Source organism: Rhinolophus sinicus, chromosome 17, assembly GCF_057876585.1.
Source record: "Rhinolophus sinicus isolate RSI-liver-muscle chromosome 17, RSI-T2T, whole genome shotgun sequence".
NCBI classification, from domain to species: domain Eukaryota; kingdom Metazoa; phylum Chordata; class Mammalia; order Chiroptera; family Rhinolophidae; genus Rhinolophus; species Rhinolophus sinicus.
In genome coordinates, this window is record NC_142517.1 from 137112138 (window position 1) to 137256316 (window position 144179).

The window sequence follows — 144179 nt, forward strand, 5'->3', positions numbered from 1 at the left end:
TTGGCATGCTTAAACTATCTTCATTTGTGTCTGTGTGTGTGTATAATATTTTTTTCTTTTTGCTCTTCTGATTGGGTGTTTCCTGCTACCTTATGTTCCAAATTGCTAATTCAATCTTCTGCTTTATCTAATCTATGTTGATCCCCTTTAATGTATTCTTTATTTCAGTTATTGTATTCTTCATTTCTGATTGGTTCTTTTTTTATGTTTTCTATCTCCAGGTTTTTGTTTCCTATATCTTTGTTGAAGTTCTCCCTGAGAATATTCAGCATGCTTATAACAAGCATTTTGGACTCTGTATCTGGTAGATAGTTTGTCTCCATTTTGTTTAGTTGTTTTTCTGGAGCTTTGTCTATTCTTCATTTGGGACATGTTCCTTTGTCTCCCCATTTTTGCTGCCTCCCTATGTTTTTTGTGTTTCTGTTGTTGTTGTTGTTTTGTTTTGGTAAGGCTGCTATTCCTCCTGGACTTAGCAGAGTGGCTTTATATAGTAGATGTCCTATAGAGTCCAGTGGCACAGTCTTCCTGGTCACTTGAGCCAGGTGTTCCAGGTGTATCCCTTGTGTGGGTTGTGTGTGCACTCCTGTTGTAGTTGAGTCTTGGTTGCTATTTGCATGTCACTGGGAGTGACTGACTTTCAGGCTGATTGGTTGTGAAGACTGGCCACGATTACAATTTAGGAGCTGTTGTGCAGGGGTTGATCCTGTGGAGCAGAATTTGCTTTAGTGGGACTCTGGTGCCTGATGAGCCTATGCTTTCGATTTGTAGTTTTATGGAGGTGGTTGGGTGGTGCTCTGGTCTGCTCTGAAGCTAGTCACTTGGTATGTTGCTGCTGGGGCCTCTTGAGAGAGCCTCTATTGCTGGCCAAGTTCAGCTGCTGCCCGTGCTTTGTCCAATGCCACCTGGTAGGAACTACAAATGATCTACAGATGATTTCTCCTTGTGTTGGACTTGGCAGTGCCTGGGAGAGGCTAAGCTGTAAACCGTGGTTGGTTGCCACTAGTGCTGGGCTGGGGCTGCTTAGCAAGAAATACAGAGCATGCTGAGGTCAAATACTGCTTATTTTGGGTTTGTGAATCTTTAAGAGACATTAGGAAAGTCTGCAGCATGAGCAAACCCTTCCCATTTTTCTGGAAAAGCCACTTGAAGTGGCTTGTGTGGGCCCACAAGTTGGTTGGGATAGGATCTCAGAGAATTACCAGAGCAGGTCAAATTGTGTTACCCAGGCTGATAGAGACAGATACGATGCCTGCCTATGTTTGCAGGCTGGGTGGAGGTTTGGAATGATGGCTTCTGCCAGCACTTCTGTCTGGGAGAAAGCTGTCCGTCAAGCCTTTTCCCTGAAGCCAAATAATTCAGTACCTCCCTGTAAGTCTTTAGATTCTTTCAAGCTGCTGCTTCAGCACTGGAGCTCAAAGTGAGTGAGTCTGTCAGTGAATAAGTCTGTGTGGGGGCCTTTTAAGTGGATTGCATGGGACTGCAGGCACCCTTGTCTCACTCAGCCACAATCTCCACTGGTTTTCACAACCAGAAGTTGTGGGGACTTTTCTTCCAGACACTGGAAACTTGGGCTGCAGAACCTAGTGTGGGGCTAGGCCCTATACTGCTCAAAAGGGAACCTCTACAGCTGAGATAGCCCTCCAGATTTTTAACTGTCACAGATTAGTGTGTGACCTTCCCATTCCACATCTCTGCCCCTCCTATCAGTCTTAACATGGCTTCTTCCTTAGTTATAGAACTTCTGTTCAAGTAGACTTCACATGATTCTCAATGATTGTTGTTCTGTAGTTTAGTTGTAATTTTGATGTGGTTTTGACAGGAGGTAGGCACAGCATTTACCTACTCCACCATCTTGACCGGAAGCTCCTGACCCTGATTTATGAAGCCTTCCTCAGATGCAGGCTCATGAGAATAGACATTTTAAATGTATGCTCTAGAGATGACAATATTGAGTCAGTAGGTTAGGACTAAATGGATTACTGAGTGAAATAAAGTGAGAGTGGGGAAATTTGTATGGGAGCAGTAATCATCTTATTATTTGTTTGTTTGTTGCAATGTAAAGAGATATTTAAAAAATTATTTTTGCAAAATCAAATTTATCAAATTTTATGATACTGCATTTTTAGAAATGATAATGAATCCTTTTTTTTTCACCTAAGTTTTAGAGAAAATCAAGATAAGAACCAAGTAGAAATTAATCAAGTTATTTACCAACTGTGAACCTAAAGCTGCTCTAAAAATAAAGTCTATATAAGAAAATTAAAAATAAAAAAATAAATAAGTTAAAAAGGAAAACTTCCAAAGCCATGTAAAACAGAACAAAATATGCTAATGCATTGTAATGGGAAATACCTATAACTCATTTTAAACAGAATTAATATATCCTGAATAGAAATGAATGATTCTGATGAAAATTGGTAAGTGACATAATTCCTTATCATTTTTTTTTTTTTTTTAAACTGAAACAGCACTTTGTAGCTTAAACTCCTATTCTTACCAAGTTTGGGAATTGAGATTAGGATAATTTCAGAAAATGGACTGGATGGGAGAGCTCATCTTTTGCTGTAGCCTGGAATAGTTTGAATAATATAGGAATCCCTTATTCTTTAAAGTTGAGCTAAAACTCAGCATTAGCTGTGCAAAACTATTCAAACGTGACATACTCTTCTATATGTTAACCCTTTAAACACTTTTTCAATGTCTTCCACAGGAATTGTTTTCAAGTGTTCCTCTAATTCAGTCAATTTTGAAAATGTAAATTTTGTTAAACAATGATCTTTTCCCGTCGGATTATAAAAATAATTCTGTAGAGTAGTATATAATTCTCATATATATATAAAAACAAGTTAAAATTCCAAATTAATGAATGTCCTTTTCCACTTCTCACTAGCTCTTACTCATCTCTAACACAATGTATGTTTCTTATCTAAAGAAAAGCCCCTTAGAAGCACTTCCCTTTGGCTGTTGAGGATTTACTGTAACGTTCTTTGGATTCTAGGCTTGTAAACTCGTTCCCTTTGTCTGTAGCAGAAATTAAGAAAATTTAGTAATTTGCTATATTTTAGTAGATGTGTATTATAGCTGTGGGAAGTCACAAACGAATATGAATTGGCATAATTGCTCCAGATACTGGACACATGCAGAGTAGGACTTTAATATCATTTATTAGTGGTGCTAGAAACCACTCTATCAGTCAATCACAGGAAGAAAGTCAAATACCAGAAGATCTTGAAGAAACACCTTGAAACAAATTCACTTTACTGCCTTCTCTTGATAGTCATTTTTAATGTTTTAAAGAATTGTTTTAATGAGATATGAGTTGTTATGGTAAAAAGAGAGCACTTGTATTGGCTTTTGTACTGTGAAAAAAGTACGAGTGTATAAAAGCTTTGCATTCCAATGGAAATTTCGCATGGCTTCTTCCCATTTTGCAAATGTCATCACAATGTCAATAATGTCATGAAGTCAATAGTGTCAATATGACTCAAGTTTGTTTAGTGTTTTACAGAAACCTCAGGGACCTCTAGTTACCAAAAGGATGATGATAGCAGTAATAGAATTACTTTGAGAAAGTCTGTGTTATTAGATAAACAGTAAAAACAACAACCATGACTACAAAATGGTTTATTTGAAATCAAACCCTTGCTGTACAGTAGGAGTTTTACAGTCCTTAATGGTCATTTACTGGTTAATCAAAGTTCTATATATTCAGATGGGATGACTTATTGAAATAGCATCTGTTAGTTTCAAAATTATTTTGAAAACTCTTTATAGCTCAGCTCTGATTCCTTTATCCACTTACTATTTAAAAACAGATGAAAAATAGATTATTTTGTTAATTCCAATTCTTCATGTAAACAATCAGATGTGAGAAAATTGACACGCAATTACACATAATAGAGAACTATGAAATGTTCCCCGCTACAGCACAACATATCAATTATCTTAAACAACTCTGTGAATTTAACAGTGACAGAGAAATTCTGAGGTAAGAAAAAGTAAGTGGGTTATTGGAATTTTAGTTTCAAAATGAATTTTAATTAAAAACTGGCAAATTACCTTTTGCTTATAATGAGAATTTGTTTTTCTCAAAAAAAAAAGAAAAAAGAACCAAACAAACAAACAAAAAAAACCTACAGAAAATACTACATGTAAAGGAAAGGAAAGTCCCTGCCGCTATGGGGATTTTTCTCATAGCTAAAATGTGTGCCTTAAAGGGAGGAGAGGACAGATTATCTAAATATAACCTAGTGATTGATTGGCACACTAATATGCTTTGCTTCCTCTGCTGTAGAAGTGAGGAAGAGGGAAAGGGAAGAAAAGAAGAGAAGAGAGTAGAGGAGAAGGGAGAGGAGGGGGCAGGAGGAGAAGAAGAAAATAGAAAAAGAGAGGGGGCAGAGTTGGGGGGAAGTTGAAGGAAGGAGGAAATGGAGAGAGAAGAGGTGAAGAGAAGGGGAAGGGAGAGAATGATGAGAGGGGAAGGAACGGAAGGTTAGGGGAGTAGAGAGGGCAGAAAAGAATGAAGGGAGGAAAGTGGAGTATAGAGGAGGAAAGGAAAGGAACAGGAAAATAGCAGAGGAAAGAGAATGTTTAGGGTGTGTGTGTGTGTGGTGTGTGTGTGTGTTCTGTTGTTTATATTTTTCCCTACTCATATATAGAAGATTCTTCATTCCTTGGCTTCAGAATAGAAAAATGCTTGATGAGACAGCCCTGACCTGGGTTTTGGGAAAGCTTATGTTATGTGATATTGGTTAACCCCAAGAGGAAGGGCAAAGAGTGCTTGGGTGTACAGGGTGGTGGGGTGGGGGAAAGAGAGAGGAAGAAGGGCAGAGAGAGAGAAGAAAGCTAACAGGCTGGACCCAGAGTATTTTGGTGTGGTAAAACATCTGGGACATTTTCATCACCCACTTAAAAAAGAAAGGAGAGTCCCAGTAATGACTCAGATAAAAATTCCCTCTACAAAAATGAGAAGTGAACTCCTAAAAAGTTTTTGTTTAATTTAAAATATTAATGTGAAATTTCCTATATACTACAAGGGTGGAAAAATAATTTTCCCTCTAACCTTCTGAGTTTTTAGCTAGATTCCCTGTAATAAAAGACAGATTAGGAAGAGATAAATTATTTAATGAATGCAGAATTTATTAACGTGTATACGTCTGTCTTGTATATATGGGAGATACTCAGGAAAAATGAATAACTCATTGAGGTAGCTTAGAATTCAGGTTTTAATCCTATCTGAATAGGGAAAGGGGCAGGGGGATGAAAACCTGCTAGGGGAGAGTAAATGATTTTTAGGAAAGAAAAATGAACCCTTGAAGAATAAATGGGAAGATTAGAGTTTGTGACAAAGTTGTCTGTGTGTACTGTCTACTTTCAGTCTTTTCTGTGAGAAGAGTCACTTTTCCCTGGTTGATGAAACTCCCAAGTAGAGGACTTATAACACCTGAATTCCTTCCGGAGGATCTGTCTCGAGGCAGATAAGGGGAGTTTAGAGAAATCCTCTCCCTGCATTCGCTGTTTTTCAAGTGCCTAATGCTTAAAATAATTAATATACCAAAGCAGCATATTTTGGATGGCAAGTGTTAAATTCATACAGTCATATTTTGGGGTGTATATTCTGCTACTGTTCAGCACCCAAGTTTGAGAATGCAGCTTCGTGTCCATCCTTCCCCACTGGACCCCAAGGTTGTAGTTTTCTTTCACTTCTACAAAATAATTTTATTATTTTTACTTTTCAATCTCCTGAAACACTTTTTTATTTATCGCCCATTCAGCAATAGTGTGTTACAGTTGGATCTGTAGCCTTGGATTCTTACAGAAACATTTTTCTACAATAAATTTAATTTGGTTAATAATACAGCAAGTGCTCACTGAAGTCTACTATATACCAGTAACTGGCCTAGCCATGGTGAACAAGCCCTGAAGAATACGAATAAAGTTCACAGTCTAAGAACTACCCTGTGAGAGAACAAAACTTCTCTTATAACCCCAATCATTAATTTTGATGAAAGGAACTGAATCTTTTTATAAAAAAGTATTAACTAATTCAAGAGATATTTATATAGCTGCATTCATGGTCAAGGATTTGAGGAGGATAAAATCAGTCTCTGACACTCAGACATACTCGTGGCATATAAGCAAGATGACGTACGTGGGAATTAACAGCCAAGTCTAAATTAGTACAAATATTTATCCTTGGAACATTTCTTCTTTCTCTTGCCAAAAAAAAAGAAGGAATGGAAGATTGGTCTGTTCTTTCTTTTCCCTGCACAGCCGGCCCTTCAGGGAATCTTGCTTTCACCACTTGCCCCATGACTTGCTATCACACAGTTCCTTTGTATTTGTAAGGACTTGTTTTAATATTATAAAGATTTTGCTCACCATTATATCCCTGATATTTGGCTCTCCTCCTAGTGCAAAGAATATGGTTAATACTTTTTCTTTTAAATGAAGAAAGGTAACAAATTAAAAAACAAAAAGATTTACAAAATGTAACAAATAGGAGTATAGCTTAGACCTCCAAACAAGTTCTTTAAAAGTGATTATGTTGAATAATAGTTTTTATGATAATATTTTGATGGAATGGTTTTTAACACTATTATCAAAAGATTTCAGAAGAAACAGTGTGAAAGCAAGAACCTGATATGTCAATCTCTATCTCTATTTCTATATCAATAACCATGGTGAGTAATTAAAACAGTGAGTCTTCTACCATCAATGACACAAACTCCACCCTCAGGCTCACTTCCTTGATATTCAAACTTGGCAAATCTTCCAAAGTTCTTACAGCACAAGGAATAAACAAAACAGAAAAAAAAAGTATAAATTTTGAGATACCCTGTGTCATGCAGGGTGTCATGCGGGGTCTCTGGTCCTGCTCCCCACATAAGAATGCAGGATATAGTGAAGTCAAAAAGGAACACCCACAGAGGCATAAATAGGGGAGTCATACCACCATAGTCTTGCTGGCGGCTGAGTTGGAGACACAGGAAGCAGGAGCCACACTATCCACAGCCTGCCATCCACTTCTGTCTGCCAACCAAGCTCACTTGCTAGCTGAAATCTGCCGTGCTTACTGCAATCTACTCTTTCTAGCTCAGTCACCATCTTCTTACCCAATTTCTGCTAGCATAGCCATAACAGTTGTATTAGTGGCCAATGGCTCACTGACAGCCAACTAGCCACAGCTGATGGTCATCCAATCAGTTGATGGCCATTTACTACCTGAGCCAACACCTTTTCACAAGAGGCCAAGAGCCTGGAAACTTCACTCCTGGCTCTGTGCCCACAACCTGATTAAATTTAAAGTTTTAAACTTCCAACTTAACAAAACAAGGCAGCTCTACTGACTCCAGGATTACTGTAAAGATAGGATTGACAAAATGTGATATATTTTCTTTTCATGGTTCAATTACTTGTATTCAAGTAATTGCATCTGTGTAGAGCACCCCTGGAATCTGTTAAAGTGAGTTTTGTGTGAGCAAGAGTGACTCCATATTGAATGAGCAAGAGTAATTCCATTTTGGGCATGAGCAGAGAATTTAGCAGACAACGCCCAGGGAGCTGCCCCTTTGCGCGTTGTCCTGGTAATGGGTGTAACCAACTACACTCTGAAGGTCTTCTACTGAAGATATGAGGACATCAGGGTCGCCGACTGGCTTCCCTGATAAGGTGACGTCAGGAAGGCACTCAGAACTGCATAAGAACTGAGGACTTTTGCAGCTCAGAGAACCGATCATGACTGAAAGGTGACCACACTGCCACTCTGCTCCAAGAACCCTCCATTATGCTCTGCTCCGCTCAGACCAAACTGACCTCTGGGACCAGCCATCCTTCCTCCCTCCACCAGGACTCTAACTTTGGGACGAGTTTGTTTCTCTATTTTACTCAATTATTATATTACTCTGTGTGCTTTATTGTTTAATGTAGTGATGGTTAATGCTTCACTGTTTGGTGTGTTGATGATTGATTTTGAGTAAAGAACATATTGGAAGGCTTCTAAGATCTTGCATGTTCTGTTCTTTGCTTGTGCCAATGGCTATCATGGAGGCCTCAGTCAGTGCAGGGTAGATCCTGGGGGTCGGAAAGTCTCTTAGGGGTTAGTTCCCCTGACTTGCAGGAAGAGACTGCAGCACAGACTGTGAGGCTAGCAGTTGCTCGTGACAGCATCAATTTTATCCCCTTCTCTTAGAGATGGGAAGACAGTACCTTTGGTCTAATTTAAAAAAAAAGTCACATTGACTTATGTGTCTTGGTACCCTGGCCATTCATATATATATTCATATATATATATGTGTATATATAAATCTTTTGAGGAAAGTTTCTTTTATGTCTTCATTTGAAAGATGTGATACTGAGCCTCAGCACACATTAAATGAATTGTCCAAGGTTATACATGGAACACATGGTAGGAGATGATTAAATCAAATAATGCTTCATCTGAAGTGTTGTGGGAGCTCAACAAGGCACAGGTATACAAAAGTGATTCAGTTATTTGGGCACAGTTTCTATCTTTGATTTTAATTCTGAAACTCTTTGCTCTTGAATTTTTATACCTAAAAGGGTATTCACCAAAAGACCCACATTTAAAAATAAGCAGAAAGAGATAATGGAGGTAGAACAGTAGATAACCCACAGGCTTAAAAAATTAATTTGCATTTATGAAATTTCCAAGGCTACTTTCTTCTTGATCTGCAAACTCTAAATCTTTCTTCTTTGATAGTCTTGTTAACTGTCTAAATTTATGATCTAGGTGTTTTTAATACTCACCTATTGGACAATAAGTATATTCTAGAACTGAAAGACTATTTTAAACCTTTAACTAAAATGTTCATCTGTTAAATGTCAAACTCTGCCTTCAGGCTGGAAACTCAGCAATGCATTAGACAGTGGGATACTGCCTCAAAATCCAAGTTTCCCTAAGAACTTTTCTCCAGTCCTTACTTAGCCTATTCCAGAATCCAAAGCAAAGAAGGAATGCAAATTTTGGAATTTAGCTACTGGACAAACTCGTTTGTTCAGCTCACACACAAATGAGGACACCCTACTCTACAGTATTACTATGGGATATGGTTCACAGGCCCAGAGATCTACCTCGTTGGAGGACAAGGCTGTGTTTACTGGAGTCCAAAGGGCAGAGCTGCTTAGGGAGCCCCTAATGTTTGAAACAGAAAGCAAAAGCAGCCTTGCGCTTATATGTTTGTGACAAATTTACAATGACCTTAGATACGGTGGGAGGAACTAAAGTTAACTCACAAATTCCCCCACAAGGTGGAGTCTGAGCAGCAGCGCCTTGAATTTGTCACTCTGAAGTCTGTCCTATAAATCTACAAGGAACTCTTGAGAGGTTGGTTTCTCTTTTAAAACACGACTGGGAGCTGTGAATCCTATCAGAATTGTAGCCGGTAAGCGCTGAGACACTGATACACTCTCTGTACAGAAATAGATATTCAGTAATTTTTTCAAAGCGATATTCTCTGCTAGTATCCTTATCACAATGCTTTAGAGGCTTATTTCACTAGTTTCGTCTTCTTTTTTTTTTTTTTTGCTTTAAATTATACTCATAAAAGTAGTACAACCTCCTTTAAAAAATTCTGTTAAGACTAATTTCAGGGATCATTTATAATTCATAAAATTTTGTGTTAAATGAAGGAATCTTTATCAATGTAGTGAAAATCGATACTACACTGAAATCATCTACTAAAAGATAAAGACTTTTGATTAATTAAAATGAATTCTGTAGTTACTTTAGTTTACATGGTAAAATTAGATCAAAATTCAGATCATTAAATAAGCTTTAAGTCCTTTGCTTTCTGTAACTCTAGTCTCTCATGGTTGCTATTAGTCATATTAAATATTTAGAGAACTGAAAATGTCTGTTTCTTAAGCAGGGTTTCTTCCACTTTCATTTTATAAAATATTTGCCTAAGAATGGAAACTTGATATACTTTTCTCTGTATAGTTAAAAGAAGGTGTTTATGGTTTCCTGCTTTTATTTTAAGGAGGGTGGGGTGTTATTTAGATAACACATTGGATCAAATCCATTGATCTTCCTAATGTGAGACTCAGTATGTAATAAATATAAACCTAGATGTGAAATGTGCAGTTGTAACAAAGTGATGTCACTCATTTCTCAATGATAGTTTTAAAGAACTATTCCTCTCTATATATATATTAAATGACATTTTCTTTCTCTTTTTCTCAATAAAAAGCTACACACCTCCTTTATAATTTGCTTTAACAGATTCTAAACTTTAAACTAACGTGTATAATTTGCTCATTTCAGACATGAAATCTGCAACTGTGTAATGATTAGCCACTTGGTACACTGTCATTTATTTAACTTTTTAATCTTAGACCCAGGGGTTACTAAGAGATCCGGATTTCCATGATTCCATAAAAATAATCAGTTCTTATAACTATAGAAATTTTACCTATGAAGTTTTAGCTACCTAAATAAAATTGTGAAAATGCAATTTACAAAATTTCAAAAGCAATTTTTATCAAAAGGTATTAAATTGAAAGATATTATGAGAACATATTTTATCTCTTTATAAAGGACTTTACTTCATTAATTTCATTAGATCCTAATCAAGATCCTCTGAAGAAAGTAGAATTTAACTTAATTTTATATAACATTGCAGCACAAAAGTTTAGGTGACCTGCCCAAGACTATATGTGTATATGCCCACCTTCTTAATAAAATTATCACTAAATGTATAAAATACAGAGGGTGCCAAAAAATGTATACACATTTTAAAAAAGGAAAAAAAAACATTAAAATTGTAATACTCGATATATACGATAACAAAAAATGAATACAAGTCACTTTTGACTTCTGTAATTACAAGAGGTGCTCAAAGTAGTTACCATCAGCGTCCAGACACTTCTGATGACAGTGAACTACTGCTTGAGCAATGTTGACCAAAGTGTCCACTTGTGTACATTTTTTTGGCAACCCCGGTATAAAGTGTAAAGTTTTGTTTAACTTAGATTGAATTTATTTCAAAATAATAGCACGTCAATTTACTTGGAAATGATAAACCTACATAAAACATACATTATGGCTTGCAAAGCATGAATTGTCATAGCTGGTGGATTGAATGCAGAACTAAGCGGCAATTATTATGAGTTCATAAGTTGTTTCCTTGAAGTGAGGGAGGGCACTGTGCTCTCATGGGCACTGAGGATTGAATTTACTTCTGTTGGAGGCTGTGTGGGGTGAAAGGGTGAAGTTAAGTGTGGTATTCCTGAAAGACTATTCTGCTGAGACACACCCCACTATCAGTGTCAGTGAGGGTGTGACACTTGGACTGTGCAGGCCCAGAAGTGGAACCAGCCACTTTAATCTTTCTTTGCCTAGCCAGGCTGAATGGGAAGGGTTGATTAAAAAAACAAAATGGGTTTTTGTTTCTTCATTTGTTTGTCTTGTTCCTTTGGATCAAATATATGGTGATGGAAGGAGAACTGACTCTGGGTGGTGAACACAGGATGTGATATATAGATGATGTATTACAGAATTGTAAACCTGAAACCTATAAACTTCATGAACAATTGTCACCCCAATAAAATTTATTTTAAAAAATAAAATAAAATAAATAAATAAACACATTTAAAAAGTGGGATACTGGTGAGATAAGCAGGAAAAAAAAAGAGTAAATGGGTTCATAGCCTGTGACACATTGCAGACTGAGTATAGGACTGAAACAGGAAATAAAGGGAGATAAAGGAAATGGGCCAAAGAAGTACGTAGAAAAAAAAGAAAATTTATAAAATAAGAGGCAAATAAAAATACAGTGAGAGGTTCAGGTCTCAGACCAGGAATTCTGCTCTGCATGTGTCACTCACATGCCATGTCAAAGACAAACATAGCTGACTTAGCTCCTAAGGCAAAGTGTAGTCCCAAATACTGACCTTTACTATCCTTCTATTTCTGTTTTTGTTTGTACTCTTTTTATTTAAGAGTTTAGTCCTGAAATGAGGAAAATTATTCTGATCCTTTAGGAATGTTACAAGGATTACATAAGAGGCTAAGAAAAAATGAACATGGGTTATTTTTTAAATAAGGAAAGTTGAATTTTACCTGGATATAATGGTTGCAGAATAATCTGTATATTTATTTAGGTAACCCAGTTCAGAGTTAGAATCAACCCCAACAAATTCTTAAAGTGTTGACTCTCCAAAGAAAATCCAAAACACAAGGCAAGTTTTCTTGATTCTGAGTCTCACTGGAAACGTTCCTCTATTTATTACTCATGTACTTGGAATGAGAGAAGTTATCCCGCTAGTAACATGTCCATTAGTCACGTCAAACAATTAACCCAGCAATTTTGTGTATTCTTATTCAGCTGCCATTTTGGGAGAACACTCCACCTAAAAGGAACTATTCAGCAACGGGGTGATTACAAAGATAAATTAAATGAGATTCTGGCTCCCAGGTGGAATACAGTTCAGTGGGGTAGACCAGCAACTCAATGAAGCTACTGTAAGTAATGGGTTTATAGTGAAGACACACCTGACAGTTAGGCAGAAAAACAGCTCCTGAGGTTTTCTGAAGAGCCAAGCAGACATCCCCTCAGGCTTACACATAGTTTGTGTCATAGAAGGATTCAATGACTCTCCAGACTGGCTTGCCCTGTCATGCTTTCAAGAAGAATAGTTATTCCATTTCCGTCTATTGTGCAACAGTGTTTCTTACTTACAGCTGGAATCACTTCATGCTATAACAATCAATGGTCTGTTTGACTCTGAAAAATGAATCACTCATGGCAATACTCCTTATAGACTCTCTCATTTTATTTCTTCTTCCTACGATTCTTTAAAATTTTTGCTTCTGTTTCTAAATGCGTGAATAACTATACCTAACAGCTCAGATTCCTGAAATAATTTCATTATATGCTCAGCTAAACATCATCATGGTTGTGTGGTCAGAGCTTTCACAGCAAGTCATTCACAGATCACTGACAAAACCATTGTCATTAGCGGGTCAAGTGTCCAGTAGAGGTCTAATAAATGGTGACCAGGCAATCGATAATGTCAAGTGGTGGAGTCACAGTCATCTCTATTCAGTAGATGTTTTCTTCATTAGAAAGCTAATGTAGGTAGAGACCCATTTAGAATCAAATTGTCAGCATGTCAAGTGTGTTTGATCTTTCCCATTCATATATGTATTTATATACAGTACCTGGCAGAATGTACTGCTTATTATGAGTATACTTGTTATAAGATTTGTGCTCATAAGTGTTACAGGTGTTCAGAGGAGGAAAGACTACTTTTAGCTGAGACATCATGACAGGACTCATGAAAAAAGTCACATTTGAACTAAGGTTTTGAAGGATGACTAGGATTCGAATATGTAGAAGGGGAAGTAGCACATATTAGGCAACGGGAATGGCATGAGAAAAATCACAGAGACAAATTCATGAAGGAAACAAATAATTTAGTATGTCAGATACTGAAAGAACCATCAATGTTGAGACCATTGACTTTTGTACAAAAGCATGGAGTGTAGCAATTGGAAGCCATTACCAGTATCAAAGCTAAAAACATCAGATGAAGCTCAGTATCCTTATTTGGAAATATAAAGGACGGCTCATTAGGGGAGACCATTGGCAGTTGAGAAAGGAAGAGGTCAAATAAGCAGAAGAATTCAAGTGCAGGGGACAGGAAGGATGTCTATTTTACTGGCATTTTATAACCTTAGACATGCAATTGTTTATTGCCTAACACTGGATGTGTTGGGGTAAGAGGAAGGAGAGTGGGGTGTAGAGGAAAGATCACTAATTGTGATTCTAGAGACTTATCTATGTTAGTTTTAGTTGGTCCCTAAGCATTCTAAGCTATGAGTTGAAAAACATCAAACATTTATCTTGTGATCCAATATTCCCCTGAGCTACAGACTTAAACATTCAATAAGCAGCTTGATATTTCTACTAGGATGTTCAATATTTCTCTAAAACTTAACATGTCCTAAATAGTACTCTGATTTTCTCTTCAAAATGTTTATTTCCCTAGGTATTTCTTCTTTCACTTCTTTTAACATATTTGCTCAGATCCCAAAGCTAAAAGTAATCCCCTTTCCTATCTTCACCAGAAATTATCTTTATTTTCTCCAAAATATATTGTAAATCCAGATACTCCTCTCTACCTTTCCCCTCACTACGTTTAATCTACCATCATTTCCCCCTGAACTACTAAAATAACCTTAATTTACCTCTTTTTTTTAAACTCATAACACAACAGATATCAGAAAAAGTGACTTTTATGTAATGTAAAATTATGTCGCATCATTTTCCTACTCGAGATTCTCTAATGATTTCCCATTAAATTTAGAAAAATACTCCAACTCCTTTCTGGTCTTCAAAGTTTTTCATGACTAACTCTGTCTCTGCTTTTCTTACATCATAGTTTCCCCCTCCCCCTACTTCCCTTAGTGCATTAGTTAAACAGGTCAAGTCCATCTCTACCTCAGGGCCTTTGCATTTGCTGTTATCTTCCTTCAAGACCAGGTCTTCTCCATAATATGATTTAAAAATGATCATATATTCCGTACCTTTGTGGTTCTCTATTCCATTACTCTGCTCTGTTTCCTCATAGCTCTTGAACTATCTGAAATTACATAATTTACTTATTTTTTTCATTTTGCTACTGAAAAGTAAACTCCATAAGAGTCACGACTTATGCACTGTCTTATACACTGCTGTTCCACCAGTGCACGGTGCTACACAGTAGATGCTCAGTAAATATTTATTGAAAGAGTCAGTGAATGGAGGAATGTAGAAGTGAAGGCAACAAAAGTATACATATGTAAATCAAGCTAGCAAGAGGAAATTCTTTTTTCTCTAATACTATTCTTACACAATTTCAAAAAACTAAAACTTTGAGAATTATAAATAAGTATAAAACTCGGGTGGAGTTTAAAAATATGTATTTAAGTCTCCATTGCCATTCATCCCCTTCAGAAAGGTTAAGTTTTCTTTCCAAAAAAGGTGGGGAATGTTCAATGATGACTAAATGGAATATACTGTGGTTTCAAGAAACACTAAATGGTCTTGTTTGTTCTAAGATTATATATATATATATATATATATATATATATATATATATATATATCTCCGTAAAATAAGTTTCTCATTATCAGCAGCAAGTAGATCTCATTGGTCTTCATATGCCCCAAATTATTAACATTATTTAAAGTTACCTTTTTTATCAATATAGTTTTTATTCACAGTAAAGAATTTCTTATGTTTCTATTATACATATCTCCATAGTTTTAAAACTATGATCTAAGAATCCTTGACAATGAGATAGTGGAGGTGGCTTAGGGAGAAGGACAAGCTAGGTGGGGCACTGTTTTTCTATTCTTTTCAAAAGAGCATCTTTACTGTTATCTTCTAGTAAGGCATTGATTGATATATATATATATATATTTGAAAGTCACTCTATTGTTCATTTTCCAGAAAAGAAAAATCAAAAGAGCTAATATTTATTGAGAGCACCATTACCTAATTTAGTCCCTTCAACATCCCTTAGTTACTATTATTTTCTTCTTTTATATATGAGAAAACAATTAAGCATGGAGTTTGATGCTCTCTGGTTAATTATATTATTTCTCAGATTGGGAAGATGGAATCTAAGTTAAAACAAAAGATGTTTTACCTAAAGGGCTAATTTTCTGCAGGGAAATTATGGTGGCTTAATTATTTTTAATTTTTGTTTTCATTTTTAGCAAACAACTTGTAATGGAGCCTTTACCCCTTGAGTTACCAGCTGACACAGTGCAACGTGTGGCATCTGAACTTAGATGTCCCCCAACGGATGAAAGGGTTGCCCTCCGCCTGGATGAAGAAGATAAGCTGAAGCACTTCAAGGACTACTTTTATATTCCCAAAGTGCAGGATCTGCCTCCAAGTAAGAACACTGGAAAGGATTTTATTTGTCTTAATTTATTAACTTATTTTTGCTACCACAAATGTTTATTATAAATCTTTGAAAAAATCATAATTCTATTACATGAGAGCCATTGCAATTGTCTGAAAAACAGCCGGTTCCTGGTGCTGCTAAATCAATCTGTCAGCCTATCTTAGTCTCGGATCCTTTGTTTCCTCTCTTCTTCTGTATAAAATACTTCCATGGTGTGTATACTATCATTTACTTCTCTGAACAAAAGAGTGAAAGTTATAGGCAGATGCATTTACGTGTTCTCTAAGTACTTAGAGCTCAAAACTATTCTTTTCCAATATAGTGTTAGAATATCTCTTATTTTGTGGCACCTCGTTTAAGATAGCGTATTTGCCTTAGAGAGAATGTTATTTTGGGACTTGGTATATTCATTTTTATGTGAATTGCCATTTTTTGAGTAAAGATGGTATGAATAAGACTTACCAAAAAAAAAAGTCAATTATTAAGAAATAAACACTGCATTAACAAAATAGTGGAGTAAGCTGACTCTGTTGTTGGATAGGGAGATGTTCTGTTTGAAAAAGAAAAACAAAACCTAGGTAGCACAGATATAAAAATATGAAATAAATTTTCATATTTGGCTTTGCTCCATTTTAAATCAAGGAAAAAGGCTACGAGGTTGAATGGAATTGATCCACCAAAATGCGTTTCACATACTTTACAATAGAGTCTAATTTTCTTTTTTCTTCAGATTAAGTGAGGCAAATGCAATTTTTGATACTCATAATCCACGAGAATCAGCTACCATGTTTCCTGAATATAAGACTAGGTTTTATATTAATTTTTGCTCCAAAAGATGCACTAGGGCTTATGTTCAGGGGATGTTATCCTGAAAAATCATTCTCGGGCTTATTTTCAGGTGAGGTCTTATTTTTGAGGAAACACGGTAATATGATTTTAGGATAAAATTACATCACATAACTGTCTTAATCAGCTTACATATTATTATGTAACAGGATGACACCCTGTAGTATTATGGAAGGATGAAATAAGAGAAAGCCCTATTTTCAATTTCAACTTGCTTAATATCAATTGAGAAATACATTGATACAAATGACAGTTGCATGAGACCAGATAAAATGGGGCTGTAGATGAAGTGACCTGAGATCACAGATGAAAAATCTTCTAAGGCTTTCTAGAAATCTAGAATGAAAGCGTATTTTGATTTGAATCTTAAGAGATGAAAAGAACTATTAATGCGTGAAAATGAGGAAATTATATCTCAAATCATTCCTTCAGTGATGGGAGAAAAGGGGCTCAGTGGCCTGCAGGACATAGTGTGGGAGTCCTCAGAAATACTCAGGACTCACTTGAGACAGTAAGCTCTGGTGACCCTGCCTCACTGTGCTCTCCAGCCCTTGGGTTGCCTGGGAGATTTGATGAGCTTCTGTTTGAGGCATGACACCAGGACCCTGGAGTGTCTCAGAGCTTTAGGCCACCTTTTCAGCACACAACAAGAGCTGTAAATCAGGAATGAGGGCTCTAGAGCTTTATGACATTTATTGAAAATTATAAGTTCCTCACAATTAAAAATAATTTATTTATTTTCATGAGTGATTAGGAAACCAGATGCAGCAAAGTAAGCAAACAAAAATACTAACAAAACCTTTCCAGTGAGGATAGATGATGGTATAACAGAGAGAAGGAAGAACGTGGCAGAAGCACTGAGATGAGAAAACGGCCAGTGGTCCACTGCGGCTTCAGCTTGGGCTGGATGTCTTGGGGAATGACATAATAACAGCCACACAATAGCAGCCACATCTAGACACACATTTATGAGCAACGACTATTTCCTGCACCTGGAGGGGATGCATTAGGGGAGTTTGGTGTCTTTGACTTTCTTTTCTTAAGATGCCTTTATTCTATACAATACCATTAAGGATTTCAGGTAAGATCTAACCCTGAATTTCCAGGAACAAAAGACTGGAAATTACGGGGTACACAGAACATTAAAATGGTATTTTGAATTTGTTACTTTTTCTGTTTCTGAATCTAACACTCATTAACTAACATAACTTTCATCCTCAGGTTGAGTCACTTTCATTCAACAAATATTATTTACCTTTTCACATTCCTCCACATGGTTTTGAAATTTGCTTTCTAATCCATCTCTGTCATTCATAGCATGAGCAACTAACAAAAGTCATAATGTTTGTCTTGGAAGCCACTGTGGTCTAAGATTGCGGTGAATTTCTGGTTCTAACTCTATAGTTGGGTGAATTTTGAGAAGAAAACAGCCTTTCAGTACCTCCATATGGAAAAGCCACATACTGCTTAAAAATGTTTAGGGTCTTACAGAGCATGCAAATGAGATAATCTGTAGAATAATGACAAATGACAAATGTATTGCCAACTGAGGTCTGTCTTATGTATCTCTTTAAATGTATTTTTGAGCCAAGTTTTTTGTTCCTGCCTCCCCCTGTCCCCCCGACAACCCCAACCCCCCCCCCCCCCCCGCCCCAGGAATGGTCAGCTCCCGGAGGGTTTGGGAATTACTGTGATAAAAATATTGTTTATCTGGCTGAAGGGCCAATTCATTTGGACAAACAATACCTCCTGTTCTTGCCTGGGATCATTGGCCGAAGACCTTCCAAAACCTGGCAACATGTCTGTCACATCACTCTTATATAACTTAGTTACTTTTTTACTTCATCAGCTGACAAGGGCAATGCTGACATTGCGATGCTGACGCAGGTGAAACAGACAGAAAGCAATGTCATCCCATATCTCTCCTGCCAGGGATGAGATGAGGGAGAATTTTCTTAACCTTAAGGTAACCATCACCTCACAAGAGGGAAAGAACAACAACACCTCATGTGATGGAACGAAAAACTAACCATCACTTCACATGAGGGAAAAACAACAGCATCTCACATGAGGGAACAAAAAGCTAACAGACAAATCTAACCATCACCTCATGAGGGAGAAAAAGACAACATGAAACAATGAAGCTATATCAGTCCTGAAAGCTATATCAATCAATGAAGGAGAATTTTCCTAACATCTTCTCAACAGGTAGCTATCACCAATATAATTAGCTTATTTGGGAACTGTTCATTTAAAGAGAACCCAGTTTTGTTTTGCTTTGTTTTCTCTTTTGTTGCTCTGCTTCGTGTGGCCTTGACCTCAGAGTTAAGACATTGGCAGCTGTGTTTCAAGCAATAGAAAAAAGGTGGGGTCAAAGAAGAAAAGACAGGGTGCATATGGGCTCTCCCTTGAGGAAGGTTCTCAGAAGTAGCCTCGGTACATTTTGCATTTCCTACATGCCATGGGCCAGTTGTATGTTCATGGGCCATCTATGGTGTTTTCCCGAAAATAAGACCTAGCCAGACCATCAGTCTAATGCAAAAATTTTGAACAAAAATTAATATAAGACCCGGGATTATATTATTATATGACATTATATGACATTATATGACATTATATGATATTATATGATATTATATGATATTATATGATATTATATTATATTATATTATATTATATTATATTATATTATATCATATCATATTATACCTGGTCTTATATTAATTTTTGCTCCAAAAGACTCATTAGAGCTAATAGTCTGGCTAGGTCTTATTTTCGGGGAAACACAGTATGTGTAAGGAAGACTGAGTGTAAAATATCATTTCTATGCTTGGAAACCACATGTAAAGCTTTCAATTCTATTAGTATAGAAGAAGAATTGAATTGAATTTAGGGCATGGCTGGCACCGTATTTTAATATGAAGCATCTTGTGCCTTCCTAGCTTTGCAAAATGACAGTCTAGGTTCTACAACTTATTTTTCTGCTTTCCAATCTTGTCTGACAGCCCTGAAGCTAGCAGAATAGTGGACAACCACATATATTTTTCTAATCTCAGCTCTTTTTCCAATTTTTTAACTATTTGCAGTTGTTGCTTTCCAGTAAAAACTAGGAAACAGGCATCTAGGAAACAGAATGCTATCATATATTAGCATCCTGTAGTAGATTAGCAAACTATAAATACATTTCAAAAATTTTAGAAGTACGTTCTTCCTCATAGTAATTTTTTTTAAATGTGACATACCCAAATATCGTTGTCTCTTTGTAACAAGAATAAAAAGCCAAAATTAAATATTTGGAAATGATTTACTATTCAACAAATATCAATTATTTAGTTTAACTTAGTACACATTTTTATTTTATTTTCATTTATTTGAGTTACTTGCTTTGAACAATTATGCTTGGGTTAAGCATTAAACGACCAGTGATGATCTCAAGTTATTTTTCTTGTTGACAAGTTTTGTAACAGAGACAGCGTGAGCTTAATTGATCAGCAACCCAGATAGGAAAAGTCATATGTTTGCATTACATTCAGTATTGACAACTCTGAAAATATGCTTGTTTTTATTAAATCAACAAACTTAAACTTGTTTATATTTATCAAATATTATCCCAGGTTCTGTGAACTTGAAAACATTTGGATTAACTTCTATATTTTTGAGAGTATACTTAATTTATATAGCTCTTGTTTGTCTTCAAAATGATTGAATAGGGCTCTTTGTAAACTAATTTTGGTGCTACTTTCCAGAGGTGGTAAAAAAAATATATATATATATATACATATATATATATATATATATATATATATATATATGTATATATATATATATACACATCTGTCAGGTACCTATATAACATATACACATACATATACATACATAAACATACAGATAGACACAAACAGAAATCTTAGAGCTTAAAAAAAAAATTAGTTATGTCTCAGATACAAAACTCAAAAGAACAGTTGTATCCAAGTAGTATTTCTGGCAGATGGACTAAGTTAAGGTTACCTGCTCAGATGGCCAAAGTCTTTCATTAACGATTTTTATTTCATGCTATGAAGATCCTTTTAGAGCTATTTTTGGAGTCAATTTGTCTGTTAGAAGCTTCTTCATACCTGTAAAAGAATGCATTACTTTGTGTCTAAAAGGTATGAGAGCCTGTCTTTTTAAGGATTTCCTTTAAGGTGGACTTGTCTAAAACACACATTCCCCAGAATGACCATTACAATTCCAAAGCATCCAAAAGACCTCCCATTTTTCAAGAAAGGAAGAAGTTCCTGGTTCAAGGTCCAGAGGGAACATACCTTGCCTTTGGATTCCCTAAAATGTCTAAAATTCCTAAAATGGCCCGTTTTTCAACAGCTGTTCCAAAACATCAGGAACTAGGTGTGTTCCACCACCTTTTGAACATGATGGGTGACTTACCAAGAAGCTTCAACCAAGAGAACAGAACAAGTAAATAGTAGTAGAAAATAAGTGTGCACAATAAAGTTGGAGAGTTCAGAATGCAAAGCAAGCAAGGATCAGATCTGAGACTTACCCAAGAACTCCACAGTCAGCCAGAAAGCCGTGAGCGTAAAGGGCCCTGCGGGTACCAACACCTGGTTTGTTCACTGGCCTCAAGTTTACAGGGATCAATCTTCTTTGGATTTCACTTCTGATGCTATAAAATGTTCAGGAATAGCCAAAGTAAATCCAGTGAATTACTGAAGTTGAATTAGTAACAATTTATTGTACACACACCAAAAAGACAGTTGGAGGACCAGGAACACTCAAACCAAAACATCAAATGACTTTTCGGGGTATATTGTTACAAAGCAGCTTGTAAAGGCAGTGACTTTATTATTCAAAGTGATTGGTAATAAGCTAAATTAAGGCGCCTAAACTGATTTCGACTCTTCAGGAAAACTTCAAGGCTGCACTTTGTTTGCTTTTGATTTTGATTTTAAAAAGGGCACTCGAGTTGTGTCCAGTTTTGGTAATTATAAGTTGCTGCTATAAACATAATAATGTACAAGATTTTCTGTGAGTGTAGATTGTTTATCCAACTTATTTTGTGCATGTGAAAGGTCAGATAGTAAACATATTACTCTTGGCAGGCCACATATTCAATATCTTTCTTTTCTTTTTTTTCTTTTTTCCATTTAAAAAGGTAAAAGGAAAAAAAATCTTAGCTTGCAGGGTACACAGAAATGAGCAATGGGCTGGAATTGGCACAATAGCCATAATTTGTTAAAACCTGATCTAGTATACCTTATCATATTGCAATTGGATTTGTAACTTTATAAGGAATTGCCAAACTTTTCCAGAGTGGTTGTACCATTTTGCATGTTGCATTCCTACCAGCAATGTATGAGAGTCTGTTGGTCCCTATTGTTACCAGCAGTTGGTATTGTCAAACCTTTGTTGTTTTGTTTAGCCATTCTAATGTGTATAGTAATATTATTTTGATATTTATATGCATTTCCCTAATGGTTAATGAACTTAAGCATTAATCATTTTATAAGTTTGTGTACCATCCACATTTCTCCTTTAAAAAAAAATGTCTGCTCCAATTGTTTGACCATTTTTAAGTGAGTTTTCTTATTGTCAAGTTTTAAGAGATCTTTAAATATTCGGTATATGTCATTTGTTAAATAAGTGATAGGAAAATATTTTCTCCAAGTCTGTAGTTCATCTTTTAATACTCATAAAAGTGTCTTTCACAGAGCAGAGGTTTTTACTTTTGAGGATGCCTAAGATGTGATTTTTTCTTTCATAGATTGTGCTTTTGGTGCCATGTCAACCTTAGGTTCCAAAGACTTCCTTGACCCATCTTTATTTAGAAGTGTGTTATTTAATTTCCAAATGTTTAAATAGTTTTGTTTTGTTTTGTGTGTGTGTGTTTTGGTGTTTTTTTTTATCACTCATCTCTAGTTTAATTCTATTATGGTCACAGAATATTCAATATTCACAGAATATTCACAGAACTTCTAAATTTATTCAGTTGTTGTTGTTTAGTTTTGTTGTTGTTGTTGTTGTTTTTAATTCAGGATAATATAATGGTCTATCTTGGTGAATTCTTCATGTGTATTACTCTGCTGTTGTTTGCTGTAAGTGTCAATTGCATGCAATTGCTTGATGATATTTTTCAGTTCTGCATTCTTAATAATTTTCTATTCATTTATAACAATCAATAGAAGAGGGGCATTGAAGTCCTAAACAATACCTGTGGGTTTTATAATTTCTCCTTTCAGTTCTATGAGTTCTTGCTTCGTATCCATTGTTAGATGCATTCACACTTGGAATTGCCATGTGGACCAAAAAAAAACAACAACGAAAAAGAGGTTCTATGGAAAGTAACTTCACAGGGTGATCTGACCATAAATTCCAAACTGGGTATGTCATGGTGAGTGCTCATGCCCAGGCATACAACTTCTTTACTCAAAGGCTTATCTTTGCCTAAGCAATTATCATTCTTTACCTTGCCTGATTTATAAAGACATTTTATAACCTCTAGAAACATATTACATCAAAATCAATTATTAACATGGACTTATATTTTTTGTAAAACTTAGGCAAAATAAAGACATGCCTGTTTTAATTAAACCAGCAAACTTAAACTAGCTTTTATTTGCTAAGAATTAATCTTAGATCACATGCACTGGAAAAGCATTTGAGTTAGTTTCACTATATTTCTGAGAATTTTAGAATACCTAATCCTTACAAATACTTGCCTTTAAATTAATTTTAACAATACCATCTAAAGGTAGAAAATTATCTCACATTTACAACCTACATATATAGACATACACAGACAGATGCTAACAGAGAACAGTTAGATCCAAATTTTATTTTGGAGGCCTTCTGTAATTTATATTTGTCCTTGACAAGTCAAGTTCCAATAAGGAACGGCCATTTTTAATATCGCAAGAATTGGGTTGACACCTAAACAACAGCATAGGTTGATCTATTTATCTAAATCCTCTTTTTTGAATCTTTCAAAATCCAATTAAATTTGTTTTCCATTCTTTCGGCCTAATTTTATAGCAGATTTTTCTAATTGTGCACAAAAAGATTAATTTAGAAGAGTCAAAGGATCCTCATCTTGGCCATCTTAGTAGTAACGGTAGATTGTTGTGTGGCTTGTTGGCTTTGGAGGCACAATTTCCCATGTTACTTTTTAGATCTGTAGGGTCTGAATAAACTTCTAGAGAAAACCAGTCCTTACACACAAGTCTCCAGATGAGCCAAATGCGGTGGATAGCCCTATAGAACTGCTTTACTCCCTGGGGGCAACTTTTCCTCAGGCAACCCCACAGATTTTTAGTCACCCAAGAATACCTGGGCAAGAGCCAGCAAGAGCTTACTGGATACCACCAGAACCACAATGCTTACCAAGGCACAGGCCTTTCTCTTGGGCTCTTCTCTCAGGGTGAACCCATTCCAGGGTGCCCTGACCTTCTCCTCAAGACTCCCTCCAGCTTTTCCAGGATTGGCTGCACTACCATATTGGATGACTCCCTACACCCATCTCCACTGCTTCTGATTCAGAGATCTGAACAGCTATCATCACCCCACTGGCTAGTCGGGTTGGGGAAGCAAGTGTGCTTCCTCTTTTGGAGCTCAAGAGAGTTCAGTCTCTCATTTAACCAGCAAAGATTTTGTTGAGACTCTCAGTAAGCAACCCAATTAAAAGCCAAAATTAAAAGCAGCAACCATTTTTTTTCTCCTTTCTGTAATTATGTCAACCCTTATCCACCTCTACGATTTTCTAAGAACAGCTCAAATAAAGTCACAGCCTGCTACATGAGGCAAAGAAACCCAGAATTGCAAGAGAAGATGCATCCAAGTTCACCCCATGCAAAACAGGGAGCCAGTGGGACACAATGGTCCTTTGCTTGTACCTAGTACTGTGCCTGGGTCTGCAGAGTGGTCCTGGGTGGACTTCCTTGGAATCCTGTCATACCACACCAAGTAAATGTGGCTATAAGAAATGCCCAACCCTGTAAAGTTTTGTATAAGACTTTATTTGAGTCAAACTGATAATGTATGCTGGGGAGCAAAAATCTCAAATGCTCTGTTTTGCAATTTATTTTATACATTTGAAATTAAGGAGGGGACATAAGAATGATTATGTGAAGTTCTGAGAAAGCAGTCAGGGACTGGATTACAAAATAATTAAGATTACGGGCCCACCCAGTGTCTCAGGTGGTTGGAGAGCTGTGCTCCTAACACCCAAGGCCGTGGGTTCGATTCCCACATGCGCCAGTGAGCTGCACCCTTTACAGCTAAGATTGTGAACAACTGCTCTCCCTGGAGCTAGGCTGCCATGAGCAGCCGGAGGTTGGCGTGTGCTGCCATGGGCTGCTGTGTGTCTCCAGGAACGGATGGTGGCCAGCGTGAGCAGCCATGAGCTGAAGTGAGAAGCCAACAAATGACTGGGAACCAACTGCCTCAGCTGGGAGAGTGCAAGGCTCATAATACCAGCATGGGCCAGGGAGCTCTGTCCTACGCAACTAGACTGGGAAACAACAGCTTGAACCAGAGTGTGGGGAGGAGGGGGTGGGGAGGCGGAAGAAGGGAGGAGAAAAAAAAGAAAATTAAGATTACTTGCACTCTTTAGAATGGTTACCTCTTAGGGGTTTGAGAAGAGGCATTTCAATGGTATGTTAACCTAGGTGCACAGAAACAATGGCCAGGGCTTGTTTAAGGCAAATATAAGCCTTTTAGTAAAGAAGTTGTATTACATATAAGCTTGGGGTGACTACCCACCATGACCTGCACAGTTACTCAGATCTCCCTGTGGTGTTACTTTACATAGAACCCCCTTTTCAATCCACAGTTATATCTTCTTGTTGATACATTTATCATGGAATGTCCTACTTTATCCCTAGTAATTTGCTTGTTCCACAGTCTACTTTGCCTGATAATAATATACTGAACCAGTTTCATTTTGATCAGAGTTTGTATGGCATATGTTTTTTCACCCTTTTATTTTTAACCTACCTGTATCATTACAATTAAAATACGGACAGTATACTTATAAGCAGGATGTAGTTGTGTGCCTGCTTTTATTTATTCTAGCAATTGTTATATTTTAATTTATGTATTTTTACCATTTATATTTATTGTAATTGTTGATGTGTTTAGATTTAAGTTTACCATTTTATTATTTATTTTCTGTTTGCCAGTTTTTCATTTCTCTCTCACCCCTTTTTTTGACTCCTCTTTGATTTTTTTTTCTTTCTTTCTTTCTTTTTTTTTTTTTTTTTTGGTATAACTTTAAGTTATATATTGAGCTTTGAATTATATTTCTTTGTGTAGTATTTTTTGTTGTAATGATTGCTATATAGATTATAATATATATGAGTTGTGATGATGAAATTCATGAAGTCATCCTAGAAAAAGTACTACATACCTCATTGCTGAATATCGCTGTGGTCACCTTCGAAGTACTACCATTGGGAAGCTATGCACCAATGCCAGTGCCTAGTCCAACCTTCAAAGCAATTTTGGAACTCTTTTTCTGGAAAGGCCATCAGAGCTGTTGTCATATTGCACTTGATGTTCTGAATGTCATCAAAATATCTTCCTTTCAATATTTCCTTTATCCTCAGATAAAGAAAGAAGTTATTGGGGGCCAGATCGGGTGAGTAGGGAGCGTGTTCCAATACAGTTATTTGTTTACTGGCTAGAAACTCCCTCACAGACAGTGCCGTGTGAGCTGGTTCATTGTGGTGCATGAGCCATAAATTGTTGGTGAAAATTTCAGGTCATCTAACTTTTTCACGCAGCCTTTTCAGCACTTCCATATGTATAGTAAACTTGGTTAACTGTTCAGTTGGCACAAATTCATAATGAATAATCCCTCTAATATCAAAAAAGTTTAGCAAAATCATTGCAACATTGTTTGCAACTTAATTGTCAGACCTTTGTATATGATAAAATATGATATATGATAAAATATGATATAGACATAATATATTAATTAATAATTATAAAATATATGTAACTTTTTAATTAATTTTAGAAGCAATATTTCATCACTCCTGATAGGATGTAGAAACCTTAGCTCTGTATAATTATGTAGTCAATTATCTTTACCTTCCTCTCCTTATGCTATTGTCATATATACTAATGTATAAACACTAAAAACCCAATCAGATAATGTTATTTTTTTCTTTCACTGTTTAAAACTGTATATTATAGATATTTTTAAACATTAAGGAGATAAAATAGTCTATCATATTTACATAGATATTTACTAGTTCTTTTGCTCTCCTTTCCTAAAGTTAAAATTTCTCTCTAGCATTGTCTCTCTTCATCTTAAAGAACTACATTTAGTACTTCTTTTAGACCTTTCTACAGTCTAATAATTTTCTTAATTTCCCTTCATCTGAAAATGTCTTTATTATGCCTTCATTCCTGAAATATATTTTTGCTGTGTATAGAATTCTGTAGTGACAATTATTTTACTTCAGTCACTTCTTAAAAAATTTATCCCATTGTGTTCTGGATTCCATGGTATTTGAGTGAAATATGTAGTCATTAGAATTCTGGGTGCTCTACAGGCAATGGACTATTTTTCTCTGTTTGCTTTATTTTTTTATTTTTTATTTTTATCTTTAATTATCAGCAGTTTGATTACAATGAGTCTGGGTATGAACTTGGAGTTTCCTGAGTTTTTTGAATATGCAAATTTAAATCTTTTGACAGTTTGGGGGAGTTTTTAACCATTATTTCTTAAAACACTTTTGCACTGCACTCTCCTTTCTATCTGGTATTTCAATGACATAAATGTTTAACCTTTTGGTATTGACCTACATATTGTTGAATCTAGGTTCATTTTCTTGTAATCTTTTTTTTAAAATCTGTTGCACAGATTGGATAATTTCTGTTAATTTTTCTATAAGTTCTTTGCCTTTTTTGTCTGTTGACTCCATCTTTCTTTGAGTTCTTGGAATTTCTAAAAATCACACTTGTATTTTTCAGTTCTAAAGGTTCAGTTTGAAAAATATTTTCTTCTCTGCTAAATTTCCTATTTTTTTTACTTATTGCAAGAGTGTCTTCCTTTACAACTTAATCATGGTTATAATAGCTACATTAAAGTCTTTGATAATTCTACTAGCTATGTTATGTTGGGGTTGATGTCCATTGATATTCTTTTCCATTAGGAGTTGTGTTTGTTCTGGTTCTTCTTACATTGAATAATTTTGTATGGTATCCTAGATATTTGAATATAGCCAGGCACCATATAAGGATGTTTGTTCAATAATGGACTACATATATCATGGTGGTCCCATTATATTATAATGGAATTGAAAAGTTCCTGTCACCTAGTGACATCGTAGCTATTGTAACATCATAGTGCAATGCATTACACAAATACTTACCATTGTGTTACAATTGACTGCAGTATTCAGTATAGTAACATGTTACATAGGTTTGTAGCTTAGGAGCTATAGGGGAATAGAATTGGTCATCTCAAAATATGTCTGTTTATCGTAAGTATTATTTAGTTGGGTTAATTTTAAGAAACAACATGGGAGACGCTCTGAAAGCCAGGTAGAAGTTACCCTTGTACAATACATTCACGTTTGTAAGGGGAATCTCCATTTGTAAAGATGTATCCCTGGCTGTACCAGGAAAAAGGGGATGATGTTATGTCTAGAAATTTTTATCACTGCCGAAGACAAAGATTTAAATCTGGTTAACAACCTTACCAGGGTTTACCCAGCTTTTCCTAGTAACCTCCCATAATTGACTCTCCTACCCCCACCATCTTCTCTTCAGCTGAAGATTGTTTTTAAGGCGGTGACTTCAGCCTTTTTGGCAAGTTACTCAGTTTTTCTGGTTCTGTCCTGTATATACCAGAGGTACACATGTTGTTAAACTTTTTTTCCTACTGTAAATCTATTATTTCAGGGGTGTCTCAGTCAAGAAACAAGAAGGGTAGAGGATACATTATTTTTTTTCTCCTCTACAGAGTAATAGGCTATACATATAGCCTAGGTGTGTAGTGGGCTATCCAGATCTGTGTAAGTTAACTCTATAGTGTTCACACAAGGACAAAATTGCTTAAGGATGCATTTCTCTGAATGTATCACCCTGTTTAAGTGACACATGACTGTATCATCTTATGAGATATGGTGTCTTGTTAAATTCTTTGACTGCGGATGGTTGTTCCAATGTATATTCAGTTTTCAAAGCTTTTGCAGTACTCTGGATCTATCCTTTGTGTATGCTACTTAATCACCAAACTGGGACCAGGTTTAGTTCTCATGAGTTTTATTATATTGTTTAGGGTTGGATAAATTGAGGCACAGTGCACGGGTGAGCTAGGGATTTGATGTACAACTTTATATGATCATTTACTTAAGCTCTCTCTTTGACATAGGCCTAACACTTTCCTATTCCCAGGGGCCTGCTTTCATTTTTCACTGGCTAGAAAACGGCAACTTTACCCATTTTGTTATGCATTACCTTTGACTATGATTGTTTCTGGTTCAGAGGACAGAGAGAGAACAAAAGCAAACAATTTAACTCCATTTTCTTAGAACAATCCTTCCTCTGATTAGAGAGAAGGGATTCCTTCCTCAGTAATTTGGGAGTCTGTGCTGCTGTTGTTATAACTGCCACCACTGACACAGGATTCACTGGTGGCTACCATGAAAGAAAAGAGAAAAAATAAAATAAAGTAAAATCCTATAGCATCCCCCCCCAATCTCTCTCTCTGTCCCTTAATGATTCTGACCAGATTCTCCTACTCTGAACAAAAACAGGGATAGTGGGCTTCTCTTAGAGTTATTAAAATCTATACTCATGACATAGTTTGGGGTTTCTGGCTGTATTTGACACCACGCCTAGATAGAATCGGAGGTGAAAAGAAAATAAGCTCAATACCAGTTTGGTGGTATTTCAAATTCTGGTTTTCTTCTCCAATATACTTGTTACCATTTGTTTTTCAGACTACTCAGATTCTAAAATGGTACTGCATTTTAGTTATGTTTACTGTATCTGAGTTGATTGTACTTCTCTATGTCAAGTTGTTTCTTAGACTTCTCTGAAGTATAGAAGGCAAGAAATGCTTTGCTGTGGTGTAAGAAAAAAATGCCTATTAAAGCTAAACTATACTTAAAAAGAAGGCACATTTATTTTAAAACATTTTTTTTTAAAAGAAGAAGAAGAATGTGTTAGCAAGCTAGTCTTTCATTCTAATGACCAGAACCGGAACTAGTCCTTAGAAATACTGAGATGCAGTTCTCTTTATGTCATGTAATGAAAGTGATCAATTCTGGGCTTATCTGTTGCTTCTGAAGATCATTTGTGTATCAGTAAATTTTGGTATAGTTCCTCGAGTACTAAGATGTCAGAGATTTATGGACATAAACATCAATCCCCGTTAAAAGTATTCCAAATTGCCAAAATTCAATTCAATATTGCAAGCAACCACCAAAACCCAATCATGTTAGTAACTCAAGTATTACGATTGGGACCATTTTACAATTAGATAGCTGTTATCCATCAAATGCACATTAGTTGCTTGTAATATTCTTGGTATTAAAAGGGCTCCAAATAATCAATACAAATGAAACAATCACAGCTGGAATCTCTATGCTTTCCATTACTAATTATAATACAATCAGCAACAATTTTATGTTCACCAGTCTGCAGAAATATTGTATATCTTTGAGGAGGGTCTTTTCCTTTCTTTTCTTGCTTCTTTTCTTTTTCTTCCTAAATTTGATAACAGAATTTCTTGTTTAAAAGAAAAAAAAAAATAGCTTAGATTCTTCAAATGAATAGTCATAGTATGTTAAAATTTTAGCCTAGGACTTCCAATCAGAAGAGCACTCTAACAATACCCAAAACGTACATATTACATGACCTTTTAATGGGATTTATGGAGATCCATCTTTTGGTACACATATGGTAGGAAGACCTCTTAAATATAAGTTTTTTTTAAACAAATAACTAATATCTTTTTTTGTTGGGATTAACTTCCAAAGAGATATTTCAAAAAATTATCATGAAAATCTAGCAGTTACAGCAACTATTCCCAGGACATTGCTCACCAAAGTAGCTTTGGAGAAATCACACTCTCCCTTATGTCGTTGACTGAGGCTTTGATTCAGCTTTGCTTACTTATTTTAAATTGCATCTTAACACTTCTGAAGTGTAACAGCCAGGGAGTAGAATCCCTAAATTTGAGAAAAAAAAATCAATTAAAATTAAACTATAGTTTTTTTAAAAAAGAAACATTTATCTTTTTTTGTTTTTTATTTGAGCAGGATACGTTAGCAAACTAGTCTTTAATTCTAATAAAAAAAAATCTAGTAATATTCCAACAATAAACATTAATCATGTGGAATGGAGCAAAACATCTTTGAAATGCTGAAAGGAAATATTTAGACTTATTTCAAATGGTGACACTCCCATTTAACGTGGGCTTATGTGTATATATTACCCCTATAGCATACATACCAAAGATACACACTGGCACCTGATAGATAAAACTGTTAACATCTAAGTTCGTTTTCATAACAATTGTATTTTAGAAAATATTCTTTACATAGACAAGTCACTTTTAAAATCTTTGAAACTTACCATTGTTTTTCAGTAAAGCCATAGGGTTACTTCTAGGTTTCCTTTTTAATATGTGAAAAGAAAATAAAGATAGAATTACTTTATTTTTCCTGTGTTGATCTTGCAAAAATGAAACTGGTTCTTGGGTTAGACATGAAATACACAAATAAACTAAACGAGTAAGCAAATAAGGATATTTTTGATGCACTAAAATGTTGCTCAGAACTTCCAAAATCATGAGCTCTGTAGCAATCATATTGCAACCTTTGTCAAGAGAGGAGACCTCCAGCCAAATGACTCTAAAACTGTTGACTAAAGGCCTAACTGAGGTGAGGAATATTTGCAGAAAGCTGAAACTCAACTTCTTAGACCATTTGAAGTCAAGTGAACCTATAAGGAGGGCATTATGGGTTGAATTGTGTCCCCAAAAAAATTTTGTGTTGAAATCCTAACCCTAGTATGATAGAATGTGACCTTATTTGGAGATAGTCTTTATAGACACGATCGGGTTAAAATGAGGTCATTAATGTGGGCTCTAATTTAATATCACTTACAAAAAAGAGGAAATTTGGAGATAGACAATGAATACAATAAATACAATGAATGTTTTCATTAAGGGGACTCTCCCAAGGCCATGAACCCACACTATTAAATACGCCATCCAATAGAAACCACAAGATGTTGAATTGTATAACAGCCAGGAAACTGGCACTGACAGTAAGAAATAGGTTCTCATCCAGAGCCCAAACATTCTCATGCAAAAGAGTCTAGACTTGAACTCTGTCTATAAAAGAACAGCCAATGATTATCACTAATGACTGATGTGACAATCAATAACAATTGACATGACAGTCTTGAGGATGGGAAGCAATGAGTCATGGCTGACCCCAAGGTCTAGCAAATAACTGGTATCCTAACTAAGGAGCTCCCCTTGGCACAAATGCAGAACAACCCCCGACACTCAGGGAACCCATAAAGAATCCTGTAATTGAAGATACAGAAGCTGATCATAATTTGGGAATGTTGTATTCAATTTATTTCCTTTTCCCCTCATATATGAAAGATGTTAAGAGTAGCTGGGTTGCAACAATGAGTAAGGAACAGAAGGGAGAGAAGGGGAAAAGGGAGAATAACTTTGAGCTGTATAATTATAAATATAATATCTATATGCGTGATGTATTCTTTGTACATCAGCTGTCTGAGGGCCCTCGCAACACCCTCATCAGTTCTTTACTGCTGTCACTTGAGTTCTGTATTTCCCCCACCCAAGCTATCATAGCTATTGTTTCTCATGGTTAGTTACTGATGGGGAAGTGCAGGAGGGAGGGGAGTGTACAGTAGGTTTGTATGAAGGAGGGAGGTTGTTCTTCCCAACCTCAGTCAGCATCCTCACATTGCTAACTTTATTTTCTCTTTTCTTTAAGAAAATAAGCCATTCTGGCAGTTCTACGAGAGAGAGAGAGAGAGAGAGAGAGAGAGAGACAGAGAGAGAGAGAGAGAGAGAGAGAGAGAGAGAAGGAGAGAGAGGGGGAGACGGTGGGAGAGTGGTGGGAGGATACAGAGAAAGAGAGAGAGAAAAATCTGTAATACCAACAAGTGTGGGACCTGCACAAGATATAATGCAGGTGGATGAATGAGTCTTAAGTGACATTTGTTTGAAGAGCCAAGATGTGAGAAAGATAAAGCTAATTTATTATGAACCATACTTTGGGCCGGCATGGGACAAGATAATTTAGTGTATAATTCTGCGTTTCTCTCACACTGAGCACACACAAACACACACATACACACACATGCACACACACACACACACACACACACACACACAAATGACTTTCTAAATAAAGGCAGCCCATTACCTGTCTGTAAAAGCATCAGCAATGAAAGAACAATATAAGACAATGAGAGTAGAGATCTGGGTTGTTGCCTTCTCATCCTGGATCACTGACATGGCTGACGCACACACAACATGTTTAGTCTTCAGCATGTACTTATTTGAATGCTTAGTTCAAATTTAACCCATGGTACACCAATTAGAAGCACTGAATTCTAAATTAAACCCTTCAATATTTGTTCTCTAGATCAACATAGAAATATTAACCAATCAATTTAAATAGTGAACAATGTTTGCACCTGTTTTGTCGGGTCAGTCTTAACAGATGCCAGTGAAAAGGTGCACAGTATCCATAACAGAGATCAAATTGAAATAGGTGGAAAGTCTTTAAAAAGGAAAGGTTTAATTAGACAGTCTAAAGTAAAGACAAATATATTACCAAATGATTCGAATGATATATTAGCCATAAGGTAACTTATTTTCCATAGAATTAAGACAATGCTTAGTAGAGCACAGTTATAAACTTGTGTATTTTAAGCACCTGGATTAGTTAACTAATGAAACTGCATTTGTTGTAGTCTTGGGAGAGTTGTAAGAGAGACAAATCACTAAATTTCTGATTTATTTGAACAAGAAGATAGATATAGAGAATGATTCTTGCCGTTACATTTTTTCATTCTGTATATATATGTGTGTGTGTGTGTATATATATATATCGATATATTTGATATATTGAATTATTTAAATTATTATTTAAATAATCATCTACATGAGTATTTTCATATTTGAAGTAGTTTAAATTGTTACATTTTTTCTTTCTGTATAAATATAGGATGTATTTTTCACTCTTTACATCTCCTCAATCTATCAACAAGGTTTTAACTCAACTTTAAGTAAAACTGAATTTTCTAAAAAAAAAAAAAAGTAAAAAAAAAAAGACTTCTACTTTCTCTTTGTAGCAATGCTGTATATATAGATATACAGAATGGAAAAAAAAAATGTAACAATCTAAAACATCTACTTCAAATATGTAAATAATCATGCAGATTTCTTTAATAGTTGTTATATCTATACCACCAATTAATTCGGAGGGTTAATACTTGCCTAAATTCTGTTAACCTTCCATTTTGACTAAATAGGCTGATATACTTCCTGTAAAAATGCATTTTTTAAAACTCTTTTCTAATGCCTTTCGCTATTTATAATTAGGAGTAGTTGCCAATTTAAATTTTGTCATGGAACAAAGTAAATATGAGAGATCTGAACAAAAGCTTCTGTAAGTATAAGTTATACTTTAAAATATAAATGTAAAAGATTAATTATTTTTCAGAGGACCTGATGTTATCCTTGAGAGGATATGAAGTTATTTATTATCCTTCTTGGAGTTAATTGTATTAATTGTTTGTACTGGATTAGCAATGTGAAATGGAAGAATGTGAATTAATTGAATAAGCATTTATTTATTTATTTATTTTTACATTTTCTTCTGTTTCAGTTGACTTATCTTTAGTGAAGAAGGATGAAAATGCCATCTATTTCTCAGGAAATTCTCTTGGCCTTCAACCAAAAACAGTTAAAACATATCTCGAAGGAGAATTAGATAAGTGGGCAAAAATGTAAGTATGATTTCAAAAGCTATCATTCAAAATCTCATATAAGAATTTTAAAAATCACACTGGGTTGTCTAATATTTGGAAAGGTGTGTAATAGAATCCTGGAATTTTAGGGCAGACAGGAACATTAGTGATTATGTTATTCAATGCTCTCATTTTATTGATGAAATAACTGAGGATCAGTAAATAGGGTCATATAGCAAGTTAGTGTAGTGACAAGGTCAAGAGTAAAACTTTTAAAGCATTTAAAAATGTAAACTAATAAAAAAAATTAAAAATGTAAGTTTCTTTCCTGAATTGTCACTTTTAAAACAAGTGTAATCATTTTATTATTTTTTTTAATGATTAACAAGTGAGTTAACATTTAGGATTTAATTTAGTGTTTTTACAATTTGTTCTTGGCTAAACTCTATCTTGGCTAAACACTAATTTTTATAAAGAAGGGAATAAAAATTGGTGGGGGACAGGGCAAGAGGATGAGTGGAGTGGAAGACACCTTCCTCCCTAAACTGAACATGATGATTGAGGTGATTCTCCATTTGGGCTTAGCTACGCAGCTTCACTCCAACCATGCAGGCATCTCAAATCAGTATCCACTCATTCTTTTCTCTATCTTTTCTGCTCTACTTTCTTGCCTATGAAATCTTTCATACACTCTGTGTACCTGAGTGTTTACCCTCTTTAATCCCAACCTGGTTCAGCCACACTGGTAACCCTCCCATTTGTCCATTGCATTAATCGTCAGTTTAGAGATGTCTATTTGCTGTATTATAAACCCTTAATCATAGGTACGTCTTAGCCTTCCCTGGTGACTGCTGATAAAGCTGAAACTAGAATGAGTTCAAAATATGTTTGACTATTTTAGAATTTTTATACTATTTAAAAATTTTACATATTTAAAATTTAAAAATAAGTAGACATATTTTTTTAAAAAATATATTCTGGTTATTAGAATTTGAAAAGTCGTTATGAAGGGCAGTGAAACATGAAGGTCAGAAAAAAAATCGGGAAGATGAAACAGAGCCATGTAAGAATTCCAAAGGCAAGATATTTGACTTTCATAGAAACTCAGAATGTCCTTTCCTTCTCTCTTTATTCTTTATGCCACTGGTCTTTCATACTGGGAATAGTATCTATTTTTTAAAGTTAGTTTACACTGACTGTGCAAATAATTACTTACACAGCTATTAGACAATGCTGCAAGGTTCTTAATTTTAATGGTTAAAATTATAAGTTCACAGCTTAATGCAAAAATGATAGACATTTACATAATTTATTAAGTCTGTTATAATGTTATTTGCATAACTTTTATGCATACTTTAGAAAATAAATATCACTACATTTGAAAGCATTTTCCACAAGCAGATTTTAGGACTTTAAAAATGGTGGTCATAGTTAATAAAAATGGTTAATCCTCATTTTAGACTTACTGTATTTAGATAACATTCTGAAATAGAAAATATTTAGTGCAATTTGATCTACTTGATATATAATAATTAAATATTAACAAAATAGTGTTATAACAATAAGAAACAAGATTGATATGCTTAGACCCTGTGAGTCTGCTAGAATGAGTAGGCAATAAGCTTAAAGAATTTTTTGAGAACATTTTACATTAGATATATACTAATGGCCCAGATTATTTAAAGGATGAATTAGCACAGGTTAATAACCCTAGTGGTAAAGTTCATCTAGAAGGGAAAGATACATCAGTCTTAAAGTGCATGTTGTAAGTTGAGAAATTTGTTATGTCCCTAAATTATAATCACAATATTTTAGGTCTAAAGTGTTGTCATATCTGCTAGATAATTGATTTTCTTTTTTTTATAGGAGAAAAATGCCCTGTACTTGTATCTTTCTAGGGATTCTTCTAAGAATTGTGACATTTTACGTAGGATTATTAAAAGCGATAAATGGCCTACTGAACTACATACCGGTATAAGGAACAAATATCCTGGTTTGCAGAAAATGACTTTACATGGCGGTGTGTGTGCAAAAAGGGCACTGGGGAAACACACTGGAGAGGTGTGCTGTTGCGGACACTGCATCTCCATCACTTGAAGTGTTTCCTTCTTTAACAACAAATCGTGCATATAGGGGAAGAAAGATTTCCTCTACCTTCTTAGATTTGATAGCTGAGTCTATGAAATAAACTGACGTTAGGCAGATTAACAGGAGAAAGAACATAAGAAATGGCATGTACATTTATTAATTTTTAACATGTGCATGAGGACATCACAGGAAAAGAAAAATTGAATACCCAAAAAAAGCAGTGAGATTAGAGAGCTTATATACCATCTTAAGAGGAGAAAAGTTGGGAGATGTTACTCTCTACCTAGCGGAGAGTAAATGATTTTTAGGAACGATGAATGGGGCCCTCAGAAGAATAGATGGGAAGTATGATATTGTGTGACAGTTTGGAGGCGGTGTCAACTTATAGTCTCTTCTCCTGTGACAAGACTTATTCTTCCCTGGTTGATGAAACTCCTGGGGAGGGGATTTATGACAACTGAGTTCCTTTTGGAAGATGAGTCTTTAGGTAGATAAGGGGAGGTCAGAGGCAACCTCTCCCTGCATTTGCTGTTTTTCAAGTATCTTTATCTCAAAACAATCCTTATGCCAAAGAGGAAAATTTTAGTGCGGCATATTCTGCCTCCCTTCAGTGTAAATAACAGAGTACATGGTATGATGTTACAAAGATTTTCCTAATAGCTGTGTTGGTTAATCATCATTTGGGTCACAGAAAAAACAGTTGTGATATCTCCTGAAGGAAGACTGTGAATTCTTGTTTATTTACTTATTGGGAGGAAGAGAGCTTTTAAAAGCAGGGCTACTTTTCATTTTGTAGGATGGTTAAAGCATAGTCCATTTTAAAGAGGATCCATGTTTCTATTAAGCTCCTAATTAGATTTGATGTCTTGCAATCCAATTTCATGAGCAAATACTGTTTTGTAGACATCTCAGGGAATACCCTGCTCATAGCAATGACTGATACTGTGGTAGTGAGTTAATTCTTTCCCATTCTGTCTTCCTTTCCAGTATTTGTAAATGAAGACTGCAACTATGCTGTAACTGTTTTAAGCAGTTTTGACTGAGAGCAATATAATCTTTTTCTTAACTCTAATACTAATGTTTATAACTGCTCTGTAATCTACACCAACTCTTTCTAATGACAGGCCACTTTACTTTGAGTTTATTTGGGTAACACTTTTTAAATACATTTCATTACCCCAGGCTAGTGGCCTGCCAAATGAAGAAGCAGACTCTGTGTGATATTTTAAAGGGAGGGAGATGCCAAAAGCATTGCAGGAAGAAACATATCCTTAAAGATTATTACCACTACCACTGGTGTCTAACAGAGTGAGAAGTAGGTGGCATAATATTCTGAGATATAAATTCTCTGAGGCAGAACATAGAGTTTTACTACCTAAATGTAATAAGATGTATTGTGCTATCAGCGAAGGCCATGAAGCTCTATGTGATTAAAATAAAAAAGGATCCAAGTATCTGCCTTTAACTACCTTTTAATGATAATGATTTTTGTCTTTAGCATTTATATTGGAAGTCAAGAATGAGGCATGCTGCAAACTATGTAATAATAATATGAATAATAATAACTAACAACGGCCCTTTTCTTATTCCTTAGTTCTTGTAGTTTATGTATGTCCTCAAAGAAAGTCCTCTTCCTTCATCTCAGTTTATATGGTAATTGAAATATTAGCTTAAAAATTGTATTATACACTACATGCCCATGAAAGGAGTTTTAGTATTAGATTTACATTAGGAAAGAAGACTCAGAAAAAGGATATTACGTACCAGTCTTTTTTACATGTTACTTATTTTTCAGGGCAATCTGTTAAGATACATATTGTCACCCATTTACTTTTACAAAAGTGGGAAATTAGGCCTTCTAAGCTTCTAATAAATATAGTCTCATAACAAGTAGTGACCTGGAACTGACTCCAACCAGGTGATGAATGCCAATTGTTAAATATTCAGGAATTTTGTTGATACCCTGAAATTGGCCACGATGGTAGTATTCCCATCATGAAAATCAGCAAAGTCTACAAAACAAAAAACAGGTTTCCTCTCCTCCAGTTCTCTCACTGATCTCTAAGAGAAGAAAAATAAGTTTTCACCTACCCTTCTGAGTTCTTAGCTGAGACCCCTGTAATAAAGGACAGGTAACAAAAGAAAAAAAACAAATAAGTTTATTAACATGTATCCCTCATGTATACATGGGAGGGACCCAGGGGAAAATGAGTATCTCCCTGAGGTGGTTTAGAATTCAGGCTGAAATACCATCTTACTACGGAAAGGGGAGGGCTAATGAAGGCCTCTTAGGGGAGAGTAAATGCTTTTCAGGAAAGATGAATGGACCTGTGAAAAACAGATAGGAGACATGAAGTTTGTGTCAAAGTTTGTCTGGGTGTGGTGTTGACTTCTAATCTCTTCTGTGATAAGAGTCAATCTTTCTTGGTTGATGAAATCTGTAAGTAGAGAATTTATGAAAATTGAGTTCTTTTTAGAGGACCTGTTTTTAGGCAGATTGGAGAGTTTAGAGAAAGCCCCTCCCTGTATTTGATATTTTTCAAATGCCTACAGTTCAAGATAATCAATGTACCACAGAAACATATTTTTGGGAGACATCCGAGTATCCTGCAACCTTTTACTTCTAAGAGGAGCTTCACTTGCTCACCACTGCCAGCTTAATGAATTTCAGAGCATGGAGTCACAGTTTGCACTATATGAAAAACATATACTCATTCCTTTCTTCTAAGTTTGCATAGTTTCTGAATTTTTAAAGAATTAAGAACAATCTAATTCAGAGCTTCCTAAGAAGTATTAGATTTACATTAGGAAAGATATTTTTTAATATGGGAGTTTATAATATGGGAGTTTTTAATATGGGAGTTTATAATAACTCCCATACTGATCTTTTGTTTTAATTCCTTCTTTGCTTCAAATGTATTTGCCTTCCTCATTTGATGCAAAGTTTTTGAGAGTTAAAGTTCTCTTATGTATTTTGCGTTTTACCATTATACCTACTAGGATACTTATTGGGATAATGAAATTAAGCTGGAATATGGTAGATGAAATTGTCAGAAAATACATCAAGTTGTAGTCGTGGCTTTGATTATTGCCGTTTCTTTATCTACTTAAAATGTCATTATGAGTATAGCTAACATTTTATATATTTTTATTTAATTTACAGATTGTAGCTATGTATTAAAATTGAGTATATAAGATTTATCTCTAGCCTCAAAAATTGGTATGTTTTAGTATAAATACCACATATGTTACAGGTATATAAGTAGAGTATTCAAATAGTGGTGAAATTTTCAAAATAAAAGAGAAAAAAATTACAGCTTAGATTCTAAAGTAATGATGATGATGATGATGATGATGATGAAATAGTTTATGGACAATCTTCCCTAACCTCCAACAAAAAGGAAATTTTAAAAAAATTAAAAATGAGAAGTTTTAGCACAGAGTTCTCAAGTATTACTTTTGGTTTTAGAAAGCATGCTTTTATATAATTACTGAAACATTACAAAGACTCATTTAGAAATGTACAGTTGCTAATGCTGATATTTGAAAAATCACACACATGTGCACACACACATATACACACCCCACACAAGCTAAGACTGTTTATGTCCCTTTTCAATTTCAGGGGAGTCTTTGGTCATAGCATAGGGAAATGGCCTTGGATTACAGCTGATGAGTGTATTTTAGGCTTCATGACAGACATTGTCGGTAAGTACAAAATTAATTTTTTTCCAAAGCAATTGTAAAGAGATTATCATTTATTGATAAACATAGATTATAAAGTCAAAATCTTATGGAAGAGCATTCTAATTTTATATTTTAACCCATCACAGTAAAGAGTAAGCCTACCTTTCCTATAGACTTGATTGCTATACAGAGCATAACTGTGTTATTTGGCACAAAAACAAAATACGTTATTACTTTTTTCTTGTACATTTTAAAAATGAATGTTTATTCCCCAATGAATAACACATTCATTGTATTCATTTATTATAATGAAACAAATTTAATAAAATCAACTTAAAATGAAATTTCTAAGATTTTATTATATGGTAAAACAACTAACCTTCACTTGCTAAGGATTTAAAATACCAATCTTTTTTTTTTTTTTGTCTTGCTAAGGATTTAAAATACCAATCTTTTTTTTTTTTTTTTTTGTCTCATTTCAATTTAATCTGTGGTAATCTATTTAAAATTAGGGTGAGCATTGTTGAAAATAATACAGTTTATGCTGTTCTTTGGTCTATAATGTGTTTCCCAAAGGGAGTTATGTGTACTGTTAGTGGTATTCAACATAGTTTTAGATGGTAAATGTGTTAACATTTCAAAAAAGAGTTATTTATTTAATTGGGTTGAATGAATATTCCATAATGCCTAAAATCTTATATGAAATTTAGGATATTACACACACAAAAATTAATGACATTTAAATAATTGGAGTGGTGTTATTTGGAAGTATATGGAGGACTTAGAAAAACCCTAGCTTTCAAAATGTTTTGTCAAAACTCACTCCCTTATAGGCATGTACAAAAATATCTTTATTGTTTCACCCCAACTGTATCTTGGCCAGTAATCAGAAGAGAAAATCAACTTGAGCTGGAGAGAAAATGGAATTAGAGTAGGGAAAGTAGAACTTACACCCAGAAAGAATTATGTCAGTTGGCAATCATGGAAATCTGGGAATATCTCATTTATTCACAAAATAATTACGGAACCTCTGTTATGAGTCAGGACTTGTAGTAGGCCCTAACACATCCTTACCTCCCTTATCCTCATGGTACTCCCATAAATGGAAGAGACAAATAAATGTAAACTTAATGTAAACTTAGTATATACACATAACCATGTAGTACAAAGAAATATAAAGTTAATCATTGGGATTAGTGCTTCAAAACAGGCAATTTCCAATTAATGATGGAGGACTGAACACATGCATTTGAGTACTGTTTTTTTTTGCTGAAATGTCAATAAACAACTCTTAAATGGAATTAGGGGGGAAAAATGTGTAAACCCATGGAGAAATAGAATGGCAAAGGAGATGACAGTAACAACATTTTAGGAGCTGGAGAGCAGGTGGACAAATGGTAACTGTCTTGTTGAAAAAAAAAAAAAGCAAACCAAATCCTAATCTCCCAATGGTGGGTAAAAAAACGGAGAGCCACCTGTTTACACTGCAGATCCTTCCAAAGTTTGGGCACTACTCATAATAAGCACCTCTAGAAGTGGGAATGAAGATAGGAATAAAAACAGAGAGGTTTTTTTTGTTGGAAGACTGTTTAAAATGTAGTTGGGATACCAGATCCCCTTGCTCACTCCATGCAGCCAGGTAACTCCTCCCCAACCCTACTCCGGGAGACAACTGGATGAGTCTCTGCAGAAGGGAGAAGAAAGGTTCCCAGGGGCGGATATGTAGTATACTGTATTAGCTGAGACTGCTGTAACAAAATGCCACAGACTACGTATCTTAAACAACAGAAATTTATTTTCCCTCAGTGCTGGATGGAGGCTAGAAGTCCAAGAACAAGGGTTGATTTCTGGTTTGGCGTCTCTTCCTGGCTTGTAGATGCTGCCATCAGTGTCCTCACTTGACCTTTCTGTTGTACATGCTCAGAGAGAAAGAGATCTCTGGTGTCCTTTCCTCTATTATAAGAACACCAGTCCTGTCAGATTAAGGCCTCACCCTTATAACTTCATTCAACCTTCATTACTTCCACTTAGGCCCTATTCTCAAATCCAGTCATATTTGGGATTAGATATTTAACATATGAATTTTGGGAGTACACAGTCTGTCCATAACATATTCCGTGGTGAAAACAAAAGAATTAAATAAATGTTTATCCACTTCTAATTTAGCAGGCAGTAACCATGAAGGAGACTGGAAACGTCTTCTCTGTGATATATGAACAACCTCAACGTTCTGACATAAGATTTCCCAGTACAACGGCCCAATAGGATCACATCCCAGCACATGTACAAAGTAGAACACACTCATGTTTAAAGCGGCCCAACTTACCAGACTTTTAAGGAAATTCTGTTTTTAGTTTATGAACTATATGACTATGTTATCTATTTAAAATGTTTTAAAAAATAAGAAAAACTCCATAAAAGGCTTGCAAGCTAAAGCAAGCTCTATTTCCTACTCATTATCATTGAGTAATTATTACACTGCGCACATTTCTGTTTTATGTGGTTTTTATTACAGGATCAGAATACTAACAGATTAAGTACAAACTAAAAATAATCCCTTCTATTTCAGACTCAGAGAAAGGATAGAAAAATTAAGTTAACAAACATATAGTAACATTACAAAAAATAAATAGAAGTTCCTACAGACCAGAAACAGCCGTTGCTGAAGAAAGGAGCCCTTGAAAGCCTGCCTAGAAAGGCTTTCAGGGGCAGCTCAGGGGAGCCAGTCTGTGTGTACGGACTGAGTCCAGGACCTTCCCCTGAAGCCCCAGAGCGAATCCGCTCAGCCCTGGATGCCTGGGACTGGGACTCAAAGCCAGAATTTTTGTGAGCCAGGGCAGATAAAGGCAAAAACTGAGTGTTTCCTGCCAGACCACTCAGGTTCTAGGGAACATAACATTTGATCAGCCTCCGCATTACTTAGAGGAGTATATATTCTAACATAGAAATTAATTACCACCCGAACAATCCTAGATTGTGTTTAAAGGTGTGTTGAATAGCTGTTTAATAATGCTTTCACTTGTGTTCATATTTAGAAGCCACTTATGGTCATTCAAATGTACATAAAAAAACTGAAAAAAATCTTGGAATAGTTTGACCTGAAAATATATGTTTTCCTTAACTGTAGATCTTACTTTACTAAGTATGCTTTCAGAATATAAATTCTATTCTCATCCTGTTATGCTGTGCTTAGTATTTTTCATTCTCTAAAGAGGAGTTTGGATGTTTATATAAAGGCCAGGGAAGTGTTAAGGTGGCATTATTTTGTGAGATTTATTTATGAAGTAAATAAACCTGGCAAAAAGATTTATTTTGACTATTTAAAAGTTTATAGCTCTATTGCTACTTATTAAATGTACACGTGTGTCCAGTAAATACACATATATAACAATGACCCCTGAAATTTCAAGCCAGTCACCTCTTATTGTCATTAGTAAGGAAAATGGAAAGAAAAAAACAAAAAGTATCCAGATTTGTAAAGAGTCTGAACTTATTTAATTTTCCTAAGAATATCTATTAATTCTAGCTTTAGGAGGTTTTGTTTGTTATTAAAATACAATACACAGTTACAACACATATGGAACAAACTTATTTTAATTTTCTGTATTTTTGTCAGATTTCGTTTGAAATATTGTCAGTGAATGAAAACAATCTTTAGTTTAATGGTTATTTTATTAAGTGTTTGCTTTGGTCTCTACAATCATGTTTTACCAGGGAAAATATTTCTACTTTCTTGTTGACCAAAGGCATAAAAATTGAAAGTGTCTGTAAAAGTGTATTACAAGCAATATTTTAAAAGTTTTGTATTTTCTTTTAAATTTTAGTAACTATTACCTCCCCACCTCCCCCAATTTTTTTTACCTTACAATTGTATATATTAGTCAGAGAAATGATTCTTAAGCCAAATTGAAAAATGAATGAGTTCACTTTTTTCTTTAGTAGAAACAGATTCAGGACATTGCTTGTGTGGGTTGTGTTTATCTTTTTGTTGCAAACCCCATGCAGTTTCCCTTATTGCCTTAGTTACTAGGAAGTTCTAAGAAAATTTGGTCAAGTTTGAATTAAAAAAACATTTAATACCTTCTAATTTGTTTCTTATCTGCATCTATTGTACTCTATTATCTTTCCTCATGTGGTAATACAAGAAACCTGGAATCCTCTTTGCAAGTAAATGTGGTATAAATCACAAAATAATTAAAATAGCTACATGGTAACTACAGTAAAGAGCAGCAAAAGTCCTATTTATTTTTGCTACTTGCTAGGCTAAATCTATCATGAGCAAATAAACAATTTGTGTATTTTGGGCTATAATTGAATCTCCCAAATTCTTAAAATCAAAGCCTTTATTTCACCATAAAATATTTCAAAAAGAAGTAAGAGGAAAATAATAAAAATTATTATGTGTAAAAGCCAATAGAATGAATAGAGAGAAGGAAGAGACAGTGAGCAACCATATTTATACATAGACATAGAAAAGAATTTCAATTTCATAGGGGAAGAAGAAAAACTATTAAGAAAACATTGTACACAGAGCCAACAGTTCTGCAAAATATGGAATAACTTTCGCTTATAATTAATGTCATATTATCAAGATGCTAGAAATAGAATTGCTGAAGAATATTATTAGTACTATTATCAAGCCTACTTCTCCCTGGGTACTTAAAAATCACAAAGGGCTAGATACAAGCATTCTGGCTTATAAAAATGCTGTAATGTGAACATAAATTTGTTTTATGAAATTTGTGGTTGACCCTTAGAGAAGCAATAATCCCTGGAAGTTCTCTCCAAACAGTTTTGAATGCTCAGCCATGCAGTAGCCACTTCTAGAAGTCACAGGAATTTGCTACTTGAAAAATAGAGTGGAAAGTTCTCCGACTTTGCCTAAGTACAAACCTTACTACCACATCCACAATCACATTTGCATCTGTTTAATCAAATATACAGAAAATAGTATGGCAGTTCATAAACCCTGTTATCAAATGCCAAGCAGCTGAGGGCCCTGTCATCCTCATTTTACAATATATTTGAAATTAAATTCTAATTAGACACAGAGGGAAGTCGGTGATGAACATGGACCTCTGTATTTGACTAACAGAGAGTAGATAACACAGACAAATTTTACAAATGTAATCTTGAACAAAAGATATTAATTGCATTTTTTTTCTGCATGAGTGTAAGTTTTTGTCTACTACTTCCTATCTCTGAGACTTTAGGAAAGTTAATTCATTTCTTTGGATGTCAGTTTCCTCACTGATAAAATATGAAAAAGCAAGTAGATACTTTATCAGGTTACTGTGAAGACTACCTGAGATAATACAAGTCACATAATTAAAAGTGTTGGCACTTCTCAATATACTTTAGCTTGCCAGGTACTGAGACAAGAAGGCACAGCTTGCATTTAACCACGTTTCACCTTCTGGTAAAGCACAAACTTATGTTCAATAAATAAACAAGCAGGAACTCACTCTTCACATGAGCGTCCTGGCTCACCCCCCATCTCAGGTGATGTGATTCAGATCTTGACACTTACTGCAGTGAGTTGTTGATGATCTTGAAAGTAAAGTCTTTCAAAGCTTAATAATCTTTCTGGAGGCTTTAAAAAAATTCATGCCCTTCAGTACTTGTAGTTCGTGATGTTCCAACATTAATTTTGAAAAAAACTTCTAGGACAAAGAAGAGAACAAAGAAAAATAACATGAAAGAATTTCAGTTTACTTTTTAAAAAAAAAATGTTTATTTTTGTATGGAATTCTGATAATACTGAAATATGTTAGAAGAGCAATGTTGGTTTGAGAAATGCAATTTGAACTAAAAGAGATGAGTCAATCAGGTAAAGTTCCTTTCAAAAATACACTAAAAATCAGTATGATTTGTGGCACTTAATAAGAACACTTTATTATTCAGCGCCTTTAGGTTATCTTTGGAATAAACATTTCAGTTAATGTTTTGAAACTTTAGCATCAACACCACCCTCAGATATACATGTGTTTGCCTTTCATATGTTAGACTGACCCAGTCTTTGATAAAGTTCGGTAGCAATGAGGAGAGCATTTGTGAAGCACTTGTTTGAACTTAATTTAAAGTGAATTTAAAGGCGGAATAATTTTTGTGCGGGTGGGCCCACAAATCATTCAAGTCAATGAAGGATTATTTACAAAGAATTGATTCCGTGTTAATAAGCCATTGAATGTGAGGGGAGGAAAGCACACTGCCAAGTGTATGTCTAGGTTAATTCAGCCCAACACATCCGGTTCTTCACATTCCCATGCAAGAAAAGTTTTAAGTGATCCCAAACGAATGCTGTATTGTTTGGAGGACTAAAGTCTTCCAGGAATCTATAATTATTTTAATTAGAATATAACTGTTAAGCAAAAATGGAATGTCTGAGTTTCTGTAGAAAGTTGCCCCTACCCCTTCCTTACTCTTCCATTTTTTATTTTCATTTTTTACTTCTCCTCATTATAGTGCATTCTTTCAACTGATTCCCTTTCTAGTAATTCTTCTCTCTTTATGTTTATGTTTCCTTCCTTTCCTCCTTCCATTCTCCGTGCCAAAGTAGTTTTTGTAATTGAAATAAATGGTTTTTAGAAAAGATGCATGTAGATAACTAACAAAGAGTTAAGAATAACATTAGATTATATATCTTAGATAATGTTTTATTTTAGAAATAACAGTAAAAATTTATACCATAATGCAAAGAAACAACCATAATAATGTTGGTATCATTTATTTTACAATAGCTCAAAAAAATTTTCATATTGTAGGAGAAAACATATATAATTGTGTACAACATAAACTTACCATACTCATATCTATGCAGTATGTTTAAGAGAAATTGTATTTAGTGCTGGGAATGTGGAATGAGATTCCTAACGCCCCTTGACTTCAGACACTATACACCTTACAATGACTGGGGATACACCCACCTCTTATTTACCAGCCTTGCACATCAAATGGGGAAATCCATCAGCCCAATACAACAAGGTTTTTTTTTTCCTTGTGTGTGTGTGTTTTGACTAAATGAAAACACGAGTCCTTACTTAAAATTGTTATGTTAAAATCCACATTCCTAAGTTGTACACTTCTGGCCAGTGGCCTCACCTCAAGTGAACTTATCCTGGAATCTATTAATTAGATTAATTAGTCCACTTACTGTCTATTCCTTTAAAATGGGACTAGAGCAGAAGTATCTCTTTGGATTCAAAAATGTAGAACTTGTTTTGTACATTTTCTCTAACACCTAATACAGTCTTACAAACATTAAAGCTCATAGCCCATTTTTCTCAATGATGCTAAAGAGATGTTATTCCTATTACACAGGTCTAATTTCCTTTAAGAGACATCATAAGAACTAAAAATAGGGAAAGTATTGTTATTGTTGTTATTATACTCTGAATTCTTTAGTATCCAATATATGCTTTGTCTCTGGGTTTGTTTCTAGTACCAAAATCCTCAGTAATAGGAATTAGATCATATTATCTTTGGATAGTAGATATCTTAATTTTGCATATTTTCTCTATCAGACAATGCATATCTATGTTAATTATCTTAAATCAGTGTGTATGAATAAGACTCAGAGCTATTTAGCTATTTGTATTTTATTTTCTAGTTCTTTTGTCTTATAAACTATTATGTATCTCACTTTAATAAGAGTGAAGTATGTTTGGCAAAGTAGGCTTCTTTTATTAAAGGTGCATTTTAATTTGATGCTAGAAGCAACTGTCTTTAAAAGTGTGATTGGCCTTCATTTCTTTTAAGATTTCTTTTAGAAATACACTTACCACAAAAATATGCTCTGTGGGAATTTGACAAACTAGCTGATAACAGGATAAATTATTTTCAGTTTTCAGGAAAAAAGCAAATGCTTCATTATTTTGTTGTTATTATTTGCTATATCAAAGAGAAAATATGATTTTTAGCTAGCTGTGTGCATGTAAGTCCAGATATCATTTGATAAAAATGAGTCAAGTGGGAAAACTTCAATTTGTTTGTGATGGCACATCAAATATGCCCTTATCTCTAAAAACATTAAGGATGAAGGAGTGGTTTTTCTAACTAGCTTTAGCACTAATAAAACAATTTAAATTATGACACATTTACTTTGCAGGAGCCAATGAGAAAGAAATAGTCTTAATGAATGCTTTGAGTGTTAATTTACATCTTCTACTGGTAAGTTTCCTTTCCCACCAATGTTTAGTATATATTAAGTTTACAGAATCTGACATTTTTCTATCTTTAATTCATGAGCATCTGATAGTTTACTCATTTAAAAATAAGTTGTGAGGTTATTTTCATTTTTACCAGGAAATGCTGGACCATGATAGAATGGCGTCTTCGTAATCATGGGAGCGCTGACTCTTGCAAAGAGCTTTAGAATAATGAACAGCTCTTATCTCAGAACATAAGGAATAAAAGTCATAGTGGGGGCAAAGCAAAACTGCTTTCAAGCACACAAAACAATGGTGTATATATGCTAGTAAATACCGAGGTCTTCAGAAAGACAGTTTTCCAATAAGCTGGACTATATAGCAGGGTAGGCTTATGGATCAGTATGTTTTTGTAGATTAATTTTGGGGGAGTAAGTTAAAAAAAATGAAAATGAAACTAAATTGGAGAAAAAGGACATGCAAGTATAACCTTAAATGACTTACTGTTTTAAAATGCTTCTTACATCCTATCTATTTAATAAATAAATAAATAAATAAATATATATATATATATATATATATATATATATATATATATATACACATACACACACACATATATATACACATATATATGTGTGTGTGTATATATATATATATATATATATATATATATATACCTTAAAATGTCAAATATATTCTTGATTTGGAATATGGTAACTATATTAGTTGCTTAATGCTTTGAAAATTTTTATTTTTTAAATAAGTTTTTTTTTCAATGTCCATAATAGTTTTCTTTTTCTTTTTTTAATTAAAGTTTATTGAGGTGACAATTGTTAGTAAAGTTATATAGGTTTCAGGTGTACAATTCTGTAATACATCATCTATGTATCACATTGTGTGTTCACCATCCAGAGTCAGTTCTCCTTCTATGAACATATATTTGATCCCTTTTAACCGCATCAAAAACATGTCTACATGTCCAAGATGTACAATGAAGATATTCATATTTTATTTTAGTAAAATTGAGAAATGATTATTAAACATGACTGAAAGAACATGCTTATGGAGCATGTAAGTATCATGATAAATATAGTTGTAAGTTCAGAAACCCCTGGATTTGACTCACAGTTAATTTACTCAATAATGCTTGTTGACTTTAGACATTTTTTTTTTTCCATTTGTAAATCTTAATTTTCTCCTCTGTAAAAATGAGGACAAAAATACCTACTTATAGATATGCACATATATGAAATCTAATAATATGTGAAAATTGCTTTAGCACCCAGGCCAATGACCAACACTTAATTAACCATAGCAATCATGTTCATTCTTATCATTGTCAGTCTCATTCTCCAGGAACCATGGGGAGAAATCAAGGGGTCCCACTGAACAAATGAGCCACTGCTCCCTGGTGCCTCTGGACATGTCAAATATTTCATATTAGGGCTAAGGTACTTTTACTTGGCTCTAAAATAAAATCGCGTAAAATAATAAAGCCATGGAAATACTATGTACTAGAAACCAAATCAACAGTGCAAGGTAAATCGTTATTAATAAGATGTACATAGAACATGAGAGTTCAGTCTCACTATAGAGAAATTACTATTAGGTACATTGGGTAGATAATTTTTCAATTAAAATTTAAGTAAAGTGTGAGAATTTGTACTTATCTGATTCACATTTTCTCCTGAATTTGCTTTTTTTATCGATAAATATAATGAGCTAATATTGTCTTCTTTATAATTCACCGGAAACAAAGCTAATTGGAAAAGGTACCCCTGACAGACATCTAGATGTGTAATTAATTAATGCCTTTAAAATGCTAGAGATTATAAAATGAAAGTTTGGTATAAATTAAACAAATGTATAAATTGTGCATTAATGCTTTTCTCAATTAATTCATTTTATTACAGTTATCATTTTTTAAGCCTACACCAACGCGGTATAAAATTCTTCTAGAAGCCAAAGCCTTCCCTTCAGATCATGTAAGGATTCTTCAAATTATATTTGCATTCTTTCTACTCTTCCTAGAGGAGCATATCATTTGCCTGACTTCAATGTTTATTCACTAGACTTTCCCAAGTAACCATAGAATAAAAAAGGTCTGTCAAATGCTTTTGATTTAAGCAGTAAAAAAAAGTAGACTGTAGCTTGATTTCTTTTGTTTAAGTAAAACACATGCTTGAGCAAATCGCTGGTTTAAATCAAGTACAGTTATAAGTGTTTTTGTTAGTTCTTCTTGTTCTTTTATGAAATCAAATTGATACATATCCTAGTGGTTAACTCTTTAAGCTACACAGAATAGGAATATAAACTTTTACTTGTCCATTTGTTTCTATACCATGCAAGTTAATTCTTGGTACTTTATTATTAAAAAATATATATTTACTAGAGATTAAAAATATTTCTTGTTGTTCACTAAAAAAATCATGCTACTTTATCAGAAATTCTGTTGGTAAGTTTGATTCTAATTGACACAGATGCAGATAAAAGTATGTTGCACATTTTAGTTTTAGTGTTAGAGAAACCTGATTTTTGTCTTTATATTATCACTGTTAACTATTCTAGCCCACATTTTGTAATTTTAGGTCATTTAATCATGTCCAAATTAATAATTACCTTATGAATTACCCTTTTTTCATACCTTGAAGAAAATTCAGGGTCCCTATAATTGTTTGTTCCCATTCATATTTTGTACTCTCAATGTAGAGAGCTTTTTGATGTTTTTATCCTTGGACTAGCTTTTTCTTTTCATGGTGAGCCATTTCTATATTCTGTGTTTAAGCCTGGCAAGTCCACACTACTCATTTTGTTATTTTGTAAACTCTGGTTTTGACTTATAGGCATGTTTTAACACCTTATTCTTTTTTTTTTTTTTTTCCTTTTTTCTTTTTTTAATTTATCGGGGTGACAATTGTTAGTAAAATTACATAAATTTCAGGTGTACAATTCTGTATTACATCATCTATAAATACCATTGTGTGTTCATCACCCAGAGTCAGTTCTTCCATCACCATATATTTGATCCCCCCTACCCTCATCTCCCACCTCCCACCCCCCTACCCTCTGGTAACCACTAACCTATTGTCTGTGTCTATGAGTTTCTGTTCCTCATTTGTTTGTCTTGTTCTTTTGTTGTTTTTGGTTTATATACTACATATCAGTGAAATCACATGGTTCTCTGCTTTTTCTGACTTATTTCGCTCAGCATTACACTCACAAGATCCATCCATGTTGTCACAAATGTTCCTATATCATCTTTTCTTACCGCCGAATAGTATTCCATTGTGTATATATACCACAACTTCTTTATCCATTCATCTATCGAAGGACATTTTGGTTGTTTCCATGTCTTGGCCACCGTAAACAAAGCTGCAATGAACATTGGAGCACACGTGTCTTTATGTATAAATGTTTTCAGATTTTTTGGGTAGATACCCAGGAGAGGGATTGCTGGGCATATGGTAATTCTATTTGTAATTTTTTGAGGAACCTCCACAATGCCTTCCATAACAGCTGCACCAGTCTGCATTCCCACCAACAGTGTATGAGGGTTCCTTTTTCTCCACAGCCTCTCCAACACTTGTTACTATTTGTCTTCTTGATGATAGCCATTCTGATAGGGTGAGGTGATATCTCATTGTGGTTTTTATTTGCATTTCTCTGATGATCAGTGATGTTGAGCATTTTGTCATATGTCTATATGCCATTTGTATGTCCTCTTTGGAGAAATGTCTCTCCAGGTCTTCTGCCCATTTTTCAATTGGGTTGTTTGTTTATTTGTTGTTGAGTTGCATGAGTTCCTTGTATATTTTGGATATTAGCCCCTTATCGGAGGCATTGTTTGCAAAAATCTTCTCCCATTCAGTTGGTTGCCTCTTTATTTTGTCGATGGTTTCTTTTGCTGTGCAGAAGCTTTTAAGTTTCATATAGTCCCATTCGTTTATTTTAACTTTTACTTCCATTGCCTTTGGAGTCAAATTCATAAAATGCTCTTTGAACCCAAGGTCCATAAGTTTAGTACCTATGTTTTCTTCTATGCAGTTTATTGTTTCAGGTCTTATGCTTAAGTCTTTGATCCATTTTGAATTAATTTTGGTACATGGTGACAAATAGCAGTCCAATTTCATTATTTTGCACGTGGTTATCCAATTCTCCCAGCACCATTTATTGAAGACGCTGTCTTTTCTCCATTGTATGTTTTTTGCTTCTTTGTCAACAATTATCTGTCAATATTTATGTGGTTTTATTTCTGGGTTCTCAATTCTATTCCATTGGTCTATGTGTCTGTTTTTCTGTCAATACCATGCTGTTTTGATTATTGTAGCCCTGTATTACAAGCTAAAGTCAGGAAGGTGATACCTCCATTATTGTTCTTTTTCTTAAGATTGTTTTGGCTATTCGGGGGTCTTTTGTGGTTCCAAACAAATCTGATGATTTTTTGTTCTATTTCTTTAAAAAATGCCATTGGGACTTTGATGGGGATTGCATTAAATCTGTGTATTGCTTTGGGTAATATGGCCATTTTAACTATGTTGATTCTTCCAATCCATGAACGTGTAATGTCTTTCCATTTCTTTGTGTCTTCTTCAATTTCTTTCAAAATGTCTTATAGTTTTCAGCATATAGGTCTTTCACATCCTTGGTTAAGTTTGTTCCTAGGAATTTTATTCTTTTTGCTGCAATTGCAAAAGGAATTGTTTTTTGTATTTCTTTTTCTGAGATTTCATTGTTAGTATATAGGAAACCAATGGACTTTTGTACATTGATTTTGTAGCCAGCAACTTTACTGTATTCGTTGATTGTTTCTAATAGCTTTTTGATGGAGTCTTTAGGGTTTTCTATATATAGCATCCTGTCATCTGCAAAGAGTGATAATTTAACTTCTTCATTTCCAATTTGGATGCCTTTTATTTATTTCTCTTGCCTCATTGCTCTGGCAAGGACTTCCAACACTATGTTGAAAAGCAGAGGTGATAGGGGACAGCCCTGTCGTGTTCCTGAATGTAGAGCAAAGGGCTTTAGTTTTTCTCCATTAATTATGATATTAGCAGAGGGCTTGTCATATATGGCCTTTATTAGTTAAGGTATTTTCCTTCTATACCTATTTTATTAAGTGTTTTAATCATAAATGGATGTTGTATCTTGTCAAATGCTTTTTTCTGCATCTATTAACACCTTATTCTAAAAATCTCTTGTAACACCTTAAAGTTGAGATGACTCCTATGTTTCCATTGATCTCTGATATTTAGTGTTTCAAGGACTGTTCAGATTCCTGCATGTTAATTATATTAAGCAGTTCTTCTCTGATGTATTGTGTTTAGTCACTTTTAACCTTGAACTTGGATTTAATATCATAATATACTTTTATTGTTATTTTTTTTTTTTTTTTTTTGGAAATATTTCAAAGTACTTTTGTGCATTGAACTTAATTTAATAAATCACCTTTCTTTTCCAGTATGCTATTGAATCACAACTTCAACTTCATGGACTCGACATCGAGAAAAGTATGAGGATTATAAAGCCAAGAGAGGTATATGATAAAGAGAAATAAATAACAAATATTCATTATGTTTCTATTTAGTATTGATTTTTCTCCATTTTCCTCAAGTGCTTATTATCTTCATCACTTTAATGAAACTTTCAAGAAATTACAAAAGACCTATACTTCTGTTACTGTTAGGTCATTTTGCTTAAAATGGAAGATTAACTCAGAAGTGTATTTTCATTTTAAGGGCTAGTCATAGAAGCAAATTGTTTTTCTGTTAACAGCCTTGGAGTCTTCTATATTATTCAGTGGGATGGGATGAGATGGTAAATGCATATATCATTTTCAACTTTAAATGCTGTTGCCTGTGGATGCCATTAAAGTCATATTAAAGACTAAGTGATATTTGGTGGAATTGAGTGATGCCTGTCTTTTATGTTTCCTTTTGATCGAAGTATCAAATGTTTTCCTTTGAGCTTGGACTAGGGAATAGAAAGGGATGTGGTACAGTGGGAAAAGCTTGGGCTTTATACCTGGCTAATATACCCCAGAGAAATCCGAAACCCACCAAGTTACTGGGTGAGTGACTTTGGGAAAGTTACTTTATCTCTCTGAGTAGAGATATAGTCTAAGTGGTACAAACTTTGACATATAAACCCTGCAGCTTGTGAAATTTCACACTAAGAGACCCATACAGAATAAATTTTGGGTTTCACAAATGATGCTCCCAGGCTGTTAAGTCAATGTTTGAGCAATTATTTCTTTCAACAAAGAATACTTTGAGAAATTAAAATTTACTTCATTCACTTCTATTTGCCAACATGCAATAAATCAATGAAGTAGAAAGTACTCACAACTGTAAGAGGATATACTTTTCATAGGTCATATATAAATTGGTAATTTCCAGCAAAAGTGAATATTGCCACTAATCTATCATAAGTCTTAATGTTAAAAGTGGCAAGTGTTGTGGAGCCATGTGAGTTCATCATAATCTGGGAGCACGCTAGAGCATTACTAGATTAGATCAAGTCAATGTGAGAGAGGACTGTATTTTATCTTTAGGAAATATATTTCTTATTTGCTTAATACTGATTCTTTAAAGAAATAAATTAAGTATTATATATATTAAGTATATATGTATACATTAAGTATATATATATGTGTGTGTGTATATATATATATATATATATATATATATATATTACTTTCCCTCTTTTTTTGAAGTTATGATGGACAAGTATTCGATTCTTCTAAGAAAAAGTTTTGAATTACCATGTTATTCATCTTACTTATAATTTTTCTTAGAATTACTGAAATATTTCTCTTTATATATAAAGTATGCATCACTTAATAATTAAGAGATTTCAATAGCAATACCATTTTCATAGATTCTCATTTTGCAAAAAAGTTCCAGGCTTCTAGTAGTAACTGGAGTATTATATTTGTAACATATATAATATATGCCTAACATGGAATGCAGTAATTGGCAAGTAGCAAGAATTACCAAAAATTAATAAGAACTGAAGGAAAACTTACGAATGTCTTAATGACATCCCCCCAAATATTAATGCAGTTAATAATGCTTTGATCTCAAAATCATGTCACATTGAGCACTGGAGAAAATTCATGAAGATTTCATAAATAGATAAAACTTCTTAGGATACTATAGATGATATGTATTTAACTGATTTATTTTTGCTCAAGTTGTTTGCAAGACCAAATCTAAATTCATTCACAATTTTCCCAAAGTAACCAGTCATTAGTCATCGGTGAGAAGAAATGGAAAAAAATTACCTTAATAATAGAGTTTTATTGATATTTTTCTTCATGTTTGGGTCTTGATCTTTAGACTAGTGTGGAGGAGAGTTAACTCTTAAGTTAATAGAAGATATTGGTTAGGATATATCTAGATGAAAAACGCGTAAGTGTTTTTATTCTGCAAAAAATCATGATATTAGATTGCTTTTTCTCTTGCCATTTACTACTTCATGAACTTCTTGTACTTTCTGGTATTTTATTGAATGGGAATAAGGAAGAAACAATTTATAGGCAAGCAAATAGTAAAGATTAATGAAAAAACTGAAGAATAAATCAAGTAAGGTTTTACAAAGACTTAACTTTATAAAACTCCATTTTATTATCACTACTTAATCATAACAAAAAGCATGCTCAAATGCTGCTCTCTTGACAGATTTTTGATGACCATTAATCTGAAAAAAATTTACCTTTGATTGTACATATGATGGGAAAGAGCTCCCAGTGAATTTTAGATTGGGAAATATGAAGTGAGCAATTCATTATGGTGGATATGATGGAACTTGTGTCGAACACAATTTTAGGGGGAAGAAACCTGGAGAACTGAAGATATCCTTGAAGTAATTGAGAAGGAAGGAGACTCTATTGCAGTGGTCCTGTTCAGTGGGGTACATTATTACACTGGACAACTCTTTAATATACCTGCCATCACAAAAGCTGGACAAGCAAAGGTATGCACATTTTTTGCTCCTTCCCACCTCACCCCAAACTTTACTAAGAAGTATTCTAACTGCATGTCTAGTGAAATACCTTTGCTTGTGTCTGTGTAAAGTTATTTAAAGAGTTAAAAAAAAGAGTAAGCTTTACATTTAAAAAAAAGCCTGTACTCTTTTTTGCTTTAGGCATCTCTTTTTAAACTTCATTTTGTCACTTCTGTAGTCTCATCTGCTTGCTAGCATCCGCTGTCCCAATGTTTACTTCTAATCAGTGGGACAGATGAGCTTTCTACAGGTGATGTCATTGGTACTGAGTTGCTCATTCAGCAGGATGCACACAGAATATTTAGGATATAACTACAGGCGAGGACTGTCAGAAACTCAACTAGTACTTTGTCATACTATAACTCATTCTAAGTATAATTCAGTTCTCAGTTAACTCTAGGGACCTGAAGGAGTAGTGATGTAGAATAGAAGTTTATCTGTAGATTGACTTTTACAGTTTACTTTAAGAAGCCTTTTTTCCCCTAAGAATCTTAAGAATTATTATAATGCCTGTAATGAGTATTTTTCCTTATGTATTACTAAATCACATTAAATTGTTTACCATTTTGAAATTGAGTCTCTTTATATATAAGTGTTTGTGAAAGGAAAAAAAGAAATTGATTTTAATATTTCTTTGCCGTAAAAAAGAAGTTAGAGAGGAGCAGTATTCAACAGTTAAAATAAGTCCTGAAAATTCTTAAATAACAGTTCTATTCAATTCATCAGTCAAGTCAGGTATTTAAAAAGGTGACAATAGAATTTTGTTCTGAACATTAATAAGTTATAGGATTAATATGTGTGTGAGTTCTAGTTAATATATTCAGTTATTGAAGCTAATGAATGGAACTAATGAAAAGACATTCAGCATCGTTATCAGCAGTCTAGGAATTTCTAGCCACGACTTCCAACTGGTTTGATGGATAACTGTGAAAGTGGTGCATTACAAAAGACATAAAGATAATGTCTTCTTAATTTAGTTATTAAATGTTAGGCACCAAAATAAACGGAAGCCAATAATAAAAAATCATATTTTAAAATCTTATGCAAGTAATCAGTAGTCCCTGAATCCCTCGCTATACATGCACATCTCATTAACCTTCATAGAAATGAAGCAGGAAGATAAAGGAAGACCATGGGTTTTGGAATCAATCACACAGTCTGAGGTTCAAATCTTGACTACATCATTTAATTGTTATATGATCTTTAGCAAGCTGCTTAATTTTTCTGAATCTGTTTTAAAAAGTGTTGTTTTGGCCTAATAAGACCCAGTTCATAAATTTAGTGTAGGGATTAAAGAGTGGAAAATATGTATTGGATTGCACAGATTCTGCTGCTAAGTGATAGTTGCCTCCCTTATCTACTGTGCTCAACAAATATGCAGTTATGGAAAGTGGCTCAGATATACTTTTTCTTTTATTTCCCATTAAAAAACAAAATGCATTTGTTTACTTAAAAGTGTTATATGTAATTCTCGTTCTTAACTACTTTGGTTGCTAAAACCATTCTCTTATCATTTTGCATGTTTTATTTTATGTAAAAAGTAGAATAGTTGCCTCCAAAGTGAAATTCTCTTGGAGCTTTCAGTCAAATAAAGGAGGATAGAAACGATCTATTCCATCTAAATTTAACCGCAAAGAAGTGATGGATACCATGGGAGTTAAATGGTGATATAACAGACTTAGCTATATCCACTATAAAATTATTCTAACAAACATTTATACTCTTGCTAGACAATCCCCCCCATTCTCAATGGATGTTGAGAAAACTTCTTTAAAATGTAGACTTGCATAGCTCTCTTAGGTGGTCTATAAAGATAAGCTGAATGAGAGGCAGAGAGAATATTGAAGGTGTCAATCAAGAAAGAGAGGATATTCTAGGAAAGAAAAGGTTAGGAATGGCTAAGTGAGATTTACAAAAGAAGAAAGTTTTCAGAAATGAAGTATGGTAGGAAACAAAAGTTATGTTGGAAGGGAGCAATGAAAGTCAACAAGAGTAAGTATTGAAGTAAGAACTTCAAAATTGTGTAAAAGAGAAGTGAGGACAGGAATTTTGAAACATATTAATTAAAGAAATGCAAGGGCACAAATCATAAATAAGTGGCTTGATTAGTTGTTTTGAACGCTTAGAACCATCATACCTACATTGAGAAACTTCTAGAACATTTATAACATGCCGAATCCTCAATTGTGCCTTCTCCCAAATACTGCCTGTTACCTCCCCTCCAAAGGTACCATCTCTCCTGACTTCTAACCATGAATATTAGCTTTGTCCATCTTTTAACTTTATATAAATGGATTAATATACATCGTTTTGTGCCTGGTTGATTTGTTCACTCTTACATTTGTGAGATTCATCCATCTCGTGTGCAACAGTCATTTTGATTGTTTTTGTTTTCATTTCAGTATATTATTACAGTATACAAAATAGGTCACAATTGTTTTTCTCTTTCAGTCAGAATAGATATTTGGGTTTTATTTCTGCTTGAGGGTTATTAATATTAATGCTTCTCTGAGGATTTTTATAAATTTCTTTGAGTAAGCATTCGTATACATTTCTGTTAAGAGTAGCTAAAAATGGAATTCTTAGAATGTGAGATATTGTGTGTATGTTGAATTTTAATCAATAATGTCAACTTTCCAAAGGGTTGTATGAATTGGCATGTACTCTTACCTGTCTGAGAGTTTCTATTGCTCTCTATCCTCCCAAAAGCCGATCTCATTAGTTTGAAATGGTAACTATCACATTGTAGTTTTTTGTGTTTTTTGGTTTCCTGTTGATGCATAATTGACATACAATATCCTGTTAGTTTAAGATGTATATCATAGTGATTTTATATTTATGTACATTATAAAATGACCCCCACAATAAGTCTGGTTGTCATGTGTCACCACACAAAGTTATTATGATATTTTTCCCTTTGCTCTACCGTACACCCCCATGACATATTATTTTATAACTGGAAGTTTGAACCTCTTAATCCCCTTCACCTATTTAATCACTATCCCCCCCAACACCTCCTCGCTCTGGTATCCACTACTTTCTTTCCTGGCTCCATCAGTCTGTTTAGGTTTTGTTTTGTTTATTCATTTATTTGGTTTTTTCAGATTCCACACAAAAGTGACATCATACAGCATTTTTCTTTCACTGACTTATTTCTCTTAGTGTAATAAATATCCTCTAGATCCATCTGTGTTGTTACAAATGGCAAAATTGTATTTTTTATTGTTAAATAATATTCCATTGTATGTATGCGTGTGCGTGCGGGTGAGTGTGTGTGTGTGTGTGTGTGTGTGCGTGTGTGTGTATTTATCACATCTTCTTTATCCATTCAGCTATTGCTGAATATCTAGGTTGCTTCCAGATCTTGGCTATTACTAGTAATGTTACAATGAACATAGGGGCTCATATATCTTTTTGAATTAGTGTTTTTGTTTTCTTCAAATAAATATCCAGAAGTGGAATCTCTGGATCATAGGTCAGCTCTATTTTTAATGTTTTGAGGAATCTTTGTACTGTTTTCCATAGTGGCTGCACTAATTTACAATGCCACCAACAGTATACTAGGGTTCCCTTTTCTCTACATTCTCGCTGGCCTTTATTATTTACTGATTTATTGATGATAGCCATTCTGACAATTGTGAGGTGATATGTTATTATGGTTTAATTTGCATTTACCTGATGATTAATAATGTTGAGCCATCTTTTCATATGTCTTTTGGCCATCTTTATGCCCTCTTGGAAGCAATGTCTACTCAGGTCCTCTGCCCATTTTTTAATTGGATTGTTTCGTTTTTGTGTGTTAAGTTGTATGAGTTTGTGATATGCTTTAGATATTAACCCTTTATCAGATGTATCATTGGCAAATATCTTGTCCTATATAGTAGGAGGTTGTCTTTTCGTTTTGTTGATGGTTCCCTTCACTGTGCAAAAACTTTTTAGTTTGATGTAATCCCATTTGTTTATTTCTGCTTTTGTTGCCTTTGTCTGAGGAAACTAACCCCTTTGCAACAACAACAACAACAAAAAACCCCAACAACAACAATAAAAACAAAACAAAACAAACAAACCAACAACAACAACAACAACAACAACAAATATATATATATATATATATATATATATATATATATATATATATATATATATGTCAATGTCAAGGAGCATACTGTGTGTATTTTCTTCTAGGAGTTTTATGGTTTTAAGTCTTACATTGAAGTCCTTAATCCATTTTGAATTTGTTTTTATATATGGTATAAGATAGTGGTCCAGTTTTATTCTTTTGCGTGCAGCTGTCTAGTTTTCCTAATACCATTTACTTTCTTTTCCCCATTATATATTCTTACCTCTTTTCTCATAGATTAATTGACTATATATGTAAGGGTTTATGTCTAGGACCTCTATTCTATTTTGTTGATCCTTGTGTCTGTGTTAGATTCTCATAGTAACCACTGGAAAACTATCTTACGGAAGAGAATATTTTCACTTCACATCTAAATGGGTCTCTCTCCCAGTAAAAGTATCATTACTATGTGATTTATAAATTAGATAGTTGCTTTAAATCCACTTTATAACAGGACAGACAGAAAGAAAATAGATAAGGAAAAGTTAAAAATCACCACACATCCAAAAATTTAAACTGCATAATTTTAGAAGTTTATGATTGGGCTCATAAATCTCCGATTTGATTCTCCACCTGTGTTTCTCCCACATATTGACCATCACTCTCCTTCTACCATTTGTGTAAAAGAGTCCAAATCACTTTAGCCTTTTATGAGTTTGCATATTTAAATTATGAATATCATGTTTTGCTCTCCACATATGTTGCAGCTAAACCAAGCATTTAATAAGTTCCCTGCCCAGATATTATATTTTCTCCCTCCAAGCTTTTATTCTTACTTTTCCCTCCAACTAGAACTTCCATATGTAAATATTTTCTGTCCCTCCACCTCAGCTCAACTGCTACCTGCTTCATAGTTTACAAGCTTTCCTAGAGATTTGCTTTGTTTAGCCCTCTTTGTATATGCAAATATGGTATATTTAAAAATTTTTAATCACATGCCATTAATGGACTATCAGGAGCTTTCATATAAAAACTCCTAGTTTCAGATATCTTCTGAAAATTAGAAGTTGGGCAATACTGGACCATCATCCTATAGGATAATGAGTGGCAAGGCTGAGTAACAGCTCTGCCTATTAGATGGAACTTGAGCAGTTCAGTACAACTCCCACCACTATCTAATTGGCCCCAACACTGACGAACAGTGACAGCTCATGTATATTTATGTTTATGTTACAGTATTCTTACAGTAAAGGGTAAAAAAAAAATATTTCTTATAGACCAAACTCATCTATTACTTGACTAACTCCTGTAGAAACATGATTGTACAATACTTGACCTTCATCATCAAAAATTTTCTGCTCTTCTCTGTCAGGCTAAATCTATCTTTCTGTTGTATTTTTTATAGCATGATGGAAACTGTCTTATTGGCCACCTTTTGCACTGTCTTGTAATTATTTCTATATCTTAACTCTCAAATTTAAAAAGTTTATGTCAATAATGTGTTCAATGATTGATTGAAGCTAACACCTTACACATTGTCATTTATCTTTAAACACATACCTGTTTGGCCAGTGGAAGGATAAGTGTGTGTACCTCAGCAAGAGTGGATTAGGCTAATTTTATGGATCACATATTGCATAAAAAGCACAATGCTCTTCCCATTTAAATAGAATCAGAAAATTTTGAAGGATTATTTATAATGGTTACTCAAAAAATCAAAATACTTTTTGTAAATTTCGAATTCTTTTCCAAATTCTGTTTTCTTTATTTTACACACCTAGGATATGTAGAGTGTTCCATTCGGTCATTAAATATTAAATGAACTAAATTATGCTTGAAAAATTACCTTGAGCTATTTTTCCCATCTTGGCTATATGAAATAAATCAAACCATGTTTTGTGTGATGTCCTTAGCTGCTGGAGAAAGACTATAGGAGAACAGCACTACTCAATCTGTTTTGTTCTTCCCCTTCAGTTTTATACTTACTAGTGATAATAAATAGAGGAGACAACCACTGTTTTTCATGGGGAAAAAAAAAAAAAAAAGCTGAAATTTGCTCTTGAAAGCACACCCTTAAATAGCAAGACATCTTCACCTGCAAATCACTCAACATTTTAGGGTCTCAAGATTTTTTTTGCTGTTCATTTCTCCCACATACTTTACTCTTTCTGCCTCATGTCTTCTTAACTGACACATTCCCTTTAAATTTTATTAGCAAAATACTCCCATGCTCCCCCACCGCCTATTTCTCATCTCTGGATTTACCAATCTCATAAATATCTACTTTCAAAGGTTCAGGCTAAAAGGATGAATCTAGTTTCTGCAATAGTGCTTTGTATAAATGTGAACAATTATATGTACTATCGATGGTCTACTTAGCTTCAGGCATTTGACATGTAGTATTTCCATTCTTCCCAACAACCCTAACAATTAGTTAGCTTTACCATGGTTCAATTGAGGAAATTGAGTCTGAGAGGTTAGCACTTGCCCAAGGTGATTTAGCCAGCCAGTAAAGCTAGAATTGGAATTTAGTTCTGACCAATACCACACCTCTTTCCACTATATTGTCTCTTTTTTATATATGTAAACTAGTCATATAACGGCAAAGAGATCTCAACACCTAAAAAACTCAAAGATATATATATATAGAAATAGATATAGATAGATATAGCTACAGGTAGATATAGATATCTACCTAGGTATCTATATCTATCTATCTATCTATCTATCTATCTATCTATCTATCTATCTATCTATCTATCTATATCTACCTATATATCTATATCTATATATCCATATAGGTATCTAGGCAGATATCTATATCTCTATCTATCTATCCCTCCTTTTTTGGTCATTTCTTTTTGTGGGTACCTGAGGTGTTTGTTTTTACTTCTGATCCAATTGTCTCTTCAGTTCAGAGAATTTTGAAAACCTATGATTTTTACTTTGCCACTAGATGTCAAGGACAGAAATCAGAATTATTGCAATTAAGATTCTGTTTAGTGCCAGCATTCAGCAGTGACACATCTTAGAGCCTCAAACCCACTCCTAACTGCCCTCTTTAAGAGAGGCCCAAAGACTCTGACTCCTCAAGAGCTCCTTCTGGTGAGTCTTTCAGAAAGTTATTCCATTGGCAATCACTCCCACAAATGATGGCTCCATCCTCACTCTTGTTAGGAGCTCTTCAAGGCCTTAGAAATGTGTGCAGGAGCTCTCCCTCTAATTAAAAGATCTTAGAAACTCCTATATTACTAAGAAACTAATCTACACGACATAGGAGAATTTCAGCAGGAAGTCCGCTGAGCTCACTAATGCTAGCTCAGTGGCAGACTACTCTCAAGAAATTGTATTGTCTCATCTGTAAACACACATTGGCATAAATACCTTCAATCAGTAGCTCTAGGACAATGTAGGAGTTTTCTCAATCAACTTATCATGTAGGATAAGGGTTATTTGCGATATCCTTCTTTGTACACTTGCACATTAACAAATATTTTGATAAAGATACATTTGAAATAATTACACCTTAATCTTGCAGTAATTCTTCCAATTGTCTAGGTAAAATCTTGTCAACCCTCCCAGTTTCCTGTTTGCTGTTGAACTTCAATATGAACATTTTGATTTGAATATCAGGTGGCTAGCTTCCAGGATGGAACATTTTGTGTATTTTTTTTCTGCAATACATCTGCTGATTATCCATTTTTTCTGGTCTTATGTATTATCTATAAGAGCCTCAAGACTAAAATAACTTTGAGTGACATTCTGGATCTGCTCTGCCCAAAATTTTAAGCTTTGATTCTGGTTGCCATGCTACTTGATTTCTGGAAAGATTTTCTATTGCTTCAGTTGAAAAATATTGTCTTGTCCTTTTTTATTTGTGTGTGTATTGTTATTTTGTGTTGTTTTATGTTTTAATAGTGAGGAATTGCTATTCTAATCAAACTATTGGCATAAATAAGTGAAGGCTTAACATACTATTTCAAAAAAATAGTAGATGGCTGTATAAAATAATTTTTGGAAGGAAATTGTGATACAAATAACATTGACTTTAAGTACAGAGTGAACAGAAAACAAGAAATAATGCTTAACTCCTCCATAAAGCTGGATGGAAATAAATTTAAAAAAAAGAGAGAAAGAGATTTGAAGACCATAACAAATTTAGGTTGGATGAAAGGAAAGACTTTCAGAATAAAAGTGTACTCTGAAATGAAATATTTACAGAGATGATAGAGGCCCTTATTATAGGGATATTTACTGGGCATTTTTTCTTTTTTTTTTAAGTATCATAGCACTTGCCAAAGAGGGAGGAAAAAAAAAGAATCATAGCACTTGAATGAGTTTTGGAAAATCAAGTGCTTCAAGACTGGCAAGAAACCTTACTACCAGCTTTCAACTTTTTTCTCTTCATTCCTACCTTCCCCCAATACTGTCCAACAACTTCCTAATTATGAACTTCTTTGGGAAATCCCAAGATCAGAGCTCACCATCCAACCTGTTATTGTTAATCCACCATTTGTTTATACCATCTATATAGAGTTGACCAACGCGCGTGTGCACACACATGCATACCTATATCTATAACTTTCTTTTTTTGTTCACTTTTATCACATTTCCCTGTGAGTTTTTTCTTCAGGTAATATTGTCTAAATTCATAGCACTTTGGTTCTTTGATTGTTTCCTGTGACTTTTATTTCAAACCAACAGTGATATTGTGAATATATTAAGACCTGAATAGTATGGTGTGAAACTGTAGTTTCCGCAAACAGTCAGGAGAAGGTCACACTTCCATCGCTAATTCTCATTCTAGTTTTGAAGGGACTTATAGACACCTATAATTTACTGGCCATGATGCTGATGCCACTGCCAAGGGCATCCACTGGAGTCTGGACCTACACTGAGCAGGGAACTTGCAGAGGCTGCTATTTATGAATGTACCTAGACTAGTTGGCAGCCACCCCTTGCAGGTACCTCCCAGGAACCATGGAGCCCACAGCCATAGGTGGTTACTCAAGTGACTCAGCACAAAGGCTATTTACCTACCATAAGGATTTTATTACTTTAACAATTATATGAGTATACCTGTGCATACCTGTGCATGACGATCAGCTCTGTATAGCTGCAAATATCTTATCTTGTATAATTACCTTTGTAAACACCGAATCTGCTACTTATTGATGGTTTTCATAATTTATAGTATTGGTTTTTTTTTGGTGAAGAAAGAACAAGCTGAAGATGTCAGTTCAAAGTCAATCTGTTACAGACTGAATCAATAAAGTTAGCAGGACTTTAATGCTATTAGGGGAAACACTAAGTCGTACTACTTCATATTTAATTGTAATAAATAGATAAATAATGAATCAAATTTGAGAGACAGTTGAGCTAGCTCTTCACCTGGAAATCTCAGCACAGGCCCCATGTATGATAGTATTCCACTGGTTAAAAAAATGTTTAGCATTGTGCTAAAGAAGATGGCAAGGACAAAAACACAACGATATCCCTTGCTTTATTGAGAAGGATTTTGAACATTTTATAACTACTATTAATTATCTAAGAAACTTCATTTTAAAGAATGTTGTCTGAATGAAGAGCTTATGCAATAAAATTACAACAGAAATAAAGGACCTCAAATTATATTATTTTAAAATTAAACATCAGTTTAGAGACGATTTATTGATAATTGTATTACTTTATTACCTGTTCATTTCCTTTACTTATTCAACAATTATTTGGGTTCACATTGTGTAAAAGTAGAGGACAATTAACTAGAAAATTGCTGCAAGAGATCAATGCAAACACGGCTATAAGATGAGAGAGCAGAGAGCATTTGGAAAAAGAATCTTTCTGTAGAAGTTATCCTGAAATCAAAATCTGAGCTATCCAGGCAAATGAGGAGGGACAGAATACCCTAGAGACAGAGAAAGGTTTGTGCAAATAGAGGGAGGGAGGTACATATGGGGCACCAACGATAGGAAAGCTGGAAAGGACCAGATCACAAAGTAGTTAAAAGTCATACCAAAGAAAGAGAGTTACATTCTGAAGTGAAAGGGGAGCTCTAGGAAGGGACACCGGGAGTCTTATAATCAAATGTGTGATTTAGAAAGCTCATTGGAGAAAGGCAGGCTGGAAGTGTTCAGAATGGTTAGAAGACTACTGCAAGAGTTTGGGGATTGACTATAAAACAAAGTGCTGAACACTGTTGTGTTTCTGTGGTTGTATCAATATGAGTGTGAGCTCTTGTGGGTAATTATAATAAAAATCTGTTGAAAAAGACATTTGTTATTTTAAAAAATGCATAAAGTAGGTGCTCATGTGTGGAGTTTTCACCTATTCAGACTGCTTTACCTACTTTTAGAAGTAAAATATTAAAGAATATTAACCGGATGGCTATAAAGAGGTTTGGGGGAACTATTAGGTTTTATTTTTATGATGCTGCCATCTAGTGAAACTTTTGCAAAATCACTGTGGTAATCTCTAAAGTTCGCATTTTGTATCCTTTCCTCAAAACAATTATATTTTAATAATTTATGTTTTCTGCCATCCATGGGGAAAGAATCAAGCATGCACTAAAATATACTATAGGAGCCGCAAGTGATTTTTTTGATGTGGTGTCACAGATGTGACCACAGGGCTTTTAATAACGAGATAAGGTATATAAAGTTTCATGGTTTCTTCATTTGTGCCATTCTTTATAAATAAATGATAATAAATAAAAGTGCTGCCTTTTCTATTCCTTGAGTTTTCTCTGAAAAGTTGAGTTGTAAATAAGTATCTATGAATAGTTGAATTGTAAAAATTGCTTCATGAAAAAAAGATCAGTGGTTTAATTAGAAATGCTGGCAAAGTAAGTATTTCAAATTCAGATTTTTTTTCCCCTCAAATGGAACTTCAGTATTAAAACTGTATCTTAAAATACAAGCAAACGTGTGTGTGTGCATGTGTGTGTCTATTGAACCTAAACATTAGTCTGCAAACCCAGATTTTGATAACTTCTCAATTTTGATGAGATTAGTTGTATTTCTTTCCTATCACTCCCAAATTTATGCTAGCATGGAGCATCTATTGTATTTTTATTACATGTATTGCTTATTTTTTTGTGAGAAACAAAACCTCAATTCCTCTCCACCCCAAAAAAAAATATATAGTACCAGTAAAAACTTTTTTTGTCTTTTTTTAAGAGATAGTAGTTGTGGCTACATTACAATGGGAAAGGTTTCTATTAATTGACTCTTCAATATTTTGAGTTTTCTTTATAGAGACTATGCTATCGGGTAGGGGTCAGCCAATCTTTTCCGCAATGGCTAGAAAGGAAATATTTTAGACTTTGTCAGCCATATAATCTCTGTTGCAACTACTCAATTCTGCTTGCAAAAGTAGCCATAGACATCATTTAAACAAATTAGATCGTTATGTTCAAATATAACTTTATTTTACAAAGGTCATAGTTTGCATCCCTCTGTTCTAGGTAAAGTACCTCTGATAGCAATTTGGGGTTATTTAGTCTTAAGAGGTGTTCGAATGATCTAAACTTGGTCCCTCTGCAATTATTTCCTTCAAAAACTTCAATCAATAGATGTGTTTCTTCAGAGTTGCAGGAAATCTAAAGCTTTGAGAATGTAATTATCATATGTGCATTTAGTAAGCTAAGAATAGAAGAACTTAGAAGTAAAAAATTTGCAGAGTGTACTAGCACCCCTACTTAATGATCAGTTTATTTTTTTTTCTTTTTAATTTCATGTTCATGTACAAAGTTGTCTTAATGTGGAATGAATCACTATATTCTCTAAGTAAAACTTTTAACATTTTGATATGCAGAAAGCTAAATGGTTTTCATGGTAAGCCATTAAATTAGAAAGTGACCACTTAGGTACACTTTGGATAATATAAATTCACTGCTCCAGGTTGTCCTTCTGGAAACTTAGTAGAAACAAAGGATTCATTACTAAAACACTAACTTCTATTAGGCAGACATACAAAAGACTTGAAGCCGTATAAGTAAATAACTAAGACAGAACAGAGTCAGACAGGAAGAGGTTATTATCATCTCAAGTCAATAGGGAGAATACAGTGTGGATTCAAAAACAGCATCATATTTTATAGGTGAACTTTCTCAGCTGATCTAGGCAGGATCTAGGCAGTATCTCAGGGATACTGCTAGTCTCAGCTGAGCTTATTCATGCACCTCTAGCTAACTAGGGGAGGTGGGAGACCAGCAGATCCGGGCATATCTCAGGAAGGATGGTTTTAATCCACATTTTAAAAAATTATTTACTTATTTATTTAGTTAATTAGTTTCAGGTGTACAAAAGAACATAGTGATTAGACATTTATATACCTCACAAGGTAATAACCCCAACAAGTCTATTACCCACCTGACACTGTACATATAGTTATTACAATATTACTGACTATGTTCCCTATGCTGTGCTATATATCTCCGTGACTGTTTTTTAAATTTATAAATGACATTCAGTATTATTTTATATTAGTTTCAGATATACAGTGTAGTGGTTAGACATTTATATCAGTTATAGATCCCCCCACATTTTTTTCATCTTCCATCCGGGCCAGTTGGTTGGCCCAATCTAGTTTTTCTCACAAAGATGGCAGAGGGCAAGAGAGAGCAAGCATTCAAGTGCTTTGAGGACTTTGCTTGTGTCATGTGTGCTAACATTCCACTGGTCAAGTCCCTTGGTTTATCCAAGTGGCAGAGAATTCAACCCTGCCCACAGTGGGGAGAACTGAAAACTTACATGACAAAGGACATTGATACAAGAAGGGACAAAGAATTGCAACTATTAAGGCCATTTACCACAGCATGTATACACTTGAATTTATTAAATTAAACAGGGGCAAGGTGTGGGTTTAAGTGATAAACTGAAAACTTCTATTAATTCCTTCAGGTTAATAGGATACACTAAAGTAGCAATTTTCAAACTTTTTAGTAATGGAAAGCTTTTACACTCTTAAGTATCATTGAGGACCTCAAAAATGTTTTAATATTGTGTTTATATCTATTTATATTTCTCATGTTTGTAATTAAAACAGAATTTTAAAATACATTTATTTACGTATTTTAAAATAGCAATAACAAATGCATTATACATTAACATAAATAATATATTGTTAGGGAAACAAAACCATATTTTCTGAACCAAACAAAAATATAATATTTTATGTTCGGCAAATCTCTGTACTGTTTGGTTTAATAGAAGATAGCTGTTTCTTGTTTGTTTGTTTGTTTGTTTGTTTTGTTTTTATATCTGCTTCTATATTCAAATTCTTGATTTTACTTTTCTTTATGAAGAATCTGGAAAAAAAAAAAAAAGTCCTCATGAAGATACAGAGTCAGAAAAAGCAGAAGTTGTTTAATAATGCACCAGAGTTTGACAAGTGAGAACTTCTTGGGAGTTGTAGTACGGAATGTGAAACTAAATTACTGAACTTTCTGTACTTTGTTACATTAAAATCCATTGGTTGATTTTGCATTTTGAATAGATGTTTTATCCATGACATGTAACATCAAACATTAGTCATTTGGAAAACTGGTACACTGAGTTGAATATTTTCCAAATACTTACATATTTCATTACATATTTTGCAATTATATATTACTATCAAACTCATCAGAAATACCTTTAAATACTGGGAAGGGGTCATACCCATAGAAGTGAATACAAGTTTTCCAAATTCTAATATCTCTTGGAAGATTTTTTTTCCATTAGAAATAAATATTATACTATAGTTGTTTTTCCTTGAATTGCTAAACTTATGCAATTCATACTATTTTCTATCAATGTCTCTTTCATGAAAAGAAATGGTTCTTCATCAAGTAAAAGTGGCTTGTTCAGTTTGCAACTCAAATAATCTCATAAATGCATTACTTTGAGACAACCATCTTACATCAGAATGTGGTGAAATGTTTTCGCATACTTCCAACATTTAACCTTTAAAATATAGGTATTAAGATTTAATACAAATTTATCACTTTTACAGCTTTATCAAGGAAACTTTTAAGTGAAATTATCTTTTTCCCCCTGCAACTGAATGGCTTTGACATGCAGTGACGACTATACAATTTGGTGCCACAGCTTTGATCTGTGCTAAGGTGCCAGCAGTTTTAAGGTGCCATCAGTACTTTTGCATTATCAGTGCAAATGTCAGCGGTGCGTGAAGAAAGCAAAGAAAGTCTTTATCTTATGAAAATTGTTTTGACCTAAAAGGATCTTGGGAATGCCCAGGGTTTTGTGATTTACGCTTAGGGAACCACTGCACCAAAGGATAAACCATATTTATGGTACAGCAGTTTGTCAAAGATTTCCTTTAAGATATTTGTACTTACTCTTTTGAATCATTAAGCACATTTAAAACTTGTTCTTATGTTCTCCCCTAGGGTTGTTTTGTTGGCTTTGATCTAGCTCACGCAGTTGGAAATGTTGAACTCCACTTACATGACTGGGGAGTTGATTTTGCCTGTTGGTGCTCCTACAAGGTACAAACTAGTAGTTACATATTTTTGTTCCACATTAACATTAACTAAATAAAAAACTAGATAGGTGATCGATTTTAATTATTTTAATTACAGTTCTTCGTTTCTTCAATTTGTATATTTTTTAAAAAATTGTAGTTAATTGTAATCATAGGATAGAATAATATGATTAAATTCTGGGGTTTCCATCCACTATAGAATAGTTAGTTATTCTTTCAATTCCCTGGCTGTTATAAAAAAAAAAAAAGTCAGAAGATTCTGGAAAACAGCTCCACACTTAAAACTTAATTCAAATTGATTAGGTTCTTAGTTTTTTGATATGTTGTGAAATGTCTACATATGTAAGATAATTCCTATGGAATCAACTTGGCATTGACATTTAAAGACCATTTAATTAACAGGGAGCATCGAAATAAAACCAATTTTATTTTAATTTAGGCATTTTTAAAATATCACACTTTTACTATTTAAATATTTTTTGTGACAAAATAATTGAAATGAAAAGTTTTGAAATTAGACTTAAGTGGAACTGTTATCTACTGGTTGGGGCAAAATTTGGCTAAAAAAGTAATAGTTATTTATTCTCAATTAATAATACTATGTTTCATTTGTTTTTTCTTTGAACAAGATGACCCAAAACTCTGCTTTATATAAATGTTTAAGTAATCACCCATTTTGAACTGGTCAAAAGTTGGTTTCATAAAAAAAAAAAAAAAAAAAAAATGTCTGATTGCATTGTTTATTTTTGTCATATATCCAGATAAACCCATATAATTTAATTTATTTTCAATCCAGTATTTAAATGCAGGAGCAGGAGGTATTGGTGGTGCCTTTGTCCATGAAAAGCATACCCATACAATTAAACCTCAGTGAGTACCATCTTTAGATCTTCTTTCATGATGAATAAATTAATTTGCATCAATAATATGCTAAATTTACATTCTTTAAGACGCTAGACATTAAGAATCTGGATTGATCATAATTATTTTACTACTGTATTAACAATGATGTGCTTTATCATAAATAAATGCTTTCCAAAGAGTTCAGTTAGTTGAACAAGAAATTTAATCACAGAAAGAGAAGCTTCGATGCTAAAAATGAGTCACTGTAATCATGTAGAGCAGATGGCTTAATGCAAAGAGACTACTTAATTTTTTTTCAAAAATCAGACTTTAGAAAATCTTAGATTTCTCACATTGATGAATAAATCAAAGGCAAACAGAGATGTGCCTAATAGAGCCTTAAATGTGGTATGTTATTATTAAAATCACATCTACCTCTAAAGCTAGAAACATAATGTGATGGTCTTTTAAGGAATATCTTCTGTCCTGAAAGGTTTTATAATCCATGAAAACTGAAGAAGCTGAACACTGAACAACAGACTGACTACATAAAAAGCAATACTTTTCTATTTTATATAACTTTCTTCATTTTTTAGAGCACATGTAAATGCAAATGTAATACACCAACAAATTTACACATTTTTATTTGACTGGGGAACTCACAGTGTTTCTTTTACTTTTGTCTGGTATGGAGATAAAGGGATAATATTCTAGGAAAGAAGAACGTTTTATAGTTGTTATATCAGAGTATGCATGATAAGAAGATGTCTCTGTCTAGACTCTTAATAAGTAATATAATAATGTTTGATTAGTTTTCTGAATCTTCTCAGCCACTGTTTGAGTGGTATAATCTTTATAAGAAATGAATTTGAATTAGTAATAAAGCTTGGAGCGCCTCATATTTCTGAGTTTCTACACATATAAATCCTAGAAATTTAAGATGATTTTCTGTAGTGCATTTAATCACATCTAAAAATTCTTCAAGATTTTAAAGTTTTAAAATCACATAGAACATTTTCTTTAGACAGGTATTTTGTCAGGCAGACATCCCCTTCTAATAATTGTCAGTACATTAGATTTTTCACCATGTCTCAAAATCTCTGAGAAGAATATAAAGGATATATTATATTATAGGAATACCATGCATATTTTAAAAAGGTGTCTTTTTCATTTTTTGCAAACATCATTGAAAATGTTTTACCTAGCATATTTGTTTTCCATATAGACGGTATGTAAGATATTGCTGGTTTTCGTGTGAAGAGTCACCGCCCTGACCACTTCCCACTCTCCACTTATTTAAATTGTAATAGAGGATCTGATGTATTGATAGAAGATCTGATATATCAATCCAAGGGGCAAGCCAGTGGGGGTAACGTGGGATGTTGTAAATAGTCTACACAAATTCTAGAGAATGCAAGTGTTAACAGTTAAGCTCTGGTCTTAGAGCATCTGTCTATTGTTCTTGAGATCTCTTTCACCAATATTTGTCCTTTATGGATGAGGAGCAGGAGGGGTAAAGGGGTTGTAGTGTGCATACATGTGCTCATCTTGTAGAATCCCAACATCCTCTAGATGCTGTAATACTTAAGTCTGTGTTCCCAGGAGAAAGACCATCTAGGCAGAGCAGATTCACATTCCACTTGAACCACTCACTGGTCAATAACCTGAAGAATGTTTCTTGCCATCTCAGTGTTCTAGCCTCATAATAAAGATAATAGCAGCACCTACCTCATAGTCCATTATTATGAGAATAAAATGGGATGATGCATGTAAGCCACTTAAGCATTACGTGTGACCCACACCTGGAGGCTAAGTATTTTGGTGTCTCACTGTGACATTGTATTTTTAACTTATAGACTTTTGCCTAGCTCAAATCTTTTCTCTCCAGCAGGAAACATAGCCCCAAAGGTTATGTTTTGTGACCTTAGGACATTAAACAGCTTTTCCCTATTACCAAGTTCATTTCAGAGGCCCTTGGCAGACTGACTGTATGAGTCTCCATTCCTTGAATTCTCTCTTATACCAGCCTTACCATCTTATTTTCTTCACTAATTAATAATGAGTTAAATGAGATATTTGTGCATGTTCATTTTATATTTGTACCAGAACCTAGTTTTTAACTTTTTTTTGAAAATTACACATTATTAGCTATTGTTGCATTGTAACTAGCTGGCTTTGGAGACTTACAAAATTCAAATCAGGCTTGACTTGGGAAGCCCTCCTTCAGGAAACCCTGGTCCTTGTTGCTGTTAAAGCTTCTTTTTATGTGATGTCAGAATGACTCGTTACAATCATGCCAACTTCTGTCCTATAGTGGAATGTAACTGACAGTGATGTTGCGAAATTTGTTGCTTAAAAATGGCTGACATCTAGTGGCTAACCATGTTATTTCAGATAAATAGTATCCAAATAATAGTTCTTTTCCTGATCTAGTCATTCATTCTTTAGCAAGTATTTTTAAAGTATATAAATTATATATTTAAATTATTTTTCTTTTATATATTTGACTGTATATTTGTAGTTCAACAATTGTGTAGTTAAAACCTTTGAAAAAGAGGTATAAAAGAATGAAAGAGGAAGTCAAGGTGAGGGGTATTCTAGGTGCATGGTTAAGCAGCACGCATAAATGTTCATCAAGGCTGGGAAAGAACGGTATGGTTGGCCCACCTGCTGGAGAGAGGGGATCTCAGGATATGTAATAACCCTGAATTCTATAAGTTTAGTATTCAGAATGTAATTTCGAAATATCTTTTATATGATGTTTCTATTAGGAACTGGTAAATTGCATCTCTACCAAGACGTTTTTTGTTTTTTTTTGGTTTAAACAGGCATTTTGGCCATTGTTCAAAACTAATGAACTAAGACTTTTTCCAAGAACCCTTTGCCAATAAAGAGAATGAGTAGAGGTCAGAGTCGACCCACTGCATTAAGCATCAGCACTGAAGTTATTCTCACCTAGAATTTGACCTTTTCCTAGTTTATCAACACTATTTCTCATAACAGTGTCATATGCTAAACCTTGACTGTAGCTAAGAATTATACTAAATTAGGACGGATCATGAATACATATCATCTTGTGTTTTTTTTTGCTTTAGGGCTGACTTTAATTCAGTCTATAAAATTTGTAATTATTGTTCTGAGATATGAAGACAAATATTTTTAATAGTAAGAACTTGACAATCAGAAATGTATCACTAAATAAGTACTTAAATACCTTTGAATTTTTCTTTTTAACTTTATAAATGTTGACTTTTCTGGTACACTTTAGATCAATACTTAACCTTTTGATTTTTGTGGTTTCAAAGATATCTGAAGCTCATAAAAACATTTTTCTGTAAGAGCCCATACACTACAATTCAAGATCCAGCCCCACCCCCTGCCACAGATTTTTTTGAGAGAGTCCAGCATGAATACAGAAATGGAGCATATGAGCTATTAAGATTCTTTCTACCATTTACTTTTTTACCAAGTCCTGTGAAATCGTACAAACTGGAAAACTGCTATTCCTTACTTTCCATGCTGATGCAACAAACATCCAAATGTCCCCATGTATTAGATCTCTTGAGTACTCATTTCTCCTTGAATTTCTTTTTAAGCTTTCTCAGTGGCCAAGAATGGGGCCAAGTGATAATTTTTATGAAAATTCTAGAATTTCAAATCATGCCAACACATTTCCATAATCAACTAGAGGTGTTTGATTGAAGGCTTTAAATAAGGATGACATTTTAAAGACGTTATTGAGGGCTTGAGTCATCTTCTTTATTGTAATAAGTAATTTTCAGGTTAAAAAGAACCAGCTGAAGAGGCTGGCTGACTTCAATGCGTCGTTAAGGCAAATTTTAGAACTCAGGAATGTAGGTTATTATTATCATTTGGCAACCTGAAAAAAAAAAGAAGACACATCAAAAAATATTCAAAAACATCTAAGAAAAGATAAAAATAAGCATAAAAAAATCTGACAAAAAAAAACAAAAAACAAAAAATTACAATCTCGTGCCATTCTCGGCCCAACTATATAGTTAATGTTATATCGGGAGAACATCTAATGCATCTTTGTTCTGACTTGATTATTTGATTCCACATACTTGTCCAGGCAATGCTGGAGAATGCCATAGCCCAAAACTTAGGTATAACTTAAAGCTCTTTTGTTTTTTTAGTGATCCTTTCTGACTTACTACTTTCTACATCCTTGTTTAGTGCCTGAATGAAGTCTCTTTGTTAAAGACTGAGAGAATGAAGAAGTGTACCTGGCAGTAGCAAGGTGTGCGAATTCACAAGACTCCAGATGCTTTCAACTGAGATAAACCAATACCAGTAGATTTCTAAATGAGGTTTTTCACGGAACCTCTAGTCGAGATACGACCTATCCCTCCCAGGCCACCTGTTCTACCTATTTCGTATATTCCTGGAGTTCAGTGTTCAGTATTAATATGGATGACTTCTCAGCCACAACCTCATGCTCTCTCAGCCATATTAGATATAGTTGGCCATTTCCTTTGTCATTAATAGTTACTTCCCACAGTCCTAAGCTCCCAGTGTACCATTTTCTCTTGCTTCTTATACCAATGTAGTGCTCTTCTTTATTTACAAGGTTTACTCTGTCACCATTTCATTGATTCTCTCAATTCTCTCAATTGGTCTTCTTGCCCAGGAGTATCTCATCCACAGTCATGATTTCAACAATCGACATTTGTAGAGGACACCAATTTCCAGCTTTACCACTTGCTTACTTTTAGCCCTTATTTTCATCTGATTGCAAATTGCAAGAGTTCCTGATTATCAAAGCATTACCCCAGTCCTCAAAGATACATGGTAAGGTAGGAAAGCAAAGATTGTCATGATAGGAAATATTCATTCATGAACTACCCATTTATAAAACTAGCCCTATGTAGCACCTTTTCCTAATTAGTATTAGCATTTATCTCTATGAATTATTATTTTTTTAAAATCTTGGTCTCTTGCTGATTATAGAATGTTATAAATATCAAATAACACAATGAAAACATAATGAAAATGTAAAGTAAATGTTTTCAAGAGACTCAGTATTTCATGATGCAAGTGATGCTGAAGAACTGCTAAGTCACAGAATCATGGACAATGAAAATCTTTCAGAGTTAGGATCATTAAGAGATAAAGCAGAGGAAATTAGACATGGTACTTCAGAAACAAATGAATTGAATATCAGGGATTAAAAAGAAATGATGAATGCTTCAAAAACTTTTGTAGAAATGATCATCTTTATTTTCATGCTGAACAAGTTAAATGTAATATAAAAGAGATTATATTTTGCTATGATAACGTTTTTCAAAATACACCAAAGAATCAAAGCCAGATTTATTATTTATTATTTTTAATAGAATATTATAATTTTAATCTAAGTATTGTATAATTATTTAAATTTTTATATATTAAACTTTTTCAAGAGCATCTCAATCAAATATTTTATTTTTTCCTTCATTAATAACTAAAAATATGGTTATGAGTTTAAAATGGATTTGCATTAAATAGCCTTTTTCCAGTATTTCATTTGTCATAAAATAATGAGGACTTCCAGTATATCCATATGCCTTTCTAACCTCAGGAATTAAACAGGGTGAAACTTCCATCTTATCTTAATCCAACGAAAGTGTCCTTTCTAAGGTACTCATTGGTGCATCATGTAAAGAGAATGATTCTGAGTCAAGGAGACATGAACACATATAACCAACAAAACATGTTTGTACAAAAGACTTTCGTAGATGGAAATAAATATAGGCTATTGGCTATGATTTTAAAATCTTACAGTCCATTAGGAGATATCATTTGAATAGTCAAGTAAATTATTTAAATAACAGGTAACACAAAGTTAGAATATATACCACAAGGCAACTTTTTAATAATTGCTAGTGAATTCTCGGACACTGCCATCAGAGCCGTGGCAGGATATATGACTTTAACTTAAAGCTGTTTTGAAAATCTTGAGCAAGGCGGTGGGGAAACTTACAGATACAAATCCTCTGCAAAATGGAATGCTGTGTTAACTAAGTGAATAAATTTACTGTTATGCTGAAAGCTGAAATTGTTGCCTCTGAGAGAGATTTCACTGGATTAATTTCATAAATTTAAGAAAGTATAAAGAAGGAGAAAGAATTACTTAAATGGCATTTCTACAAGTGATATTTTCTTTTTTATACTCTTCAGTAAAATTTTTATGGAATCTGAGTTATTGACTTAACATTTAAATGTATGCCTCATATCATAAAATTGCTCTTTATACTTATTCTACAATATTTTAGAAATTATAAACAGTGGTAAAAATCTAGTTTGCTTCATGCTTTCACTTAGTTCCAAAGCCACACTCCTGGACTGGGTTATACCTGCTGTAACTCCTAGTCTCTAAATTCTCACTTGTAAGGGATCCAAAAGGAGACAAATTAATTGAAGAAAACTCATCTATAGAATCATGACATATAACCTACACTATCTTCATTTGAAGACCATTTTAGATAAATAATTCTAAAAGGATCCCTCATCTTCTTGTCTTGACAATTTTTACTACGCAAAATTGTCCAGAAAATTTTCATGTGTGGTGAATTTAAGCTGTGATCATAAAAATAATATTTATTCACAGAGGAGTGATCACAGTTAAAAATAGGTTCTGTAAATAATCTGATTTTTTTTTTTAATTCAAGAGATAAGGTAATCCTGGCTCTTGAAAGAAAGCTGAAATAGTAATTATCAGTATAAAAAGATAAATTATTTTTGCTTGCAAATCACTACTCTCAGATAATGATGACATAATCATCAATTTGGGGAAAGTGAAGGCTTTTGAAACCTCAAAGTTCATTTTCTCTTCTAAACTTTCCATCTAGTGTCTATGAAGATATATGAGGTCAATGAACATTTCAGATGCAAAAAGTAAAACTTGTTGAAGGGCTTCAGCTCTTGTTTTAATTGTTTCAAGTTTTATCCCTAAAGTGACTTTTGAACTCTGCTTTTTCTTAGTCTTTTTTTTTATTCTTTTTATTCACTATGAAGAACAATTGTTGAACGTTTATTTGTTTTTGTTGAGAAAAATACATGTGTCCCTCTGGCTCTTTATTATTGCCAAAACAGCCATGGTACAATGCCATGCTGTGTGAGGCAGCATGGACAATTGCTCATCACACGCAGACCCACTGGGTCCTGCTACTTCCAGGTTGGGATGGGTTAACTTCACACATTTGTAATACGTTGCTCAGAAAAAAAGTCTGAACCCACATGACCCATTTTATCTTTGTTCACTTGTTTTTGCTCTACTCTAGGGGAGAAGATTTTATTGAATGGGCATTATTTTTTTCTCTAGAGTCAAATTCTGGCTTAATTATGACCAGTTCATGTATAGATAGGTAGTCTTCGTTCTCATATCAATCCCTGCTCCAATCAGCTTTGGAGGTCACAGAAGATTTGGCACAAGCCATGGCAACTTAGGCAGGAAAACTGCTATTTGGTTCTTTCATTTTTGAAAGAGCCTGCTTAAAAAATTAATTATAAATTAATTCTAAATTTCTTGAGTACAGGGACATTGTCCTTTTGATCTTTCTTTACTTCCATAATCCAAGATGCCCAAGAAAATATTTTTTAAAACTTTGTCGTTGAATATATAGCTCTTTCTTTACTCTCAGCGTAATAGACAAACCATCTTCTAGCATATGGAAGCAGTTCTACTTTGCAAGTTATTCTGAAGGGGGTATGATTTGCAAAATACTGTCAAATTAAATATGTATTTCCATATGCTTCTACAAAAACCAAATATACCCATGAAAACTAGCCGCAGACAACTTAAAAAAAAAATCCTTCATAGGCATTTTAAGCAACATTGCAAATATTTCTTCTAAAGTCCTAAATTCAGATGTATTCACTTTGTTTTAGGGCATTTAATGTCAATAGTACCTCAAAAGATAATAAACCAGTATTTCAAAATAATAATACATTTCAAAAAAACATATGCAGGAAATTTTCAGAGGCTTTATTTGTTAATAAAAGTTTCATACCAAAAAAATATTGACTTAGCTCTTGTAAGAACAACATGTTATTCTGGAACTTCAGGAAATAATTTTCATTAACTAAAACTCATGATATCAAGGAGTGTTTTGTTTTTTTTAATAACTATAGTTATCACACTGTTAACTCACTGGACATATTTGAACAAGCCTCCTGTTGAGTAAGATTTGAAGAGGTAATTGAATATGTAACAGAACTAACTGAAGCACTCTATCTTAGCAATATTTACAGATGAGTGAGCAAATGAGAGGAGAAAAAGGAATTGAACTCGTGATACCTCCTCAACTTACTTTCCAGAGTAGTGTTGAATCACTTTTGTTAGAACAGAGCAGACAAATTGTGAATAGATGACTATTTTTTAGAAAATTGGAATTGAACGTCTTTACTACATTTAGGTTGGTAATATTCCACTTGTCATGGCCATACCAAGCTTTATAATGGTCAGGCTTGGGGACTGGTTGCTGGCATCAAGGGATGAATGTAAAATTTACAGGCTGAAATAACTTATTTTGTCAATTTTCAAGATTTTTATTTGTCATTAGCCCTTTTGAATCTGTTTCAGTCACTTACCCTTGCTTTTACTTTTCCTACAAATGTGCTGGTCACCAACTGCCTAGATTTAGACTGCCCTTGCTCTTTGTCTGTTTTTCAGTTGGGTTTTTTGGAGGCCTCTTGTTATAGTTTATATGTACTATTTTCTCTGATCGTTCTTCCTATGCGCTCCGCCGTCCCTACAGAACAGTCTCTGAACTACTCTTATTTTTGGATTCTAATATCGTCTTGAACTATAGCAACTGTGTTTCTGTTTCTTAAGCCTTTTTTCTCATTCTATATGGTACTTCAGCAGCATCAATGCCCTACAGTGAGGGATGGTCTAAAAACTTGACAGGGAGACTCATGTACCCATGCAACCATGTCCAAATCCTACCAAACTGATCTTACTTTTCTTTGGACAGGGTTTCAGTACACTCAAACACATCTTTTTTTTTTTTTTTTGGCATTTGGTCATCCAAATTGGATTGATTGGCTAGAAAGACTCAGTGGAGGCTGGAAGAAACACTTTTACTGATGATAGATGAAAATAGAACTTGGAATAACCAAAAAAGAACAAAAAAAGTATGTAATTATTCATGAAAAGAAGTTAATATTTTCACTGAACACTGTGGAAGAATTTTGATTTCTAATTCTTGAAGAAACAGCTGCAAAATGCCCCTGTATGACTCTTGCATTCATTAAAAATTATTTATTGAGCATCTGGTATATTCCAGGCAATTTTTAAAGTTTTGGGATGTATGGACAAAGAAAGCAAAGATCCCTGCCCTCAGAGAGTTTACATTCCAGCAAGGAAAGATAAGCTATACACACACAATAAAGAGAAAATTAAATATTTTCTTGAAGTTGGTGGGTCCTATGGGAAATGGAATAAGTAGGACAGAAAATGGAGATATTTGAATACTCTATGTGGGATTCTTGGCAAGGTGCAGTATTAAAAAGGCATTCAGGAAAGCCCATACTGGGAAAATAAGATGAAGATGCAGAGCTGAAAGAGGAGGAGAAAACCAAGTTGTTATCTGGTTATGAGCGTTCCAAGCAGAGTGAATACTTTATCAAAGGCTCCACAACAGGAGCGTGTCTTGAGTGTTTGAGGGACAGTAAGAAGGCCCCCATGGCTGGAATAGATTGAGCAAACTGAAGATTAGTAGATGAAATTAGAGAGATAAAGGGGTCCATAAAATGCAGGGTCTTATAGGGCAATATAAAGATTTGGCAGCCATTGCCCGTTTTTGCCAGTGACATGACATTCCAACTTAAAATGATCATTCTGAATGGCTTTGTTGTGAATCCTCTGTAAGAGAGTAAGGGTGGATTTTGAAAGACCTGCTGGGGAACCATTATGGGAAGCAGGCAAGATGAGACAACAATTCAAAGTACAGGAGTAACAGAGGAAGTGAGGAGAAGTTGTAGGATTCTGGACCTATTATAAAAGAGGTTGGAGGACTCTAAAGGAGGTCAAGAATAGAAACGTGAATGTCGGTTAAGGGATGTTTGCAATCATACAGAAGTGAGATGCCCATTACCTAAAATATGGTTATGCAGATGCGATGAAGAAAACAGGACAGATTTATTAGGTAATTGAATCAAGAGGACATAGAGAAATGTTTGGAATGAGAAGAGTATCAAAGATTAATTTGATGTTTGGCAAAAGGATGCTAAATCATTAATCAAATGCATTCAGTTATTTCATTTATCAACTAAAAATAATCCTTCTTGAGCATCTACTATAAGGAGAAGCAGTGTGCAAAGCATTAGGGATACAAGTTTGAATGAGCCCCTATTGTCCTGAAACTTACCATTCAGTGTAAGCAATAAAAAGAAAGAGTGAGGTCAGAGACTCCTTCGCTAAGGAGGTAATTTTGAGCTGATGGAGAAATCCTCCTAACTCTTAGACTAAAGGGCAACAGGTAGTGGTGGGGTGTTCCAGGTAGGGTGGTTTTACGTGCATCCCAGTTAGGAGCCAGGACACTGAAATCTTTGTGTTTCAAGGAAGGAATTTTGATTTTACCTTAAAGACAAAGAGGAGCCATTGATGGTTTATGTGGAACAAAATTTAGGTATCTTCACCTCACCAGGTCTTGGTTTGCTCATGGAAAAAAATAAATAGTTAGACCTGGGAGATCTCTAAGGTTCCATTGCAGATTTTAAACTCTATGATTCTCAAGTGGTGAAAATAAAATGTCAGGATGAGGCAAATTGCTGGTAGGAATAGCTTGAAATCTAAAACCAACTTGATGGAAATCTGTATGTCATTGACTGTTGATGACTCTGGTGACCATCTTCCCCTCCCCCTTTGTGTAATAGGTGGATGCAATAAAGTACAATAAGTGCAGATAATTTGTAACAAACTTTACTATAACTTTCTCATCTTTTTCCCTTTCTCAAGTATGAAAAAGTACTATGGACCTATTTCTTAAAGTTCAGCTGCCCAAATTTTTATTATGAAAATTAAGAATATATAAAAACTATTTGAATGAATAAATGTCTCACTACTTTCTGAGTAAAACAGCCTTCATGGAAACTTTGATTCTGTGAAACATGATTATTTGATGAGGATTTAAGTAATATACTTTCTCTTGAGGTTAGGTTAGAGAGGACATTAGGCTATAAGATGACAGACATTCAAAGTTATCCCCAGTTGCTATTACAGATTTTGTTTAAGATTATACAATTATTCTGTATCCCAAATGTAATGCTAGAATTGTTTGTCTGATTAAACACATGTTTTAAAGTCATGACAGCAGTAACACAATTGGATTTAGTTCTAAGTTGTGACCTTAAAAAGGAGAGAATGAGGAGAAGGGAGGAGAAGAGAAAGGGAAGAGGAAGACGAAAAAGAAATGAAAAAAACAAAACACAAAAAAACTCACTCCCAGTAAGGTTCATATTCCTAAGTGCAGACTTAAATTATTAACTGTATGGAGAAAATTTTCAAATTAAAGAATACTATGAAATCAGTCTTTTATGGAAATGTATCTGATTAGAAAAGACTATAATCTTATTTCTTTATACGAGTATGTCGGATTTTGCTTCAGTCATCAAGTGCATATTTAACACAGGCTAAGAAAACTGGGATACGTTGTTTAATGTTGGTAAGGTATGGGGTGAGGTAAAGGGTTTGCAGAATAAATTAAATTAATTCACTGTATTAAATATTTAGGGCTTTATACCGGAGGTTCTGCCACTAAAGGCTTGTTAAGGAGATCAAGGAGAGTTTGGATATTTCATTTTATAAATCTCAGCATCCAAAATCATATAAGTGGATCCCTGGTGGCTTTCTCTTACTGAATCTGAATATCATGCCTCAAGATACCTTTATGATAAGTGATGCTTTCCATTTGATTATACTTACTTGAAATTCCTTTTAGGAAATTTATGATGATCAAAGAACACAAAGCCTATTGAAATCTTTACTTTTTATTACTTATTGGATCTCTTCCAAATCTTCTCTCAAAATTCTGTTAATATCTTCCTTCTAACTAAATTAACTCTCTGCTTGATTTTTGATGGCAAAAGATTCAAATTTCTAGTCCAAGTATGATGAGATTTCATCTTAATTGTTGTTCATATTCAGTTTGTAGGAATGATTTATGAGCTTGTTGTGATAATAGCTACTTATAAACTAATTTAATGGTTTTTAATTTTACTTCATTAACTTTAGAATATTTGTGTTTTAGAATTTCTGCCAAGATTTAATTTAGATTATATTTCTATTGTATTTTGATTTTACCTTTCCTTTGTTCCAAGTGGTGGGATCTTAAAATGAATTTAGCTTTCCCCTAGGTTCTTGGTGATGTATATTGAGTTTGAATGAATAATTTCTGAAACAATAATTTCTTTATTTGACGTTAAACATCCGTTTATCCATTTGTAAAGACTTCAAGGCATAATATCTTAGTGATCTGCTTACCCAAGTTCCTTAAATTAGATGCCGAGGTGTATGCATTTTGAAGAAGAGGAACTGGCTATAGAAATTAAAAAAGAACAGAGAAAGTAAAAAAACAAAAACAAACAGTTTTTAAGGGGGAAAAAAAGCATTCTATATAAAGAATTTTGCTGTGATTTAGCTTAGCATTCTGCCAGCTCAGAAACTTAAGTGCGGGCATTTAAGTAATCTGGGGAGTATTGTTTTTATGGAATCTCTGATTCATTTTTTAAAAAACCTGCCCTAGGTGATTTTGCATTTGTTTGTGAATATCCCAGGTCATTCTACATTTGGTTTTCAAAGATTAGTAATTGTGTATGGTAGGCTATTCATTGAGTGTTTTGGAAATCTCAATTTCCCTATCTGTGTAATAAAAATAATAACAATATCTACTTCATGTGATTATTTTGAAGATTAAGTGATTGCTTAGAACAGTGTCTGACTCATAACAAAAGTTCAACTAACATTTGTTTTTGTTGCTCTCAAAAATATTAGAACCACAAGAACCCAATCAAGAAAAACCTACATATCCTAAGTTAAACTTGTTTGACTATCTTTGTAACACATTTGCTAAATGTTTGAGGAGTCAATTACCTGGACTTACATTCACTTTCTATTAATTGGAAGACTAGATGGGGAACAGACTTTATCTAACACGTTATTTTAGTAAATAGAGTTGTGTTTTCCTTTCTTATTTTATTTAAATGAGCAATGTTTTTCAAATGTTTAATCTACTTACGGTAAGAGTTATATTAATATGGCCTTTTATATTAAAAATATATCATTGATGTTGTTTTCCATGAAAATATCCAAATAATCTAAAAATGCCAGACATTAAGGAAGAGATCTAAAGACTTTTTACTTCATAAGGGGTTATAGGTAAAAATAAATTTTAATAAGATTAAAATGTCACTCTTTTATTATAAGGCCCCCATTTAAATGATTACATTTCTTTTTATCAAGTGAAAATGTAGAGCAATTAATTTTGAAAAGTTGCAATTATTTCCAGAAGAAATAACATTTAGAATTTCATTTAGATTAAAGATAGCACCAGTGATTAAAGAACATGGTAATTATTAATACTTTATATAAGAATACTGATGCAAAGGAAGAAAAACATCATATGAAAAATCAGTGACAGTTTGAAACAATTAACCCCTACTGGCCCCAGGACTCTGAAGCACATAAAACATGGAAAATCTTTCCTCATTTTCTTAATGGCAAATGGCAGAAAACTGTAAGAAAGTTTTATTTATGATTTATTGAATTATTTTGATGAATATTTTCTTCAAGGGATTACTTTGGTCACTGAATTTAATGATATCACTCTCACCTCTAGATATTAGACTTTGTGGCATGATATATAGAAAATTATGTTATCTTCCTGCTCTGGAGTACTCTGACCCCACTTACTACTAGTTATTAGGGAATTATGGTATAAATAGTCTCTATAAACAGCTGTTATTTTCTTCTGTTTCTCAAACTCACTTTTCTTCTTTTAATAAATTCAGTGTTCATATGGATGACACTGAAACTTGCCATCTTCCTGAGTCTCTGGTTTCATTTCTTTCAGGGTTTCAATCCACTCAGTGTCTCACTCCTAATGGAATGTCAGCAACTCTGTCTTCCTTGCTGTTGCTTAGTACTATCAAATATCTAGGTTTGAGTCCATTTTCCTTCTCTCAATTCTTTCCACTTTACTATGTCCCGTGGATTCTCCCTTCTTGATGAAGAGCACAGGTCCCACCCATAGTTAAGAGGGAAGGGGTCATTCAAAGTCATGAATATCCAATACCCAGAGGCAGAGACGGAGGGGTACCTGCCCACACTTTAACTGAATTAATATTTGTTTAAGTGGTCCCTACCCCACCATAGCTTATAGTCAGGGATCACCTCTTTATAAGCTCACTTTTGTGTTGTCTTTATCTCATTTCTCGCAAAGTGTCTCATTAACTGTTTTTGAAGAATTAATGAATGAAATATCGAAAAACTCTAGTAAGCCTCAAAAAAAAAAGGAAGGTAATTTAAATAGGAACATAAATAGAAATGCAGTCACTAATAACAAGTATCAACTCTAGTCTAACTTCTCTCTCACTTCCATTAAACTCCTTTATGCAGGTTTACTTTTAACTTCTGCTCTTCCACTCAGCTTCAGGGACTGAGCATCTCAGATTTTACTCACCTATTGACTTGTTAAGATACTAACTTTGAACACCCTCCTTCAACTTCTTTCTGATAATGCCATCTTAACTATAGCTTCCTGTTTTGGGTTAGTGTTGCTGATTACTCAGCAAGATACGGGCTTAACTAGCTATGTTTCTCTGGATGACATTCCACTTCCGGAAGCCTTATGTACCTAGTTCAGAGTGTTGTTGCAAAGATTATGTGAGATGACATGAAACTATCATGGCCATTTCACCGCAAACCTGTTTTAGTTTCTATCCTTTTTTTCCTTAGCAGTTTGCTGTGCAAAAGCGTTGATCAACCATGTCTTAGAAACAGGATTTCCTATTGGCATAAAAATCAATAATTTTATTAGCCAAACCACTCTTAAATGTTCTGTGGGATGATATAACTTCCATCCAGGTGATATAGATATGATGGTGAAGGGTGATAGATGGCAAACAATTAGAATCTCCAATGGGGCTGGTCCAGGGATTGGTCTCCAAGTGTCCTTTATACTAAGCAGTTGGATAGCAAAATATAATTTAGTGAATAAATGCAAAAGAGGCATATCACCATCAAATAATGAGGTAAACAATTTGGAAACAATCATAATAGATTTGTATGTTTTCAGATATAAAGTACTTTTATAGAGTCAATAAATAAAGCAAAAAAATGATGACTTTATCTCCATTATGGAATCAGTTCTGAGTTGTTGTTGTTGCTTTCTCTAAGAAGAACATATTTTTCCTTCCGTGGAGTCACTTGTTTCTTTTATATTTAGGTTATGAACATGTCATGAGTACATTAAGTAGAAGCTGTTATTTCCTCCTATGATACCAGATTTGCATACTAGGTCTTTGATGTTTCTGTCAGATATGCCCAGCAATAATCATAACTCATATTCTTGAACTTTTAATATCACTCCACAAACAGAAAAGACAAATACCTAGTCTATAGCAAGTGCACAAAACTGAGAGAAAAGGTGCTAAATAAGCAAAAAGTATTGAAATATTTTCCCAAGTTTTATTTTGATCCCATTAAAAAGAATGGAAAAAAAAAAAAGCCAAAACAAAAAACCTGTTGCCATATTTGTTCATTACCCTGCCTCACAGCCACTGTATTTGCCTTTGATTTTTTAAAAAAATAAAATGCCAAAAGTAAATTTTGAATCTGTTTCCACAGAAATTTTTTGTGCAAAAAAGCTCATGTATTATTTTTTGATATAACTACAGAAGACATAATTCTCTTTTAAAAACTGTAGCGTTTTTCTTCTCTTTCAAAAGGTAAAAAGTAAAATGAAATAATAGTTAATTCCTCTGTTCTAAATGATGATTAATGGATCTAATTCGTTCAGGCTAGAACTCCTTCCTTAATTCCTCCTTTTTTTTTTATGTTACTTTCATGTTTAAAGTCTTTTGATAATTCTCCATAGACTTTTTTTTAATTAAAGTTTATTGGGATGATAATGGTTAGTAAAGTTACATAGATTTCAGGTATACAATTCTATAATACATCATCTATGTATCACATTGTGTGTTCACCACCCAGAGTCAATTCTCCTTCCATCACCACATATTTGACCCCCTTTACCCTCTTCTGCCAGCCCCCTCCACCCTTACCCTCTGGTAACCACTAAACTATTGTCTGTCTATGAGTTTTTGTTTCTCATTTGTTTGTCTTGTTCTTTTGTTGTTTTCAGTTTTATATACCACATATGAGTGAAATCATATGGTTCTCGACTTTTTCTGACTTATTTTGCTTAGCATAATAATCTCAAGATCCATCCATGTTGTCGCAAATGGAACCATTTCATCTTTTCTTATGGCAGAATAGTATTCCATTGTGTATACATACCACATCTTCACCTCAGTAGAAGGGGTGATACTGAATTCTCCTCAGTATCCAGCACAGTTCCATGCCTGCTGACAGAATAGGCTATCAATATGTATACATCACAATAAACAAAAGCACCTCAAATAAACAAATACTATGTATAGTAGTGTTGTTTTCCCACTCAATTTCATTCATTGATATAGTTCAGTTATATGTTTAAATTAACTTAAGATAGGTCCTCATTCTGATATTTAACACAAAAACATTTCAGAACTTTGATCAACATACTTTTAATTTTATTGATTCCAGTTTTCATCAGAATTTGACAATTTTTTTAAAGTTATATATGTAAATGTCATCAGGCCATAAACTTAGGTGGGCAAATACATTTATTTTCTTCATTTTTATCTATCAACTTATCTGATGTAGGTAAGCTAAGTGACTTTTGTGATTTTTCTCAGTAAATTCATAGTTTTAGCACTGTCAGTAGAGTCCTTTTCTTGTCCTTTTCTCCTTAAGATGGTATCTAAGCTTGCAGGGTTAGATGATGTGCAGAGCACTCAGACATAGATGAGGGAGAGGCATCTGGCCAACAGCCATCTCCTAGGATCTATTAAAATGTACTTGGCACCACCTTGGTCATTTTTTCCCTACTGCTGCATGCTCCAAGACGTCTGTGGAACTACCAAGACCCTTTGCCCTTTATCCCAACCTTCCAGCTCCATTAATGATGCTAAGTTTCTCACTCACTTCTGCTCCCTTCCCTAAGGTCACAGGAATCTCAGGATGCTCTCTTGGCTCTGTTGGGTTAGTATGATCCTAGGTTGCAAACGCAGGTACTATCTCAGGTCCATGCTGCTAACATTTTTACATGAAGACTATAGTACCAAACTGGCAAGGGGAGATTCTATACAAATCCTTTGGATTGCCTCGTAGGGCTAAGAGAACATGACTCAGGCAATTTTTATCATCGAGTCCTCTTAAACATATCTGGAATTCCCACTGTCCTCTTCAACCATTCCCTAGAACTTAACTGGGGGAAGGGAGTGCATCTGGGTTCAATATTAGGAAACTGAATCCAATTTTTCTCTTTCATTTTTTAAGCTTCTCCTTCCTTAGCATGACAAAACTTATTTTATTCGTGGATTGGATTCATTGCTCCTTCTATTCTCTTTGATATTTACAGCGTAAACTTTATGCTGGGCTATATGAGACATGTGGCCACTAGAATTGCAAAGCGTCTCTATTGCAAATCAGAAGCCTTGTCTTTTAAAGATTACTGTCTCTGCTCTAAGTTTCAAAACCTCATTTTGGAATCCAAGCTGAAAAGAGTTTTGGTACTGTCTTTGGTGCTCTCCACTGAACAAATTCCTTGAAGCAATGAATTTTTTTTGATTCACTGTGGGGAAGGAAAGAGCTGTAGGAAACTATATAAATGATGAGAAAAAAAAAATCTTAATTAATATTTTTAAAGTTTTCACTACCTGAAACATTTTTTTCAAACAATATTATATCAGTAGTTGTCTCTGAATGCTCTGTAGGTTTTGCAAGCACTAGGGGAAATTGGCAATTAATGTATGACTAAAAATAACAGGCAGCAGGAGCAGAACCCAAACTGCACCATCAGTTTTCTAGTCAGATTTGGTACTCTATTCTGTAAAAATAATTTGACAACAATCCTGAAGTTGAATATTAAGTGCACACCTAGAAATTTAATAAACTTAATTTAAAAAGTCAACAGAATTCATTTACGGTCAAACAGTCTAGTACACACACGCGCGCGCACACACACACACACACACACACACACACAGAGTATGTTGGAAGCGCACTTTGATTATGATTGAACTTTTTTGTTTGCTTATTATATTTATCATTTTCTTCTAAACTATTTTAAATCTTTCTTTGTACCTTTTCTTTTTATTTTTTTCTCACAGTTATCCTCTGCCTCTTTTCCATAGTTTCCCGACTTCCTTGCATTCCTTCCAAATTTTTCTCCATATCTTTTATGTTTATGTTTCTTTTGTAATTATTTTCTAGCTTCTGCAGGTTCATTTCTTATTTTTCCTATTGCCAAACTATATGGGTATTATGCCTGCATTTCTGCTTGACATTTTTCCATCATATGGAATTTTATTTTATTTTCTATTATTTTATTCATTCATTTGCTTTACATTTTTATCAGATTTCTGGAAACTTTTTTCTGGTGCATGTTTTTCATCTGTAGGTAGATTTTGCTATTTTCACAGTTTTTATGTAGACTCTCTGTTCCAGGGCAATAACCAGTTCCTTTTTCGTTGCTCATCACTGAATGAGTTGAATTATCCTGGATCAGCAATTTGGCAGAGATACCTAAACTGGAAGTTAGATGAGGGCACAGGGTAACCTTTCAGGTTTCTCATTCTGTGACTACTTCCTACTATTAGAGCTCCTCCCGATTCTTTATACGCCTCCTCTCTTTTTCTGCATATGACCTAGTATAGCCATTCTGAAAATGACTCTTCTCACCCTGTCCTTTACCTATCGTTGCACCAAGGGTGTAGCTTTTAAAATTCAAATTGAAAAACCTTGCCTTTACTTTAGAAAGCATATTTTTACTGGAACTTCCTTAGATATTATGTCACTTGGGCTTTCACCACTCTGCCCACCACTCTGATTCTTTTCTATGTCTTCTCTGCAGCTTCTACCTATGTCGGCATTTCAGACAGAAAAATACAGGGTTTGGGGGCAGTTCTCAATAAAGTTTAAGAATGAATGATTTAAAATAAGAGAAGAAATACTATAAATGAGGTTTAAAAGGTATGGTTGAGCTGATAGGCTATAAATTTTCCCTTTAGTAATATTTTAAAGTGGTAAAGTAAAATGATTAACCATTTTACATAATTAATCAGACTTTGCTAATTCTGTATATATATATATAGACATACATCTATGTATGTATCTATAGATAGATAGATAGATACATAGATACATAGATACATAGATACATAGATACATAGATACATAGATACACAAGATGTACAAAATACACTATTTTAGAACTTAAAAAGTTTGGACTAATAAATATGGGTTAAAACTATAATTAGAAATTTTCTCTGATACAAGAACCACACATGCTCTTTAGAAAATACTGGAAAACATAGACATGAATAAAGCAGAAAATTAAAATATTAATAGTTTGGCCAGAGTTATGTATAAATGCATTCATATATTTTATTGTTCTTAAATTTGAATAATACTCTATTGTAATCTCCATTTTTTATTCTTTTTGAATATTCTTTTAAATAGAATTTTTATAATGGTTATACAGTATTCCATCATATGAAAGTAGTATAATCTGTTCTATTAGAAGATATTTAGGGGTTTTTTTTAATACTTAAACAGCATTGTGCTAATTGTCCTAGTACAGAAATCTTAGTGTACCCCAAATAGTGTAATCCAAATAGTCCTTTGCATAAATTGGAAAGAGTAAAAGTACTAAGACAGAAAATTATACGTTTTTCACATATATTCTCAAATTGTACTCTATAATAAGATTTTATTACTTTACTATTGTTATGATTAGGCAAAGGGCTCACTTCCTTTTCTTTGAATCATTGATGAAAACAGGCTTCATAATTTTCAATTGACTTCACCGATTTGGTATATGAAGTATGGGTTCATCTTTATGGTATTTCATATTTTTAATTATGCATTTTTTTCCTGAATTTGTAGGGCATTTGCATTTCTCCTTTTATAAATGATCTTTTCATGCTCTATGATTATGTAGATTTTGGGGACATTGCCCATTTTCTTTTTATTTTTTTTAAATTAAATTTATTGGTGTGACAATGGTTAGTAAAATTAGGTTTCAAGTGTACAATTCTATAATACTTGGCTAGGAGCCGATTTTCTAACAAAAAACTTGTTGAAAACTCTTTTATATTAGGAAAGTAGCACCCTTCTCCTCATCGTTGGTTTGGTTTGCCATTTAATTTTGTCTGTCTTTTTTATATAGAACTTTAATGTTTATGAATCTATTGATAAGTTCCTGTATATTTTCTTAGTATATTTTATAGTTAAAAAATAATTTCTCATAAAAATCATATAAATATGTGAAAATATTTTCTTAATTTCTGCATTTTTTGAAATGTCACAATTATCAATTATAAATTGTTATGTGATTTGAGGTCTGTTTTTGTTCTCTGTCGTGTTCCATTTGTGTCCCTGATGATTCTTTTACCAGTACAATGTTAATTTATTAAATGAACTTAGTAATCTGCTATATAAAATGTAGCACAATAACCTTTATATTCTTCTATTTCAAAATGTATTATTCATGTATTATTTTCACTCATATATTCTGCATAAATGTAAAAACATTTGCCAAGTTCCAAAGAAAACTGCCTTGAAAAAACAACTTTGTGGGGGCCAGCCTGGTGACTCAGGTGGTTGGAGCACCGTGCTCCTAACACCGAAGTTGCCGGTTTGATTCCCACATGGGCCAGTGAGCTGTGCCCTCCGTGGGCTGCCAACCACAGTGGAAAGGCCATCGGACACAGAATCCGTGTAATGCTATACCCTCAAGGATTTAAACTTACTGAAAAGTAAATAAAGTGGATTTGTTATCTTGTAAAAAATAATAATAATTAAAAAAATAATTTTGTTTTAATTTTGGCAACATTAAAACTAAATAATATATTTAGGGAGAAATGATTAGCAGGAATATTCTATTACCCTTTCTCAAATTTTACATTTTCCTTTAAGTTATTTTGTAATTTTTTTAAATCTAATATGCACACACATGTACATGATTTTTCCTACATATTTTGTATTTTATGTCAGCCAATTAACATTCTTATTAAAGTATGTAGGTAACTGATTTCTTTATAAAATCACTCAAAAATTTTCAACAAAATATAGGTTATTTTTATGCCATTTCTCTTTAGAGATACTACTGTGAAAACTGTATTATTGCATTAATTGATTTGTTGAGCTTTTATCTTTGCTTTAAAAAACTCAATGTTTTTGTTTATTGTATTTTATTTTAAATAACAAAAAAGTCATTAAATGTAGCTATTCAGATGACAACTTCACAAAATAATATAACTAGTAATATGAATAAATTGATTTTATCCTTATTCTTGATAAGATTATAAATATTGTCTTAGGATATCATATAGTATTTATATGCTTAAATATTTGCTGACTTCTCTCACAAATGGCTTCAATATGCAGGCCCAGATTCCTATATTAATTGTGTTTATTTTTATAGACTAAAATATCTAATGTTGTTATTTATATTTTAGGTTAGTGGGATGGTTTGGCCATGAACTCAGCACAAGATTTAAAATGGATAACAGTAAGTATATTCAATTTTACTTCATGTCATTTTATTTTAACTTTATTTTAATTTTCAACTGTCGTTGTATGATATGTAATACACATGTCTCCTGGAGAGTGCACTTTGAAAATGCCACAGAGAACTTTTAAGATAAGAAGTGACATTTCCAGAATGTAAGACTGTGTTTATAGATTTTAGCATGATTTTGAGTCTATCTCTTTGTAGAGAGAGAAGATGAAGTGAAATCTAGCATAAGGGACTCAGATCTCAGCAATATGGAGTATCCAAAACATCAGGCAGTGAGGACAAGAGGAATTTTTTGGCTTGAAGTCAGACCCAGAGAGAATTCGATGTCGATGCCATTTTGCTGCTTACTAGTCTTGTGATGCTGCACAAGTTATTATCATATTTTTAAGTTTTTTCTTCTCAACATATTTAATATGAATAATATATATTTCAAGATTTGATTTGAGGGTAAGACAAGTTCAAATCTCTAAATAAAGTGACATATAACAGTGCTGTTTAAGAAATGTTCATTTTTATCCTTTTCTTCTCCCAAATTTCCCTCCTTTTGTAGCTTTTGCCACATACTAAATGGTAGTGGTTACACCCCAGTGGGTAGAAATGAAAGTACACCATGCACAGGGTGCTCTCACATTGCCACCCTACTTCTTTTCCTCAGTGACTCTATTCTTCAGTCACATGGGATACAGAAAGCTTTATAAGGGTTTTGAAAGTTCAACTTAAACAAACTTGATCCTTCAGATTGCTTCCAACTCTGAGATGCTATTTTAAGTATATTTATATTTACAACAACCAAGATACAAAGGATCAAGATGAGCTGGCTCTTCCAGTCAAATCAGAAAACCTGTATTTTATCTTGGCTGCTGAAATGATTAGCTGTGTTATAATTCCAGTTACTTGCAGTATTTCTTCTGGATTTTCTTATCTATAAATGAGGGAATTGGACTAGATCTGGGGCAAAGTTTTTCTGTGAAGGGCCATACAGGAGATATTTTAAAGCTTTTGGGGCTATACTACTATCTCTGTGGCAAATACTCAGCTCTGCCATTGTAGTGCTAAAGCCGTCATAGACATTCATAAATGAGTGTCACTATGTTTCAATAAAACTTTATTTATAGAAACAAATGGTGGGCCACATTTGACTCACAGGACATAGTTTGTTTAATCCTGGGTTAGATGAATCTCTAAAGACCCAGACTATTCTAAAGTTCTTTTAGTCAGTCTTAGCTTTAATTTGATCTCTAAATAGCAATCTTAATTCTATTGGATTTAATTTTCTACTATTCAATCTAATTAATTCTAATTAAGATAATATCTGGTATTAATTTATGTTTTCAATGTATCATACTTAGGCAGATTATTTTTTACATTCCCTCTCCCCCTTTTTTTTTGTAAGAGAAGCCATTGTCTTAATAATCCTAGTGTTAAAAGTCACCTTCATAGATCATTTCTTTCATATATATTCCTTTGGGCATTACAATTAGAAGCCATGTAAATCCTAATATTTTCCTCTCACTGACACGGTTTCATAATAGAAAAGCAAAGCATGGAGCAGAACAAAGAATGCTGGCTTAGGATCTGGAGGGCAGAGGATGGAGTCCAGAAAAGCTTTTAGGTCATTTTTATCTTGAGTCTAAGGGCTCTAGTGTTTGGTATGCTGCTAAAATGGTGGGGAAGGAGAGACAGACATTGTAGGTGAAGAAGAAATATGCCAGTATTTTAGATCCACAGAATTTCTCTTAAATATCTCCGAAATCTCAGGATTAAATGTTTTTAAATCTTATTATTTTTCTTTCTACTATTTTACTGTCATTAAAAATATCTATAAAGATCATTTTTTAAGATGCATTCTATAAAAATGACATATAATTTTTCAGAATTGCAGTTAATCCCTGGGGCCAGTGGATTTCGAATTTCAAATCCTCCCATTTTGTTGATCTGTCCCTTATATGCTAGTTTAGAGGTAAGTACTCTATGTTTCAACCTTCCCACACCTTTCCTTTTTCTTTAGCTGATTGTGATATGCTGTAGTACTTTCTCTGCTAATCCAATTATTAGCTAATCCAAGATTATAAATGTGCACTGTGCACAAACAGCATGCCAAGGGTAGTGTTTTCCTTTAGGGTAGTACCTGTGTGCTAATTGTCTCCTTTTATTTGTATTTCCAGCCATTAGCAGAACATTGTTGGCACTTAATAAATGTTTAACGGAACAGACCTGGGGAGACGCATTTTTAGTTCCACTTAGAATTTGTGTAAACTCGAATAAATTATTTCATCTTATATGAGTATCTCAACAGACAAAATAATCATGAAATATTTAATTCTCAATTAATTCAATCATTCAATATTTATTTATTAAGAAAGTACTGTGTGCCAGACATTGCTATGATTACTGGGGACTCTTCTTCCAGTTCTGTGAATCAATGAACTGACAAAGTACCAGGTGACAAAGCTTAAAAAGGCTAACTTTAAGGAGGGAAAAAAAAAATTATCTCATGAGATAAGGTGAATTTTTTTTAACTGGGGTTTCTATGCCATTGTGTCCATGTATATTTTCTACTCTTGCTAGCTCAATATTTTTCTTTAAATTTATTCATATTTCACTTTATATAAGTTAGTCTCACTCTAAATAATAATATCCAAGGAATCAGTTTGTTTTTCTACATATGCATATCTTATCTATTTCTATATATCTAGATACTTATCTATATCTACCTATATATATTTTAACTGGTTATTTGGATATTAATTAATTTCAGGATGAGACTAAAGTTATCTAAGTAAATCTATTTTGTTACTAATTATATTCTATATAATAACATTAAAATATATAAATGTTAAGGAAATATGTGTCATATATACACATTTAAGTAAAATATATTTTAAGTAAATATACATACATATTTTAAAATAGATAGCTATTCAAATAAAATTTTGATTTTTTAAAATAGAAAGCCTCCTAAAACAATCTAGTTTATGATATTTTAGGAAATCCTGCTGTGGAATATTCCAGCATGAATAACTGAAAGACTTCCAAAATCTCTTCTAAACCTAAATTCTAGAATTCTGTGACCACTTATAGCAGTTTCTCGTTTTGGTCACTGGATGGCAGTGTCAAATTCCTCTGTTTTAATACAACTTCACCACTACATCCTAGGAATCAATTCATCTCAATTTAAAGAGAACTTACTCAGTTTGACCACTAGATGGAGCTTATGCTGTTTTTTCTTTTTGGCAGATTTTTTTTGTTTTAAGTTGAAATAGACCCAGTAACAAGATTTTTCAGTCAGTGATACATTTATTTATTTTTTATTTTTTTGGAATCTGCTTAGCAAATTAGATAACGATATTTGAATTGTTTTTATAATACTCATTCAGAGAAACTTCTGTTAAACATTTTTTTTTGAATATTCTATTTTTTATTTTATTTTATTAAATTTATTGGGATGACAATTGTTAGTAAAATTACATAGGTTTCAGGTGTACAATTCTGTATTACATCATCTATAAATCCCATTGAGTGTTCATCACCCAGAGTCAGTTCTCCTTCCATCACCATATATTCGATCCCCCTTATCCTCATCTCCCACCCCCCTTAAACATTTTAAATAAAATAAAGTTTTGCTTACTTTGCAAGTTTGTATCAGGTAGAAGATGAATTACACTATAAAAGAAAGACACCAGGCCTTAGAAAGAAATAGTATTTCAAGTTATTTCCTTTTAATTTCCTTATCTTTGCAAATGACTTCTCAACAATATCTAGACATTTTCTTTTAAACAACTCAATTTGGTATATTCTTTGCTGTGAGTGGACTCTTCTAATATTCACTCCTTATGCTATGGGAAGAGTTAGATTCTTATTTTCCCTATCATTAGTTTCCTACCACACTGATAGTCACCTAGACAAGGTTTTTATTCTCAGCTGGAATCTGAAGATTGAGTTACATTTTCCTTTAATATCTAAACTTAAATCTAGCAAAAGGACCCTAAGAGCCATAAGAAAATAGATATACACTTCTCTGGAGCTTCTTATCACCTAAGTATTTCTCTGGAGACTCTTGGAAATACCTCACTTAGGTAATCCACTGTTGAGGCTATGTTTAACCAAACCTTTTTTTAGGGAATCACACCTTATGTTGAAGAAAGTATTTTAAGAAAAAAAATTTTTCCCATTATAACTTGCAAAATTCTGAAATTACAAAACAATATATATCACTGCTTCCTCTTCTCTACCTAAGTGTTAAAAGTGTTCTACTTTCTAGATGTTTCTGAGTTTGTCATATGAGTAAGCATCAGTAAATTAACCATGTTGGTACCTACGTAATTTTTTAAAAGTTGTTGCATATGGTTGGTCATATCTGAAGGTTGAGTTAAATGAAAGAAATAAACACATGATTCAATTACTTTGTTGTATCTACTTACCTTTTGAAAAATATTCTACATAGTCAAATGTCACCTAGAAGAGATACTATACTTAAGAATCAGTGTACATAAATATGATCTCAGATTTGAAATGCGATTTAAAAAGAGATCAATACGGCTTTGTTTCTAATTATATGTTCATTTGATTGTACCATTAAAATAGCATCTTATAATCAGTTTCAAATTGTCTTTTTCCTTATATTGTTGCCTCTTAATCATTTATACAATATTATTTTTAAATATTGTGGATCAAAGGAAAGAACACTAGCATAGGAACCAGGTGGCACATATTTTGTCTCTCATGGGGACACTAAGTGTGGCTTACACACGTGGCAACTACTCTTTAATTGATTTGCCTCAATTTTTAAATGAAGATATTTTGACAAGATTACTTTAGAGGTCCCCCTAAATCATTCAGTTACTAATTTGAATTTAAATAATACTTATATTGTATTTTCAAAAGTCATAGTTGTGTGTAGCAATCCTTGTACATAGACAATTTTTAAACCCTTTCAGTACATGAATTTATAATGAAATAAATAGCTTCAAAATACAAAATTAGAGGATTCAATTAAAATACAAAGCAAGTCAAAAGAAATGTACTATGTATTTCCTCAGAAAGTTATTAGGCAGCCAATTTTAAGAGTATAAGAAAAAACATGACAATTGAAAACGCCATGCTATACTTATTTTTCCTATTTAAACGTATCTAACTTTCCTAGCTTTGCATTCATTTTACTCAGAAAAATAATGCAAGTAGTTGAAACTCTGCCAAGACTTCTGTTATAAGTTGAAAATTTTCAAACTACACTTTTCATTTTTTTATTTTTAAAGAAATTATTCTTTCTCAGTACCGAAGGCACAGAAATAATGAGAAACAAAAAAGAAAAGAGGATATTTATTTCATTTCCCTGTTAACTCCTTCTATTAGTCCCTCTCAATATTTTTATGTAAGGCCTCAGAAGAGATGTTTACACTCTGCGAATTTAAGAGTGCTTTAGAATGCAGGTGTCCTTTTGTGGTTGCAGTGTGGAAAATAGTTTAATATTTAAAAGTTATTTTGTTGTTAACAAAGAGTAACAGTATGTTAGAATTGAGATATGACATAAAAAAGTTTGGTTTCTAGTTATCAAAAGAAATTTGCAAGAGCAAAATCTTCTGTAAAAAAACTATGAACATGAGTAATAGTCCCCAAAGTCTTACTAACCTATGAACATAAATGAAATAATCATTGCTACTTCACATATTACCCGCATCTGCTTCTTATGGAGCCCATATCAGAATTAGAAAACGTTCCAGAATTACTTATTAATTAAAATTTCATCAACTAATTATTAATCTCCAAAGAAAAGCTGGGAAAGATTCATCTCATATTTAAAATTCCAAACCTGACAGTCGGAACTCTGGTTGGACGTGCCTCGCCAGCCCCTGCTCCAGTCCTCTGTGAGAATGTTGATTCTGGAACTGGACTCATTTGTTCCCAAACTTGGAGGTGTTCCCTCCAGTCTTCATTGTGCCATATCTGCATACATTTTGTTTCATACAAGGAGACGAAGAGATGCCTCCTACCAAACTCATATAACCAGGGTTACCTGAGTCCTAAAGCAGTACAGTAGCACCCCCTTTTAAGATGTTTTAAGACCCCCCAATGGATGCCTGAAACCACAGACAGTATCAAACTCCATATATACTATTTTTCTTTTCTACACATACATACCTACGATAAAGTTTAATTTATACATTAGGCACAGTGAGAGATTAACAACACTGTCTAATAATAAATTATTACAATATATATTGTAATACAAGTTATATGAATGTGGTCTCTCTTAAAATACCTTGTACTGTACTCATACTTCTTCACAATTTCACAAATAGATGATTCACTCTTACCGTAGATCTTAGCAACTTCAGCATACAATTTTTTTCTTTATTAAGCAGAGAACTTTCACCTTCTCACTTAATGGAAGCACTTTATAGCTTCTTTTTGTCATATGTGAATTGCCAGCATCATAACTCTTGTGCTTTGGGGTCATTCTTAAGTAAAATAAGGGTGATTTGAATATAAGCTCTGTGATACAGTGACAGTTAATCTGATAACCTAGACGACTACTAAGTGACTAAGGGGCAAGAGTGTAAATAGCGCGGAGCTGCTGGACAAAGGGATGATTTATGTCCCAGGCATGATGGAGCAGAACTGTGAGAGAGTCCATCATGCTACTCAGAATGGCACAATTTAAAACTGATCAATTGTTTATTTCTGGAATTTTCTGTTTAGTGTTTTGGACCTCGGTTGACCGAGGGCAACTGAAACCATGGGAAGTGAAACCATAGATAAAGGGGGACTACTATATTATTTTCACTGCATATCTCAGATGCCTTTTAAAACAAAGATATCAGCTTCTACTTGCAGCTGATCTCTTCCCAAGCTGCAGACATAATTTGTGAGGTCAGATAAAACCCTATCCTCTCTTTCTTTTCTCCTCGTTAGATCTTCAGTAAAACTCCCTTTCTCTCCTTCAGCCAAATCTATAGCCTCCATGCAATAAAAGTCAAGAAAACGCATATCCAAAAGGTTTGAGTTCTATTAGAATGCCTGCCCACACATATATACAGAAAAAAACTGTTTTCACAGACTTTATAAAGTCTAGATATCACTGAATGACCTTATCTTTGCTCTGTGGCATAACATGATACAGAAAAGGGACATTAAGTGACAAGCCAGTGCATCACACTCTGCTTGCAGTTCATTCAGTTCTTATATGTAGGATATATTTTTAAACTCTACTTGACCTTAAGAGATAAGCTAGAAAAGCATGTCTGTTCTGACCTCTAATGTTCCTACACCAGTTATTGTGTACCCTTGTCACTCATCTTAATATAAGACACCTCAGGCAGCAAATAGCAGTATGTTCAGACCAGTGCTAGAGTTTAACAGAAGAAAGTAAACCAAAATGATGAAAGAAAAAGTAGAAAAAAGGAAAGCCAAAATGCCTCAGTAATAAATGTATTATGTAACATTTTTTGCTTCACCATCTGACAAAACTTGGCTTTATTACTTACCTGCTTTTTTTCTTATTGTTAAACTGAGGGAGGTTTAGAAATTGGTAAAACAATTATAATTAATATTGGTAATACTGCCTTCCACATATGTACAAACATTTACCTCTTATTGCATTGTTTTGTGGACCAAACAATCTTTATATTGGAATAGAAAAAAGTCTTCTTGACTATGGTTGTAAAAAAGTGGTTTTGGAGAAAAAGCTTGAATTTTATGATATTTAAATGTATTTATTTATTAAGTATTTATTTACTTATAGTAATTATACTAAGCTAATTTAAGAAATATTGTATTAATTTTTTTCTTCTTTTACAAATATTGTTTAAATGACATTTGTATAATTTTTCTGGTATGGAAACTTTGCACTCAGTTTTTAATGGCAAAGGACTTAAAAGAGTACATGTTTTTTACAAAAAGAGTATTTTAAATGAAATGATTATTGGAGAGGTTAAAAATGGTCATTTCCTTTTTTATGCATGATTTATAGTTAAATTTTGCTTTTTTGTAAATCATCAAGACATTGTTAATCTGATTGTTTCTCTTTCTACAGATCTTTAAGAAAGCAACTATGAAAGCATTGAGAAGAAAATCTATTTTGCTAACTGGTTATCTGGAATACATGATCAAGCACTGCTATGGCAAAGATAAAGAAGGAACCAAGAAACCAGTTGTGAACATAATTACCCCATCCTGTATAGAGGATCGCGGCTGTCAGCTCACATTATCATTTTCTTGTCCAATTGACTATATATTCCAAGAACTAGAAAAAAGAGGAGTAGTTGTAAGTATATCTCTTGCTTTGCTACCTGGTTTTTTCTATCAGTTGCATGTTAAGAATAAAATTTAGAATCTTTGGTTTATTCCCTATTGCATGTTATTTCACATCAATCCATCAGTTAGTGAGGATAAATTGAGTGCCAACTAAAGTATTCAGCACTGATAATCGAAGGGCATAGAGATCTGTCATTTCTGATAAAAGAAAAGAAACTACAAATTTTAAATATAGGAAATGATTTTATTTCACTTATTCAGTCTTTTCATTACAATTTGAGCAAAGGATAATGTTTCACCATAATCAATTAGGACACATTTTCACTAGTTTTTACTAGTGAAAACCCCAATATATATTTATTGAATAAATGGAATTAAAGAATATATCAGTATGTTGGAGGAGGGGGAAACGAAGTCAGTCTTATTTAGTTATTTGATTGAGTCAAATTATTTCATCCTTGTCAGTTAAGTCATAAAACATATAGACACATCTCAAGAGTGTTAGCATTGCATGGAATAATTTTTATTTTTAACTTTTGGGCCTAAGTAGCCTTCTTAGTTTCTTGAAGGGAACAATAAGTGTTAATAGGATAATTTCAGGAAAAAAATGGTGATATCATATGTATTTCCACTGGTAATGTGATCCAGGGACTGCTCCACTCATGCAGTCCTCTAAAACTTTAGAAGTCACAGCAGATTCTGGAGGCAAAAATCAGAATATCAGCGTTCCAAATGAAGCTCTATTATGTTCAAGCTATGTGTTCTTTGGAAAGTTAGTTAACATCTGCTGGATTGAGACTTCTCATCTGTTTTTTGGGTGCAAAAGCCTCAAAAAGTTGTTATGGAAATTAAGTAGACCAGTGCACAAACCATTTACTACTTGCTTGTTGTCTAGCCTATCGTGGGTATTTCATAAGATAGTTGTAGTGATCTTCAGACTAGTCCAAGATATCTGGACCCATTTCATAACATTTCAGCATTTTTACTGTAAACTAAAATTAATTTTAGACTGTAATAAAGAATAAAAAGCATTTATTTGAGTAAAAGGAGCTGTAGTTTGGGAGACACACGTTCACATAGCAGCTTAAAGTATGTCCTCCCAAAACAAAAGGGAGGTTCCCACTGGAATTCCCAATTATATCTATTTATGTAAATGAGGTATCCAAATTGGGCAGTTCTGACTCATCAGGATAGATGCAAGTGAGAATACAATTTGTGCAGTTCTGGTTGGACAGTGTAGGTCTCAGCACGTTAGTAGAAAGTTGAAACCAAGGTTTCTCTGCAGTTGTTGCAGATGGCATAAATAAGCAGGACATAGTGCAGGAAGCTGAGTGTTCAGTCTGATGGTTTTCCAGGTATACAGAGTATGTGAGGAACCCCTAATAGTAAATGTCCATTACACTCTCATTATTCATAAAATTTGAGTCCCCAGTTGACACTGGTCCATCTCAGTAGGTGGGTTCACATCAAATAAATCTTCTCGGGGTTCACATCAGGAATATAGCTAATGCCTTATCTGCAAAATTAGGGATTAGAGAATTACATGTAGGATAATTTGACTAAAATTCTGCAAAACAGTGTGAGGTTCTCATTCATTTAAATGTGCCCAAGATTTCAGGCCCTCTGTTGTCTCTCCACACTCAAATTAGATATATATGATCTATTGAATGCTTAAAGAAGATGATTGCTGAGTGGACTTCAGAAAAGTGCTTTTGGAAATGCATGTAACAACCCATTAATATTTTAATTATAATTAAGAGGAGAGTTTCAAATAACAGAAACACTACATTTTACTTAAAGTTAAAAAAAAATGCTTATATATTAAGTTTTAAGGAAATCATGACTGTTTTGTGTAGTTTATCTTGAATACAGATTTTTATTATGAGAATAACGCTAACACTATTGTGGCTTTATTTTTTCCCCCATAGTGTGACAAGCGGGATCCAAATGGCTTACGAGTGGCTCCAGTTCCTCTCTATAATTCTTTCCATGATGTTTATAAATTTATCAATCATCTCATTTCTGCAATCGACTCTGCAGAAAGAAAATGTGGCAGTGTTGTCTAGAACAAATTAAGCAAATAATACTGAAAATTTCTGTGATTATTTTATTACTATTCATTTTAATTATTGGAGGTATCCTTTTTAGTGTTTTAATGTTTTGATTTTATTTTTAAAGATTTTTATTAAAAATACAGCTAACATACAATATTGCATTAATTTCAGGGGTACACCACAGTTAGTCAACATTTATATACCTAAAGAAGTGATCACCATGATAAGCCAAGCAACCATCTGACACCGTACTATGCTATCACAAAATTACTGACTATATTCCCCACGCTGTACATTACGTAACCATGACTCTATTTTATACCTGGAAATTTGGACATCTTCCCCTCCCCCTTTTCCTCCGTTTTTAAATGTATTAATTACAGTTGGCATTCAATATTATTTTATATTAATTTCAGGTGTACAGCATAGTGGTTAGACATTAATATAATTTAAGAAGTGATCCCTATGACTAGTCTAGTACCCACGTGAAACCATACAGTTATTACCACATCATTGACTATTTTCCCTATGTGTTACTTTACATCCCCATGACTATTTTGTAACTACCAATTTGTACTTTTTAATCTTTTCACCTTTTTTCACCCTGTCCCCCAACGTCCTCCCATCTATCACCCAATAGATATAGTACCCATGTGACACTACATAGTTATTACCATATTATTGACTATATTGCTTATGCTGTACCCTACATCCCCATTAACTACTTTGTAATGACCAATCTGTACTTCTTAATCCTTCCCCCTTTTTTTCACCTACATCCCCAACCACCCTCACATTTGGCAACCATCAAAATGTTTTCTGTAACTATGAGTTTGTTTCTGGTTCATTCCTTAATTTTGTTCTTAGATTCCACATATAAGTGAAATCACATTGCATCTGTCTTTCTCTGTCTGACATACTCCACTCAGCACAATATCCTCCAGGTCCATCCATGCTGCTACAGACGGCAAGAACCCATTCCCTTTACTGGCTGAGCAATATCCCATTGAATATATGTATCCATTCATCCATTGAAGGATACACAGGCTGCCTCCACATCTGACTGGTTGTTATTCATGCTTTCTATGTCCTCTTGTATGCTTGCTATATCTTTGTTGAAGTTCTCACTAAGTTCCTTGAGCATTCTGATGACCATTGTCTTGAACTCTTTGTCCAGTAGGTTGCTTGTCTCCATTTGATTGAGTTATTTTCCTAGAGTTTTCTCCTGTTCTTTCATTTGGGATACATTTTTCTGTTTCCTCATTTTGGCTGCTTCTCTGTTTTTTGTTTGTTTGTTTGTTTGTTTGTTTTTCTGTTTATTGGGTAGACCTGCTATTTCTCTCAGTCTTGGCCAGGTGTCCTTATGTAGTAAATGCCTTGTGGGGCCCTGGCACAGTCTTCCTGGTTACCTGCTCTGGTGCTCCCTTGTGTGGGTTGTGTGTTCCCTCCTTTTATAGTTGAGCCTGATTGCTGTTGGCATGTCAGTGGGTGGGATTAACCCTCAGGCTGACTGGCTATGAGATTTGGTCACGTCCACAGCTTATGGGCTGCTGTGTAGGGGGCTAACCCCACTGAGTGGGCTTCACCCAAAAAGGCTATGGTGTTTGTTGAGACCACCCTTTGTCTGTGCTGCTTGTGGGGCTACTTGGGCAGTGCTCTGCTGTGATCTGAAGCCAACCTCCAAGTGTGTTTGTTGTGGGGCCTCTTGGGAGGAACTCTGGTGCAGGCCTAGATCAGCCACTGCCTGTGACTGGCCGGGGCTACCTGGTAGGAGCTACAAAGTGACCTGCAGTTCACTGCCTGTACTGGACCTGGAGGCATGTGGGGAGGCCATGCTGCAAACTGAGGACTTCTGCCATGAGTACCAGTTCTCCACAAAAAAAAAACAACAAAACTCCCCAAGGCCTGCAGCTACCTGCTGGCTCCCTTATGGTTCAGCTGCTGATAACACCTCATGCAGTATGTGAGTTGTATAAGGCAGGGTCTTAGGGAGTCACTGGAGTGGGAAGAGTTGTGGTCACCAGGTTAATGTAGATTCTGGTTTGGGGCCGATGTTGAGCCTGGAGCTACTCAGCAAAAGCTTCAGAGCACACCAAGGCCAGTCACTACCCACATGGTACCTGCAAGACTCTGATAGTTTTCCAAAATAAAGTTCAATATGGGTGGGGATGGCTGCTTGAGGAGAAAGTGCCTCCAGTGGTGCTGAAGTTGGGTTGGGCAGGGTCCCAGTGACTCAGCAGGGCAGAGCAGTGGAGCTCACCAGGCCAATCAGATTCAGATTTGACCTGTGGGGGCGGGCTCAATACAGGAAAGATGGCGGCCGCTGCCGGCTGTGTGGAAGGTGGACCTCATATAGGGAAAATGCCAACTGTCCTCCAGTCCTCCCTCCAAAATCACACACCTCAGTCTGCACTCCTATGTGTCTCCAAGGCTTCCCCAAGTCACCGTCCCTCTTCTGGAGTCCAAGGTCAGTGCCGGCGAGCAAGTGAGTCTGTGTGTAAACCATTTAAGACTATGTCTGGTTTTCCCACAGCCTTTTGTCCCACCCGAATGGTAAGAATTCCCACTGTTTTTCACAGTCAGATGTTGTGAGGGCAACTTTTCTCAGCACCAGTGCTGCAGGCTGGGAAGTTTGGTGTGGGGGCTGCGGTCGCTTGCTCCTCTGGGGGGAACAAAGGTAGTTGAGATAGCCCTCCTGATTCTCAACCACCATACGCAGGTCTGAGGTCTGTTCGGCGTTTCTGCCCCTCCTACCAATCTTGATGTGGCTTCTTTTTTAATTTTAATTATAGGACTTCTGCTCAGTTAGACTTCAGATTGTTCTCCAGATTGATTGTTCTATAATTTACTTGTAATTTTAATGTGTTCATGGAAGAACACAGGCACAGTTCAGTGTTTACTCCACCATGTTGGAACTCCTCTGTTGGAAGTATTGAAAAACTGATTACACATAACTGGCAATGAGTTGTATACTTTTCAGAAAATTTGGATATAATTTTTAGAGTCTGTGTCACTGAGGAATGTACTTGGCTGTCCAATTTCTTGGTATTTTTGGATCAAGGTCTTCATTCGTCCCAATATTATGTACACAGTATTGGTTACCTATTATATTTCATGCTTAGTGAAATATTTTTGTTGGTTTAATTTATAATTTGACTGGCAATTTCATAATGTATGGGGAGTTTTTGTGTCAACTTTAGAAATATTGCTTACTACTTTAGTTTTAATTTACCAAAGAGTTTCTTAAAAAGCACTATAGTTGAACAGTCTGATATATGTATAATTTTGCAATATTCCATCCAACTCCATTGTAAAGAACAGAAAAGACATTTTCTAGTACAGTGGCTTTAAAATATTTTAGGTTACAATCCACACTAAGAAATATATCTAATATCAGAGACCAGTATTTATGTGAGTCTATACCTTATTTAATTAATTCTAATACACAATTTTTAATCATATTTTAACGTCTGTGAAAGAAAAGTCTTTCAATTTTCAGTCAACAACTTCTTACAAATGCCATTGGCCATACTTTGCCATTACTATCCCTGACATTAGCATGCTTCTCACAGTGGATAGCATTTTATATCCTATTTATAATTGTATATATAGCAAAAACAAAAGTTTCATAAATTATTTAACTGTGCTCTGATATTTATTATCTATTTTATCTCATTCCCACAAATGTCAGTTGAGGATGTCCTTTTATAATGTTATCCATTTAAGGATCTCGTTCCCACAGATGTCATTTAAAGATGTCTCTTTATAATGTTATCACAATTTCTTTTTTTATGGGAATTTCCCTTGATGAAATACTCCAAACATTGTTCTGTCTCTAAAATAGTGAAATAAATTACCCCCAAAATACTTGCATTTGAGTATTAGAATTAGGAAATTAGTGCTTCACCTCTCAACCTCTATCCCAAATTTACAGACCCTTCTTGTCCACTGTAAAACTTACAGTTGCATTCAGTCCCATTGGACTTCATAGCTTTCCAGCAGTTGATGCAATAACCACTATTCATGGATTGGCAAAATATTGCACATTTGTATATATTAAGAGCAAGAGTGACTATAACATAACTATTGCCTCGTTGAAACAAATTGGAATGAAATTAACTTGTACAGCTACTTTGGATGGTAGAGTGAAATAAAAAGATGCAGAACTTGTTCAACAACACCAGCAACAACTGATATTTATTGATAACTTACCAAGTACCACGTAGTGTGCTACTCTATTTATATTTTCCTTTACTTAATTGAATGATTGCATAATTGATTTAGCAAAGCATCCCACTACAACTTTTGGCAAAATTCATCTTCAAAACGTTAAAATTCAACCATATATGATTTCATGTAGAGGGAATTGTTTTTGAACCTCGGTGTTGTAAAAAAAAATAAAATAAAATAAAAAATAAGACATGGTTTCAGCTTTTATGGAACATGTAGCTTAGTGGGAGAAATACATAATAAATAAATAAATACCCAAGTAAATATGTAATTAAAAACTGTAACTTCTACAAAAGACAAACAGATGACACCATGAAAGAAGAATCTCAGGATATTAATTAGTGGTTGAATAAGAGAAGGTGTATGAAGCTACTCATAAGTTTACATTCTAAAATAATTCATACTAATCACATTAAAATTACATCAAATTATATATACAAGCCATTCAAAGCATAATCAGCACTATGTCCTCATCACCTACGTTAAGAAACAGCATTAGAAATTCCCTTTCTCCCAGCTTGCATTCCTCTGCCTCCCCAAATGCAGAGATACTGTATTATATTTCATGATAATCATTTTCTTTCTTCGAAGTTTTATTCCTATGCATGTACCTATGAAATACCTATATTAACGAATTTTTCCTGTGTGACCTTTGTATATAGGTAATCATACTGTATACATTCTTCTGCTTCTTTTGCTCAACATTATATTTTTTAAGATTCATCCAATCGTTGCATATTCTCTTTTCATCTATTTCCATTGCTGCTCAGTGTTCTTTTATATAATTGTAGTTATTAACTCATTCTATAACTGATGCACGCATAAGTTGTTCCAAATATTTTAAATTTTGCAGCAATGCTGCTATTGACATTCTTAGTATACACACTCAAAAGTTTGACCGGGACATATAACTGAAAATGCTGGGTTCATAGGGCACACACATGTTCAATTTTATTAGTCATTAATAGTAATTCCACTATTTTTCAAAGTGGTTTCATCAGTTTCCACTTCAAACAGTAAGAAATGAGGATTTCCCTGCTCCTGAACCATGCCAATAGTAGCTAGTATTGATTGTCTTTGTCATATATGGGTGTTAAAATAGCCAGTGTGATTACTAAAATAGCAGAGAATAAATGTATAACTTCCACACAAGTAGAAAGGAAAAACAGAATGAGGACACACACACACACACACACACACACACACACACACACACTGCAGTTTATGCTTCAAAAACTATCATTAATCAGCGGATTAAGCCAAGGCTAGAAGTTTACCTGGATTTTACACTTGCTCAGTTCTTTCTGCTTCCATATTCTCCTTAAATCTCTCCTGATGGGCACTTTTTCAATTAAAACATTATCTAAATCCCAACCTCAAGCTCCATGTCTAGGGAACCCAATCTAAGACAAAATCTCCTTTATCAAATCTTAATAATCATAAGTATTTTATATTCTACATCTAATAAATGATCAATTCACAGTTCTGTTTTTGTTGGTTTTCATATATAATGCTTGTTTCCCTCTGTATATGGTAATTGTTAACTTTAAATTGTTGCCCAGGGTTATTTCTGACACAAGAACATTTTAAGTTCTTGTTTTCAGGTTTTTCAGATTGCATGAATAGTATGAAACTGGGTATATTAATCTATGTGAGGGCCAATTTATAGTTACAAGTTCTCAGAAGGTAATACTTTTTCTTGCTGACCCTTTACTTATTCTTTGGCTGTCAACATCCTACAGGGCTCTCCTATCAGGTTTTTTTTTCTTTTTTTTACCTTGGCCAGTCCTAGGCTTGTTCCATGTCCCATTTAGTCATGAACACTGCAGCTCAATGACTCTAGGATTTGGCAGAAACTCTTAAGGATGAAAGCCATGCTTGTTCCTCAGCTAACCTTGATCCTTGCTTATCTGCCAAGTTTTGCTTTTGTTTCATTTGGGGGTTCTGAGAATTTCTTAGTTTCCTGCCATCTCACTTTAAAAGGCTGTTGTTGTTGTTGTTGTTGTTGTTGTTTTTCTCTAACCCCTGCAACATGTTAAATTGTCAAGAAATGTTTTATAACTAAAAACAAAAATATGATGGATGAGTACTCTTTGTTTTCTTAAGTAGAATATGTGAAGAATTAATTATGCTTTCTCAATAACTCAAGTGCATTTATATAAATACCAATTCTTTTAGAGTGATGCTCTTGAGAGCTATTGTACTACATAGGCTTATCTGTGTATCACTGAATTACATTTGTTATATAAAACTGACTGAAGATAATGCGGGATGTGAGGTCAATAACTTAATTTCAAATTAAAAAAAATAAACTTTTGCTATAGCTATTTTCTGCTCAATAACTTTTTACTTATTCTTGAGTTCAAAATTATATGTATTTGCATCAAATTAGGTTGTCTGTTTCCTAAACTGAAGTTGCTAGACTATTGATTTTTAAGTAAATGGATTTTTGCGTAATCTTAAGAAAGAAACCTGCAAACACTGTGGAGTCATCACATCATAAAGCACAACATGAAAGTCACTGAATTAGGGTACCCTATTACTGAGATGATGGATTTAATGCATGTATGGGCAATTAGCACGTACATTATGTGTTTGAGAAAGATGCATTGTATGTTCCCTGCCCTCTAGTAATGTTATTTTTAATCTCAGCAAGATGTATCTTCAAAGAACAAAATAATAAAGAAGATCTTTACAAACTAATAGATTTGAACATTTCTGATGTGTTTTTGGTTTATTGCAATTATTATGTTTATTAATGTTCCACTTTCTCGATTTTTGACCCTCTAAGGTGGCTCCTGAGTCTTTTGACATTACCTCAACTATTTCTTGATAGCTTTATTGTTTTTAGGTTGACAAGATATTGCCTTACCTTGTATATTTCATATCTCAAACTTGATACCACCTAATCTTCTAGCAATATCAAGTTCCTTTTGGAGGAAATTGGTATTTAGAAACCAAAATCATAACAGTAAGAAGTTCATTGTAATTAGATTGATTATTGTTTACAGAATTTTAAGTTACCACATTTAGAAAATACATAATTTAAGAGAAATTATATCTTTATTTCATATTCATATTTAAATTCAATTAAATATAACAGGATCTTTTATTTAAATTGTTTACATTTTTATCTCTTATGTTAAAAATCTAAGTTCTAATAATATTAATTACTAGTTTAATCATATATAATATATACTATCTTCATCATATGTGTATACACCAGGGGTGCCGAAAAAATGTACACAAGTGGGCGCTTTGGTAAAGTTGCTCAAGCAGTAGTTCCTCGTAATCAGAAGTGTCTGGACGCTGATGGTAAGCATTTTGAGCACCTCTTGTAATCATAGAAGTCAAACGTGAGTTATATTCATCTTTTGTTATTGGTATATATTGAGTACTACAATTTTAATAGTTTTTTCCTTTCTTAAAATGTGTATACATTTTTTGGCACCCTCTGTATATATAGGTTTATTTACTTTTGGCACCAACAAGGAAGACGTTTATTCTACTCTTTTTTTTTTCCCAATTATTTTTTATTATTAGTTTCAAGTATACAAAACAACATAATAATTAAACATTTATAACCCTCATAAGTGGTAACCCCACCAAGTCTATTACCCATCTGACACTGTACATAGTTATTACAATACTGTTGTCTATATTCCCTACGCTGTGTTTTAAATCCTGTGACTATATATCAGTATAGATATAAATATAAATATAGATGACATACATATAGCTACAGCTATATGGCTATAGCTATAATTATGTAATTATAGCTATAGATATAACTATAGTTGACATTCAGTATTATTTTATATTAGTTTCAGGTGTACAACATAATTTCAGGTGTACAGACTAGTAATTAGACATTTTTCCAATTTACAAAGTGGACCCCATGACTAGTACCCACCTGGCAATATACATACTTATTAGCATATTTTTTATTATATTCTCTATGCTTCAGTTTACATCCCCATGACTATTTATAGTAATCACAAAATGAGAGAATAGATAAAATACAAAGGAGGAAATCATCAAAAAATGAAACTTTCCCAAACAAGGATGTGCTTTCAAAAGAGCCTCAATGAGTACTAAACAAAATAAGTTTATCTTTTTTAAAAATGTAAATCACATCATGGGAAAAATGTAAGGCACTAGGGATAAAAAGAAAATTCTAAAAACTTTTACAGAGAAAATTGTTACATTCAAAATATCAGCAATCACAATGATACAGAGAGTCTCACCACTAATTCTCACCACTAAAGAGAACAACGGAGGATGCTTTTGAAATTCAGATGAAAAATTATTTTCAATTTAGAAGTCTGTGGAAAGCAGTGCTATCAATTAAATGTGAAGATAATATAAAGATATTTTCAGGTGAGCAGGGTTTTAGAATGTTTTCTTTCCATGTACTACTTCTCAGAAGTTACTGGGAAAAACTAAGCTGCCAAAAATAAAAAATAAAGTGGAATTCCCAAATTGAGTGTGAAGAGAAGTTCCGTGGCAAAAGTTGTCAAGTTGTCCTTCAGCCCTAGAGGTGAACCACACCAGACTGCTCAGAGGGCTCTATGCAATATATATTTAGCTGTCTTTCTCTCTCGTTCACACATACACACACACACACACACACACACACACACACACACAAATTGATGAAATACCTAATGCCTGATATATTTCACTATTTTGAGAAGAGTTTTAAATTCTCTCAGAACTAATTTGAGGATTCAAATTAGTATAGAGACAACAATATTGAGCAAATGTAAAACAAGAAAATAAGATTGTACAATAAAATAAACATTATCAGGGTAAACCATGTAGTGCAGAAGATATACCCTCTATTTCTCAATTTAATGTTACAAAAATGCAATGTTTTCATTATATTTTAACATATGTTCCTATTCTTTTACATACACACAACACCAGCTGTAAATAATATTTATGGAGTTATAAACATGCAAACAATGAATATTGATATAATCTAAATCATGATTTCACTATATTCAGAGAATGAGGGAAGAGAAAGTATATTTGTGTGTATGTGTTTGTGGGCCATGGGGGAGAGGGAAATTTATAATAACTAAATCTTTAATTTCCACAGTAGGAAGAAAAATAATGTTGCAAATTTGAAGTTAAAGAAATTGCAATAAATTTATACTATTTAAAAATATGGAACTAACATAAGCATAAACAGCTGAAATAGTTGCAAGCCATTGCCTCTTTGTTAGAAAGAATTAAAGGCAGGTATGATAGGTCAGAGGACTACCGTTTAGGGCATAAAAGTTGAAATATGCGAAAAGGTACTCTGTAAGGGTTAAGCTCACAGACTCTGAAACCAAAATACAGGCTGCAAATACTGGTTTTGGTAGTTACTAGTCATATGATCTTGTGACTTAAACACTCAATGCCTTCATTTCTTCTTTGTAATAATTAGACAATAATAGTAGTACCTCACCGGGTTGTCTTACAGATTAAGTAGTTTAATACATACAATCTTTTAAATAGTATATAGCACACATTACTAATACAGGCAATACTGTGTAACTGTTAACTAGTTACATGAATTGCTTTAATAAAAAAATTAAACAGAAAGCATAATGCATTGTGTGATATGTAGAAAATAGTTAAGAAACATGAGGAATCATTATATTTAAAAACTAAAAATTGATGAAGTCGTTAATGAAATTAAACCGGCTTACACTATTAAAGTATGTTTATTATCTAATATCTAAACAAGAACATTTTATTATTTATGCTTAATCATGAAAGATTAATTTGTGTCCATTCTAATTATCAGTATATGAACATATTGCCTAGGTTATAAATTAAAATAGGCTTCTAGAAAATCTAAAATTATTGCTTTCTTTATTCAGAGAGTAAAATTAATTTGAAACTAATAATGCTTGTCAGACTCTAATAAATACTTATGCTAGTATTTCTTCTGTTCTCCTGAACATTAGTCATAGATCTCCTTTAAGTACACTCACATAGTAGTAGATATGTCTTCTATGTTTCAAATTAATATTAAGAAAATCCTAAATTCTCAACATCTTTTAACATACGTCCATGCTCTTTCAAGAAAAGTGAATCAAAAATTTCAACAATACTGATACTGAAAGTTTTCACTTCAATAGAGATTAAGGACAGAAGTTTTTTTTTGTTTTGTTTTGTTTCTTTTCAAGAATTAACTGTATTTAAAGAAATGCTGTTAAGTTGGGGAAAAACAGGTAATATTTTCATTGTAGTGGTTTTATTCATTGTGACATGCAGTTAACCATGTTTTTTATTATACTTTCAACACACATGTAAATAAAAACACCTCCAGATATTCTTCTTCCAAGAAGAAAAGTTATTTATTTGACAGATGATATAGACAATAAGGCATGGCTCATAATTGGAAAGTTATAACTTAAAAAGTTCTGATGACATTCAAACAGTTTGTATATAACTAAACTGTGGCTGTTAATGAATGGCATCTTTAAAACATGTGGGCAAAAAATATTGAATTTTTACCATTGTAACTGAAAAAAAGAATGTTTCTGGAGAAGCTAGACAACATAGTACTATAATCCAGGCTTGAGCAAGTTGAGGAGGCATGATGCCACATAAATAGAAATCTGTTCTTCCCTTTATGTATTTAACATCCATAAGATGGAAAAAAGGAGTGCTATCAGATGATAACATTTGACGTGATACATCTAGTGAAGACATAGAAGTATTTTATTTTGAGTATCAGAAGTTCAAGAAAGAACCACAAAAAAGATATTTATCTCTGCAAATCTAAATACATCCTGCAAATTTTGAATAATATACACTTTACCAAAAATATTAAAGCTAGTGAGTTTGTGCACATATTTGTGTGTATGTTGACTGAAGGAAAGAATAAATTATCCAAAGGACAAAGTTTATTTCAGTCATTGGTATCAGACATATGACACTTATATGTCTAACAAAGAAAGTTTGAGTACAGATAAACTATATGATAAAGTACAATTATCTTTATAGTAGCCATCTGTTCATTTAACTCAAATTATTTTTAGTCATTTATTAGTTACTTGCAGGTTAGAAAATACGTTATTTTGAATTTTTATAAGATTTCATTTGAGCCACACTGCTGACATTGCCAGGAAGCAAGATCTCAAACGCCCCTAGAAAATATTTTAAAATTATATTCATAGTTTGTTACAAGAGAGAAAATAAAGAAAAGAAAAACACAGAAGGAAGAATGGATTTGTAGGACTGAGAAGGTGAATTGCTGCTTTCCTTTTGAAACATTTGTCAGGAAAAAACAGAGCTATAGTAGAGCAATGTTTTTATATACTATTGAAATTAGGTTGGTGCTAATACAAACTAGATTGTTTGAGTTAAGATATCACTTGTATTACCCAGGGCAACCAATACTAAAATAACTATTAAACAAGCTAAAAGTATTTCCTCTAAAATCAGGAGCAAAACAAAGATTCCTGCTCTCATCATTTTTATTCAACAGAGTATTTGATGTCCCAGCCACAGCAGTTAGTCAAGAAAAAGAAATAAAGTTCATCCAAGTAGGAAAGAAAGAAGTAAGACTCACTATTTGCAGATGACATTATATATAGAAATTCCTAAAATTTTCATCAGAAACTAGTAGAACTAATAAGTTTAGTATTGCTTCAGGATACAAAATCAATACACAAACATCTATTGCACTTCTATGCACTAGTAACAAACTATTAGAGAGCAAAATTAAGGAAACAACCCAATTTCCAGTTACATCAAAAACACATACCTAAGAATAAATTTAACCAAGGAGGTGAAAGATCTGTATACTGAAAACTACAAGATATTAAGTAAAGAAATGGAGGAAAACACAAATAAATGGAAAAATGTTGCATGCCACAGATTGGAAAAATTAATATTGTTAAAATATCTATACTACTCAAAACAATCTACAGATTCAGTGAAATCCTTATCAAAATTCCAATGCCATTTTTCACAGAAATAGAACAAACAATTCTAAAATTTGTATAAAACCACAAAAGACTCCAAATAGGTAAAGCAATCTGGAGAAAGAACAAAGTTCAAAGCACCACACTCCCCTATTTCAAACTCTATTGTAAAGCTATGGTATATAAATGTATGATATTGGCATAAAAATAGACACATAAATCAATGGAACAGAATAGAGAACCCACATGAAACCCATGGATATACAGTCAATTAATTTGCAATGAAGGAACCAAGAATATACAATGGGGAAAGAAAAGTCTCTTCAATAAACACTGTTGGGAAATTGGATAGCCACATGCAAAAGCATGAACTGAACCACTATCTTACACCAGAGGGTGCCAAAAAAATGCATACACATTTTTAAGAAAGGAAAAATCTGGATTAAAATAGTAATAATATATACTGATAAGAAAAGATGAATATAAGTCACGTTTGACTTCTTTAATTACAAGAGGTGCTCAAAGTTACCATCAGCATAATTTTAATACAGTTTTTTTTTTCCTTAAAATGTGTATACATTTTTGTGGCATTCTCTATATGTGTGTTTAATATATACATATTATATATAAGTATATGTATGTGTATATGTATATATATGTGTATATGTATATATATGTGTGTGTATATATATATATATATATATATATATATATATATAATGCAAAATGAATACTTATGTTAATGCAAAAACCTGTACAAAATCTTATAACAAATTTATTCACAATTGATAAAAAATTGAAAATAACTCAATGGTCTTTCAAAGGTTGAATGCTTAAACAAATGGTGGTATAGACATACCATAGAATATTACTTCTAAATATAAAGGAACAGACAATTGATACTTGCAGCAACTTAGTTGAACCAAGGTCAAATAGCTAGAGTTGGGATTCAAATCTGGCAGTCTGTCTCTAGAGCTCACATACAATGTGTAATACATCCTCTCATGAAGCTCAGTGAAAATTTGGTTTATTTTATTTTTTCATAGCTCCCTCACCTTTCATAATGTAAACTCATAAAATACTAACTTTGGATATCCAATTCCTCAAATGTAAATAAGATAAAATCACTGCTTACTCCATTCACTTCTTAGAAAAATAAACAAGAAAATGTTTTGTAAACTTCGGAGTTATATCATGAGGCTTTTTCTCATCTATCAGTGATTATCTAGTGGTTTCTTTTCTGGTATAATTTATCTTTCCACTTCTCTGTCTTATGGCTTTTTAACTGTTATATTTATATTATTCAATGTAGTTTTCATTGTACTAAGTTTTCTAGACTCTGCCTCCATAAAATGAAAAGCAACCGTTATTTTTAAGGATATTTATGTAGCTGAATAATAAATAATGATGTACTGGACTTGAATCTTTTCCCTTTAAAATGAAATTCTGCAGTTTCCTTAAAAACACTGAAAGAAGGGCCAGAATCAGACCAGGTAATGGCCCAGGACCCTCATCACTGCATATCAACCAAAGGTCATCAGATTTCATCTGATTTACATAGTCATCCTTCAGAAATATTAACTGAGCCCTGGCTACAGACACTGCCCAGTTAGGCTCAGGGAACAGAGTGAAGAGCAAAAGGGGGCACCATTACCCCAGCTGCACAGAGACTAGGAGGAGGTAGCCATTAAGCAAAAGCATTGCAGATAGCATTAGAGTACGAGTTTTGGTAAGGGGTGTAAAGAAAAAGAAGAGAGAGCACGAAGGGAGACTGGCAAGGGGAAACTTTTTACTGATTAGTTGGTCAGGAGAGGCCCTGCTAAGGAGGTGATATTTCATAAGACCTGGATGATGGAAACAGGGATCAGATGGTCTGGGTAAGAGCATTCTAAAACAAGGGAACAGTCTGTGTTGTGTGAAGGCTTCACGTGGACATGACTTCAGGATTCTGAGAAACATTTCATGGGCAAGATTTCCTATTTAAAAGTTCAAAAACATGTTTAAGTTTTCTAAGTTCCTTTCCATTTGTATAACTTGATGAAGCAAAGTGAATACATTAATTTGTGAGTATAGTTTGGTGTTCCTGTAGCTAATTCAGTTAATACAAAACAACCTAGTGGGTAACATCAGTCTGAGGTGAGTAGTAGTCATAGGAACCAAACCATTTACTGGATGTTTGAATGTTCCCTTAATTTAATCTGTTCTCATCCCAAGGGAAAAGAAATGTTTCTCCATTTTGGCAACCTTGACCATTCAACTGAGTCATTACAACAGGGTCAGCAAACTATGGTGTCTGGGCCAAACCCTATCCACCATCTCTTTTTGTTTGGCTTGCAAACTAACAAAATTTTTTTTTCACATTTTCAAATGATTGAAAATATTTTTTTTTAATTTCGTGACCCATAATCGTTATATGAAATTCAAATTTCATTGCCAACTTCTTTTTGAAATGCAGCCATGCTCATTTGTTCAGGTGTTATCTATGACTGCTTTCATTCTACAAGGTCAGAGTTGAGGTAGACCTTATTATCCACAAAGTCTAAACATTTACTCTCTGGTCCTTTACAGAAAATGTTTACTGACCCCTGCATTAAAACATTAGTTTGTTGAGGTGTTGTCAATAACACACTCATGCCCCTAAAGTTCACTTCAGTTGTGTGCCCATGACATTTATTATAAGCTTTAAATGTATGTAAGCTGCTTTTTCTTCCTTTAATTTTCAGAAATATTATCCCATTAACACACCAGACAATCAATAACTTTATTTTCAAAAACTGTGAGATTTTTATTTGCTTAACCTTAATTCTTTAGTATATTCTATTTTGGGATACTGAAAAAAATTTTCTGAAATTATATTACAAAAAGTTAACATTAGGTGTCAGTATTTTACATATTATTTAGTAAGTGTGTGTCAATGAAAAAAATGTAGTATATTATTACAGACAGTATTTTCACTGGAAAATGTCAACTCAGTGTTTGCTCGACTGTTGTTGCTTTTGTTTGTTTATTTGTTTGGTTGGTTGTTTGGTTTGAGCGGAGTTTGTATTACTGAAATGTTCTTTATGATTTCTACATAGCAAAATTTAAAACTTCATTTTTTTAGGTATCTGCTGCTATATTTTTGTCATGTCTGACAGTAGAAATATATATATTGACAAAGTACTAACCAGTGTGTTTTAAGTGTCCTTTATAATGATTTGAATGAAGTTTAAAAAAACAAAAACAAAACCAAAACACTTTTGTGGCAGAGTGGTTTTATGGTAAAAATACCAGGGTGGCAATATAGGGAAATGGGAAGGATACTAAGTTTGAATTCCTACTTGTGATATGGGGCAATTTTCTTAAACTTATCATTTGTAACACCTTGAAGGTTATTCCTTAACCTTCTAATTTACAACATTGTGGGTAGAATGAGTACTTACCTAGCTTCTACTCTTCAGGGTTGCTGTGAGGATTAAATATACTAACACATTTTTATAAACCATTTGTCAAAGCGACTAGCTCAATGGATAACCCACAAATATTAGCATTTCCCCCCACCATCTCCAATGTTTCTTTTATCTTTAAATTATTTTGAACAAATGGGTTAATGAAACATGGTAAAAAGATCTAGCATATGGCCTTCAGGAAATAGAAATATTTTTTATCTATAATTACTTAATCATGCAAAATGTTATAACTCTGTGTGTGTGTGTGTGTGTGTGTGTGTGTGTGTGTGTGTGTGTTTCACAGGCCTTTTATTTGTGTTCATATCACTAAGTTTGGAATTATTTCCCAAAGAATCAAAGATTAAATAATATGAAATCTATTCCATACCTCTAAATCTCTCTAAAAATGATATAGTCTGAGTTAATTTTAGTGTTTCCATATCTATATGCAATATATAAATTAAAAAAGATTCCTAAAGATTTAAAAACTATATTGAATCCTTACAAATCAATAAGGAAAAAATAAATGCCTAATAAAGGGCAAAGAACATGAATAGACAACACACACATACACAATTTCAATGATCAATAAATATTTAATATAATGATCAACCTCAATAATAAAAAATAAAGTAAAATGAAAACATTCAAGTTGGAAAATAAATTGCTAAAAATTATCTTTTTTTTTTCTTTTTCTTAAATGAGTATATTAGATTAAAGCTGTCCAAGAGTTCCTGATTGCTAGTCCCATTGAGAAGTGGAATCTAGTTCTCTTCCTCTTGAATCTGAACTGACTTTAATGATTTATTTGACCAATAGGGTATAAGCGTTTTGTAGCTGTTATAGAAATCTTGCTGTTTATACTCATCTCTTGGATCAAGTGGAAGCTGACTACCTTTGGAAGCATCCCGCTATCTTTGGAGTGCCGTGATGGAGAAAGCATGTAGGCAATCCCATCAGCAGATCTGGTTGAACTCTGTTATCTAGCGTTATCTAGTTATCTATAAAGTGACAGATATGTGAGTAAAGAAATCTTCACTCCTTTAGGCCAGTCCATTCATGAATACAACTGAGTGTCCTCAATTGATTTTAAATAGAATAGAAGCATCACTAAGCTAAGGCCTACTCAAATTCTTGACGAAAAATTCATAAAATTTATTGATTTTTAGCCCTTAAATTTCAGGGTTATTTTTTTAAACAGCAAGAGATAATCAGTACAACTGGGACAATCCCCAATGCTGTGGACGGCATGGAGAAAATATCAAAAAACTTAAATTGTCATATAACATAGCTTAGTGGTAAATTCAAAGAGTGAGAATTTAAATATTACCATACAATTAAGCAAAACATATAACATCCTCACTCCCCGCCTCCTGATAAAACTTTGTTGCTCCAAAGCCCTGTAAAGTAACTGGGAGTAGAGTAGGAAGGGGACTCAAACGTACTAATCATAGGTATTACTAATCTGATCTGGCCCCAATCCATTCGATGTGAATTTATATAAAGCTATTTATTGATTTTATTTATTATACTTAGCAAGCTTATCTAAATATTATTTATAAAGGTAGAAAATGAGTCAACTTAAATTCACAACTATAAAGGACTGCTTTATTATAACATCATTAGAAATTGTGCTTTAGAATTTAAAAATATTTTTTAAATGCACTATAACCAACATTGTAAATAGATATTGGAACAGAGAAAACACAATTCCTACCCCAAAATATCAAGTAGCAGAAATATACATTAATATCACTAAGTCTAAGTGAGAGTGAGCTAAAGAGAGGTACATTTACCAGGTTTTATAAATATGAAGAAACAGGAGAGTTTTTACCCCAACCAAGGGGATAAATGAAGACTTTCTCGGTTTTTTTAGTTGCTAGAAATCCTCAAAAGTCCCAGCTTAATGGATTTTAATTGAGGGAAGGAGTGAATCAGGGAGGAAACAGTGTCATCTATGTGCAGTGGCATTGCTGCATATAGCTGGTTTCACATTCAACATGTCAACTAAATATGCTCAGTCAAAAAAGATTCAAAATAAAGAATGGCCTAAATTGTGTGGATGACTGATGCAGACTTCCATTCTACCAAATGAGCTGAAGACCCAGGTGGACTATAACAAGGTGACTCAACTCCCTCCTGACGTCCCAGATACCTCTGAAGACAACAAGCATGGCCCACACTGAATGGGATTCTAGGGTTTTAAAGATGAAGTCTGTTTTTTAATAACATTGTTTTCCAAAATACAAGCTAGATACTTTATCTTGATACCAACCAAAACATCCTGTTTTCCAATAATGGAAGAGAAATTATTCACACTGGACTTATTTAAAGAATATGGGTCTCCAATATGTCATCTCCTTTGTAGACTTGCCATTTGCTCATGGGCCACTGGGACCCTTAAATCTTACATCTCCACATTTTACAGATGTAGAAACTCAGGTCCAACACTGTTGAACTCTAGAACTCTTAAGTTCTCACTCTCTGCATGTTTTTTTTTCCCTCCCTCTTATACACTGTGTTTTTGTGAAGATTTCACAGTTCTCAATTGCTACACAATTCCTCTCTGGGGATAACAAGTGAGGATTACTGATGACTCTGTTAGATACTTCAGTGTCTTCATAATCCTGCTTTTCCCCTGTCAGAATACAGAATAGTATCTCAGAGGATTCTCTGGCTCCAATCACTACACATTTATTTTAAATATGGAAGATTTAGCATTGAAAACAGGATCTATCTATTGATATATAGAAAGTACATGAGGAACCCTTTCCACACACTAACCTCCATCCTAAGAAGGAGAGGTGGTCCCACCTGGGGGAGAACTTGCTTTCTTTCTTCTCTCCCCAAACTGTTTCCACTACTTTCACACTAATTTTGAGGAGAATAAAACAATAATTTAAGCATTATGCCATCCAAGATACTAACTTAGTCCTACCTCCTGCAACCTATGGAGAAGGAAAGATATTTTCTGAGCACTGGTACCAACATGGCCCTAAATTCTCTAAGGCAAAAGCCCCTCGAGACTTCTGGTCAACATAACAGAGTAGGTAAACACTGTGTTTGCATCCTCCCATGATCACATCAAAATTACAACTAAATTACAAAACAATCACCTTTGAGAACCACTTGAAGACCAGCTGAACAGAAACTCCTATATCTAAGAAGCTATGCTGACTGGTAAGAGGGGCACAGCCATGAAATGGGACTGGTTCCACATCCACATGGAGAAGTTAAGAATTTGGAGGGATATCTCTGCTGCAGAGGTCCCCATTGAGGAGTGAGAGTTTCCAGCCCCACACCTGACTCCCCGCCCAGAGCACCAGTGACAGAAAAAGAAGTCCCAACAACATCTGACTGTGAAAACCAGTGAGGATTCTATCCAGATGAGATGGATGGCTTCTGTAGCCCCAGATGTCCTCTTAAAGGGCCTGAGTACCGACTCTGTCACTCACAAATACTTGCCCTAAGCTCCAAAGAAGGGACAGCAGCTTGAAATGCACCAGGGACATACAGTGAGGAACTGACTTGTCTGCCTCCTGGGGCAGCTTTTTCCAGGGCTAAAGTGCCAATAAGTGCCACTGTTCCTTTGTGGAGACTTACACAAACAGAAAGCATAGGCGAGCATCAAATCTGAGTCTCCATCAATTTGATTCTCTAAGGCAGAAGCCCCCTACTCTTGCACCATCCTGGTGATTCTGAGTCCCCACCCTACCCAATTCACATGCCAACCAGAACTTTCAGAGGCTAGTCCAGCCTGGGCTTCTGCTGCAAACTTTCCTAAAATCTCTTAAAGCTCTACAAACCCCAAACAAGCAGAAAGTGGCCTTGGTGTGCCTTATGCCTCTTGCTAAGCTGCTTCAAGCCCAACACCAGTGGCAGCCAGCCTCAGCTCACAGCCTAATCACTCCCAGGCATCTCCAAACTCAGCACAGGCAGCTACCAACTGCAGATTATCTTGTAGCTCCTACCAACAGGCTTCTGGCTGGGCATAAGAAGTAGCTGAACTTGGCCTGCAGCAGAGCCCTACCCAAGAGGCCCAACCAGCACATCTGGTGGCCAGCTTCAGACCACACCAGAGCACTACTCAACTAGTGCCACAAATGACACAGCAGGCACCAAAGCCTGACTAGAGCAAATCCCACTTTGTGGGGTCAGCCCTGGCACAACAGCTTCTGTGCTGTAGTCATGGCCAGTCCTCGTAGCCAGTCAGCCTGAGGATAAATCCCACCAAATGACATGCCAACAGCAATGAAGACTCCACTACAACAGGAGGACACACACTACCCACACAAGGAGCATCTCCGGAGCACCTGGCTCAGATGAACAGGGAGACTGTGCCACAGAGCCCCATAGGACAACTACTTTATAAAACCACACTGCTAAAACTGAAAGACAAAACAGATCTACCTAATATATAGAAAAAAAATGCAGGGAGGCAGCCAAAATGAGGAGATAGGTCTCAAAGAAATATGTCTCAAACGAAAGAACAGGAAAAACTTCAGGGAAAAACAAAAGCGAAAAACAACTAAATAAAATGGAGGCAAGAAATCTAGCAGATATAGTGTTCACAATGTTGATTATAAGGATGCTTAATAAACTTAGGGAAGAATAGACGAAAAATTCAACAAAGAGATAAGAAACATAAAAAAGGATATAGAAAACATAAAAAAAAAGTCAGAAATGAATACAATCACTGAAATGAAGAATATATTAGATGGAATGAACAGCAGATCAGATGAAGCAGAGGATCGAATCAGCAATTTGGAAGATAAGGTAGTGAAAAACACTCAATCAGAACAGCTAAAAGAAAAGTTTTTTAAAAATGAGGATAAAATATAAAGCCCCTCATCACTGAGGGACACACTGCTCAGTTTTTTACTGCTAGCCCAGCAAGGTTTGAAACATATAGGCAAGAAATTAAGGAAAACAGAGTAATCTCACTCCACCCACAAACTTTCATCCAATCTATAATAAATTATTAATTAATATTAAGTAGTATTAACACTATAAAAATCTTCTCCCATAACTAACTCCTCCTACAGGACATTTTCATAGGAGTAATTTGTCTACTTTAACTGGAATACCACTTCCTGCTCAATAGCTACATAGTTTTTAGATTTCATGATTAACAAAATTGAAAATACTTTTTAATGGTCATCTGTGTCCTGTCCCCTAAATACCTAGTCATCTTTCAAAAGCAAGGCTAGGCTGACTTAACTGAGTTGCAGAGACTCATTTTGCTTGTGCACATTATTTAGCACCTTTGAGTTACATGCTTGGCTCTTGTGTGTAGATATAACCCTTTCTACTAACTGGAGAATCAGGTCTCATCACATATTTTAATAATCTGTCAGCATCATAAATGTGGAAGAGTCGTCTCAGATTTATCATAGCAGCCAGCTAAAGAGAAACAAATGATTATCTAACAGGAACTGTTGTTCTCCAACTTCTGGGATATTGTTTACATGAGAACTGACTTCTGTTCCCCAACTTGTTCCTCCTTCCTTTAAGATGTCATCAGCTTCTGTCACTATAATTTACCACCTCCTCAGTGAGCCTTTGTTTTCTTCAAGTTCTTCCCTGGATTGGTGTCTTAGTTTTCTATTGCTGCTGTAACAAATTACTACAAATTTAGTGGCTTAATACAACTTACAGTTCTGCAGGTTAGAAGTCCACACAAGTCTCCCTGGGCTAATATCCAGGTGTTGGTAGGGCTGCATCCATTTCTCGAGAATCTATTTCCTTGCCTCTTCTAGTTTATAGAGGCTGCACACATTCCTTGGCTCATGGCCCCTTCTTCCATCTCCAAAGCCAAAATCATTGCATCTGGAGTCAGGTCATTTCTCCAGAGTCTCTGGCCATAGCCAGGAAAGGTTCTTGGCTTTAAAATATTCATGTGATTGGGCACATTTAAATAATCTAGGATAACTTTCCTGTGTAAAGGTCCTTAACCGTAATTACACCTGCAAAGACCCTTTTGCTATTTAAGGTAACATAGGTACAGTTTCTGGGGAATAGGACACGGATGCGTTTGGGGGTCATTAGATTGTCTACCAGAGTGAGTTTCTCTTTATTTCCCTTTGCTGCCTTGTAGAATTCCTGATCCCTTGTTAACCTGAAACACTTTGCCTTCATTTTCCACCACCTGTCAGTAATCAAAGGCAGATTTTTCTTTGAAAGATAGGCTTCCAGATCATTCCTTCATGTTCTCTTTGAAGTTCATAGTTGCAGGAAGCAGATTCAGATGAAAATTTGTGTGCAGAAGGTTTATTGGGAAATGCTCTAGAGATCAACGTGTGTCTGTGCGGAGGGGAGGGGATGGTGAAGGAAATAAGACTGTGCTGAAGGGAGCATACAATAGTTTAGTGATTACCAAAGAGTAAGGAGGGAAGGGGCCGGTAGATGAGGGTAAATGGGATCAAATATATGGTAATGGAAAGAGAACTGACTCTGGGTGGTGAACACACAGTGTGATATATAGATGATATATTACAGAATTGTACACCTGAAACCTATGTATCTTTACTGACCATTGTCACCCAAAAAAACTTTAACTAAAAAAAAAAAAAAAAAGATGAATTTTAATACAGTCACAACAAATTTCTTGGCCAATCTTGTAGGAAGTCCCCGCTGAGACCGTACTTCAGAGTTGCCCTTCAATTGAGTTCCTCTATTTGGGGTGCTGCAACATCCTCTCCATAGCTGCAAGTTGTGTGTATGGGGCAGGGGCAGGCATGACTTCAGGATAGGCACAGAAATTCACTGAGGAGGTCAGTCCCCAACACTCTCAGCAATAAGTGTTTTGAGGAATGAGTGTTTTATGGGTAAAGGGTAAGAAATGGGCATCGAAGTTAGAGAACGAAAACAAAAGACTGAGATCAGGAAAACAAGATAAAATGTTTGGGATCAATTTGGGGTGGGATAGTTTAATATTTCCTATATTGGTCACTTCTACTTGCTGTTAGTTTTATATATCTATGTGAGATGTCAGGCTTAGCTATCCAGAAAGGAATAGGGGTAATGATCTTATTCCTGCTACCTGGTGAGTCCCCATTTCCCAGAATGGTTTCTAATTTTTTATCTTTAATCTAATGAGCCTGGGTGCACTTGTATACAAGATATGACAATTAAGTTCATGAACTCATCCTAGAAAAAGTTCTACGTACCTCATTGCTGAATATCACTATGGTCACCTTTGAAGTACTCCCCTTGGGAAGCTATGCACTGATGCCAGTGCTTAGTCCTCCCTTTAAAGCAATTTTGGAAATATTTTTCTGGAATGGCCATTAGAGCTGTCATCATATCACCCATGATGTCCTGAATATCATCAAAGTGTCTTCCTGTCAATATTTCCTTTATCTTTGGGTAAAAAAAGAAGCCATTGGGGGTGAGTAGGGAGAGTGTTCCAATACAGTTATTTGTTTACTGGCTAATAACTCCCTCACAAACAGTGCCATGTGAGATCGTGCGTTGTCATGATGCAAGACCATTTTTGCACACACATTTCTCAAGCCAAGAATTTCAGTTAAGATTTTCCTGTTTCTCTATTGATATTTACTGGGTCTGCTATGTTTCTCACAGTCAGCCAATGATTTTGAAACACAAGTCAATGAATGTTTGCAATGTTTTAGTCAGTTCTCCTCATTATTGACTGTCCTGACCATTCTCTCCCCTCAGTGACGTGTTCTCTCCTCTCAGAAAAACGTTTAATCCATTTGTACACTGCCTTTTTCTTCATGGCATTATCCCCATAAACTTAGACTAACATATCTCTGATTTCACTTCCAGTCTTGCCAAGTTTAACAAGGAATTTGATGTTGTTCAATGCTCCAATTCAAGCTCAGACATTCTCACAGTGGCACACAAAAGCAGGCAACATCAATAATGAACACCACTCAGCAAGACACCGTAATATGTCGACATGAATACAGCTGTGAGACACTGATATACCAAGGTTATAAAACCTTATGGAATTGTTTGTACAGTGCTGCCAATGCAAGCACATGGTGGCAAGTTCATGAACTTCATTGGCAGAACTCCTATGTGTGAATTTTATGACAAACCATCCCAAATTCATGTTTAATGTAGAAATGTTATAAAATATAAACTAACCATGATATATATATATATACATATGCATATATGTGTTATATATATATATATATATATATATATATATACACACACACATATATATGTGTGCATATATATGTGTGTGTATATTACAAATATACCCAAAAAAACACACTCATATTCAGAAGTCTGTGCAAAAAGCTAATATTGTTTGATAAACGTATGTGGTTTTAGGGGTGGGAAGTGAGTGTCCTTGAAGGTGGTTTGGGGGTAACTAAAACTCTAATCTTAAGTTGCGTTGGTAAAAAAAAAAAAAAAAAAAAAAAAGTGAAAAACTGTTATAATCAACTCTCAAAATTAATTTTGTATGTGTAAGTCCACAAAATTTAATAAATTTAATAATTAAAAAGATTTATAAAGGAAAAATTGCCCCTAACCTAGTCTGGGACAGATCTTTAATCACTACAGCCTTCTGGGATGAAATTAGCATTCCTGATAAACTGCTTAAGCAATTTTCAGGTAAACTTAATGGTATTAAGACCTCTTTTGGGAAACCAGTTGTCATCCCACTTAGCTGAATGATAGTTAAGAAGAGTTCAGTGATCTTTCATCAGATTGCTTTTTTTCCCCCTTTCATATATATTGTAAAAAAGATCTTACTACTCTTCCGTGTGTGTGTGTGTGTGTGTGTGTGTGTGTGTGTGTGTGTGTGTGAGAGAGAGAGAGAGAGAGAGAGAGAGAGAGAGAGAGAGAGAACTTGAAAATTGTCCAAATTAGGATTTAATAACAATTTGGAAATAAAATTCAATTAGTGCATATTACTAAATTTTCTGGAAGAAAAAAACACTTTTAAATAGGAAGCATTATATTGATATTTGGTCCCATTTAGAAATATAAGTTCCCATTTAGAAACATAAGATCCTCTAAACATTTTAAACTACAGCTGTGAATTTCATACTTGATTTCATTTATTACATATTTAATTTACATTGTGCAAAGATTTTTCAAAGTACTTAAGTAATTCTTATAAAATTTACTAAATAACATTTAAAATAGAATGAACCTATACCAATGAGATATTCTAATACTATAAATAAACTTACTGAGGTTTCAAGTTAAGTTCTCAAGTTGAAGTCAATTTCACAATTGCATGTTTTAAACTAGAGTCACAAGTCTGGTCAATCATTCTAACATACTAAATTCCCCCCAATATTTCACATATTTGAAATACCAAGTATGCATAGCTTACTTAATAATGACAAAATGATAATATCCTGCATGTTATTGCCTTTAACATCTTAATACTTAATTTTAAATCTTCCCAGATTTTAAAAAAATGCTACCCATGGTGAAACAATTATGGCACCCAACATAGTTTTGGGGATTACCTTTCCATGAAATTTTTGGAATTGCTTTTTATGTTTCTGGTTCTTAGAGACCATATAATATATTGACTAAGAAATGATGGATCTGTATCTGGGATTCTGATGGACTTCCCATGTATATATGTAAGATCCAATAGAGCCTTCCTAACTTAAAATGGGTGAACATTTGGAAGATATTCTTAGACTTGGGACATATCATTACTAAATTTTCTAATGAAACAAGAGAGCCTGTAATCCTCATTGAATAAATAAATTTGATTATATTTTGCATTTATTTCTGTAAAAATGGTCTCCATTCCAGGTCTAAAGACCCATGAGCTTGGAGAATTTTCACTTAGTATCATATAACTTTAGCAGAAAGTGATATGAAACTAACTCCATATATCTCTCCTGGCTATGTATTATTATTCAATCATAAATTTCCAAGCTCATTTTATGAACAGGATCCTTTCTTCTAAGCTCTTGAACTTTTTGCTCTCATTCTCTGAAAACAGTGCCATAAAAAATTATTTTCCTCACTACAAGATAAGAATAACAACATCCAACTAACAGGTTTGTTTGAACACTAAATAAGATAATAATTGTAAAATTTATTTCTAATAAAATTAGTGTTGCTCTTTTTTACCACAACTACTAACTACCCTTTATTGAGTTTTCATTATTGATCAGATACTACTTTAAGAGCTTTATAGTACTCATTTAAACTTCTAAACAGCGCTAGGTGATGGATGATAACAGAACCAGGGCTTTGAGGCCCTAAGTTATAGTTACAACCTATTACTAAGTTACACCCATAGTTATGTTGCTAATATTGGTAGAACCCGAATTTAAAGCCTTATCTGATAGACTACAAGGGCAGCTCTTTTAACCTTTATTCTACATGAGCACTAGACTCAAATCAATTGCCTTAAGTGTCGTAGGCAACCAAAAAAGAGGTGATCAGTGTAAACTGGACCATTCAGATCTTGTTACACATTTCTTTCACCATCCTTTTTCTCTTACCATTAGAAATGATCTCTTGTTGCTGTTTTACTGTTTTACCTTTGCAAAGCTTATAATACCAAGTATTTAATAAGCTGTTCCAACTGAGGAAATACGTTTTACATTGTTTGGAGTTCCTTGGTAACATGGAAGATCATTCCACACACTTGGTAGGTGCTATGAAAGTAATAGTTGAATAAATGGAGGAAAGAGTGAAAAAAAAAAGTGGGAGGGTGGGGGGACACAGATTTATGTTATTTAGTACTAAAGCCAAATATATACTTTGTGGGGGTTTGGGGAAGGAGTCCCAGAGAGCAGTTTCCAGGCTCTCTGCCTCACTTGGAAAGGTGCTGGTTCAGGTAGTAGATGGCTATCAGCTGTAACCAGTTAGCTATTAGCCACTGATACAACAACTGTGGCTAAGCTAGGAGGTTGGTTGATTGGCAGAGAAGCAGACAATGGACTGCAGATCCTGTGGCTCCTGCTTCCTGTGTCTCCAACCCAACCACCAGCAAGACTATAGTGGTATGCACCCCCTATCCATGGCTCCTCTGGTGGTCCTTTTTAGCCTCACCATATCCTGTGTTCTTGTGGGGGGAGTGGGAGCTGAGACCCTGCATTACAAGGGGGAAAATAAACCCTTTAAGATATCTTTGTTTGTTTTGGGTTTTTTGGTGTTTTTTTAGTTCTGTTATATCTTAAATATTAGTTAATACACTAGGCATTTACACATACTTCATTTAATTCAAGCCTTTCAATAACCCAAGATAGGTTGTAGTACCATTATTTACTATTGTTGTTGAGGTTGTTGTGAAGACGGTAAAGAAGTTAAGGAACTTTTCAAAAGGCAAAAATCAATTAAGTGTGATGACCACATTTTGGAGTCTCTAAAGTGAGTGCCAAACGCTATTTATTGTTGAAATTATTTCCTACAAAAATGCTGAGCATTCTTAGTATGACCCTTTTAATAATGTCTCTGTATTCCTCTATTAAATTGATTTAAAGGTAATAGCCCTTATTCTGGTCCAGTCATTTGAGAAAATGTAAAATATACCAAATTAGTCTTGATGATCATCCACCCCATTTTTTGTTGTTGTTAAGTTGACATTCAATATTATTTTATATTAGTTTCTGGTGAACAGCACAGTGGTTAGACATTTGTATAATTTAGACAGTGATCCCCCAATTAATCTAGTACCCACCTGGCATACATAGTTATCACCATATTATTGACTATATTCTCTGTGCTTTACTTGGCATCCCCATGACTACTGTGTAACTACCAATTTGTACTTTTTAATCCCTTTACTTTTTGCACCCAGCCCCCAAACCCCTCTCATCTGGTAACCATCAGTTTGTTCCCTCTATATATGAGTATTTCTGTTTTTATTTATTTATTTATTTATTTATTTATTTATTTATTTATATTGTTCTTTAGATTCTATTTATAAGTGAGATCATATGGCATTCATATTTCTCTGTCTGACTTATTTTACTTAGCATAAATAAATCCTCTAGGTCCACCCATATTGTTGCAAAATGGGAAGATTTCATTTTATATGGCTGAGTAATATTCCATTGTATATACATACAACTGTTTCATTATCCAGTCATCTATTGATGAGCACTTAGGTTGCCTCATATCTTGGCTATTGTAAATAACACTGCAATGAACATAGGGGTGCATACTTTCTGATTTAGTGTTTTGGATTTCTTCTGATAAGTACCCATAATTGGAATTTCTGGGTCATAAAGTAGTTCTATTTTTAATTTTTTGAGGAACGTCCAAACCATTTTGCATGCTGGCTGTACCAATCTGCCATCCGAACAGCAGTGCATGAGAGTTCCCTTTTCTCCACATCCTCGCCAACATTTGTTGTTTGTTGATTTATTGATAACAGCCATTCTGACAGGTATGAGGTGATATTTCATTGGGTTTTAATTTGCATTTCTCTGATGATTAGTGATGTTGAGCATCTTTTCATATGTCTGTTGGTTATCTGTATGTCCACTTTGGAGACATGTCTATTCAGGTCCTCTGCCCACTTTTAAATTGGATGGTCGGTTTTGGGGGGGGTTGAGTTGTATAAGATCTTTATAAATTTTGGATATTAACCCCTTAGCAGATGTATCATTGGCAAATATTACGTCCCATTCAGTAGGATGTCTTTTTGTTTTATTAGTGGTTTCCTTTGCTGTGCAAGAAATTTTTAGTTTGACATAGTCCCATTTGTTTATTTTATTTTATTTTTTGTTTGTTTGTTTCCCTTGCCCAAGGAGATACATCAGGAAAAAAAAATATTACTAAGAGCAAATTCAGAGAGTTTACTGCCTATCTTTTCTTCTAGTTTTATTGTTTTGGGTCTTACATTTAAGTCCTTAATCCGTTTTGAGTTTGTTTTTATATATGGTGTAAAAATGTTGTTCCCTTTTTCTTATTGTTCTCCTCCTCCTCCTCTTCCTCCTCCTTTTCCACCTCCTTCTCCTTCTCCTTCCCTTCTTCTCCTCCTCTTCCTCTTCTTCCTCCTCCTCCTCCTTCTCCTTCTAATTCTAATTCTAATTCTTCGCGTACTCTCCAGTTTTCCCAACACCATTTATTGAATAGACTATCTTTACCCCATTGTAAATTCCTGTCTCCTCTGTTATAGATTAAATGACCACATATGTGTGGATTTATTTCTGAGCTCTCTATTCTGTTCCATTGATCTATTGTCTTTTCTTATGTTAGCACTATGCTGTTCTGATTACTATAGACTTGTAGTATAGTTTGATATCAGGTAGCATAATACCTCCAACTTTGTTCTTCTTCCTCAAGATCAATGTGGCTATTTGGGGTCTTTTGTAGTTCCATATCAATTTTAGGATTATTTGTTCTAGCTCTGGGAAATATGTCATTGGTATCTTGCTCAGTGTTACATTCAATCTATACATTGCTTAGGGTAATATAGACATTTTAACATTGTTAATTCTTCCTATCCATGAGCATGGTATATGTTTCAATTTATTTGTATCCTCTTCAATTTTTTCCTTCAGCGTCTTATAATTTTGAGTACAGATCTTTTATCTCCTCTGTTAAATTTATTCCTAGGTTTTTTATTTTTGATGCAATTGTAAATGGGACTGTTTTCTTACTTTCTCTTTCTAACAATTCATTATTTGTATATAAAATGCAACGGATTTCTGAATATTAATTTTGTATCCTGCTACTTTATTAAATTTATCAGTTTTAATAGTTTTTCGGTGGGATCTTTTGGGTTTTCTATATGTAGTATTATGTCACCTACAAATAATGACAGTTTTATTTTGTCCTTTCCAATTTGAATGCATTTTATTTCTTTTTCTTGTCTGATTGCTGTGGCTAGGACTTCCAATATTATGTTGATTAAAAGTGGTGAAAGTGAGCATCCTTGTCTTGTTCCAGATCGTAAGGAAAATAATTTTAGCTTCTCCCCATTGAGTATGATGTTAGCTGTGCTTTTCATACATGGCCTTTATTGTGTTGAAGTATGTTCACTCTACTCCCACTTTTCTAAATGTTTTTATCATAAATGGATACTGGATTTTGTCAAATGCTTTTTCTGCTTCTATTGATATGATCATACAGTGTTTATATTTTATTTTCTTTATGTGGTGTATTCCATTAATTGATTTGCAGGTATTGAACCAAACCTTAATCCCAGGGATAAATCCCACTTTATCATGGTATAGGATCTTTCTAATGTATTGCTGAATTCAGTTTGCTATTATTTTGTTGAGGATTTTCATATCTATGTTCATGAGGGATATCAGCCTATAATTTTCTTTTTTGTAATATCTTTATCTGGTTTTGTAATCAGGGTAATGGTGGCATTGTAAAATAAGCTTTGAAGCTCACCCTCCTCTTCAATTTTTTGGAATATTTTGAGTAGAATAAGTATTAATTCTTCGAATATCAGTAAAATTCACCTGTGAAGCCATCTCATCTAGAACTTTTATTTGTTGGGAGTTTCTTGATTACTGATTCAATTTTGCTAGTAATAATCAGTAGGTTCAGATTTTCTGTTTGTTCTTGATTCGGTATTGGAAAATTGTATGTTTCTATGAATTCATCCATTTCTTCCAGATTGTCCAATTTGTTAAGATATAATTGCAGTAGTTTTTCATAATTGTAGTTCTGTGGTGTTGGTTGTCTCTTCTCCTCTTTGCTTTCTGGTTTTATTTATTTGGGTCCACTGTCTTTTTTTTCTTGATGAGCCTCATTAATGGTTTATCAATTCTGTTTACATTTTGAGAGAACCAGCGCTTGGTTTCATTGATCTTTTGGGTTTTATAAAGACTATTTTGTTTATTTTCTCTCTGGTTTTTATTATTTCCTTCTTTATGCTTATTTTCAGTTTCGTTTGTTGTCCTCTCTTTAGTTCCTTTAAGTGTAAGTTTAGATTGCTTATTTGAGATTTTTCTTATTTCTTGAAGTAGGGTTGAATTGCTATGAATTTCCCTCATAAAACCGCTTTCACTGCATCTCATAGACTTTGGGTTATTGTGTTTTTATTTTCATTTGTCTCAAGGTATCTTTTGATTTGTTCCTTGATCTCATTGTTGATCCATTCATTATTTAGTAACATGTTATATAGCCTCCCTGTGTTTGCATGTTTTTCAGGTTTTGTTTTTGTTTGTATTTTTGTTTGTGTTTTTGTTTTTGTTTTCTTATAACTGATTTCTAGTTGCATACCTTTGTAGTCAGAGAACAAACGTGATGTGATTTCATTCTTAAATTTACTGAGACTTGTTTTGTGGCCTAACATGTGGTCTATGTTGGAAAATATTCCATGGGCACTTGAAAAGAATGTATATTCTGCTGTCTGGGGGTAAAATGCTCTAAAAATATCAATTAAATCCATCTGGTTTAATGTGTCATTTAAGGCCACTGTTTCCTTATTGGTTTTATGTCTGAAAGATCTGTCTATTGATGTTAATAGGGTGTTAAAATCCCTTACTATGACTATTGATATCTCCCTTTATGTCATTCAATATTTGCTCTATGTATTGAGGTGTTCCTATGTTGGGTACATAATGTTTGCAAGGGTTATATCCTCTTGATAGATTGAACCCTTTATCATTATGTATTGTTCTTTGTTTCTTTTATAGCCTTGTTTTAAAGTATATTTTGTCTGGTATAAATATTGCTACTTGAGCTTATTATTGTTATATTTTTTTTACATTTCTAATCACATGGTATATCTTTTTCCATCCCTTTACGTTCAGTCTGTGTGTGTGTCTTTCAATCTGAAGCAAGTCTCTTGTAGACAGCACATACATGAGTCTTGTTTTTCTATCTATTCAGCTACCCTATGCCTTTTGATTAGAGCATTTAATCCATTTACATTTAAGGTGATTATCGATAGGTACATAGTTATTGCCATTTTATTATTCATATTTATTTATTTATTTTCTCTTTTCCCTCCCATTTCTTCTTCTTACTGAAGTGCCTTTAACATTTCTTGTAATACTGGTTTGGTGATGATGAAAAGAAACTCTTTATCTCTCCTTCAATTTTAAATGATACCCTTGCTGGGTGGAGTAGTCTTAGTTGTAGTCCCTGCTTTTCATCACTTTGAATATTTCATGCCAATCCCTTCTGGTCTACAAAGTTCCTTTGAAAAATCAGCTGACAGTTTTAGGGATGCTCTGTTCCAGTTCACTGGTTGGTTTTCTCTTGCTGCTTTTAGGAGTCTCTCTTTGTCTTTAAACTTTAACATTTTAATTTTGATGTGTCTTGGTGTGGGCCTCAATGGGTTCATCTTGTTTGAGACTCTGTGCTTCCTGGACTTGTATGTCCATTTCCTCATGAGGTTAGGGAATTTTTTAATCATTATTTCTTTAAATAGGTTCTTAATACCTTGATCTCTCTCTTCTCCTTCTGGTACTCCTATGATATGAATGTTGTTATGCTTGATGTTGTCCCAGAGGCTCTATAAACTATCTTTATATTTTTTATTTATTTATTTTTTAAGTTCCAATTGGGTACTTTCTGCTACCTTATCGTCTAAATAACTGATTCAGTCCTCTACTTCATCTAATCTGCTGTTGATTTCTTCTAATGTATTCTTCATTTCAGTTATTGTATCCTTCCTTTCTGACTGGTTCTTTTTTATAGTTTGTCCTTTTTTATGCTTACCATTTCTTCATTGAAGTTCTCGCTACGTTCCTTGAGAATCTTTATAACGAGTGTTTTGAACTTTGTATCTGGAACATTGCTTGTCTCCATTTCATTTAGTTCTTTTTCTGCAGTTTTCTCCTCTTCTTTCTTTTGGTGCGTTCTTTCCCCCTCATTTTGGCTACCTCTCTGTGCTTGTTTCTATGTATTAGGTTGATTTGCACTCTCAAAATCTTGGTTTATGTAGTAGGTGCCCTGTGGGACCCAGTGGTTCAGACTCCCTGTTCACTTGTGTTGGGTGCTCCAGGAGGGTTATGTGTGCCCTCTTGTTGTAGTTGAGCCATGATCGCTGTTGGGATGTTACTGGGTTAGATTGTCCCTCAAGCTGACTGGCTGTGAGGACTGGCTGTCATCCCACCTTATGACCTGCTGTGTGGGGGTAGATCTCATGGAGTGGGACTCCACCCAGTGGACTAAAGTGCCTGCTGAGATCACTTTTTTGCTGTTTGTGGGGCTAATTGAATGATGCTCTGTTGTTGTCGTCTGAAGACATTCTCTGGATGTGCTGGTTTCGGTAGCTCTGCGGAGGGCCTCTGATGCAGGCCTAGGTAAGCTGCTGCCTGTGACTAACCCAGGGCCACATGGTAAGAGCTGCAAAGTGATCAGTGGTTGGTCACTGCCTGTACTAGACCTTGAAACATGTAATAAGACCTCCTGTGAGCTGAAACTGGCTGACACCAGTACTGGACCTGGGGCAGTTCAGGAAATGGCCCAGGTCACCCTGAGGCCTGCCACTGACTGTCAACACCCTGTAGGACTCACCCACCCACCAAAAAAGTCTTGGGCAGTACATGAGTTGTGTGATACAAGGTCTAGGAAGTCATGAGGGTGGGGAGAGTACTGTTAACCAGCTTAATGAAGATTCAGGTTTGGCACCAGTGCTCAACCTGGGGCCACTCAGCAAAAGGCTCAGAGCACACTGAGGCCAGTGACCATCTGCCTGGCATTGCAGACCTCTAAGAGTTGTCAAAGAGAGAGTGCTGCGTGGGCCAGGGCTGCTGCTAACCACTGAATGTGCTTCTGGTAGCGTGTAAACTGAGGCCAGCTCTTTGTTGCTGAAAGAGACTCCTCCAGTATTCAGGGCAGGGCTGACTGCCCTTAGTTCAAAGTGTCTCTGGCAGTGGTCAAGTTGGATGGGCAGGGGTCCCGGGAAGTCACCAGTATGAAGTGAATGGAGCTCACCAGGTCAATGCAGATTCAAATTTGGCTGTCTGTGGGGAGTGCTCAATAGAGGAAAGATGGACCCAAAATGTAGGCTGCACAGGAGAAGGGTTCTACAAAAGGACAATGGCAGCTGTCCCTCTAGTCCTCAACCTGAAGCCACACAACTCAGTCTCTTCCTGTATGTCTCTAGCACCTCCCCAGTTACCGTCCCTCTGCTGGAGCCCAGACTCAGTGCCTGTGAGTTAGTAAGTCTGTGTGTGGGCTCTTTAAGAGGATGCCTGGGTTTCCAACAGTGTTCCATCTCACCTTGATAGACAGAATCTTCCCTGTTTTTCACAGTCAGATGTTTTGGGGGCTCTACTTCCTGGCACTGGTACTCTAGGCTAGAGAGCCCTTTGTGGGTCTGGGGTCCCTTGTTCCTCTGGGGGAACTTCTACAGTCAAGATATCCCTCCTGATTCTCAACCACCATATGCAGGTGTGGGTCCAGCCCATTCCACACCTCTACTTCTCCTACTGGCCACAACATGGCTATTTCTTTATATCCTTAGTTATAGGAGTTCTGTTCAGCTAAACTTCAGATGGTTCTCCAGGTTGATTTTTCTATAATATAATATAAGTTGTAATTTTGATGTGGTCATGGAAGAAGGCAAGCACAGTATTTACCTACTGCACCATCTTGTCCCTGGATCCCCACCCCTCTTTTATACACTCCTTATTCTTCAAGCACCTAAGGGCTTTTTAACATCCAGTGGGTCTTTAGAACTTACCTGTGATACATTTCAAATCCTTTTTAAACAATTCTGTAGTGGAACTTTGTTAACATCTCAATCTCAACATGGTTGAAATTAAACTCACTGTCTTCCCAACAGCTCTAAATAAACCTTTTCCCTGTTCTTTCTTTTTCAGGCTCTGTGTTATTTAATAACCTTACCATGTATTCATTTGTCTAAGCCATATAGGCATTTATTGACTGTCACCTACCCTAAAGCTCCCACATCTATGTAATCAACGACAAAATTTTATTGATACTACTTCCTACTACACCTAGAATTTATTCACCCCCCCCCCCCCATTTCTACCATAAGGATCATAATTCAGTCAATATCTTTTAATGTCTTGGATTAATGAAAAAGGACCTCACAATTTTTTGTGTGTTTTGGGTCATATCCTAACCTTTGAAATCCCTATATTACAGCTAAAACTATTTTCTAACAAGCAAATATGTTCTGGTTGGATCCCTTTTTAGATTGTTTCTCTTTCCAGGAATTTGGGGTCAAAATGTAGTACATAACTGTCTCTGATACACTTTCAAGCCTCATATTTCACTATTCACTTGTTCCTTCATACTGCTCTTCAGCCAGAATTTGCCACATTTTCTCTTGCTTTGTGGTATTTGCCATTCTCTGTTTAGAAGACATTCATCACTGCTTGTCCCCTGGTTACATTCTATTCTTACTTCAAGTCTCAGCTAAGTCTTAACTGAGTCACAAAATCCTTGTTGATGGGCATCGTTCTAATCTTTCACAGCAGGGTTATGTGACCTATCTAAATATAATCATAGCAAAATTTAATACTCCTTTATTTGTATTTCCATTGTAGTTTTGTTCTTTTCTGTTTTTATCCTCATCTATTGTATTGGTACCAATTACTGGACAGAGATCTGCTACATTAGGTATTCATAAAATGCTTGTTTACTTGGTATATTATACTTAGTGTTCATATTTATTAATTTAATACAGAAAACTTCAAATAACTGAAAGTTTTGGTAGATCCTTCCTATGTTAGAAATTATATATGTAAAGCAAAAAAATTAAAAATAATAAAAATCATGATAACTAAAAGTAGAACATTATGCTTATATGAGTTTGAATAGAATGTGAACTTAAAATTAATGTAGAAATATGTTTAATAAAAGTGTGCTAAATTAGTGGAAAAATAATTAATGTAAAACATGTTTGTCAAATTCTCCTATGACATAATGCTGTATATTTTACTTTTCTTCTATTTCTGCATCTTTTTAGAACATAACTCAGCATTCTATTGGATGAACTTTTGGGTCAATTTGATTAATTTAAACAAGTGGAATATTGATGTTTAGGTTTTTTAAAAGGAAATATTAAAGTTAAAAACAGAGAAAGAGTTACAAAACAGTGAATTTGCTACAAATGAGGGAATTCAAAATGCTCAGTCAGAATAAAAAGAAAACGTTCATTTGTTTGATATTGTGATGTGTCTTTTACTACATTTAACATCTTTTCTAAAAAATAAAATATAAAGTCACATAGGTTCATTGAGTTTTACATTTATTAGGTGGGATACATTGTTTAAAACATAGATATTTAAAACACAGATATATGAACAAGATTTCTGGTGGGTAAGATAGGTTCAGGCACTATTTTGATCAGTTAAGTAATAGGTGGAGTTTTTCTGTGGCTTTTGTTTTGTTTTGTTTTGTTTTTATTATTCACTAAACTTTCACTCAATATTGGTGACACATTTGATTTACATGCCCTGAAACCTCTACAAATGACTTGGTTATAGATCAGTAATTCATGCTTTTTTATTCTTCAGTTTTATTACCTAAACTTACTCTTCTAAGCATCATTTTATGTTTCTAGTTAAATATAAGTGAAAATTGATTGGAGTGTTTCTCAATGGAATTTTATCTTTATTTCATCATAATTGCTTCATATTTGAATAATGACAGATGAACTGCCTCATTCAATTGCAGTTTTAAGGCTTTGAAGTCACAATAACAGCACTGGATTTAAATCCTCAAGCCATTATATTAGCAGAAAAGACATTGAGGAAAATGAAAACTTATGGTTCTATAATTTCCAGTGGGGGGAAAGGATTTCAATGGCTAAAACATATTATTTCCTGTGCAATTTCTAACTTAAGACATTATGCCATAGGAGTGAACTGGACAGTTACATTGTAGTCTCACCTTTCAAATTACTTCTAGAGCAATGTTTGATAACTATTGAGCCAAAATTCACATAGCAAGTAAGTGACACTACAATCATTTTGCTTCAGGATGAAGCATTATTTCAGTGCCATTTATAATTCTATTCAGCAACAATTCAGTATTTCACCAAGAGTTCATCAGATCTTTGTCTTTTGTCTCTGACATTTACATTAAGAGCTGAGTACTTGCTAATACTCCGAGGTATGCATTTCAAAATTATCTTTGTATTCAGTTTTGAGTAATGAATCAAACCATATGCAAAAAGCTAAGAGTAAAATAGAGACTCTGCATTTAAAATTTCATTAAACATGGCTAGTATGTTTTCCAGTAGCTGATTTATACATACAATACTTTCCTTTCTTGACTAAGACACTGTGTTTCTACCAATGTGGCATCAAATGTTTTCAAGACCTCAGTATACAGTGGCATGAGATGCAAAATTGAGAAGATAAATGAAAACATGACACGTTTAGCATAATTCAGAGCACATAAAATTACATAAGAGGGAATATTTATAAAGGATTACAATGGATAACATGAACATGAAAATGGCTCCCATTTGAAATTACAGAAATACCCATTTTTAATGTTGATTTTCTTCAGCCATTTATTCAAAACAAGTTGATACTCCTAATAAGTTAATACCTATCTTTAAGATTGAAATTATATGGAAGTTAATTATGTTATAAAAGTTATATTTTGTGCTGACACTAAATTTGTAAAATTACAAAACCCAGTAAACAACAGTTTCTAATCTAATAGGAAGAACAACAGTAGATATGTCTTCTATAAAAGATCGTAGCACACTATGGACAAAGTACCTCAGAGTCGAGGAAAACACCTACCATTTCTCTGATTTCATAGATGTTTCAAATGCTAGTGAAATCTGTTTAAATTCTAACTGTGCTTGCTTACATCTTAATGCTATTTAACTACTCAGATGTTTCATGTCATTTTGGGCTCTAGAGGAGAAATGAGATTTGAGAACTTAAGTTTCTACTTATGTTGCAGACTACTAAAGAGATCACAAGGTTTTTTGGATCTTGAAAATAAGTCTACAATTTAAGAAAACGTATTTCATAACATACCATGACAACACCTGTATGCATATAAGCTTAACTGACCATTAGTTAACTTTGGAAAATATTTTTTGTATTTTGTGTCATCCTTTCCCGTCCTATCCCTCTCCAATAGTTTTAGGTTCCTGCCTGAGTTGAGAAGATTTTTGTTTGGTACATTTTATCTTTGACTTGGATTTGGCCAAGCTTCATCAAATGGATCGATTAATTCTAATCATGTGTCTCAATTTATTGTGATTCAAATCTCTGTTTGCCAACTTCTCTCTTGAGCTTCTTTAAAGAAAAAAAATCAGGCACTTAGGAGTAGAAGTTGACAGCAATTGATGGGGTCTAAAATGGCAAGAAGGAAGATGAAGAACTGTATGGAAATGTATCAATGCTCACTTACCTTTCTGTGCTCAAACACAAAAGATGATATCTGGTATCACAGGTCCAAGAAAATGTTTTTGCAAAGAAAACTCTTCCCATTACACATTCACATTGTACTCTCTGTACCCAGTTCTTAAGTTCTGGACATTTCCTACCCTATCTTTCAACTGTGGTGCATAAACCTTTATATTTCCAAAACCCACCACTGAAATACCTCTTTGACCTTAGTGCTCCAGCACCAAAATAATAATCCTTTTCCTTAATTTCTTCTCCATTTACAGGGCCCATGGCAGGAATACAAATAGAGACATGCATATAATATTACTAAATATTTAAAAGCTATAAAGCAAATTATTAATAAACTGCTAAGTAATACCTAGTTCTATTTTTCTACCTTGACATATATTCCTTTATAATAACTTGGAAAAACAAATTCAAACTTCAAATTCTGGTGCTCCTTGGGAGCCCACCCTGAAATAAGGGTGCAGGGGAGCCAACCCTCTGTACTTGGTCTTCAGTTTCAGTCCTATTCTCTCTTCCCACCCTAGGCTCCATCCCACAGCTGGAGACACCTTGTTGGCATTCATGTCCAGCTTCATCCAACCGTCTCCCCAAAAGAGCTCTTCCTTAGCCACGCTTGGGGCCTAGTGCTGCATACACCTGGCAGTGTGGCCAACCCTTGGAAAGATGAAGCAGGGAAGAGGCTTTAATAAGATCTGGAAGGCGTCTCAGGGCTCGCTGAGTAAGAAATTCCCAAATCTTCAATATCTATACATGTGTAAGGAGCCAGAGACCCAACTCCAGCTGGGCACAGGCTCCTGTGCACTCCTCACTCCTGGGGAGGAACACTGCTGGAAGAAAACCAGAGCAAGGCCCTCTAAAATGTGGGTCTCATCTCCAGGCAAGGACTTCTTTAGGCTCAGTTGCATGTTAGAAAAGAAGGAACCTAAGGTCATTCATATTTATATCTGAATGGTCAATGATAGTAATTCTTCAATAAGGTTGAAAGGGCCCCATTTCTAAAATAAATGAGGTAATCAACTACATTTCAGAGATCAATGTGTAATGTGGTTGCTTAAAACTTGAATTTCTGTTGTCAGATGGGACAGCAAAATCCTGCTTAGTTTACAATATAACTGATGTACTATTGAAAAGGAAATGAGAGACCACACTAATCTTGCAACACTAGTTAATTAAATTACATTAAAATGAAAAAAAAAAAGCAAAACATGAAACAAAAGAAAATAAACCCAGAAGTGTTTTAGTTTCCTGTAATTCTTCATAAATTTCAAGTCCCTGAGTAATAACTATTCATCATTACTATAGTTGTTAATATTGTTGGCCATTTAAATCAGAGTCTCCTTAACTCAAGGAACATTACAATTGAAGAAAAGAACTTGAGTGAGGTGTCGGTCCCATGTTGTTCTGCATTTTGAACCTGAAGCACTGCCTTTGGGCATGTATGACACCCAGCCAGGATGAGTGCAAGGCTGTATCTGCTGTTTATGGACAAGATCTTCTAATATCAATAACCACCTAGCCAAAGTCTATGTCTTACCACTATTTAAATACTTCGAAAGTCATCCTTGATTTTTGGCTCTGTTCATTGTCTTTGGGGAAAACGAAAGAAGCAAATTACCTAAAACATCATCTTAAAGAAGCTGTACACCAGAAAATGGAAATATATTTTAAATATAGTAAAATCTTACAATAAATCAATATCAGATATGAAAATAATGGTATTGGTTCTCCACTATTCAACTTTTCATCTTTTTAGAGGAGGTTGGCAGGGGGCAAGCAGACGTTGGATAACTCGGGAGACAAGCTGTGTTCATATTCCCAGTAATTTCCTGCCCACTTCTCACCAGATCTGGCTGATGGGACTAACCCAGCCTCCAACTAACTATGGAGTAACTGAGAATTTTTAATTTGCTGCTACTATACAGGGAGTCCCAAGCAGACACAAAACACAGAATTCTGTGCATCTATATTTAAGCTATACACATGCCATGAAGTGGCACCAAACCACAGATGACACCAACACCAATTTGGATTCTGTTGGTAGATGGGTCTCTCAGAACTTCCAGCTAGCTGGAGGGCAGCATAGCCCCTGTCATTTCATTAACCTCACAATAACACAGTCCTACTT

At 34.2% G+C, this 144179-nt stretch overlaps 1 protein-coding gene across 4 annotated transcripts; it reads left to right on the plus strand.

Moving 5' to 3' along the window:
• The first annotated feature begins 9234 nt into the window (after positions 1-9234).
• On the plus strand, positions 9235-104375 carry KYNU (kynureninase). Of its 4 annotated transcripts, none has more exons than XM_019735900.3 (14): positions 9235-9346; positions 15728-15909; positions 34665-34785; positions 40460-40542; positions 48629-48690; positions 50585-50656; positions 54130-54204; positions 56499-56645; positions 71126-71224; positions 72017-72090; positions 93853-93905; positions 95789-95874; positions 101947-102177; positions 104096-104375. In XM_019735900.3, exons 2-14 carry the CDS (start codon positions 15741-15743, stop codon positions 104231-104233), a joined length of 1410 nt encoding a protein of 469 aa, XP_019591459.2. In that variant the 5' UTR covers positions 9235-9346; positions 15728-15740; the 3' UTR covers positions 104234-104375. The 4 variants fall into 4 exon arrangements, with proteins under 4 accessions (XP_019591459.2, XP_019591458.2, XP_074191898.1 ...); XM_019735899.3 differs by having other exon boundaries at positions 9271-9404; XM_074335797.2 differs by lacking the exon at positions 9235-9346 and adding an exon at positions 12348-12484.
• The last annotated feature ends 39804 nt before the right edge of the window (positions 104376-144179 follow it).

Coding starts and splice junctions, on each gene's coding strand:
- KYNU (XM_074335797.2), top strand. Junction 15,910..34,664: donor AGTGCAGGATCTGCCTCCAA/GTAAGAACACTG, acceptor CTTCTGTTTCAG/TTGACTTATCTTTAGTGAAG. Junction 40,543..48,628: donor CTTCATGACAGACATTGTCG/GTAAGTACAAAA, acceptor TTTACTTTGCAG/GAGCCAATGAGAAAGAAATA.